Source organism: Bombina bombina, chromosome 3, assembly GCF_027579735.1.
Source record: "Bombina bombina isolate aBomBom1 chromosome 3, aBomBom1.pri, whole genome shotgun sequence".
Lineage (NCBI taxonomy): Eukaryota > Metazoa > Chordata > Amphibia > Anura > Bombinatoridae > Bombina > Bombina bombina.
The window spans coordinates 1,111,243,880-1,111,388,058 of record NC_069501.1 but is presented as its reverse complement, the minus strand read 5'-3'; positions in this window follow the sequence as shown (position 1 = coordinate 1,111,388,058).

Genomic DNA, 144,179 nt, shown 5'->3' with positions numbered 1-144,179 from the left:
ACAAAAATACAACTGCTCTCCAGACTACCCAGACTCTTTCCTCAACTGACCTGGCCTCTCATTTTGTTGGTCCAACATTCTCTACTCTCCTGACAGTCTCCTCTGTCTTTGAATGTCATTACTGTTGATATCTTGTAGATATATATTTTGTGTGCTTTTAAATGATGGTGATGACATGCTCAGCATTGCTTTGTATTTGGCCTAATTCAATCATCATCAAAAAGAGCTGTTGTCATTGTTGGCATGAGCATAGCCATCTTGTTTTTACAGTATGAGCATTCTCAGAGCACTGGCCCATATTGTCATTGTTTATCCAATGCTTGTTATTTAATCTGTAGATGACTTTGACTCTTAAATTCAATGTATCCATTTTGGGTTGCATATTTAGTTGTGTTCACTGAAGTCAATGCCGTCCATGCATTGTACAGGCGAGTTTTCTGATAAGAGTTTGGCTGGAGGAAACAGTTGCACTAAACTATTATATTCACCCCTAAACCGACACACGCCCATCGCAAAGTAACCCACTACACTATTAACCCCCAAACTGCCCCCCATCGCAAAATAACCCACTAACAACTTCCTAACCTAATACCCCCTAAGTTAGCCCAAAACATACTAACCTTACCTGTAAAAATAAAACCTATCAGTACCTTTAAAAATTAAAAACTTACCTGAAAAAATAAAAATGTAACGTTTAAAAATAAAAAAAACTAACCTTACCTTATAACTAAAAACCTAACATTACTGGGGAAAAAAACTAGCACTAAAAAAGCTAACATTACAACAAACTCTACCATTACAGAAAATAAATAAATAAAATAGTTATGCCTATTCTAAAACCCCACTTAAAAAAACAAAACCCACCCACTATACTAACACTAAACTACAGCATTACTAATTAAAATATTCCTTTGTAGGGCATTGCCCTAAAGTGTCTTAGCTCTTTTTCTAAACAAAATAAAAACTACACCACTCTACAATTATCCCCCCCCCACACACACACACACAAAAAAAGGATATCTAAAAAACTATTATAAAAATTACCCTGTAAAGGGTATTTGGCTAGGCATTGTCCTTAAAATGCCATTTAGTGTTATGGAGTTATTATGCAAATACTGTGACTCTGTTTGTTTATGGTAACATTGAATTGCCTTATACTCCCTGTCTCCTGTTCCTACCTCTGAACTGGATGTAGTTCTATAGTTCAACATGATTCCTCACACTAACAGCTTGTAGTGTCTTTATTTCTATACATGAAACATGGTGGCAGAAGTAACTAGAATCAGGACTGAGCCTCTTGTTTGGAGAACAGTAGCTTTTGGATACAGCACAGCTTTGTGAGTTACAGCCTAAAAGGTTTTTTTTGCGTGGATTTTCTGATATTTGAGAGCTTAGAGACTTAAAGACAATATGACTGCCATGAATTGCATACCTCCCACAGAGGGAATGAGAATCAGTGGGGATTGCAGCAGCAATTGGGAAACTTTCAGAGCTGAATTTGAAGATTATTCCCTGGCTACAGGGTTGGATGAGAAATCTGCAGCAGTGCAGGCAGCAATTCTGAGAAGAGTCATGGGCAGTGAATGCAGACATGTGTATAAGCATAATCTGACCCTCACAGCAGAGCAGCAAGAGAATGTTACAGCCATTTTAGATGCACTGGAAGCTTATTTTAAACCTGCTAAAAATATCATTTATGAAAGGTATGTGTTTGGATGCTGCAAACAAGAGGGAGAATCTCTTGATAACTTTGTTACACGCTTGAGAGAAAAGGCAGCAACTTGTAAATATGGTACTCTAAGGGATGAATTAATAAGGGACAAAATTGTTCTCGGTGTAGCTAATGAGAGCATGCACAGGCGTCTACTAAGAGAACATGACTTAACTTTAAACATAGCCATTGAAACGTGCCATACAGCAGAGCTCACTGACAGACGTTTGAAAGTTATGGAACAGGAAGGACAGCAGAACGACAGCATAAACATTGGAATGCAGAAACAACACATAAGCAAACTGCAGCAACAACGCCGCCTGTTTAGCACAAATGCTGCAAACCCTACAACATGCAAATATTGTGGGACTGTGCATCAAAGAATTAAAGAGCAATGTCCAGCTTATGGGAAGTCTTGTAGGTCTTGTGGAAGAACAAACTTTGCTAAAGTTTGTTTGTCAAGTACAAGACAGCCATCACTAGGAAAGTTACACACCATGGAGAACACATCTGCATATGAGGAAGAGCCACACACCGCTGAAGTGATATACAGTAGTGAATTGGTCGGCACTGTGCAAGCCAGAGGAAAGAAATGGTTTGTAACTTTAAATTTAAATAATAAGCCCCAATCCTTCCAGCTTGATTCAGGAGCAAGATTATGTTAGCACCAGAAGTACGTCTACTGCCAAGTGACATCAGACTAAAGTCATACTCAGGTGAGCATATGAAATCTCTAGGACTCTACAGGACAGAATGTGTCATACATGGAACGACACACAAGCTAGAGTTTGAAATTGTGGAAGCCTGCCAAAAGCCACTGTTTACCGGCTCAACCTGTGAGCGTCTAGGGCTGATGCATTTCTCTATCTCTGCAGAGCTCAACGTGATGGACAAACAATTCGACCAGTATGAGGCTAATGGACATTTAGCAACAGTGACTGAACCAACTGATTGGATAAGTAACATGGTGATTGTAAAGAAGCCTGATAAGCTAAGAATATGCATAGATCCCAAATTCTTGAATCAGGCACTGAGGCGATCTCAATACATCATGCCAACTCTCGAGGATGTTTTGTACAAGCTGCCTAAGGCACGTCTGTTCATGCTTGTTGATGCCCGAGATACATTTTTACAATGTAAGTTGGATAATGCAAGTAGCTACATGACAACCTTCTGGACTCCATGGGGCAGGAAAAGATGACTCAAGTTGCCTTTTGGAGTATCAGTTGCACCAGAGGTGAATCAACGTAAACAACATGAACTATTAGCAGGACTCAGTGATATCGAACCAATAGCTCCTTGTGGTTGGCTGTGGGGATACAGATAGGGAAGCAGAGCAAGATCATGATGGCAAACTGTTGGAACTGATGAATCATTGTAGGCAGGTGAAACCAAGACTTGGCATGAATAAACTGAAATTCAAGGTCAAAGAGGTCCACTTCCATGGACACATACTATCCTTTTGAGGGTTTGAAGGATGACCCAGAAAAATCAGAGCTATACTGGATATGCCACAGACGGCGAATGTGAAATCCCTGCAGTGCTTCATAGGATTTGTTACCTACCTATCAAAATTCCTACCACATCTCTCAGAGGTTTGCGAGCCATTGAGAAGGCATCTGGACAAGGATGCAGTTTGGCATTGGCTTCATAAGCATGATAATGTGGTGCAGGACATCAAACGTTTGGTCACAGATACACCTGTCCTGAAGTACTATGAAGTTTCAAAACCTGTAACTATTCAAAGTGACGCAAGCAAAAGTGGACTAGGGTGTTGCCTATTGCAAGCTGACCAGCCTATCGATTTTGCTTCAAGAGCACTGACCCTTACTGAGCATAACTATGCACAAATCAAAAAGGAATGTCTGAGTTTTGTGTTTGCCTGACAGTGCATTAATCACTACCTCTATGGTCGTGAAGAGATCACGGCAGAAACTGACCATAAGCCTCTGATATCTATTTTCAAGAAACCACTTTTGTGTGCACCAAAACGTCTACAGAGCATGTTGCTTACGTCACAAAATTATTGCCAAAATGTTGTCTATAAACCTGGACCTGAAATGTACATTAGTGACACTCTTAGCAGAGCTACAGCAGCAAGTGGTACACCCGAGAGTGCACATCACACAGTTTTCAATGTTCAAAAGGACCTGGATGTCCAGTCGCAGATTAATTATTCAGACTATTTAAACGTCACAGACCAACGATTGCTTCAGATAAGACAGCACACAGAAATTGATGAGAGTTTGCAAGTTTGCAAGTATGTAGTTCTGAATGGTTGGCTAGATTCAAAGGCAGAGGTGCCATTAATTGTAAGAAAATACTGGACTTTCCGAGATTAAATCAGCATTCAGGATGGTGTACTGTACAAGGGGTCAAGGGTCATCATTCCTAAATCATTAAGATCGGAGATGCTGACGCGTATTCATACCAGTCACATTGGTGGAGAAGCATGCTATAGGCAGGCACGAGATACCCTATATTGGCCCAACATACAAAATGAGATTAGAGACTTTGTTAGCCATTGTTCAGCATGCAATGAATATGCACAGGCACAACAGAAAGAACTCAAGATGTCACATGTGCTGCCTACACGTCCTTGGCAAATTGTAAGCATGGATTTACTGAATTATGCTGGGCAAGATTTTAGTTGATCACTATTCTGATTTTTGGGAGATTGAGCTCCTTCCCAACCTGTCGGCTGAAACTACAATCAAGCGGTGTAAAGCACAGTTTGCACGTCATGGACAACCAGACAGGGTAATCACAGATAATGGACCTTAGTTTGCATGTGAGCAATTCAGAAGGTTCTATACAGATTGGGGGTTTAAGCGTCTTACCTCTTCCCCACGACACCCTCAAGGTAATGGGAAAGCTGAATCAGCTGTACAAATAGTGAAGAATCTTTGCAAGAAGGCCAAGTATGAAGGTAATAACCCGTGAAAAGCCATTCTACATTGGAGGAACACCCCAACTGAAGGGATGACAGTAGTACTGCACAGTGCTTGATGTCAAGGAGTCTGAAGACTTCATTGCCACTTGCCAGTGGCAAATAAATTACTTGAACCTTGTTTAGTAACAGGGGTACTGGAGAAACAGCAATGGGGGAAACAGATCTCCAAACTGACAAACGATGTATCTGCCACGACTTACCTGAACTAAGCATTGGAGAGCCAATCCGTATGAAGCTGCTCCCTGGTGACAGGACTGGTCGCTGGAGACTGGGTACCTGTGTTCAGAGGGTTGCACCTCACTCATATCTTGTAGATGTGGAAGGCATTCTCTACTGCCTCAATTGAGTGGACCTGCTAGTGGCAGAACATCTCACCACACAAGCCTATAAGCAACCTGCACTTGAGCTTCCCAAGGCTCTCAATGCACCTAATCCTACTGGACCACATAAGCAAGGCAGAGACAATACTGCTGTCATATCAGAAGGATTCAATGAGGATGACATAATGCAGCCTCTTATACTAGCAAGTTGTTCTGTGCCAAACACACCAGCCAGAAAAGACGGCCGCTCCTTATCAACACCTTCTGGAGCTGAACAGCTTTCCTCAGGCAAAATCCCTGTGGCCTTGCGTAGCGGTCGAGTTTCAAGACCACCAGATAGACTTAATCTGTAGTGTATCTAACAGTAATGCATTATATTATGTTTAAGAATGGTCAGGATCTGTTTTAGGTAAATTTTGGATTGAATATAAAAAGGGGAGATGTTATGGGGTTATTATGCAAATACTGTGACTCTGTTTGTTTATGGTAACATTGCATTGCATTGCAAGGAGGTAGGACTTACTTAGCAAATGTTTTTTATTTCTTTGTGCTATTTCAGATTGTAACTTCAGTGTGGTAGTAGTTGTATGGTGAGGCCAGGGGTCCATAAAAACACATTTTTTTTAGCAGCAGTGTATTTATGATTATTTGACAATGCTACAGCTGACTTAATTTTGAAATACATTCCAACAAGCCTAAATCCTGCATTTAACCAGATCTAATGGTTTTAGTACCACAGCTTATGGTTCCACCAAGACCATATAGAGTACAGAATTTTCAAAATCCATATGTACAGCTGACAGAGCTTGATGCCCCGTGTTTCTGGTGAGCCTGCAGGCTCGCCAGCAACAGCAGTTATGAAGCAGCGGTCACAAAGACCGCTGCTCCATAACCTGTCCGCCTGCTCTGAGCAGGCGGACAGACATCGCCGGAAATCAACCCGATCGAGTACGATCGGGTTGATTGACATCCCCCTGCTGGTGGCCGAATGGCCGCGAGTCTGCAGGGGGCGGCGTTGCACCGGCAGCTCTTGTGAGCTGCTGGTGCAATGCGGAATACGGCAAGCGTATTGCTCGCCGTGTTCAGCGATGTCTGTCGGATCTGATCCGCACTGTCAGATCAGGTCCGACAGACATTAATACATATGCTCTTATATTTGAAGTGGTGCTCTTGGTTGGGGAAAATGGGGAAAAAACAAACAAACATATGTCAACCTTTTAAAAGTACTTTTCTTCATCTAGCCATCTACCCAGATCATTAATGTACAATTTTGAATTCACAGAATTATTTTTGTTTGCACATTTATAAATATGATTCTTTAAAAAGTGATCTCTTACGGCTAGATATAGAGTTGGGCGGTAGCCGTCAAAACCAGCGTTAGAGGCTCCTAACGCTGGTTTTTACCGCCCTCTGGTATTTGGAGCCAGTCATTAAAGGTTCTAACGCTCACTTTCCAGCCGCAACTTTTCCATACCGCAGATCCCCTTACGTCAATTGCGTATCCTATCTTTTCAATGGGATCTTTCTAACGCCGGTATTTAGAGTCGTGGCTGAAGTGAGCGTTAGAAATCTAACGACAAAACTCCAGCCGCAGAAAAAAGTCAGTAGTTAAGAGCTTTCTGGGCTAACGCCGGTTTATAAAGCTCTTAACTACTGTGTTCTAAAGTACACTAACACCCATAAACTACCTATGCACCCCTAAACCGAGGTCCCCCCACATCGCAGCCACTATATTTAAATTTTTTAACTCCTAATCTGCCGCTCCGTACACCGCCGCCACTTACGTTATCCCTATGTACCCCTAATCTGCTGCCCCTAACACCGCCGACCCCTATATTATATTTATTAACCCCTAATCTGCCCCCCACAACGTCGCCGCCAGCTACCTACAATAATTAACCCCTAATCTGCCGATCTATACCGCTAGTATAATAAATGTATTAACCCCTAATCCGCCTCACTCCTGCCTCAATAACCCTATAATAAATAGTATTAACCCCTAATCTGCCCTCCCTAACATTGCCGACAGCTAACTTCAAGTATTAACCCCTAATCTGCCGACAGGAGCTCACCGCTACTCTAATAAATGGATTAACCCCTAAAGCTAAGTCTAACCCTAACACTAACACTTTTAGGATTAATATTTATTTTACAGGCAACTTTGTAATTATTTTAAACAGGTACAATAGCTATTAAATAGTTAATAACTATTTAATAGCTAAAATAGTTAAAATTACAAAATTACCTGTAAAATAAATCCTAACCTAAGTTACAATTGAACCTAACACTACACTATCATTACATTAATTAAATACAATACCTACAATTATCTACAATTAAACCTAACACTACACTATCAATAAATTATCGGAACAGCCAATAGAATGCGAGTTCAATCTGATTGGCTGATTGGATCAGCCAATCGGATTGAACTTGATTCTGATTGGCTGATTCCATCAGCCAATCAGAATTTTCCTACCTTAATTCCGATTGGCTGAATCCTATCAGCCAATCGGAATTCGAGGGACGCCATCTTGGATGACGTCCCTTAAAGGAACCTTCATTCTTCAGTTGGACGTCGGAAAAAGAGGATCGGTCCGCGCTGGAGGTCTTCAAGATGGAGCCGGTCGTCATCGGATGAAGATAGAAGATGCCGCTTGGAAGAAGATGGTTGCCGGTCCGGATCTACTCTTCTGCCCGGATAGGATGAAGACTTTGGAGCCTCTTCTGGACCTCTTCAGCCATTGCTTGATAGAAGACTTCAGCCGGATGATGGATGTCTAGCCCCCACTTGGGCTTGGATGAAGATTTCGGAGCCTGGAACGATCGGTGATACCTGGCATGGTGAAGACAAGGTAGGAAGATCTTCAGGGGCTTAGTGTTAGGTTTATTTAAGGGGGGTTTGGGTTAGATTAGGGGTATGTGGGTGGTGGGTTGTAATGTTGGGGGGGGGGTATTGTATGGTTTTTTTTTACAGGCAAAAGAGCTGAATTCTTTGGGGCATGCCCCGCAAAGGGACCTTTTAAGGGCTGGTAAGGTAAAAGAGCTTTGAACTTTTGTAATTTAGAATAGGGTAGGGCATTTTTTTATTTTGGGTGTCTTTGTTATTTTATTAGGGGGCTTAGAGTAGGTGTAATTAGTTTAAAATTGTTGTAATTTTTTTCTAATGTTTGTAAATATTTTTTTATTTTTTGTAACTTAGTTCTTTTTTATTTTTTGTACTTTAGTTAGTTTATTTAATTGTATTTATTTGTAGGAATTGTATTTAATTTATTTATTGATAGTGTAGTGTTAGGTTTAATTGTAGATAATTGTAGGTATTATATTTAATTAATTTATTGATAGTGTAGTGTTAGGTTTAATTGTAACTTCGGTTAGGATTTATTTTACAGGTAATTTTGTAATTATTTTAATTAGGTAACTATTAAATAGTTATTAACTATTTAATAGCTATTGTACCTGGTTAAAATAATTACAAAGTTGCCTCTAAAATAAATATTAATCCTAAAATAGCTACAATATAATTATAATTTATATTGTAGTTATATTAGGGTTTATTTTACAGGTAAGTATTTAGCTTTAAATAGGAATAATTTATTTAATAAGAGTTAATTTATTTCATTAGATTTAAATTATATTTAATTTAGGGGGGTGTTAGGGTTAAAGTTAGACTTAGCTTTAGGGGTTAATACATTTATTAGAGTAGCGGTGAGCTCCTGTCGGCAGATTAGGGGTTAATACTTGAAGTTAGGTGTCGGCAATGTTAGGGAGGGCAGATTAGGGGTTAATACTATTTATTATAGGGTTATTGAGGCGGGAGTGAGGCGGATTAGGGGTTAATACATTTATTATAGTAGCGCTCAGGTCCAGTCGGCAGATTAGAGGTTAATAAGTGTAGTTAGGTGGAGGCGACGTTGGGGGCGGCAGATTAGGGGTTAATAAATATAATATAGGGGTCGGCGATGTTAGGGCAGCAGATTTGGGGTACATAGGGATAATGTAGGTGGCGGGGGTGTACGGAGCGGCAGATTAGGGGTTAAAAATAATATGCAGGGGTCAGCGATAGCGGGGGCGGCAGATTAGGGGTTAATAAGTGTAAGGTTAGGGGTGTTTAGACTCGGGGTACATGTTAGAGTGTTAGGTGCAGACGTAGGAAGTGTTTCCCCATAGGAAACAATGGGGCTGCATTAGGAGCTGAACGCGGCTTTTTTTGCAGGTGGTAGGTTTTTTTTCAGCTCAAACAGCCCCATTGTTTTCTATGGGGGAATCGTGCATGAGCACGTTTTTTAAGCTGGCCGCGTCCGTAAGCACCGCTGGTATCGAGAGTTGCAGTGGCATTAAATTATGCTCTACGCTCCCTTTTTGGAGCCTAACGCACTGAAAACCCAGCCATTCTGTGAACTCTAAATACCAGCGGTATTTAAAAGGTGCGGGGGGAAAAAAGCATGCGTAGCTAACGCACCCCTTTGGCCGCCAAACTCTAAATCTAGCTGTTAATTTCTGCAATTTTTTTTATCATGTATGTTACACACTGTTGATTTAGGGGATGCAAGGTGCATAAATGTTTCCTCCTGTGAATGTTTCTGTGTTTATGTCTTTGTGCTTTGGTTTTTGTCTCTATGAGTGTGTATTTTTTTTTCTGTGTGTCTCTCTGTGAGGGTGGGTGTATATGTCTTTGTTCATTTTCTATGGGTGTCTCTGTGAGGGTGGGTGTGTATGTCTGTGTTTTCTGTGGATGTCTCTGTGAGGGTGTGTGTGTGTATGTATGTATGTCTGTGTTTTCTCTGGATGTCTCTGTGAGGGTGGGTGTTTTCTGTCGGTGTCTCTGTGAGGGTGTGTGTATGTCTGTGTGTTTTCTGTGGATGTCTCAGTGAGGTTGTGTGTATGTATGTCTTTCTGTCTTTTATGTGGTTGTCTCTCTGTGTGTGTATGTCTTTGTGTGTTTTCTGTGGGTGTCTCTGTGTGTGTATGTCTTTGTGTGTTTTCTGAGGCTGTCTCTGTCAGTGCTTCCTTGGGTGTATGTGCAAGTTTGAGTTTGTGTGTGTGTGTGGCGATTGTTTGTTCCTTATTAGGACATTTTGACCTTACTACTGATTATTCACATCTTTCTACAGACTTTAAAACTAACAAGACCTTTCCGAACGTCACCAATTCACCATCTCACCTTTAAATTATTGTTTAGGCAGTTCAGGGCCCTTCCTTTCAGCCACTGCATGCTGTTGTCATCATTTAGTTGGCATCTTCCTTTACAAAAAGATAATCAGAACTCCATATTTTGTTTTCTAAATCTCCTTTTTTTTTTTACAAAACTGTAGTTTACCTCATTACTTGTCAGGTCAATGTAAACAAGTGCTGAGTGTCTGTTTGGGTGCTGTGTCTGAGTGTGTTTTTTTTTGTGTGTCTGCTAGAGTGTCTATATGTGAATCCTTATGTGTGAGTGTGTGTGTGTTTCAGTGTATGAGTATGTCTGTGTGTATGTTACTACCTTTACATCATTTCCAAGTTTAAATAGACACTTAAAAATAAAGTGCACATACGTTTAGCACTTGGTCAAAAATTGCACATGTCAAAGGAGGGGGGGGGGGGTGGCGGCTGATCAATGGTTAAGTCAGGGGCCCCAAAATTTCTAGTGATGGCCCTGTACATACATATAGATTTCTAGCCATGTCAATGTATTTATCGTAATGTTAAAGCCCTTTTTCTGCTTTTATCTTGGATCCGGTAACTTTTATGTGCAGTATTTATTTAAAAAAATGTTTTTATTAGATAGTGTTATTATGAGTGTAACTGTACTTTGGAATATATTTTTGATATGTTTTGTATCACTATTTTGTTTTAGAAAACAATTAACTAGAGCTCTGAGATTGTGCTAACCAGACGCGCATTAAAGGGGCACTATACCCAAACATTTTCTTTCATGATTAAGGTAGAGCATACAATTTTAAACAACATTCCAATTTACTTCTATTACCTAATTTGCTTCATTCTTTAGATATACTTTAATGAAGAAATAGCAATGCACAAGGTGAACCAATCACAGGAGGCATCTATGTGTAGCTACCAATCAGCAGCTACTAAGCATATCTAGATGTGCTTTTCAGCAAAGAATATCAAGAGAATGAAGCAAAATAGATAATAGAAGTAAATTAGAAAGTTGTTTATAATTGTATGCTCTTTCTAAATCATGAAAGAAAAAATTTGGGTTTCATGTCCCTGTAAGTTTAATTGCTCTCATGATTGCGTTAACTTTCAACTTGTAATACAAGCAGAAAACCTTACTCGGGCAAACCCCTTATCGTTTGTGCGTAATTGTCAACGCACCACTCGTAATCTTGCCCATTGTCTCAAACACAGACGTCATAAAGTACAGCTCTATCAGTAGCCAACAGAAAAACAAAAATTAAATATTGCTTTTAAGTGTGACAAATTCAATATCTAATTATGATTAATTGGATGTAGAAGGTAATTATGCAAGGCCTGATTGTTTAACTAGCATTACATCTTCAAAAATTTCCATTGCCAACCATCTAAAAAAACAAAAACCTAAAAAAACAAAAAACAAAAAACAAAGAGGTGGACAAATATAAAGGAAATCTTTATATATGCAATGCAAGAAAATACTCAAGAAAAATAATCCTGTTTAACAAATGGTAATTTGTAATCATATGTTTGTCTGCACAGTTTTAATGTCAATAGTTTGTGAGAAGTTTTAAACTAAAATTTATTGATGATTGATTTCAGTCCCCTCTTGTTCACACTATTACTGAGGATATATACATACACACATACGCATATACTAAACACATACACACATACACATTTACACATACACATTTGAGCCCTTCCCAGTCCAACATCTTATTATATACAGTATGATATCCCTTTTAATCACTTTTTAAATATTTATTTTAAATAAAAAAAATGTTAGAATGTTTATGAAAATTAATATAAATTATTAAATATTATTGTTTAATCTTAATTAATAATAACTAAGTTCTGACAGGTGTAATATTATGAACACAGCAAATATATGTATGCAGTAACAAGGGCTCGATTATGATGAAATATATGACAGAGTTATTACAATATTAATAAAGTATTAAACAAGCTATAGAAATATTTAAGTTAAAGGGACTGACTACTCCAGAATTGTTATTGTTTGAAAAAAGAGATAATCCTTTTATTACCCATTCCCCAGTTTTGCATAACCAACACGGATATATTAATATACTTTCTTTCCTAAGATATGGTGAATCCAATGACTCAATTACTAGTGGGAATATCACTCCTGGCCAGCAGGAGGAGGCTAAGAGCACTACAGCAAAGTTGCTATATATGTCCCTTCCCTTACCCATAATCCCCAGTCATTCTTTTTGCCTGAAGTTTTGGTGTCTGATCTACTATCAAGATTTTTTTATTTTAAAAGCAGAGTAGGTTTGCTCTGATCTTTCTAAAGGGTCTATCTAGCCTTAGCCCATGTCAGTCTCTTCAGTAGGGCAGTGGTGGCTTTTGAGCAATTGGGAACTTGTGGGGTACAATCCTCACTGCGTTTTCCCAAAACATGTTGCTGCCTTATTTAAGTTTATTCAGTCTTTCTGTATTTCCACAGGTCCATGTGATGGATGGCATCCTCTCAAACCAGATGAGCTGTCCTACTGCCGGACAGATACATGTTAAGGTAAGTGACAATTTTATTTCTCTATGTAAGCAGGGAAAAATTTAGCACTTATTTAGCTGAAACGCTGCAGGGAAACGTTTTTAATTGTTCCTGTCAGGGTGCAGGTTTTTATGGAAGTTTTTGCAGGCACTGTTAGTGTGAGGAGTCATTTATTTTATTGATGGCTCAGTGAGGATCCGTTTTTAGTAACAGATTATGTACTTTTATTGGGGGGTTTATTGTTTGTTTTTAAGCCTGTTTTAAAGAAAGTTGTTGTTTTTTTTTAAAACAAAGGCTTTTTTTGTCAGCTGTAGTACCACCCCTTTTAGGGAAGTTCTGATTCTTTGATGTCAGAGCTTTTTTTGGTACTTTTTTTCACTTCCTGTAAGAGTGAGGTGCCCATATTTCAGATGGCTCTGCTGTTTAGAAGGTTTCTTGCTGTTTTTGCTTCTCTGGAATCCAGATTTTGTAAACAGGATTGTTTTTTTCCTCAGTTTGCTGCGGGTTGCAGGACAGGTAGGGCACTTCAGTAATTGTATTGCCTGGGGTATGTTTTTCTTGATTTGGTAAATTTAAAAGGAACATTTATTTATGAACGTTTTTTTTGTTCTGTATTGTATCCTTTGATAAACGATTTAAAAAAAAAGTAAAAAAAAAAAATTAAGAGTTAGATTTTTTATTTGCTTTTTTTTGTATTATGGATCAAGAGGCTGTGCAGAATGTTACCTGTAGCTTATGTTTTGATGCCCAGGTGGAACCCCCAGTACCTTTTTGTTATTCATGTATTGAAAGAACTTTAGCTTATAGAATTGACTTTTTGACCCTGAGCCATTAGCTAAGACGGATACTGTTCAGGAGCCTCATGTGCCGCAGCTGTCTCCTCAAGCTTCCCAATCCTATTCATCTGCACATGCAGTGCCCTGCGTTTCCTCTCATGCTCCGTCTGGGGTTACTTTGCAAGATATTGCTGCCCAGGTATCCTCTGCGGTATTTGAGGCATTGTCTGCTTTTTCCATGCTGCAGAGAAAATGCAAAAGGAAATTTAAAGAAACAGTAACTAAGGTTTGTGATCCTGAAGTGGTTAAACAAAGTATTTCCTTTTAGAAGTCTGAGGCTGAAGATTCTTCGGGTGCATCTGAGGGTGAAATCTCGGATTCAGGCAGTATAATTACTTCTGCTGATGCTGAAGATGTGTCCTTCAGATTTAAGCTGGAACACTTCGGCTTGTTACTTAACTTGGATGACTCTGATACTACTATCGTTGTTAACCCTAAGAAGTCTAGTAAGCTGAACAAGTATTTTGATGTTCTCTTTGTGGTGGAGGTATTTCCTGTTCCAGACTGTGCTTCTGAGAATATTGCACGAGAGTGGGAGAGACCTGGTATTCCTTTTTCACCATCTCCTCCTTTCTAACCACTATATAGCTGACTCTATTAAAGAGTCGTGGCAAACAGTTCCTAAGGTGGAAGGAGCTATTTACACATTGGCTAAGAGGACCACTATTCCCATTGAGGATAGTTGTTCCTTTAAGGATCCAATGTATAAGAAATTGGAGGCATTATTAAAGAAAATGTATGTTCACCAAGGTCTTCAATGGCAGCCTGCGGTGTGTATTGTTACTGTTACCAGCGCTGCAACTTACTGGTTTGATGCCTTGTCTGATTCTATTTAGACAGATACTCCTCTTAAGGAGATAAAGGACAGGATTAAGGCTCTTAAGTTACCCAATTCCTTTATTACGGATGCTTCCTTACAGGTCATTTCACTAGGAGCAAAAATGTCTGTTTTGCGGTTCTAGCTCACAGATCCTTTGGTTAAAATCCTGGTCTGTGGATGTTTCTTCTAAGTCTAAGTTATTAGAGATTCTCTACAAGGGTAAGACCTTGTTTGGGACTGATTTGGCTGAAATTATTTCAGATATCACAAGAGGAATGGGATTTTTTCTTCCTCAGGATAAGAAGAATAAGCAGAAACAGCATCAGAGTAATTTTCATTCCTTTCGTAACTTTAGAGGTAAACCCTCTGCTTTCTCTTCCAAGCAGGAACTATCCAAGTCTTCCGGGAAGTCTGGTCAGTCTTGGAACAAGGGGAAACATTCTAAGAAATCTACGGCTGACTCCAAGTCAGCATGAAGGGTCGGCCCCCGATCCAGGAATGGATCTAGTAGGGGGCAGGCTTTCTCAATTTGCTCAGGCTTGGATACGAGATGTCCCAGACCTGTGGGCCATGGAAATTGTATCTCAGGGGTACAAGATAGAATTCAAGATGTTTCCTCCCAGAGGCAGGTTTCTTTTCTCAAAATTATCTGTAGACCAGATAAAAAGAGAGGCGTTCTTAAATTGTATCAAGGATCTTTTGCCATGGAGTTATAGTTCCAGTTCCTCTACAGGAACAGAGTCTGGGATTTTATTCAACTCTGTTTATGGTTCCCAAGGAAGAGGGTACTTTCAGACCTATTTTAGACCTAAAGAGGCCTACTTATCAAGCCGTCAACTGTGCTGCATTCAACGGCACCTATACTCTCGCCTAACATCGGTTAACATTGCGGCCACAGACCTGAATATACTCTCCATATTTATTAAAATAGCTGTCAAAGCCACGCACCAAGTATGGGGTGATGAGCAGTGGACTGTTGTTAACTAACAGTCATCGATCTCCGTGCTATTCGATTGTTTCCCGGCTTTATTTATATCCTGTCACTAAACACCGCCACTATACTAAAATGTTTAACCCCTATCCCACCGCTCCCGGAGCCCACCACAACTCTAATAATGTTATTAACCACTATCCCATCACTCCCGGAGCCCACCACAACTCTAATAAAGTTATTAACCCCTATCCCTCCGCTCCCAGAGCCCACCGCAACTCTAATAAAGTTAATAACCCCTATCCCTCCGCTCCCGGAGACCTTTGCAACTAAATAAATGTATTAAGCCCTAAAACCCTGGCCTCCCACATCACTACCACTTACTAAACCTATTAACCCCTAAACCGCCAGCCCTCCACATCGCCATAAACTAAATTAAGCTATGAACCCCTAAACCTAACAACCTGCTAACTTTACATTACATTTTAACTCATCCCTATCTTATAATAAATTTAAACTTACCTTTAGAATTAAAATAAACTATTAAGGATGTTTACCTTCATGTTCCCATTCACAGGGATCATCACAAGTTTCTGAGGTTTGCTTTCTTAGACAATCATTTTCAGTTTGAGACATTCGGCCATGCCACAGCTCCCAGAATTTTCTCAAAGGGCTCCCACAGTTGGAAGGTGAATCTGGGAAAGAGTTCTCTGATTCCAGCCACAAGAGTATTCTTTTTAGGGATAATAGACTCCCTACTAATGAAGATATTTCTGACAAAGGTCAGAAAAACAAAGATTTTCAGCTCTTGTCTTTCAGTCCTCTCCTCGGCTGTCAGTGGCTCTATGTATGGAGGTAATTGGTCTGATGGTAGCTTCCATGGACATCATTCCGTTTGCTCGGTTCCATCTCAGACCTCTGCAGCTATGCATGTTAAGACTATGGAACGGGGACTATGTGGCTCCGTCTCCGGAAATAGTTCTGGATCAGGTGACAAAGTACTCTCTTCTGTGGTGGTTGTCTCAGGAACACCTCTCCCAGGGAACTTGCTTTCGCAGACCTTCCAGGGTGATCATGACCACGGATGCCAGCCTTCTAGGTTGGGGAGCAATTTGGGGGTTATTGAAGACTCAGGGTCTTTGGACTCGAGAGGAGTCAGTTCTCCCTATAAAAATTCTAGAACCGAGAGATTGATTTTCAATGCTCTACTGACCTGGCCTCAGTTAGCATTAGCCCGGTTTATCAGGTTCCAGTCTGACAACATGGCGTACATCAACCACCAGGGGGGAACTCTGATTTCCTTGGCCATGACAGAGGTGGCCTGGATAATCCAGTGGGTGGAGTCTCACAACTGTTGTCTTCCTGCGATCCACATCCCAGGAGTGGATAATTGGGAGGTGAATTTTCTGAGCCGACAGACCTTTCATCTGGGGTAGTGGGAACTCCATCTGGAAGTATTTTCCAGTTTAATCCTCAATTGGGGGCAACCAGAAATGGATCTTATGGCTTCTCGGCAGAATGCCAAGCTTCTGAGGTTATGGCTCGAGGTCAAGGGATCCACAGGCTTTCTTGATAGATGCTTTGGCAGTCCCTTGGAATTTCAGTCTAGCTTACATATTTCCTCTGTTCGCTCTCCTGCCAAGTGTCATTGCTCGGATCAAGCAGGAGAGGGCATCTGTGATTCTCATAGCGCCGGCGTGGCCTCGCAGGATCTGGTATGCAGATATAGTGAAAATGTTGTCTCTACCTCCGTAGAGACTCCCTCTGAGGAAGGACCTTCTACTTCAGGGTCCTTTTCTTCATCCAAATCTTGTTTCTCTGAAGCTTACTGCTTTTGAGATTGAACGATTGATTTTATCTAAGCGTGGGTTTTCAGAGTCGGTCATTGAGACCATGATTCAGGCTTGTAAGCCTGTGACAAGAAAGATTTACTATAATATATGGCGTAAATATCTGTATTGGTGTGAATCCGGAGGCTACACTTGGAGTGGAGTTAAGGTTCCTAGGATTTTGTCTTTTCTCTAGGAGGGTCTGGAGAAGGGTTTGTCAGCTAGTACTCTGAAAGGTCAGATTTCTGCGTTGTCTATTTTATTGCATAAGCATTTGGTAGATGCGCCAGACATGCAGTTTTTTGTCAGGCCTTGGATTTAAGCCCCTTACTCCTCCCTGGAGTCTTAACCTTGTTCTTAGAGTTTTACAGCGGGCTCCATTTGAGGGGATATGCAAATTAAGTTCACAATGACGCACCTTTTTACTTAAAGTCTGCTTTTCAGCAGATTCCCTTAACGCCAAAGCATCGCTGTTCACAAAGCTTATAAGCAGTGATTCAAACCTTCTTCCAGCTGATGAGTAGCAATAACTACGAAACAGTCTATCCTGGGATGGTTATGAATCACTGCACTAACAATAGCTAACATTGTGAACAGCAATGCTTTGGCATTAAGGGAATCTTCTGAAAAGCAGCCGAAGTAAAAAGGTGCATCATTGTGAACTTAATTTGCATATTTTATCCAGACGCCTTTGCTGCATTGGAAACAATGTATTCCATAGATTTTCTGGGGGAAAAACAAGCCTTCTGGATTGTCTAGATTTGTTAATGAACTACACAATGAGTTATTTTCTCTATATTTTGTGCGTAGTGGAGGATTTTAAACTCACCTTTTACCTCCCTCTAATTTTAAATGTTGTTGTATTTTGCCCGGAATCAACTTCACTCAGCAGTGATTTAAACCTTCTGCCAGCTGATGAGTAGCAATAACTAAGAAACAGTCTGTATTGGGATGGTTATGAATCACTGCACTAACCCTAGCTAAGCTTATAAGCTGTATGAACAGCAATACTTTTCTTCTTCTTCTTCTTCTTCTTTATTTATAAAGCGCCAACAGATTCCGCAGCTCTGTTCATAGGTAACAAAGATAAAAGGACAGTACAATATGAGACACCAGACAAAATTTAACAAACAAATACAGGAGGAATTGGGAGCTCTGTTCCCGTGGGAACTTACAATCTAAATGGGTAGGAGGGTGAGAAATAGGAGGTGGGAATGATGTTAGTGTGAAGTTAGATGAGGGCAACTATTAGGCAAGTGGAATTCATTAGTTACTGATTTGGTTATAGGCTTCCCTAAACAAGAAGGTCTTTACGGAGCGTTTACAGGAGGAGAGGTTGGGGGAAAGTCTGACAGCACGAGGAAGTGCGTTGCAGAGGGTTGGTGCCGCACGAGAGAAGTCCTGTAGTCTAGCATGAGAGGAGGTGATGGTAGAAGAGGCAAGGAGTAGATCGTTGTTGGATCTTAGGGGACGGGCTGGAGTATATTTGTTGATGAGTGAGGACAGGTATGGGGGGGCTGCATTGGTAAGGGCTTTGTAGGTCAAAGTGAGAATTTAGAATTTAATTCTGCTGTGAATGGGGAGCCAGTGAAGGGACTCACAGAGGGGTGCGGCAGATACAGAGCGTTGGGAGAGGTGGATTAGCCTAGCAGAGGCATTTAGGATGGATTGAAGGGGGGAGAGGTGGGAGAGAGGAAGGCCAGTTAGTAGGTTGTTACAGTAGTCAAGCCGGGAAATTACTAGGGAATGGATTAGCTGTTTAGTAGTTTCAGCGCTCAGAAAAGGACGAATTTTGGAGATATTGCGTAGGTGGTTGCGACAGGATGAAGAGAGCGATTGGATGTGGGGTATGAAGGACAGATTGGAGTCAAGTGTAACTCCAAGGCAGCGGACTTGGGGTGATCGGTAGATAGTGGTGTCACCGACAGTGATAGTAAAGTTAGAAACTGGAGTAGAATTAGTTGGGGGGATTAGAAGAAGCTCAGTCTTGGACATGTTGATTTTTAGGTGGTGAGAGGCCATCCAGGAAGAAATGCCAGATAAGCAGCTGCTGATGTGGGAAAGGACAGATGGAGAGAGTGCAGGGGGGGGATAGATAGATCTGAGTATCATCAGCATAGAGGTGATAGTTGAAGCCATAGCTACTAATAAGTTGACCCAGCGAGGAAGTATAAATAGAGAAGAGTAGAGGGCCTAGAACAGAGCCTTGAGGTACTCCAACAGACAGAGGCAGTGGAGAGGATGAGTCACCAGCAAATGAGACAGAAAAGGACCTATTAGAGAGATAAGAGTGGATCCAGGAGAGGGCAATGTCACAGAGCCCAAGGGATCTGAGAGTCCGTAAGAGGAGGGGATGGTCAACAGTGTCAAAGGCAGCAGACAGGTCAAGTAAGATAAGCATAGAATAGTGGCCATTGTTTTTAGCAGAAAGAAGATCATTAGTAACCTTGGTGAGGGCAGTCTCAGTTGAGTGTTGGGGACGGAAGCCAGATTGCAGGGGGTCATGCAGTGAGTTGGAGGATAGGAAGTGTGTTAGGCGATTGAAAACTAGTTTTTCCAGGACTTTAGAAGCTAGCGGAAGTAGTGATATGGGGCGGTAGTTTGCAGGAGAATTGGGGTTGAGGGAGGGTTTTTTGAGGATGGGGGTGACCTTTGCATGTTTGAAGGATGATGGAAATGAACCAGTAGTAAGGGATCGGTTGAATATGTGAGTAAGAGCTGGGGTGAGGGTAGAGGACAGAGAGGGTATTAGATGTGAAGGGATAGGGTCAAGGGGGCATGTAGTGAGGTGTGAGGAAGATATTAGGGAACTCACTTCATTCTCAGTGGTTGGGGGGAAGGTACTGAGAGTGTTGGAGGGGGTGACCGGGGGCGCAGTTGAAAGGTTGCAGTCTTGTGGTGGGATGTTGCTTCTGATGGTAAGTGTTTTGTTGAAAAAGTAATCTGCCAAGTCTTGAGCACTAAAGTCAGATGAGGGGGGTGGTGCAGGTGGATAGAGGAGAGTGTTGAAAGTGGAGAAGAGACGTTTAGGGTTTGAGGAGTGAGAAGATATGATAGAAGAGAAGTAGTTTTGCTTGACTAAATGAAGGGCAGAGGAGTAAGAATAAAGAATGAACTTATAGTGTAGGAAATCGTGTTCAGAGCGGGATTTCCTCTAGGCACGTTCAGCAGCATGGGAGCATTTTTGTAGATAGCGTGTTTGCTGAGAGTGCCAGGGCTGGAGGTGATGACGTGGGGTTTTGCGTATTTGTGGAGGAGCAAGGGTGTCGAGTGCAGAGGAAAGAGTATTGTTATAGTGGTTTATAGCAAGGTCAGGGCAGGATACCATAGAAGTGTGGGGAAAGCGTTTTTGAATAAGGTTAGAAAGTTCGAGAGGATCCACAGTGTGCAGATTTCTACAGGTGCGGAGGCGGGGGGTAGAAATAGGTTTAGCCTGTACATTGAGATTATAGGTGAGCAGATGGTGGTCTGAGATGGGAAATGGGCGACAGGTGACATCAGAAGGGGAACAGAGGTAGGAGAATACCAGATCAAGAGAGTGTCCGTCACGGTGAGTAGGGAATAGAGTGGATTGTGAAAGACTAAAGGAGTTTGTGAGTGAGGGAAGTTTAGAGGCAGCAGGGGTAGATAGGTTATCATGCTTTGGCGTTAAGTGTATCTGCTGAAAAGCATACTTGAAGTAAAAAGGCGCGTCATTATGAATGTAATTTGCATATCTTACCCAGAATCCTTTGCTGCATTGGAAACAATGTATTGCAGAGATTTTCTGTGGGAAAAACAAGCCTTCTGGCCTGTCTAGATTTGTTAATGAACTACACAATGAGTTATTTTCTCTATACTTTGTGCGTAGTTGAGGATTTTAAACTCACCTTTTACCTCCCCCTAATTTTAAATGTTGTTGTGTATATATATATATATATATATATACATATATATATATATATATATATATATATATATATATATATATATATATATATATACATACATACATATATATATAGTAGTCCATTGGAGACCTTTGCAGTCAAGTAGATGAAAACATCATATTTATGCATTATTCATATTTAATAAAGTGTTATAGTGTGTATGTACTATAAATATTTCACATTCCCATCTTTTATAGATATACCTATATATCTATCCGTATATATATATATACATATATATACATATATATATATAATCATTTATATATAGATATAGATATATATTGTTTTACATTAGCATCAGATATATGTAGAAATATGTATTTATGAATAAATAGCACATATTCTTCTATGTGGAGAACATTGGAATGGGAAATATTAATATTTTCATTTCGGGTTAGCGCACTTGAGAATATGCGTTTGGGTTAATGGGGTTTTTTTCCCACTTTTTTTCTCCATTGACCTCCATAGGGGAATAGGTTATCTTGTGCATTACATTCTTAGTTCTACTTCTAGCGCAGTTAGTGATCAATCAAAAGTGCTAAATATCACTTTAACTGTAATCTGGCCATGTATGTAAGGGAAAGCATGGGGGGGTGTTTACTGGAATTAAATCTTGTCCTGGCTGTCTATCTCTGAAAAAACATTTGATATGTGTATTTCTACTTAAAAAAGGTTTAAAGGGTCTTATCTATCTCTCAGAGATGTGGACGGGAGGATGTGGACGGGAGGATGTTTGATTTATAAAAATGGTGCCTTTCAGATACATATCTGATCTGTATAGTTTTCTCCACAAATAACAATATATACTGTAGTTTACTTTTTTTATTTATTTTTTTATTTTAGACAATAGGTGTAATAACAATACAATCAATCAATGTCAAAAGTCACCGTACATGGGTAGAACACAATATCAGCGTAATAAACATCATGACAGTTTAGGCAGTTTTTTATGTTTCAAATCCAGGCCAGGCATTCCTACCATGGACTGTCTACCATCCCATAAGTAAGTTATTATTATTTTTTTTATAAAGCGCTGACAGATTCCGCAGCGCTGCTCATGGGTACAAGGATAACAGTACAATTGAGAAACAATACGATAAGACAAATACAGGGGGAATTGAGGGCCCTATTCCTGTGGGAACTTACAATCTAGATGGGTAGGAGGATGGGAAACAGGTGGTGGGGACGGCAAAGGTGAAAATGATAGTAGTGAGGAGATAGAGGGCAACTGTTAGTTAAGTGAAGTTAGTTTGTTAATAAGTCGGATGATAGGATTCCCTGAACAGAAAGGTCTTTAGGGAACGTTTAAAGGAGGAGAGGTTAGGGGAAAGTCTGACAGTTCGAGGAAGTGCATTCCAGAGGGTTGGTGCCGCACGAGAGAAGTCCTGTAGTCTAGCATGAGAAGAGGTGATGGTAGAGGACGCAAGAAGCAGGTCATTGTTGGATCTTAGGGGATGGGCAGGAGTATATTTGTTGATGAGTGAGGACAGGTAGAGTGGGGCAGCATTGGTGAGGGCTTTGTATGTTAGGGTGAGAATTTTGAATTTAACTCTGTTGTGAATGGGGAGCCAGTGAAGGGACTCACAGAGAGGTGCAGCAGAAACAGAGCATTGAGCGGGTGGATTAGCCTGGCAGATGCATTTAGGATGGATTGGAGGGGAGGGAGGCGGGAGAGAGGGAGGCCAGTTACTAAGTTGTTACAATAGTCAAGTCGAGAAATTACCAGGGAGTGGATTAGCTGTTTAGTAGTTTCAGCATTCAGAAACGGATGAATTTTGGAGATATTGCGAAGGTGGTTGCGGCAGGATGAAGAGAGCAGTTGGATGTGGGGAATGAAGGACAGATTTGAGTCAAGCATGACTCCAAGGCAGCGGACTTGGAGTGATGGGGATATACTGGTGTCGCCAACAGTGATAGAAAAATTAGAAACTGGAGTGGAGTTAGAGGGAGGAATTGGAAGTAGTTCGGTCTTTGACATATTTAGTTTTAGGTGGTGAGAGGCCATCCAGGAGGAAATGCCAGATAAGCAGTCGCTGATGTGAGAATTGACAGAAGGAGAGAGTGCAGGGGTGGAAAGGTAGATCTGGGTGTCATCAGCATAGAGATGATAGATGAAGCCATAGCTGTTGATAAGTTTACCCAGTGAAGAAGTGTAAATAGAGAAGAGTAAAGGACCCAGGACAGAGCCTTGGGGTACTCCAACAGGCAGAGGTAATAGAGAGGAGGAGTCATCAGCAAAAGAGATGGAGAAGGATCTGTTAGAGAGATAAGAGTGAATCCAGGAGAGGGTAGTGTCACAGAGACCAAGAGAGCTGAGAGACCGTAGGAGAAGGGGGTGGTCAACAGTGTCAAAGGCAGCAGAAAGGTCAAGTAAGAGGAGTATGGAGTAGTAGCCTTTGTTTTTAGCAGAGAGGAGATCGTTAGTAACCTTGGTGAGGGCAGTCTCAGTTGAGTGTTGGGGACGGAAGCCAGATTACAGGGGGTTGAGCAATGAGTTGGAGGACAGGAAGAGGGTTAGGCGATTGAAGACTAGTTTTTCAAGTAATTTTGAAGCTAGCGGGAGCAGTGATATGGGGCGGTAGTTTGCAGGGGAGTTAGGGTCAAGGGAGGGTTTTTTGAGGACGGGGGTGACCTTTGCATGTTTGAAAGAGGCAGGGAATGAGCCGGTAGAAAGGGATAGGTTGAATATGTAAGAGCCGGTGTGAGGGTGGGAGACAGAGGAGGAATTAGATGTGAAGGAATAGGGTCAAGTGGGCAGGTAGTGAGGTGTGAGGAAGACAAAAGGGAAGCCACTTCACTCTCAGTGATTGGGAGGAGGGTGCAGAGAGTGGCAGAGGGGGTAACTGGGAGTGGAGTTGGGAGATTGCAGTTATATTGCTTAACACCTGAAAAGTCAAGGAAATGTTCGATAAGAGGATGTATATGGCGAATGTCGCCATACCTAGTTACACCAGCAGATCCATATTGTTTGCATTTGTACAAAAATGGAAATAAACATGAACAGAGCACAAACACAAACACACACAAAAACGGGCATTATATTTATACTTCCTTCAGAAATAAAGTACACTTACTGTAGTTTACTTTTAATATGTAAAAATATGAGTAAAATACTTGAATTTAATTTGTTAATTTGTGATTGTATACATTTTTATTTTTGCTGTTACATTTTTCTTCAGGTCTTCATTCAAGACACTTTTCTTAGCGCTGTTACTTGTGGTGCTATCCATTGAAAGTATAAAAAATGTTGGCAATGCTGAACATTCTCTAGTAATTCTTTTTTACCATGGACTTCTAATATCAGATTGTGCATTATTCGTAGGGCAGGCAAACAATATTGATAGTGCACCCTGTGCTATCAATTGTGCAGCACTTGTTATCTTGGCCTATGGCTGATTAATACAACCCCAATTCTGTACAATGGTACAAGCTGAACAACAGACACCACCTAGAATCTAGTATTCAGGAACTGATGACAAAATTAAATATTTTAGGTATTAAAGGGACACTATACCCAAACATTTTCTTTCATGATTAAGGTAGAGAATAACAACATTCCAATTTACTTTTATTACCTAATTTGCTTTATTCTTTAGCTATACTTTAATGAAGAAATAGCGATGCACACGGTGAACCAATCAGAGAAGGCATTTATGTGCAGTTACCAATCAGCAGCTACTAAGCATATCTAGATATGCTTTTCAGCAAAGAATAACAAGAGAATGAAGCAAAATAGAGAATAGAAGTAAATTAGAAAGTTGTTTATAATTGTATGCTCTGTCTAAATCATGAAAGAAAAAAATTGGGTTTCATGTCCCTTTAAAGAGATTTAGATACAGCATACAATATTAAACAATTTACTTCTATTAATAAATTTGCTTTATTCTTTTGGAATCCTTTCTTGAAGGAGCAGCAAAGCACTACTAGGAGCTAGCTGAAAACCTTGGGTGAGTCAATGACAAGAAGCGTATATGTACAGCTAGTAACAGGGGCGTATTAAGGCCTAGGCCAACAAGGCCCGTGCCTAGGGCAGCAAATTGAGGTGGGCGGCAAATTGGGGAAGTGTGGCAGGACTTTTGAAAACTTTATTGTCATGTCTTAAGTACCGTCAGTGTGTGAGTTTTCACATGGGCTCTGTGGCTGGGATCGCTTAGTAAGCAATGCAACAATCTCAAAAGTGACCCAAGTGGTAAATCTCCACTCCAAGTCTCCAACCAAGCTGTCCCTATTTCATCTGAGTCCAGTCCGAATATCTCCACTGTTTGCTGCCTCAAGGTAGGACCGCAGCTACAATTCTTATGTATGTAGCTGCTGTTCCTACCCGGGGTCAACCAGGGGTGGAATGGGCTCTTTGTCGCGGCTGCATTGCCATTTTACAGTGTGAGTGAGCAGGGGACATACTTATATACAGCGGCCATGAGACAGTCGCTGTATGTAGTAAGAGAGAAAGGTGCTGGCTCCTGGCTGCTGTAAATCTAAATGATCCGGCCAGGGGTGGGAGGAACAGGGCCTCACACTGCGAGCTCCCACTCAACGCTCCCTGATACTCCTCACTTCCTCCCAGCGTGAGACCCAGTATCCTATGCAGGTGCACGTGAGGGAAGCAGCGAGCTCAGAGCTGAGGGAGACAAGCAGCAGCGAGGCTAGACTAGTCACAGTCCCACAGAGGTGTCTGGTGAGCAAACATATCACTTCACCAGTTAGTTATGTAATAATAGATTTTATGCTGTTGAAAGGTCTGTAAATTGAAAATGTAAGCACATTTTCCTCAGCTAAATCAATAGGACCAGTCTCCTAGTAAATTTAGCTGAGGTGTCTTAAAGGGACATAATACACATATGCTAAATCACTTGAAACTGATGCAGTATAGCTGTAAAAAGCTGACAGGAAAATATCACCTGAGCATCTCTATGTAAAAAAGGAAGATATTTTACCTCACAATCTCCTCAGCTCAGCAGAGTAAGGTCTGTGTAAAAAGTTATACTCAGCTTCTCCCAGCTGCAGGTAAAAAAAAAATAAAAATTAAGAAATGAACAGCAGCCAATCAGCATCAGCAGTGCTGAGGTCATGAACTCTTTTACTGTGATCTCATGAGATTTGACTTAACTCTCATGAGATTTCATAGTAAGCTTCCTTTACCTGATTGGTGAAATAATATGAGAGTTCACAAGGCTCATCCCCGAAGCTGTCCCGGGACAGACATACTAATATGCTGCTTAGAAATCCTTTACAATGGGAGGTGGCTACTGAGGAATTTTTGAGGTAAAATATATTTCTTTTTTACATAGAGATGTTCAGGAGATATTTTCTAGTCAGCTTTTTACAGCTATACTGCATTACTTTCAAGTGTTTAAACATTTGAGTATTATGGCCCTTTAAATCATCTGATCTGAAGAACAATCAGTTTCCTCCTGCACCTTGCAGTCTTAATAGCAATGACCTTTTTTTTCAACAAATTTTGCCTTTTTAATGCACATTTTTTTTTTTTTGAATAAACATTTTTTATTGAGGTTTTGGTACATTAGCATAGATAATGAAGGTATAAGACAGTAATAGACCAAGATGTTACCATAAATTAGCAAAGAATCTATGCCTAGTATAATGCAAACAAGAATATAAATCACTGTGTGGCAACGACAGTTGGTGAAACAAGAATATTAATTAAAACATGTAAGGCAGAAATAATCAGGCAATCATCCACGATAAGGTAAGTCGTACAGAAATGAAACCTCATTTTTCTTGGGGGAGGGTAGAATTGATGGGGCTACGGAGAAAACTCCTTATAGGACATATTAGTAAATACACTTGTGATGATCAGTAGCCACTTATAGGTCCATCTTGAACCATTTGAACGAGAGTAAGGGTAGAGCAGCGGGCAAGAGCCGCTTTAATATTGGGGGGGGGGGGGAATAGGAGGGCGTGTCTAAGAGATATAAGGAAAAAGCAAAGTTCCAGAAGCTTAGGTGGTGGAGTGAGATTAAACCACTCCCAGAAGTTCACTGGGGTTAAATGTAAACATGGGGGCCTGACAGGAATCATATACCTCTATACATACAAACATGAACATATATATAAATATCTATAACAACATAAAAGTAAATCTCCATATCTATAGTAAAGCGTGTTAGTGTATATCTAAACATGGTTATCATTAAAGAAATTATAGTTCCCAAGGTGTGCCAGAACTAGGGAAAAAGAGATCAGTTGACCTGCGCCATAAGGGCTTATAGTAAATAAGATAAGCTGAATTGCTCAGTTATCTGGATATATAGATAGCTGTATCTGGTATATAAATGAGTGGGTGGAAGTTCTCATATGGGGCTTCAGGCTAACATACAAAAATTAAAATGTAGCGCAAACATTTAACCTGTGAGAGTGAAAGTTAAAACTACTGCGGTCACCACTTCCCTGTAGTAACAGTATGAGCAAATAATATGAAGGTAGCAGCAACCCCTAAACCGCCACTCCCAGACCCTGCCGCCACCTACATGATACCTATTAACCCCTATCCTGCCCCTATACCGCCGCCCTCTATAATAAAGCTATTAACCCCTATCCTGCCCCCCCATACCGCCGCCCTCTATAATAAAGTTATTAACCCCTATCCTGCCGATCCCGGACCTCGCCGCAACTAAATAAATAGTTTAACCCCTAAACCGCTGCTCCCGGACCCCGCCACAACCTATATTAAACTTATAAACCCCTAATCTGCCCCCCTACACCTAAAATACATTTATTAACCCCTATCCTGCCCCCCTACACCGCCGCCACTGTAATAAAATTATTAACCACTAAACCTAAGTCTAACCCTAACCCTAACACCCCCCAACTTAAATATTAATTAAATAAATCTAAATAATATTTCTATTATTAACTAAATTAATCCTATTTAAAACTAAATACTTTAAAATAAACCCTAATATAGCTACAATATAAATAATAATTATATTGTAGCTATCTTAGTATTTATATTTATTTTACAGGCAAATTTCAATTTATTTTAACTAGGTACAATTGCTATTAAATAGTTATTAACTATAGTTATTGCTACCTAAATAAATAGTTATTAACTATTTAATAGCTACCTAGCTAAAATAAAGAGAAATTTACCTGTAAAATAAATCCTAACCTAAGTTACAATTACACCTAACACTACACTATACTTTAATAAATTATTTCTATTTAAAACTAAATACTTACCTATAAAATAAACCCTAAGATAGCTGTAATGTAATTAATAATTACATTGTAGCTATTTTAGGATTTATATTTATTTTACAGGTAACTGTATTTATTTTAGCTAGTTAGAATAGTTATTAAATAGTTGTCAACTATTTAATAACTACCTAGCTAAAAGAAATACAAAATTACCTGTAAAATAAATCCTAACCTAAGTTACAATTAAACCTAACACTACACTATCATTAACTTAATTAAATAAATTAATTACAAATAACTACAATTAAATACAATTACATAAACTAACTAAAGTACAAAAAAATAAAAAAAGCTGTTACAAAAAATAAAAAAATAAGTTACAAACATTTAAAAAATATTACAACAATTTTAAGCTAATTACACCTAATCTAAGCCCTCTAATAAAATAACAAAGCCCCCCCCCCAAAAAAAAATGCCCTACCCTATTCTAAATTAAAAAAGTTCAAAGCTCTTTTACCTTACCAGCCTTTAAAAGGGCCTTTTGCGGGGCATGCACCAAAGAATTCAGCTCTTTTGCCTGTAAAAGAAAAATACAACCCCCCAACATTAAAACCCACCACCCACATACTAATCTAACCCAAACCCCCCTTAAATAAACCTAACACTACCCCCCTGAAGATCATCCTACCTTGAGTTGTCTTCAGCCAGCCGACCCACCGATGGAACCGAAGAGGAGATCCGGAGCGGCAGAAGTGATCCTCCAAGGGGCGCTGAAGAAGTCTTCCATCCGATGAAGTCATCATCCAGGCGGCGCTGAAGAAGTCTTCCATCCGGGCGATGTCATCTTCCAAGCTGCGTCTTCAATCTTCTTTCTTCAGGATCCATCTTCATCCCGCCGACGCGGAACATCCTTCTTCCCCGACGGACTAACGACGAATGAAGACTCCTTTAAGGGATGTCATCCAAGATGGCGTCTCTTCAATTCCGATTGGCTGATAGGATTCTATCAGCCAATCGGAATTAAGGTAAGAAAAATCTGATTGGCTGATTGAATCAGCCAATCAGATTGAAGTTCAATCCGATTGGCTGATCCAATCAGCCAATCAGATTGAGCTTGCATTCTATTGGCTGTTCCGATAAGCCAATAGAATGCGAGCTCAATCTGATTGGCTGATTCAATCAGCCAATCAGATTTTTCCTACCTTAATTCCGATTGGCTGATAGAATCCTATCAGCCAATCGGAATTGAAGGGATGCCATCTTGGATGACGTCCCTTAAAGGAGCCTTCATTCGTCATTAGTCCGTCGGGGAAGAAGGATGTTCCGCGTCGGCGGGATGAAGATGGATCCTGAAGAAAGAAGATTGAAGACCCCGCTTGGAAGATGACATCGCCCGGATTGAAGACTTCTTCAGCGCTGCTTGGAAGATGACATCGCCCGGATGGAGGACTTCTTCAGCGCCGCCTGGATGATGACTTCATCGGATGGAAGACTTCTTCAGCGCCCCTTGGAGGATCACTTCTGCCGCTCCGGATCTCCTCTTCGGTTCCATCGGTGGGTCGGCTGGCTGAAGACAACTCAAGGTAGGATGATCTTCAGGGGGGTAATGATAGGTTTATTTAAGGGGGGTTTGGGTTAGATTAGGGGTATGTGGGTGGTGGGTTTTAATGTTGGGGGGGTTGTATTTTTCTTTTACAGGCAAAAGAGCAGTTTTCTTTGGGGCATGCCCCGCAAAAGGTCCTTTTAAGGGCTGGTAAGGTAAAAGAGCTTTGAACTTTTTTAATTTAGAATAGGGTAGGGCATTTTTTTATTTTGGGGGGCTTTGTTATTTTATTAGGGGGCTTAGATTAGGTGTAATTAGCTTAAAATTGTTGTAATATTTTTTAAATGTTTGTAACTTATTTTTTTTATTTTTTGTAACAGCTTTTTTTATTTTTTGTACTTTAGTTAGTTTATTTAATTGTATTTAATTGTAGTTATTTGTAGTTAATTTATTTAATTAATTTAATGATAGTGTAGTGTTAGGTGTTTAATTGTAACTTAGGTTAGGATTTATTTTACAGGTAATTTTGTATTTCTTTTAGCTAGGTAGTTATTAAATAGTTAATAACTATTTAATAACTATTCTAACTAGCTAAAATAAATACAAAGTTACCTGTAAAATGAATATAAATCCTAAAATAGCTACAATGTAATTATTAATTACATTGTAGCTATCTTAGGGTTTATTTTACAGGTAAGTATTTAGTTTTAAATAGGAATAATTTATTTAAGTATAGTGTAGTGTTAGGTGTAATTGTAACTTAGGTTAGTTTTTATTTTACAGGTAAATTTCTCTTTATTTTAGCTAGGTAGCTTTTAAATAGTTAATAACTATTTAATAGCTATTGTTCCTAGTTAAAATAAATTGAAAGTTACCTGTAAAATAAAAATAAATCCTAAGATAGCTACAATATTATTATTATTTATATTGTAGCTATATTAGGGTTTATTTTAAAAGGTAAGTATTTAGTTTTAAATAGGATTAATTTATTTAATAAGAGAAATATTATTTAGATTTATTTAATTAATATTTAAGTTAGGGGGTGCTAGGGTTAGTGTTAGACTTAGGTTTAGGGCTTAATAATTTTATTACATTGGTGGCGGTGTAGTGGGGGGCAGGATAGGGGTTAATAAATGTATTATAGGTGGCGACGGTGTAGGGGGGTAGATTAGGGGTTAATAAGTTTAATATAGGTTGCGGCGGGGTCTGGGAGCAGTGGTTTAGGGTTAAACTATTTATTTAGTTGCGGCGAGGTGCGGGATCAGCAGGATAGTGGTTAATAACTTTATTATAGAGGGTGACGGTATAGGGAGGCAGGATAGGGGTTGCTAGGTATAATGTAGGTTGCGGCGGTGTCCGGGTGCGGCGGTTTAGGGGTTAATACATTTATAAGAGTTGCGGCGGGGTCTAGGAGCGGCGGTTTAGGGGTTAATAACTTTATTTAGTTGCGGGGGGCTCCGGGGGCACCGGTATACGGGGTAGAACAGTGTAGTTAGTGTGGGTGCTTAGTGACAGGCTAGCAATAAAGCTGTAAAAAAGCCGAAGAGCAGCGAGATCGGATGAGTGATAACTATCACAATCCGCTGCTCATCGCCCCGTACTTGGTGCGCGGCTTTTTGACAGATTTATTGATAACTTAGGCGAACGTATTCAGGTCCGCGGCGGTGATGTTAGGCAAGCTTAGGCGGGTGTATTGAACCGGCAAAGGCAGGTAAAGTAGACGCGTTGATAACTACCCCTCTATATGTGAAAGTAACCAATGTCATCTGGGGGTATGTGTAAAAGTGATTACTTAAGATGTCAAATAACATTAAGAATATTAATAGCAAAGCTATCTCTCAAGTCAGTACTGTCCAGGCATAGTATAAAGGCGTGCAGGAAGTGAATTGGGAAAATTTGGGAGAATTAGAGACATCCTGATTCTATGAAATGTTAAATTATCAACAAAGGAGTTTAGTGAGTATTAATAGAATTACAGCTTTAGATGTAAAGGGGCATCAACTGAGAAGGGATATGGAATAGTGAAAAAGGTAGCTAACTATGACTTAAAGAGAGGGAGTGATATGGGTTTATGTGATCCAGGAACTGTATATTAGGAACAGAAGCACTCCATTTCCCAGACCACAAGATTGTATATTGTATGTGTATGATAAGCTATTAATTATTACATGTCTTGCTGGGAATGTTACCTATATCTATACAGTGTAACTGAGGATTATTATGTCTCAAACAGGACTAGTTTCGCCAGAGTTAGTAATCTTATGCATAGTTGTTATCTCCCATGATACTAATGCTCTGTCTAAATATCTCACTGTTATTTTGGCCAATGACATTCATGCAAAGTTTATAAATAGCTCTATGTATAAGCAACAGTGCTAAAACGCTAGGAGAGCAGCAGTGTATACAAATTCAATTAAATTAAACAGAAGTGCCTAAAAAGATAAGTTATCAGGAAAACAGACGTGACTGTAATAGTGGATAAGAGAGATTCTGAGGTCTGTTACTAAGATTCAGCTCATGAGACAGCCCTATATACCGCATTATTATTACAACTTCATTAATTTCTACTACATCTAACACTATCAATAGTTGGGAGCGTCTAAGGATATTGAACATGGTAATAAAAAAATACAAAAACTTGGTGCTATATACAGAACGGAAAAGACCCACTGTATTGTATAAAGATCATCTTTAACCTACTCCTGCCTTATACCCAGTCTGTATGTAACAATGTGGATCTGGGCTATCGTATGTAGCTGGTGCCAAGCTCAAGGTCCATAATTCTTGATGATCTCCTAATTCAAAAGGAAATGACAGTCCAGTCTTCCACGCTCTCCCCTCCATGTGTCTCCTGCGTGCGATGTAGGGAGTCTTCTGGGCTGGCCCATAGGATCTAGCTGCATCTCCCCGGGACTTACACAAGGTTAGGTAAGCAGGCCGATGATCATCATGGGGATCTTGACTGGGAAGAATAGAATGTTGAGGAAGTTTCCTTCTACGATTTGGAGTAGATCCTTTTCTCCGCATGTCATCCGAATCGTGTGGTAAACTGCCTGCGTGAGACGGTAATTTTTCCTGAGTCTGTCATATTAGCTGTGGAGTGAACCATAGTCTCGCTGAGGATCTCTGCTTGCAGTTTCAGGGTATGCTGTGTGTTGAGCAGTTCCACAATTGGCACCATATCTTTAGTTTTGTGAAAGACAGAGTGGCCATCGCCATCTTGGAAATGCGAGTTGTCAGTAAAGGTTAGGGGATCATTAAGTCGCCTTTCAGCTTTGCGACTCAATTCCTCAAGCAAGGCAGTTACCTGGTCATAAAACTCCTCCATCATGAATTTTTTGTATCACAACTGCTGCCCGGCTAGGCGTCAGATCAGGGGGGGAGTTTTAGCGTGGTGAACCAGGCCGATGTAATCAGTCTCGGTCGGAAAATGGTTTCTGTCGAAATTCCAATTGCGATATCGGTAGCTTCTCACTTAGAAACCATTCCTCAGTTGATATTTTAGGAATCTTTTGCAGGATGGCTTAGTATAGAAGAGGAATTTAGTGGGTTGTTAGGTTTCTCATAGGAGCTACAGCAATTGCCGTCCGATCATGTCTGTGGCTTAGACACGCCCCTTAATGCACATTTTTAATGACCAGGGAGCAGGGACATATAATATGATTTTTTCTTATCGTAACCATATATCCCTAAAGAGTAGCACATGTTTTTATTTAATACTTTTTTTACTATGCTTTATATAACATTTATTTTAAAATAATAAAAGGTTCTTTTTATTGTCAAAACGATGTATTTATATTTTATTTGTTTTTTTCTTTTTTGTTTTGTTTTTACTATGGTATGATTATACATTTTTTCCCCCTTTGTGGTTAACACTTTTGAATACTTCATTATATGTTTAACATCTAAACCAATAACCGTTAACTAAAGGTATTGAGGTTTGAAATAATCTTGGCAACAGCAGATAAAGCTAAACTCCATCAGCAATCCATTCATCAATATAATTCATTCACGCATTCATCCATTTACCCATTCAGTCAAAAAAATGGGTAGCAGAACTTTGAGTGCCTATGGCAGCACAAAATCTAAATACGCCACTGGCCAGCAATCATCAGCTAGCTCCCAGCAGTGCATTGCTGCTTCCAAGCCTATCTAGATATACTTTTTTTAACAAAATATATTAAAATTAAGTCAAAATTAAACTTGCACTTTTAAATTCACTTCTATTTTCAAATGTAATTTGTTATTTTGATATGTGTTGTTGAAAAAGAATATGTACATATTCTATATTAGTGGAGACAAGCTGGTGATTGGTGCCTGCATACATTTGCTTCTTCTGATTGGCAGACTAGATGTGATCAGTTAGCTCCCAGTAGTGCACTGCAGCTCTTTTAACAAAGAATGACACATTTGTTAATAGAAGTAAATTGCAACGTGTTTAAAATTGTTCTTTCTGAATCCTGAAAGAAATAAAAGGGGTTTAATAACAAAGAACAAACGGCTAGATTACAATTTTTGCGTTACGGTGCGGTACGGCTATACCACTGGTAAATTGGCCATTGAGTGTGGTATGGAAGGTAACGCATATTACAAGATGTGGCGGTATAGCTATACCGCAAGCATTTTAGCCTTAACACAACCCTACATTCCACACTCAAAAAATGACGTTTGAGTGTGGGATTTTCCATAGCGCTCTATTACAAGTTGTTTGGGCAGGCTATAACGCTAGCATTACAGCCTATACCAGCACCATCCATTCCCCGATCTAAGAACAGTAGTTATGGATTTTGTGAAAACAAAAATGTTTAACAAAACTCATAACTAAAATGTTACAAAGTACACTAACACCCATAAACAAACTATTAACTTTGTTGCAAATACTATATTAAACCTATTAACTCTTAAGCTTCCACCCCCACCCACATCACCAACACTAAAATAAACCTATTAACCCCTAAACCCCAACCCCTACATCGCCAACACTAAATAAATCTAGTAACCCCTAAACCGCCGGCCCCCCACATAGCCAACATTATATTAAAGTATTGACCCCCTAAACCACCAGCTCCCAGTATTGTTACTAATAAACTAAACCTATTAACCCCTAAACCGCCGGACCCAACATAGCAACTAATAAACAAAACCTATTAACCCCTAAAATGCCGCCCTCCACATGGTAACTAATAAACTAAATCTATTAACCCCTAAACCGCCAGCCCCCCACATCGCAAAACACTAAATTAAACTATTAACCCCTAAACCTAACACCCCCTAACTTTACATTAAAAGTTACAATATAACTATCTTAAAGGGACACTCAGGTTAAATTACATTTTCATGATTCAGATACAGCATGTAATTTTAAACAACTTTCCAATTTACTTCCATTAAAAAAAATGTGCACAGTCTTTTATATTTACAATTTTTGAGTCACCAGATCCTACTGAGCATGTGCAAGAATTCACAGACTATACGTATATGCATTTGTGATTGGCTGATTGCTCTCACATGGTACAAGGGGAGTGGAAATATACATGACTTTGAAATTTGTTATAAACAAATTTACTACTCATTTGAAGTTCAGACTATGTGCTATTGCATTGTCTTGTTATCTTGCATTTGTTGATTATGCAAATCTATTGTGTTGACTGGTCCTTTAAAATAAATAAAAACTTACATGTGAAACAAAAAAAAACTAAGATTAAACTATAAATTAACCTAACATAACTATTCTAATAAAATTAAAAAAAATACCAATTAAAAATCCTAAATTACATGATTAAAAAAACCTAAGACTACAAAAAAAATACAAATTTAAATAAACCTAATACTACGAAAAGATTAAAACAATCTAACATTACAAAAAATAAAAATGCTAACGAAAAATAAAAAAACTAAGATTACAAAAATAAAAAATGAAATTATCCAAAATAATACAAATTACACCTAATCTAATAGCAAGATTTATCCCCCCAAAATAAAAACACCCCCTAACCTAACAATAAACTACCAATAGCCCTTTAAAGGGCCTTTTGTAGGGCATTGCCCTAAGTTAAACATCTCTTTTACATTAAAAAATTGAAAAGTCCCCCCTAAAAGTAAAAGCCCCACACACAACCAACACCCCAAAATAAAAAACCTAAAGTTTAAAAAATCTTAAGCTACCCATTGCCTCTAAAGGGGCATTTGTATGGGCATTGCCCTTAAAAGGGTATTCAGCTCTTTTACTGTCCTTAAAAGAGCATTCAGCTCTTTTACTGCGCATCCCTAATATAAAAAAAACCCCACCCCCCAAAAAATTAAATAAAACCCTAACACTAAGCCAGCAAATCTACTCATGGTTCCTGAAGTCCGAACAGCCATCTTCATCCAGGCAGCGAGAAGTCTTCATCCTGTCGGCGACATCTTCATCCATTGCGGGGGCATCTTCTTTCTTCATCACGTTGTCACGGAGCTGTGGAGGTGCGGAGCATCGTCGCCAGCAGTGCGCACATCCAGCATTGAGGATCCTCTTTATACGGTCACCGCCGTACACTGAAGCTTGAATGCAAGGTACCCATTTAAAAATGGGGTACCTTACATTCCTATTGGCTGACATTTTCAAATCAGCCAATAGGATGAGAGCTACTGCAATCCTATTGGCTGTTCAAATCATTTTCCATTCCGCTATCGCAGGTGTTAGTTTTTTTCTAACACTCTCCATTGATGTCTAAGGGGGAATGTGTGCATGAGCACGTAAACTCAGCACTTTGCTTTTGTGCGGTATGGAGCTTAACATACAATAACGCACAGCACAAGAAGGTTTTTCAGTAACTCGTAATGGCAGAGCTATAGAAAGTGCAATACTGCTCATTTGATTGCATTCTTTACGAACCCAGTATAGCGCAAAACTCGTAATCTAGGTGTTGTAAATTACATAATCTAAGTAAATTGGAATGTTGTTTAAAATGGTATGCTCTTTCCCGAATCATTAAACTTTCATTTCTTTCACCCGATGTTAAGAGTGTATGAAACATCACATTTGGAAATTACCCTCCTGACCAGTAGGAGGAGTCAAAAAACACCCCAATATACCAGCATTTTAAAATGAGCCCACTTCTAATGAATCCCTAGGCATTCTTTTGTCTCTTTGATAGAGTGAAGTGAATACTGAAGTATCCTTGTCATTGAAAGGTATTCTCAAACTGATCTGATAGCCATTTCCTCCTTAAAGTGCCAGTCAGTGAAAGATCTTTTCACAGTGAAAATTTCACAGGTCTCCAAGGTAAATGGTTGATTTACCTACCAATACCCTGGTCTACAGTGTGCTGCTTCTTGTGGGATCCATAACACTTCTCTCATGTGTTTGGCCACGCAACAGTAGGGAGTAGTGCTGCACAAGGATTTTCTTTTGCAATGCTAAATTATAGCAGCACACATACAATATCCTCTGCCACTTTCTGCAATCATGGGTGAATAGGTTCCCTAGCTGGGAACCGTGACCATCAGGGCTAAAATAAGCTACTCTCAGGTGGTGACTGGGCCATAGAACAAGTCACTGAGCTGCTGTTCGGTCCTGGCAGACTGCTTCTTTTTCTGTATGTATTTGTTTTATGACCCTGGGAAAAATCTACCTAAGGGTGATGGAGGAAACCAGACATGGACACCTTGCCCAATGTTCTTAGAGGAATATAGATGCATCTCAATGATGAGGCCCAAAGGAGGCCAAAACTATCATCTAGGGTTGCAATTTCCCATTGTTCAGAGAAGAATTGTCTGGTATTTTAGGACTGGACTGACCTTGTTAGGCAGGATGAGACTGATATATTTCAAGAAAGTTTTCCTTTGTGAAATGCACAATTGGGATAAAAGAAGCTACTCCCAGGTGGTAACCAGGCCATAGAACAAGCACTGAGCTGTTGATTGTTCCTGGCAGATTGCTTCCCTTTCAATATCCATTAGTGCTTTACATATTAAAATGTTTTAATAATTTTATTTTTCAAGTTATCCAAGAGAACCATCCGGTGTAAACTATAGCTTCACAAAATCCCACATAATCTTTCATTTCCAGGAGACATTAAAGAAAATGTGATAAGCGTAAAGCAGGCCTTTTCAACATGTTTGTGTTTAACTATCACTATTGTATAGTTTGTCTGTATTGGGCGTTACAGAAATTTATATATGTAAATGGTTTAATAGACATATTCATGATATGTCGTGCCACTAATTAAATCTGATTGAAACATGAGATAAAAGAAATGATGAACACATTATCTAAAAATTGCATTTTACTATCCCATTCTTAAAATGTTTCGTTGTATTTCATAGTCCCATTTCAATAATTAAAATGTATTGTATTGTTGTCTTTTTAAACAGCTTTTCTATTAGCAATGCAGTCGTTTTGATCAGGATTTTACTGTTTTCCATTCCGTTTTGTTTGTTTCCAACTGAAATCTTTTGCACAAGTTTTTCAACAATCAGTCCCATAATCATGTTTTTCATAATAGGACATGGACCGAGGGCCTGACATATTGGGGTGCCCATCAGGGTTGTTGCCTGGGCCCCCCAGTCATCCTTAAGCTGCTCCTGGTGCACTGTCTCTTTAAGCAGTAAACGGTGGGTCAAGTGAGGGAATGACTTTGGAGTGGGGACCCTGTGCTTAGATGGGGGTTATGTTGCTCTTGAGGCCCTTAAATGTGGGGTCTGGCACTGGAAAGTGGGGGTCCTGTGGGGTCTGTTGCTGTGGGGTTATGTCCTGGGGGTTGGTGGCCCTTGTGGAGGTTGGTTAGGGAGGCATCATGGTGAGAGAAGGTTTTTGCCCAGGAACCCTGGTTGGTCTCAGTCCACCCCTGATCGCTATTTACAATTAGTGATGTCGCAAACCTAAAAATTGACTTCAATAGGCAGGCGAACTTTAAAACCCACAGGGACTCTTTCTGGCCACAATAGTGATGGAAAAGTTGTTTCAAGGGGACTAACACCTGGACTGTGGCATGCCGGAGGGGGATCCATGGCAAAACTCCCATGGAAAATTACATAGTTGATGCAGAGTATGGTTTTAACCCATGAAGGGCCTAAATCACGTAACATTCCTAAATTGTTTGGAATAACCTGCTTTAAAACATCAGGTATGATGTGGTATCGATCAGGTAGTGTAAGGGTTACTCCACAACAAACCCAACAGGGGAGATACCCAATGAGACAAACACGGGTACCGTCCAAGTACAAACCATCGTGAATCTATCAGATTATACACTTACCAGAGATGAGGAATATGTCCTCAGCTTAGGTTTGGGGTTTGTGCCCTCTACAAATTTTAATTTATTCCGTACTATGTTGGACGTGAATAAATTTGTATGAAATATAACTCTACGTAAGCATTTTTTTAATAACCAATCTGACCCAAATGTAGCATGTATACAAGAACAGGAAAGTGCAGAGGACAATGTTGTCTTAGATTTTTCAGAGACATGTGACTTGATGACCCTGAGAGATCTTGAAAGAGAAGGTCATATTGTACAAGAAAGTGTACAAACACCTAATAAAAAATATAAGAATCCGTCTACCTTTTACCCAGTGCATAGCAGGGGAAAAATAATTGAAACATTTTACAACAGGGTAGAGGATGATCTGAGAAAACTTTCTATGAATCAACAACAGTCCAAGCACAACTTGTCCAAAATGCAGCAAAAAGCATTAAAAGATTTGAGTAAAAAAGATGATCTAGTGATAAAGCATGCTGATAAGGGGGGCTCAGTGGTACTAATGAATAGATCTTCTTATATTGCTGAAGCATTGAGACAACTGGGTAACCCCATCAGCTATGAAAAATTGAACCATAATCCAACCAAAAACTTCCAGCGTCGACTTATGCCCCTTTTGGATGGGGCTTTGGAACAGGGTCTAATTGACAATGATTCCTTGAAATATCTATATGTGGAAAACCCTGTGACTCCTATTTTTCATCACCTCCCAAAGGTGCATAAGTCGACAGCTAATGTCCAAGGTAGACCAATCATTAGCGGAATGGGCTCAATGCTGGAACATTTATCCGAATGGTTGGATGACATCTTGCAGCCTCTGGTAAAACAGTTGCCTAGTTATATCAGAGATTCGAAACATGTCATTAATGTGGTGGAACAATTTGAGTGGAGTAGAGACTCAGGATGGCTCACTGTTGATGTTGTAGCCCTCTACTCTTCAATACCACACGAAAAAGGACTTGAAGCTATTCACTATTTCCTAGTGAGGGAAACAGCATACAGTGAGCCATTGATTGCATTTATAATGGAAGTCACAAAGTTTCTTTTGACACACAATTTTTTTCAATTTGAGGGAGATTTCTACCTGCAGAGATGTGGGACCGCTATGGGCGCCAAGTTTGCGCCCACCTATGCCAACCTATATATGGGTTGGTGGGAGCGGTCCCACATCTATGCAGGTGGCGACTCCCTCAAATCTCACATCGGTCTGTATTGTCGTTTCATAGATGACTTGCTAATAATTTGGAGGGGAAGTGAAGAACAAGCTGTGTCATTCGTTGAATCCTTGCGATTAAACGATTTGAACTTGGATTTCACCTATGAATACAATGAATCCAAAATACACTATTTGAACCTTGAACTGAAGGGGTGGCCTACAGGTGTAATTACCTCTGAAGTATATAGAAAACCAATATCTGGGAATAGCCTATTACATGCTAGAAGTTGCCACCCTCGCCATGTCCCCTACTCAATAGCCAAAGGACAGTTTGTCCGTTTAAAAAGAAATTGCACACGATCTGAGAGTTTTGAAAATCATGCGGATGACTTGCAAAACAGGCTGTTGGAAAGGGGATATGGCAAAAGTGTGATCAAAAGAGCCAGACGTGAAGTGACTAGCTTGGATAGAAACAACCTATTAAAGGATGTTAAAAAGAATAAGAGTAAGCAGGCAAACAAGCTAACTTTTGTAACTGATTATTCCAACCAGTACCAACAAATCTGTGGAATAATACGCAAACACTTTAGGCTACTAGTAGCAGAGGATTCCCTAATTGAAACAGCTACGAGTGGCTGTAGGTTCTCGTACAGAAGGAGTAAAACGATAGGTAACGTTGTATCACCATCTCAATTGAGAAAGAAAGGACCAAACACAGAGCCCTCCTCATGGCTAAGACACACAGGAACATTTAGATGTGGGTATTTGAGCTGTAAGGCATGTGAGCATGTCCAAGTGGGTACCACCTTCAGTTCTGCAGTTACTGGAGAAGTCTTCAACATAACAGAATGCTTAAACTGTAGAGCAACATACTGCATATATTTGGTATGCTGCTCTCAATGTAATTTGCAATACGTAGGGTTGACCACAAGATAGGTAAGATCCCGCATTCGCGAGCATCTGTCTACTATAAACATAGGGAAAATCAGCATACCCCTGGTCGACCACTTCGTAAATAAACATGACAAAAACTGTGATTCCCTGAGATGGAAAATCATAGAAAAGATAAAACCTCATAAAAGAGGAGGAGACAAATTTAAGATTATGTCCTGTCAAGAAATGTATTGGATATTCAGACTTCGGACCAAGATACCTCTTGGTCTGAACTCCGAATATGACTTCATCAACTATTGGGATTGACTGTTTTTACAGTCATAATAATTTCGGACTTACAAATTAATAATCATAAGTAACTCAGCATTAAGTAGAGCCCTTAGGGCTAATAAGAATTCCTGACTGTATAACTTTGAGAAGATGGAATAGTACATCTGATAGAATCCATTTGGAGTTAGACACAAAATAATGTGCTTTCATTTAAGTATAACCTTCCTTGAATAGGTCCCTTTCACAGATTAAAAACTTCAGTAACCTTATCTATCTATACTGAAACAATAAAGGTCTCCTGTTTCTTCAAAAATAATGAATTAACACAATACTTGGATATGTGAACAAGACCTCCTCCTTAGCTATAAGACACAATTTAAACTATATAATTAGCAGCTATCAGAATGAACCTCCGATTAAAATAACCTAAGAGATTATAATAAAATACGATTTTGCACAGGGGAGTAAAATAAATCTACATTCAGAAGATTTTTTGTAAACACATACATCAGTCAGACATCAGTCAGAATAACATATATGGTGGTTTAATAAGGATATAACTGCAACTAATAAATTGTGGCTATGAATTGGTTCACAGATACATATACTTTAAATTTTGTATATGATCATATTAAACACTGAACATACTCCCTTTTTCTTTCCCCCAGCACTACTAATGGTTAATTGTTTGCAATTTTCTTTGACCAATAGGAGCCCAGTGAGGGCTTTTTTAATTGAAAATTTTAAGGACTGTGAATACGGCTCACGCTGAAACATGTTAGTCTTTGTTTGTTAGCTAGGGGGGATATGTTGTCCCATTACTTTTAAATTACTAAAATAAAGTTTATAAGTTTTACTTTGTTTACTGGCATCCTTCCTTTTTGGACATTTCAGTGTAAGGGTTACGCCCACTTCACAGTGACAGACCAAACTCCCCGTGTAATGCACCGCAAACAACCGCAAACAGTCCATTTGCACAACCACGAGATAGATAGATTTGATAGATAGATAGATAGATAGATAGATAGATAGATACATAGATTACATAGATCAATAGATGCAATATACATATGATAGATACAAATTACATAGATCAATACATGCAATATAAATTTGATAGATTCGAATTACATAGATCAATAGATGCAATATACATTTGAAAGATACGAATAACATAGATCAAAAGATGCAATATAGATTTGATAGATACGATTTACATAGATCAAAAGATGCAATATACATTTGATAGATATGAATTACATAGATCAATAGATGCAATATATATTTGATAGATACGATTGATAGTTAGATAGATAAATAGATAGATTTGATAGATATATAATTTCCCTTACAGAGTATAACAATAAGACATGCGGTCTGGGACCCGTGGTGTGTTAAGTAGTACTATTCTTAGCAGTTTAATAACTGTTACTCACCCTATCGGGGGAGGTCTATATGGCCTGGATTTTAGGAACCGGGAGATGGAAGAAGATGCTTGGTCTGTCCTCCTACTTCAAATTTGGCCGAAACACAAGTGGCTGTCAGAAAAAAGTCCAGCCACGAGATAGATTTGATAGATAGATAAATAGATTACATAGATCAATAGATGCAATATACATTGTATAGATACAAATTACATAGATCAATAGATGCAATATACATTTGATAGATACAAATTGCATAGATTAAAAGATGCAATATAAATTTGATAGATACGAATAACATAGATCAATAGATGCAATATAGATTTGATAGATACGATTTACATAGATCAAAAGATGCAATATACATTTGATAGATACGAATTACATAGATCAATAGATGCAATATACATTTTATAGATACGAATTACATAGATCAATAGATGCAATATACATTTGATAGATACGAATTACATAGATCAAAAGATGCAATATACATTTGATAGATACGAATTAGATAGATCAATATATGCAATATAGATTTGATAGATACGATTTATATAGATCAAAAGATGCAATATAAATTTGATAGATACAAATTACATTAATTCAATAGATGCAATATACATTTGATAGATATGAATTACATAGATCAAAAGATGCAATATACATTTGATAGATACGAATTACATAGATCAAAAGATGCAATATACATTTGATAGATACGAATTACATAGATCAAAAGATGCAATATACATTTGATAGATACAAATTACATAGATCAAAAGATGCAATATACATTTGATAGATACGAATTACATAGATCAAAAGATGCAATATACATTTGATAGATACGAATTACATAGATCAAAAGATGCAATATACATTTGATAGATACAAATTACATAGATCAAAAGATGCAATATACATTTGATAGATACGAATTACATAGATCAAAAGATGCAATATACATTTGATAGATACGAATTACATATATCAATAGATGCAATATACATTTGATAGATACGAATTACATAGATCAATAGATGCAATATACATTTGATAGATACGAATTACATAGATCAAAAGTTGCAATATACATTTGATAGATACGAATTACATAGATCAATATATGCAATATAGATTTGATAGATACGATTAACATAGATCAAAAGATGCAATATACATTTGATAGATACAAATTACTTAGATCAATAGATGCAATATACATTTGATAGATACGAATTACATAGATCAAAAGATGCAATATACATTTGAGAGATACGAATTACATAGATCAAAAGATGCAATATACTTTTGATAGATACAAATTACATAGATCAAAAGATGCAATATACATTTGATAGATACAAATTACATAGATCAAAAGATGCAATATACATTTGATAGATACGAATTACATAGATCAAAAGATGCAATATACATTTGATAGATACGAATTACATAGATCAAAAGATGCAATATACTTTTGATAGATACAAATTACATAGATCAAAAGATGCAATATACATTTGATAGATACAAATTACATATATCAAAATATGCAATATACATTTGATAGATACGAATTACATAGATCAAAAGATAAAATATAGATTTGATAGATATGATTTACATAGATCAAAAGATGCAATATACATTTGATAGATATGAATAACATAGATCGATAGATGCAATATATATTTGATAGATACGATTGATAGTTAGATAGATTCGAAAGATAAATAGATAGATTTGATAGATATATAATTTCCCTTACAGAGTATAACAATAAGACATGCGGTCTGGGACCCGTGGTTTGTTAAGTAGTACTATTCTTAGCAGTTTAATAACTGTTACTCACCCTATCGGGGGAGGTCTATATGGCCTGGATTTTAGGAACCGGGAGATGGAAGAAGATGCTTGGTCTGTCCTCCTACTTCAAATTTGGCCGAAACACAAGTGGCTGTCAGAAAACAGTCCAGCCACGAGATAGATTTGATAGATAGATACATAGATTACATAGATCAATAGATGCAATATACATTGTATAGATACAAATTACATAGATCAATAGATGCAATATACATTTGATAGATACGAATTACATAGATCAAAAGATGCAATATACATTTGATAAATACGAATTACATAGATCAAAAGATGCAATATACATTTGAGAGATACGAATTACATAGATCAAAAGATGCAATATACTTTTGATAGATACAAATTACATAGATCAAAAGATGCAATATACATTTGATAGATACAAATTACATAGATCAAAAGATGCAATATACATTTGATAGATACCAATTAAATAGATCAATAGATGCAATATACATTTGATAGATACGAATTACATAGATCAAAAGTTGCAATATACATTTGATAGATACGAATTACATAGATCAATATATGCAATATAGATTTGATAGATACGATTTACATAGATCAAAAGATGCAATATACATTTGATAGATACAAATTACATAGATCAATAGATGCAATATACATTTGATAGATACAAATTACTTAGATCAATAGATGCAATATACATTTGATAGATACGAATTACATAGATCAAAAGATGCAATATACATTTGAGAGATACGAATTACATAGATCAAAAGATGCAATATACTTTTGATAGATACAAATAACATAGATCAAAAGATGCAATATACATTTGATAGATACAAATTACATAGATCAAAAGATGCAATATACATTTGATAGATACCAATTAAATAGATCAATAGATGCAATATACATTTGATAGATACGAATTACATAGATCAAAAGATGCAATATACATTTGATAGATACGAATTACATAGATCAAAAGATGCAATATACATTTGATAGATACGAATTGCATAGATCAATAGATGCAATATACATTTGATAGATACGATTGATAGTTAGATAGATTTGATAGATAAATAGATAGATTTGATAGATATATAATTTCCCAGACAGAGAATTACAAAGACGTGCGGTCTGTGACCCATGGTAAGGTTACTTCCATTTGCACAATAGAGTACAGGTTTGGGTCCGGGATTGTCTTTTGTGCAAAGAAATTGTGTCCGTGTACGAATTACATAGATCAAAAGATGCAATATACATTTGATAGATACAAATTACATAGATCAATAGATGCAATATACATTTGATAGATACGGATTACATAGATCAAAAGATGCAATATACATTTGATAAATACGAATTACATAGATCAAAAGATGCAATATACATTTGAGAGATACGAATTACATAGATCAAAAGATGCAATATACTTTTGATAGATACAAATTACATAGATCAAAAGATGCAATATACATTTGATAGATACAAATTACATAGATCAAAAGATGCAATATACATTTGATAGATACGAATTACATAGATCAAAAGATGCAATATACATTTGATAGATACGAATTACATAGATCAAAAGATGCAATATACATTTGATAGATACGAATTACATAGATCAATAGATGCAATATACATTTGATAGATACGAATTACATAGATCAATAGATGCAATATACATTTGATAGATACGAATTACATAGATCAATAGATGCACTATACATTTGATAGATACGAATTACATAAATCAAAAGAAGCAATATACATTTGATAGATACGAATTACATAGATCAAAAGATGCAATATACATTTGATAAATATGAATTACATAGATCAAAAGATGCAATATACATTTGATAGATACGAATTACATAGATCAAAAGATGAAATATACATTTGATAGATACGAATTACATAGATCAAAAGATGCAATATACATTTGATAGATACAAATTAAATAGATCAAAATATGCAATATACATTTGATAGATACGAATTACATAGATCAAAAGATGCAATATACATTTGATAGGTACGAATTACATAGATCAAAAGATGCAATATACATTTGATAGATACGAATTACATAGATCAATAGATGCAATATACATTTGATAGATACGAATTACATAGATCAAAAGATGCAATATACATTTGATAGATACAAATTACATAGATCAATAGATGCAATATACATTTGATAGATACAAATTACATAGATCAAAAGATGCAATATACATTTGATAGATACGAATTACATAGATCAATAGATGCAATATATATTTGATAGATACGATTGATAGTTAGATAGATTCAATAGATAAATAGATAGATTTGATAGATTTATATTTTCCCTGACAGAGAATTACAATAAGACATGCGGGCTGGGACTCATGGTAAGGTTCCCAGAGGCAATTGCGGCGCCAGGGGACGTGTATATGGCATGGGTTTTGCTAACCGGGAGATGGAAAAAGATGCTTGGACACCCAGTATAGGTGGTTCTCCTTCAGCCTTTTTATACGCAGGTCCCCGACCCTCAAAAGGCACAATAGCATGAAAGACCCCATATGCCATGACTTCTTTTTGCACAATCGAGTACAGCTATGGCATCGATTTTAGGAACCCGGAGATAATTTTTAGGAACCGGGAGATGGAAAAAGATGCTTGGACACCCGGTACAGGTCGTTCTCCTTCAGCCTTTTTATACGAGGGTCCCCGACCCTAAACAGGCACGACAGCATGAAAGACCCCATCTGCCATGACTTACTTTTGCACAATCGAGTACAGGTATGGCATCAATTTTAGGAACCCAGAGATAATTTTTAGGAACCGGGAGATGGAAAAAGATGCTTGGACACCCAGTACAGGTCGTTCTCCTTCAGCCTTTTTATACAAGGGTCCCCGACCATAAACAGGCACGACAGCATGAAAGACCCCATCTGCCATGACTTACTTTTGTACTATCAAGTACAGGTATGGCATCAATTTTAAGAACCCGGAAATTATTTTTAGGAACCGGGAGATGAAAAAAGATGCTTGGACAACCAGTACAGGTCGTTCTCCTTCAGCCTTTTTATACGAGAGTCCCCGACCCTCAACAGGCACGACAGCATGAAAGACCCCATATGCCATGACTTCCTTTTGCACAATCAAGTACAGGTATGGCATCGTTTTAGGAACCCAGAGATAATGTTTAAGAACCGGGAGATGGAAAAAGATGCTTGGACACCCAGTACAGGTCGTTCTCCTTCAGTCTTTTTATACGAGGGTCCCCGACCCTCAACAGGCATGACAGCATGAAAGACCCCATATGCCATGACTTCCTTTTGCACAATCGAGTACAGGTATGGCATCGTTTTCAGGAACCCGGAGATCATTTTTAGGAACCGGGAGATGGAAAAAGATGCTTGGTCGGTCCTCCTACTTCAAATTTGGGCACTGCGCGTGCAATCTACTGTGCCACCAGATATGAGTGGTGTATTAAGTAGTACTATTCTTAACAGTTTAATCCCTGTTATGTGCCTTTTTTTTGGTTTGGGTTTTGTAGCCACAGTGCAGCACCAGAGGCCAGAAAAAATAGGCATTTACAAATGGCAGAAAAATTAGCTATTGTTGCAGATGCTGCTGTAGCAGCGGCCAGAAAAATTGATGTTTGTTTGACAGTTAGAAAGTGCCCTAAAACATTGCGGCTTGAACCCTAGTTGTTGGCGGATAAGTCACGCAAGTCATCCGGCATTCGAAGATAAAATACAGCAGCGTGTGTACCATTTGTAGCCTAAGGCAGCTCATCTCAAGACTTTTTTGACCTAGGCGACTTCTCTTCTCAGTGACAATACCTCCTGCTGCACTGAAGGTCTTTTCTGACAGGACACTTGAAGCGGGGCAGGTCAGAAGTTCGATTGCAAATTGGGATAGCTCAGGCCACAGGTCAAGCCTGCACACCCAGTAGTCAAGGGGTCCATCACTCCTCAGAGTGTCGAGATCCGCAGTTAATGCGAGGTAGTCTGCTACCTGTCGGTTGAGTCGTTCTCTGAGGCTGGATCCCGAAGGGCTGTGGCGATGCATAGGAGTTAAAAAGGTCCGCATGCCCTCCATCAACAACACATCTGGAAAGCGTCCTGTCCTTGCCGCCATGGTCTTGGGAGGAGGAGGATTACTTTCATCTCTTCCCCTGTTAGATTCCCGTTGTGCTGTGACATCACCCTTATACGCTGTCTAAAGCATACTTTTTAATTTATTTTTGAACTGCTCCATCCTTTCCGACTTGCGGGAACTCGGTAACATTTCAGTCACTTTATGCTTATACTGGGGGTCTAGTAGCATGGACACCCAGTACAGTTCATTCTCCTTCGTTTTTTTTATAAGAGTGTCCCTCAACAGGCACGACAGCATGAAAGACCCCATTTGCACAAGGTTGGATGCCGAGCTACTCATGTCCCATTCCTCGTCCTTACTGATCTCACTGAAGGTATTTTCTTCCCCCCAGCCACGTACAACACCACGGGTACCAGATAGGTGACAACAACGAGCACCCTGGGATGCCTGTTGTGCTTGGTCTTCCTCCTCCTCCTCAAAGCCACATTCCTCTTCTGACTCCTCTTCCTCACAATACTCTTCCTGCGTTGTCGCTGGTCCAGTAAGCGGTGCTGATAAGACTGTTTCTGGTGGTGATGGAGACCACAACTCTTCCTCTTCACGCTCATCTATGGCCTGATCCAGCACTCTTCGCAGGGCACGCTCCAGGAAGAAAACAAATGGTATGATGTCACTGATGGTGCCTTCGGTGCAACTGACTAGGTTTGTCACCTCCGCAAAAGGACGCATGAGCCTACAGTCATTGTGCATGAGCGTCCAGTAACGTGGCAAAAAAATCCCCAGCTCCCCAGAGGCTGTCCTAGCACCCCGGTCATAAAAATACTCATTAGCAGCTTTTTCTTGTTGGAGCAGGTGGTTGAACATTAGGAGTGTTGAATTCCAACGTGTCGGGCTGTCGCAAATCAAGCGCCTCACTGGCAGGTTGTTTCACCGCTGGATATCTGACAAGTGTGCCATGACCGTGTAGGAACGCCTGAAATGGCCACACACCTTCCTTTCCTACTTCAGGACATCCTGTAAGCCTGGGTACTTATGCACAAAGCGTTGTACAATCAGATTACACACATGTGCCATGCACGGCACATGTGTCAACTTGCCCAATTTCAATGCCGCCACAAAATTACTTCCATTGTCAGAAACAAGTTTGCCAATCGCGTTCAGGGCGACAGGAGTGCTGGTGTGGTTTGACTCTCTGCTTTCAGGCAAGTCAACCCCAAGATGGCGTGACACTGCCGTATCCGGGATGTTGAATAGTACCTGGGGAGCTGGGGGGGGGCGTTGATGTGGAGCAAGACGCAGCAGCAGAAGGGGACTCAGCCGAGAAAGAGGTTATGGAAGAGGATGGAGTAGGAGGAGTAGAGGAGGTAGCTGCAGGCCTGCCTGCAAGTTGTGGCGGTGTCACCAACTCCTCTGCAGACATGACATTACTTCCTTTCACACACGAGTACAGGTTGGGGATTGCCTTTTGTGAAAAGAAATTTCGGCCAGGTACCTTCCACTGTGGTGTCCCAATAGATACAAATTTTTTGAATGCCTCAGACTCCACCAGCTTGTATGGTAAAAGCTGGTGGGCTAACGGTTCAGACAAGCCAGCTGTCAGACGCCGGGCAAGGGGGTGACTTTGGGAAATTGGCTTCTTACACTCAAACATGTCCTTGACAGACACCTGACTGTGGGCATATGACCAGGAACTGCTACGTAAGAGAGACTGAGTAGTGGATGGTTGAGAGGGGGCAAGGAGGACAGCAGTGGTTGACGTGGCTGAAGTTGCTGGACCAGGAGGAGGATGGTGGCTTTGAGTTTGTGTGCTGCCTCTACTCATGTGTTCATCGGCGTCCATCGGCGTTTGTGATGTGAGACCATGTGCCTTCGCAAAACAGTTGTACCTAGGTTGGTGTTGGACTTCCCATGACTCAGTTTCTTTTGGCACAGGTTGCAAATGGCTTCACTGTTGTCAGAGGCAGACACACAGAAAAATAGCACACTGCTGAGCTCTGCGATGAAGGCATTCTGGTGGTGGCAACAGCATGCGTTGATTGGCGTACTGTCTGGCTGACCCCGGGTGGCGATGCATGCTGTCTGACTGTGCCACTAGCTCCTTGCAACGACCTCCCCCTGCTTCCAACTTGTCTCCTCCTCCTCCTCTCTATCTCCCCATCTGAACTTTCCCCCTCTTCTTCTTCTCTTCTAGCGCGCACCCACGTGGCATCCACGGACGCATCATCATCAACTGCTTTACTTGTATCTGACAAATCAACAAAGGATGCAGCAGCGGGTACAACATCACCATCATCATCACACCATACGTCCATGTCTGTAATGCTGCCTGACTGAGACATATCACTGTTATCTACCTCCTCTGTCAATGATGATTGCGCATCACTCATTTCTTCCAACTGATGTGTCAATAACTCCTCTGACAGATCAAGTGAAGCGGCTGTGGTGCTAGTGTTGGTGGTGGCGGCAGGCGGGCGAGTGGCACTGGTCACTTGAGAGGTGCCCGAAGCTAAGCTGGAGGTGGATGGTGCGTCAAGGTTAGGAGCGGAAGCTGTAGAAGATTGGGTGTCCTGTGTTAGCCATTCAACTAGGTCCTCCTCAGAACTTTTGCCACGTGGCCTCTGAACACTGGGCATTATTGTAGGGTCAAAGGGAATTACAGCACCACGACCAATGGCACCTGCGGGGTGGCCGGCCTCTGCCTGTCATTTTTTTTTAAAATGTAGACTTACACTACTATTAAACAAAATATGAGTGGTGCCACTGGGCAAGTGGGTACAGTATACGCTGTGAGCCTGACACAAAAAAGCAGACTGATGTTTCACAATCCAAAAAGTTTATTTCTTTTAAATGTACACTTACACTATTATTAAACAAGATATGAGTGGTGGCACTGGGCAAGTGGGCACAGTATACGCTGTGAGCATGACACAAAAAAGCAGACTGATGTTTCACAGTTAAAAATGTTCATTTTTTAAATATTTAAACTACTGTTACAACAAATATGTGTGGTGCCACTAGCTTGGCAAGTGGGCCTGGCACACACACTGGCAGGCAGGCAGGCAGGCAGGCAGGCAGGCAAATGCAATAAGATTACACTAGCAGACTGATGCTTCACAGTCCAAAAAGTTTTTTTTTTTTTTAAATATTTACACTACTGTTACAACAAATATGATTGGTGGCACTAGTTGGCAAGTGAGCCTGGCACACACGCTGGCAGGCAGGCAACTGCAATTAGATTACACTAGCTGAATGATGTTTCACAGTCAAAAAAGTTTTTTTTTTAAATATTTACAATACTGTTATAACAAATATGATTGTTGGCACTAGTTGACAAGAGGGCCTGGCACACACAATGTCAGGCAGGCAACTGCAATTCGATTACACTAGCAGACTGATGTTTCACAGTCAAAAACGTTTTTTTTTAATATTTACACTACTGTTATAACAAATATGATTGGTGGCACTAGTTGGCAAGTGGGCCTTGCACACACGCTGGCAGGCAGGCAACTGCAATTAGATTACACTAGCTGACTGATGTTTCACAGTCAAAAAAGTTTTTTTAAAAAATATTTACAATACTGTTATAACAAATATGATTGGTGGCACTAGTTGACAAGTGGGCCTGGCACACACGCTGGCAGGCAGGCAACTGCAATTAGATTGCACTAGCAGACTGATGTTTCACAGTCCAAAAAGTTTTTTTTAAAAAAATATTTACACTACTGTTACAACAAATATGAGTGGTGCCACTAACTTGGCAAGTGGGTCTGGCACACACGCTGCCAGGCAGGCAACTTCAATTAGATTACAATAGCAGACTGATGTTTCACAGTCAAAAAAGTTGTTTTTTTAAATATTTACACTACTGTTATAACAAATATTATTGGTGGCACTAGTTGGCAAGTGGGCCTGGCACACACGCTGGCAGGCAGGCAACTGCAATTAGATTATACTAGCTGACTGATGTTTCACAGTCAAAAAAGTTTTTAAAAAATATTTACAATACTGTTATAACAAATATGATTGGAGGCACTAGTTGGCAAGTGGGCCTGGCACACACGCTGGCAGGCAGGCAACTGTAATTAGATTAGATTAGCTGACTGATGTTACACAGTCAAAAAAGTTTTTTTTAAAATATTTACACTACTGTTACAACAAATATGAGTGGTGCCACTAACTTGGCAAGTTGGCCTGGAACACACGCTGGCAGGCAGGCAACTTCAATTAGATTACAATAGCAGACTGATGTTTCACAGTCAAAAAAGTTTTTTTTTTTAAATATTTACAATACTTTTATAACAAATATGATTGGTGGAACTAGTTGGCAAGTGGGCCTGGCACACACGCTGGCAGGCAGGAAACTGCAATTAGATTATACTAGCTGACTGATGTTTCACAGTCAAAAAAGTTTTTTTAAAAAATATTCACAATACTGTTATAACAAATATGATTGGTGGCACTAGTTGGCAAGTGGGCCTGGCACACACGCTGGCAGGCAACTGCAATTCGATTGCACTAGCAGACTGATGTTTCACAGTCAAAAAAGTTTTTTTTTTTAAAAATATTTACACTACTGTTACAACAAATATGAGTGGTGCCACTAACTTGGCAAGTGGGCCTGGCACATACGCTGGCAGGCAGGCAACTTCAATTAGATTGCACTAACAGACTGATGTTTCAGTCAAAAAAGTTTTTTTTTTTAAAATATTTGCAATACTGTTATAACAAATATGATTGTTGGCACTAGTTGACAAGTGGGCCTGGCACACATGCTGGCAGGCAGGAAACTGCAATTAGATTGCACTAGCAGACTGATGTTTCACAGTAAAAAAAGTTTTTTTTAAAATATTTACACTACTGTTACAACAAATATGAGTGGTGCCACTAACTTGGCAAGTGGGCCTGGAACACTCGCTGGCAGGCAGGCAACTTCAATTAGATTGCAATAGCAGACTGATGTTTCACAGTCAAAAAAGTTTTTTAAAAAAATATTTACAATACTGTTATAACAAATATGATTGTTGGCACTAGTTGGCAAGTGGGCCTGGCACACACGCTGGAAGGCAGGCAACTGCAATTCGATTGCACTAGCAGACTGATGTTTCACAGTCCAAAAAGTTTTTTTTAAAAAAATATTTACACTACTGTTACAACAAATATGAGTGGTGCCACTAACTTGGCAAGTGGGTCTGGCACACACGCTGCCAGGCAGGCAACTTCAATTAGATTACAATAGCAGACTGATGTTTCACAGTCAAAAAAGTATTTTTTTTAAATATTTACACTACTGTTATAACAAATATTATTGGTGGCACTAGTTGGCAAGTGGGCCTGGCACACACGCTGGCAGGCAGGCAACTGCAATTAGATTATACTAGCTGACTGATGTTTCACAGTCAAAAAAGTTTTTAAAAAATATTTACAATACTGTTATAACAAATATGATTGGAGGCACTAGTTGGCAAGTGGGCCTGGCACACACGCTGGCAGGCAGGCAACTGCAATTAGATTAGATTAGCTGACTGATGTTACACAGTCAAAAAAGTTTTTTTTAAAATATTTACACTACTGTTACAAACAATATGAGTGGTGCCACTAACTTGGCAAGTTGGCCTGGAACACACGCTGGCAGGCAGGCAACTTCAATTAGATTACAATAGCAGACTGATGTTTCACAGTCAAAAAAGTTTTTTTTTTTAAATATTTACAATACTTTTATAACAAATATGATTGGTGGAACTAGTTGGCAAGTGGGCCTGGCACACACGCTGGCAGGCAGGAAACTGCAATTAGATTATACTAGCTGACTGATGTTTCACAGTCAAAAAAGTTTTTTTAAAAAATATTCACAATACTGTTATAACAAATATGATTGGTGGCACTAGTTGGCAAGTGGGCCTGGCACACACGCTGGCAGGCAACTGCAATTCGATTGCACTAGCAGACTGATGTTTCACAGTCAAAAAAGTTTTTTTTTTTTTAAATATTTACACTACTGTTACAACAAATATGAGTGGTGCCACTAACTTGGCAAGTGGGCCTGGCACATACGCTGGCAGGCAGGCAACTTCAATTAGATTGCACTAACAGACTGATGTTTCAGTCAAAAAAGTTTTTTTTTTTAAATATTTGCAATACTGTTATAACAAATATGATTGTTGGCACTAGTTGACAAGTGGGCCTGGCACACATGCTGGCAGGCAGGAAACTGCAATTAGATTGCACTAGCAGACTGATGTTTCACAGTAAAAAAAGTTTTTTTTTTAAATATTTACACTACTGTTACAACAAATATGAGTGGTGCCACTAACTTGGCAAGTTGGCCTGGAACACACACTGGCAGGCAGTCAACTGCAATTAGATTATGCTAGCTGACTGATGTTTCACAGTCAAAAAAGTTTTTTAAAAAAATATTTACAATACTGTTATAACAAATATGATTGTTGGCACTAGTTGGCAAGTGGGCCTGGCACACACGCTGGAAGGCAGGCAACTGCAATTCGATTGCACTAGCAGACTGATGTTTCACAGTCAAAAAAGTTTTTTTAAAAAAATATTTACACTACTGTTACAACAAATATGATTGGTGCCACTAACTTGGCAAGTGGGCCTGGCACACACGCTGGCAGGCAGGCAACTTCAATTAGATTACAATAGCAGACTGATGTTTCACAGTCAAACATTTTTTTTTTTTTAAATATTTGCAATACTGTTATAACAAATATTATTGGTGGCACTAGTTGGCAAGTGGGCCTGGCACACACGCTGGCAGGCAGGCAACTGCAATTAGATTACACTAGCTGACTGATGTTTCACAGTCAAAAAAGTTTTTTTTTAAAATATTTACAATACTGTTATAATAAATATGATTGGTGGCACTAGTTGACAAGTGGGCCTGGCACACACGCTGGCAGGCAGGCAACTGCAATTAGATTGCACTAGCAGACTGATGTTTCACAGTCCAAAAAGTTTTTTTTAAAAAATATTTACACTACTGTTACAACAAATATGAGTGGTGCCACTAACTTGGAAGTGGGCCTGGCACACACGCTGGCAGGCAGGCAACTTCAATTAGAATACAATAGCAGACTGATGTTTCACAGTCAAAAAAGTTTTTTTTTTTAAATATTTACACCACTGTTATAACAAATATTATTGGTGGCACTAGTTGGCAAGTGGGCCTGGCACACACGCTGGCAGGCAGGAAACTGCAATTAGATTATACTTGCTGACTGTTGTTTCACAGTCAAAAAAGTTTTTTTAAAAAATATTTACAACACTGTTATAACAAATATGATTGGTGGCACTAGTTGGCAAGTGGGCCTGGCACACACGCTGGCAGGCAGGCAACTGCAATTCGATTACATTAGCTGACTGATGTTTCACAGTCAAAAAAGTTTTTTTTTTTAAATATTTGCAATACCGTTATAACAAATATGATTGTTGGCACTAGTTGACAAGTGGGCCTGGCACACATGCTGGCAGGCAGGAAACTGCAATTAGATTGCACTAGCAGACTGATGTTTCACAGTCAAAAAAGTTTTTTTTTTTTTAAATATTTACACTACTGTTACAACAAATATGAGTGGTGCCACTAACTTGGCAAGTTGGCCTGGAACACACGCTGGCAGGCAGGCAACTTCAATTAGATTACAATAGCAGACTGATGTTTCACAGTCAAAAAAGTTTTTTTTTTAAAATATTTACACTACTGTTATAACAAATATGATTGGTGGCACTAGTTGGCAAGTTGGCCTGGCACAATTCGATTATACTAGCTGACTGATGTTTCACAGTCAAAAAAGTTTTTTTAAAAAATATTTACAATACTGTTATAACAAATATGATTGTTGGCACTAGTTGACAAGTGGGCCTGGCACACATGCTGGCAGGCAGGAAACTGCAATTAGATTGCACTAGCAGACTGATGTTTTACAGTCAAAAAAGTTTTTTTTTTTTTAAATATTTACACTACTGTTACAAGAAATATGAGTGGTGCCACTAACTTGGCAAGTTGGCCTGGAACACACGCTGGCAGGCAGGCAACTTCAATTAGATTACAATAGCAGACTGATGTTTCACAGTCAAAAAAGTTTTTTTTTTAAATATTTACACTACTGTTATAACAAATATGATTGGTGGCACTAGTTGGCAAGTTGGCCTGGTACACACGCTGGCAGGCAGGCAACTGCAATTAGATTATACTAGCTGACTGATGTTTCACAGTCAAAAAAGTTTTTTTAAAAAATATTTACAATACTGTTATAACAAATATGATTGGTGGCACTAGTTGGCAAGTGGGCCTGGCACACACGCTGGCAGGCAAATGCAATTCGATTGCACTAGCAGACTGATGTTTCACAGTCAAAAAAGTTTTTTTTTTTTAAATATTTACACTACTGTTACAACAAATATGAGTGGTGCCACTAACTTGGCAAGTGGGCCTGGCACACACGCTGGCAGGCAGGCAACTTCAATTAGATTACACTAACAGACTGATATTTCAGTCAAAAAAGTTTTTTTTTTAAAATATTTGCAATACTGTTATAACAAATATGATTGTTGGCACTAGTTGACAAGTGGGCCTGGCACACATGCTGGCAGGCAGGAAACTGCAATTAGATTGCACTAGCAGACTGATGTTTCACAGTCAAAAAAGTTTTTTTCTAAAATATTTACACTACTGTTACAACAAATATGAGTGGTGCCACTAACTTGGCAAGTTGGCCTGGAACACACGCTGGCAGGCAGGCAACTTCAATTAGATTACAATAGCAGACTGATGTTTCACAGTCAAAAAGTTTTTTTTTTAAATATTTACAATACTGTTATAACAAATATGATTGGTGGCACTAGTTGGCAAGTGGGCCTGGCACACACGCTGCCAGGCAGGCATCTGAAATTAGATTATGCTAGCTGACTGATGTTTCACAGTCAAAAAAGTTTTTTTAAAAAATATTTACAATACTGTTATAACAAATATGATTGGTGGCACTAGTTGGCAAGTGGGCCTGGCACACAAGCTGGCAGGCAGGCAAATGCAATTCGATTGCACTAGCAGACTGATGTTTCACAGTCAAAAAAGTTTTTTTTAAAAAATATTTACACTACTGTTACAATAAATATGAGTGGTGCCACTAACTTGGCAAGTGGGCCTGGCACACACGCTAGCAGGCAGGCAACTTCAATTAGATTACAATAGCAGACTGATGTTTCACAATCAAAAAAGTTTTTTTAAAAAATATTTGCAATACTGTTATAACAAATATGATTGTTGGCACTAGTTGACAAGTGGGCCTGGCACACATGCTGGCAGGCAGGCATCTGCAATTCAATTGCACTATCAGACTTATGTTTCACAGTCAAAATTTTTTTTTTAAAAAAAATATTGACACTACTGTTACAACAAATATGAGTGGTGCCACTAACTTGGCAAGTGGGCCTGGCACACACGCTGGCAGGCAGGCAACTTCAATTAGATTACACTAACAGACTGATGTTTCAGTCAAAAAAGTTTTTTTTTTAAATATTTGCAATACTGTTATAACAAATATGATTGTTGGCACTAGTTGACAAGTGGGCCTGGCACACATGCTGGCAGGCAGGAAACTGCAATTAGATTGCACTAGCAGACTGATGTTTCACAGTCCAAAAAGTTGTTTTTTTTTAAATATTTACACTACTGTTACAACAAATATGAGTGCTGCCACTAACTTGGCAAGTTGGCCTGGAACACACGCTGGCAGGCAGGCAACTTCAATTAGATTACAATAGCAGACTGATGTTTCACAGTAAAAAAAGATTTTTTTTTAAATATTTACAATACTGTTATAACAAATATGATTGGTGGCACTAGTTGGCAAGTGGGCCTGGCACACACGCTGGCAGGCAGGCAACTGAAATTAGATTATACTAGCTGACTGATGTTTCACAGTCAAAAAAGTTTTTTTAAAACATATTTACAATACTGTTATAACAAATATGATTGGTGGCACTAGTTGGCAAGTGGGCCTGGCACACACGCTGGCAGGCAGGCAACTGCAATTCGATTGCACTAGCAGACTGATGTTTCACAGTCAAAAAAGTTTTTTTTAAAAATATTTACACTACTGTTACAACAAATATGAGTAGTGCCACTAACTTGGCAAGTGGGCCTGGCACACACGCTGGCAGGCAGGCAGGCAACTTCAATTAGATTACACTAACAGACTGATGTTTCACAGTCAAAAATGTTTTTTTTTTAAATATTTACACTACTGTTATAACAAATATGATTGGTGGCACTAGTTGGAAAGTGGGCCTGGAACACACGCTGGCAGGCAGGCAACTGCAATTAAATAACACTAGCAGACTAATGTAAAAGTTTTTTTAAAAAAAATTTACACAAATGTTACAACAGATATGAGTGGTGGCACTGAGGATGGAAGTAGGCACAGTATATGCTGGGAGCCTGACACACAGGCTGGCACTAGTGGCAGGCTGGCCTTGCAACTAAAATTAAATAACACTAGCAGACTGATGTAAAAGTTTTTTTTAAAAAAAAGTTACACTAATGTTACAACAGATATGAGTGGTGGCACTGAGGATGGAAGTAGGCACAGTATTTGCTGGGAGCCTGACACACGGGCTGGCACTAGTGGCAGGTTGGCCTGTTAACTAAAATTAAATAACACTAGCAGACTGATGTAAAAAATGTTTTTTTTAAAAAAAGTTACACTAATGTTACAACAGATATGAGTGGTGGCACTGAGGATGGAAGTAGGCACAGTATTTGCTGGGAGCCTGACACACGGGCTGGAACTAGTGGCAGGTTGGCCTGGCAACTAAAATAAAATAACACTAGCAGACTGATGTAGAAATTTTTTTTAAAAAAAGTTACACGAATGTTACAACAGATATGAGTGGTGGCTCTAACTTGGCAAGTGGAGCTGGCACACACGCTGGCAGGCAGGCAATTGCAATTTGATTACACTAGCTGACTGATGTTTCACAGTCAAAAAAAATTTTTAAAAAAATATTTGCAATACTGTTATAACAAATATCATTCTTGGCACTAGTTGACAAGTGGGCCTGGCACACACGCTGGCAGGCAGGCAACTGCAATTAGATTGCACTAGCAGACTGATGTTTCACAGTCAAAAAAGTTTTTTTTTTTAAATATTTACACTACTGTTACAACAAATATGAGTGGTGCCACTAACTTGGCAAGTGGGCCTGGCACACACGCTGGCAGGCAGGCAACTTCAATTAGATTACAATAGCAGACTGATGTTTCACAGTCAAAAAAGTTTTTTTTTTTAAATATTTACACTACTGTTACAACAAATATGAGTGGTGCCACTAACTTGGCAAGTGGGCCTGGCACACACGCTGGCAGGCAGGCAACTTCAATTAGATTACACTAACAGACTGATGTTTCAGTCAAAAAACAGAATTTATGCTTACCTGATAAATTACTTTCTCCAACGGTGTGTCCGGTCCACGGTGTCATCCTTACTTGTGGGATATTCTCTTCCCCAACAGGAAATGGCAAAGAGTCCCAGCAAAGCTGGCCATATAGTCCCTCCTAGGCTCCGCCCACCCCAGTCATTCGACCGACGGACAGGAGGAAATATATATAGGAGAAACCATATGGTACCGTGGTGACTGTAGTTAGAGAAAATAATTCATCAGACCTGATTAAAAAACCAGGGCGGGCCGTGGACCGGACACACCGTTGGAGAAAGTAATTTATCAGGTAAGCATAAATTCTGTTTTCTCCAACATTGGTGTGTCCGGTCCACGGCGTCATCCTTACTTGTGGGAACCAATACCAAAGCTTTAGGACACGGATGAAGGGAGGGAGCAAATCAGGTTACCTAAACGGAAGGCACCACAGCTTGCAAAACCTTTCTCCCAAAAATAGCCTCCGAAGAAGCAAAAGTATCAAATTTGTAAAATTTGGCAAAAGTGTGCAGTGAAGACCAAGTCGCTGCCTTACATATCTGGTCAACAGAAGCCTCGTTCTTGAAGGCCCATGTGGAAGCCACAGCCCTAGTGGAGTGAGCTGTGATTCTTTCAGGAGGCTGCCATCCGGCAGTCTCATAAGCCAATCGGATAATGCTTTTAAGCCAAAAGGAAAGAGAGGTAGAAGTCGCTTTTTGACCTCTCCTTTTACCAGAATAAACAACAAACAAGGAAGATGTTTGTCTGAAATCTTTAGTAGCCTCTAAATAGAACTTTAGAGCACGGACAACGTCCAAATTGTGTAACAAACGTTCCTTCTTTGAAACTGGATTCGGACACAAAGAAGGTACAACTATCTCCTGGTTAATATTTTTGTTAGAAACAACTTTCGGAAGAAAACCAGGCTTAGTATGCAAAACCACCTTATCTGCATGGAACACCAGATAGGGCGGAGAACACTGCAGAGCAGATAACTCTGAAACTCTTCTAGCAGAAGAAATTGCAACTAAAAACAAAACTTTCCAAGATAGTAACTTAATATCTATGGAATGTAAAGGTTCAAACGGAACCCCTTGAAGAACTGAAAGAACTAGATTTAGACTCCAGGGAGGAGTCAAAGGTCTGTAAACAGGCTTGATTCTAACCAGAGCCTGAACAAATGCTTGAACATCTGGCACAGCTGCCAGTCTTTTGTGTAGTAAGACAGATAAAGCAGAGATCTGTCCCTTTAGAGAACTTGCAGATAATCCTTTCTCCAAACCTTCTTGTAGAAAGGAGAGAATCTTAGGAATTTTTATCTTATTCCATGGGAATCCTTTGGATTCACACCAACAGATATATTTTTTCCATATTTTATGGTAAATTTTTCTAGTTACAGGTTTTCTGGCCTGAACCAGAGTATCTATAACAGAATCTGAAAACCCACGCTTTGATAGAATCAAGCGTTCAATCTCCAAGCCGTCAGTTGGAGGGAGACCAGATTTGGATGTTCGAATGGACCCTGAACAAGAAGGTCCTGTCTCAAAGGTAGCTTCCATGGTGGAGCCGATGACATATTCACCAGGTCTGCATACCAAGTCCTGCGTGGCCACGCAGGAGCTATCAAGATCACCGAGGCCCTCTCCTGATTGATCCTGGCTACCAGCCTGGGAATGAGAGGAAACGGTGGGAATACATAAGCTAGGTTGAAGGTCCAAGGCGCTACTAATGCATCTACTAGAGTCGCCTTGGGATCCCTGGATCTGGACCCGTAGCAAGGAACCTTGAAGTTCTGACGAGACGCCATCAGATCCATGTCTGGAATGCCCCATAATTGAGTTATTTGGGCAAAGATTTCCGGATGGAGTTCCCACTCCCCCGGATGGAATGTCTGACGACTCAGAAAATCCGCTTCCCAATTTTAGACTCCTGGGATGTGGATCGCAGACAAGTGGCAGGAGTGATCCTCCGCCCATTTAATTATTTTGGTCACTTCTTTCATCGCCAGGGAACTCCTTGTTCCCCTCTGATGATTGATATATGCAACGGTCGTCATGTTGTCTGATTGGAACCTTATGAATTTGGCCTTTGCTAGTTGAGGCCAAGCTCTGAGAGCATTGAATATCGCTCTCAGTTCCAGAATGTTTATCGGAAGAAGAGACTCTTCCCGAGACCATAGACCCTGAGCTTTCAGGGATTCCCAGACCGCGCCCCAGCCCACTAGACTGGCGTCGGTCGTGACAATGACCCACTCCGGTCTGCGGAAGCTCATTCCCTGGGACAGATTGTCCAGGGTCAGCCACCAACGGAGTGAATCTCTGGTCTTTTGATCTACTTGAATCATCGGAGACAAGTCTGTATAATCCCCATTCCACTGTTTGAGCATGCACAGTTGTAATGGTCTTAGATGAATTCGTGCAAAAGGAACTATGTCCATTGTTGCAACCATCAATCCTATTACTTCCATGCACTGCGCTATGGAAGGACGAGGAACAGAATGAAGCATTTGACAAGAGCTTAGAAGTTTTTATTTTCTGACCTCTGTCAGAAAAATCCTCATTTCTATGGAATCTATTATTGTCCCCAAGAAGGGAACTCTTGTCGATGGGGACAGAGAACTTTTTTCTTTGTTCACCTTCCATCCGTGAGATCTGAGAAAGGCTAGGACGATGTCCGTATGAGCCTTTGCTTTTGACAGGGACGACGCTTGTATTAGGATGTCGTCCAAGTAAGGTACTACTGCAATGCCCCTTGGTCTTAGAACCGCTAGAAGGGACCCTAGCACCTTTGTGAAAATCCTTGGAGCAGTGGCTAATCCGAATGGAAGTGCCACAAACTGGTAATGCTTGTCCAGAAAAGCGAACCTTAGGAACTGATGATGTTCTTTGTGGATAGGAATAAGTGGGTACGCATCCTTTAAATCCACGGTAGTCATGAATTGACTTTCCTGGATGGTGGGTAGAATCGTTCGAATAGTTTCCATTTTGAACGATGGTACCCTGAGAAATTTGTTTAGGATCTTCAAATCCAAAATTGGTCTGAACGTTCCCTCTTTTTTGGGAACTACGAACAGATTGGAATAGAATCCCATTCCTTGTTCCTTTATTGGAACTGGATGTATCACTCCCATCTTTAACAGGTCTTCTACACAATGTAAGAATGCCTGTCTCTTTATTTGGTTTGAGGATAAGTGAGACCTGTGGAACCTTCCCCTTGGGGGTAGTTCCTTGAATTCCAGGAGATAACCTTGAGAAACTATTTCTAGCGCCCAAGGATCCTGAACATCTCTTGCCCAAGCCTGAGCAAAGAGAGAGAGTCTGCCCCCCACTAGATCCGGTCCCGGATCGGGGGCTACCCCTTCATGCTGTTTTGGTAGCAGTGGCAGGCTTCTTGGCCTGCTTACCCTTGTTCCAGCCTTGCATTGGTTTCCAGGCTGGTTTGGGTTGTGAGGCATTACCCTCTTGCTTAGAGGATGCAGAATTAGAGGCTGGTCCGTTTCTGCGAAAGGGACGAAAATTAGGCTTATTTTTAGCCTTAAAAGACCTATCCTGTGGAAGGGCGTGGCCCTTACCCCCAGTGATGTCTGAAATAATCTCTTTCAATTCTGGTCCAAATAAAGTTTTACCTTTGAAAGGGATGTTAAGCAATTTTGTCTTGGAAGACACATCCGTTGACCAAGACTTTAGCCAAAGCGCTCTGCGCGCCACGATAGCAAACCCTGAATTTTTCGCCGCTTATCTAGCTAATTGCAAAGCGGCATCTAAAATAAAAGAGTTAGCCAATTTAAGTGCGTGAACTCTGTCCATAACCTCCTCATATGGAGTTTCTCTACTGAGCGACTTTTCTAGTTCCTCGAACCAAAACCACGCCGCCGTAGTGACAGGAACAATGCATGAAATTGGTTGTAGAAGGTAGCCTTGCTGTACAAAAATCTTTTTAAGCAAACCTTCCAATTTTTTATCCATAGGATCTTTGAAAGCACAACTATCTTCGATAGGAATAGTAGTGCGTTTGTTTAGAGTAGAAACTGCCCCCTCGACCTTGGGGACTGTCTGCCATAAGTCCTTTCTGGGGTCGACCATAGGAAATAATTTCTTAAATATAGGGGGGGGGAACAAAAGGTATGCCGGGCTTTTCCCACTCTTTATTTACTATGTCCGCCACCCGCTTGGGTATAGGAAAAGCGTCGGGGGGCACCGGAACCTCTAGGAACTTGTCCATCTTGCATAATTTCTCTGGAATGACCAAGTTGTCACAATCATCCAGAGTAGATAACACCTCCTTAAGCAGTGCGCGGAGATGTTCTAATTTAAATTTAAATGTCACAACATCAGGTTCAGCTTGATGAGAAATTTTTCCTGAATCTGAGATTTCTCCATCAGACAAAACCTCCCTCATGGCCCCTTCAGATTGGTGTGAGGGTATGACAGAACAATTATCATCAGCGCCCTCTTGCTCTTCAGTGTTTAAAACAGAGCAATCGCGCTTTCTCTGATAAGTAGGCATTTTGGATAAAAGATTTGCTATGGAGTTATCCATTACAGCCGTTAATTGTTGCATGGTAATAAGTATTGGCGCACTAGATGTACTAGGGGCCTCCTGCATGGGCAAAACTGGTGTAGACACAGTAGGGGATGATGTAGTATCATGTTTACTCCCCTCATTTGAGGAATCATGTTGGGCAATATCATTATCTGTGGCAGTACTGTCCTTACTTTGTTTGGACGCTATGGCACAATTATCACATAGATTTAAATGGGGAGACACATTGGCTTTCATACATATAGAACATAGCTTATCTGCAGGTACAGACATGTTAAACAGGCTTAAACTTGTCAACAAAGCACAAAAAACGTTTTAAAATAAAACCGTTACTGTCTCTTTAAAATAAATTTCAAACAGAAAACACTTTATTACTGAATATGTGAAAAAGTATGCAGGAATCGTTCAAAAATTACCAAAATTTCACCACAGTGTCTTAAAGCATTAAAAGTATTGCACACCAAATTTCAGAGCTTTAACCCTTAAATTAACGGAACCAGAGCCGTTTTTAAATTTAACCCTTAAACAGTCCCAGCTATAGTCTTTGCTGAGACCCAACCAAGCCCAGAGGGGAATACGATACCAAATGACGCCTTCTAGAAGCTTTTTCAGTGATTTTTAGATCCTCACACATGCATCTGCATGCCCTGCTCTCAAAAAACAACTGCGCAGTAATGGCGCGAAAATGAGGCTCAGTCTATAACTAGAAAGGCCCCCTGACTGAAAAAGGTGTCTAACACAGTGCCTGCCGTTTTATAAACGTTCCCCAAGATTATAAATACCAAATGTTAGCCTAAATCTGAATAATATGCCCAAATAAAGCAATCGATTTAGCCCATAAAAATGTCTACCAGTTTTTTAGCCCATATTAAGCCCTTTATTCTTTTTTGTTTAACTAAGAAAATGGCTTACCGGTCCCCATGAGGGGAAATGACAGCCTTCCAGCATTACACAGTCTTGTTAGAAATATGGCTAGTCACACCTTAAGCAGAAAAGTCTGCTAACTGTTTCCCTCAACTGAAGTTACTTCATCTCAACAGTCCTATGTGGAAACAGCAATCGATTTTAGTTACTGTCTGCTAAAATCATCTTCCTCTTACAAACAGAAATCTTCATCCTTTTCTGTTTCAGAGTAAATAGTACATACCAGCACTATTTTAAAATAACAAACACTTGATAGAAGAATAAAAACTACATTTAAACACCAAAAAACTCTTAACCATCTCCGTGGAGATGTTGCCTGTGCAACGGCAAAGAGAATGACTGGGGTGGGCGGAGCCTAGGAGGGACTATATGGCCAGCTTTGCTGGGACTCTTTGCCATTTCCTGTTGGGGAAGAAAATATCCCACAAGTAAGGATGACGCCGTGGACCGGACACACCAATGTTGGAGAAAAGTATTTTTTTAAAATATTTGCAATACTGTTATAACAAATATGATTGTTGGCACTAGTTGACAAGTGGGCCTGGCACACATGCTGGCAGGCAGGAAACTGCAATTAGATTGCACTAGCAGACTGATGTTTCACAGTCAAAAAAGTTTTTTTTTTTAAATATTTACACTACTGTTACAACAAATATGAGTGGTGCCACTAACTTGGCAAGTTGGCCTGGAACACACGCTGGCAGGCAGGCAACTTCAATTAGATTACAATAGCAGACTGATGTTTCACAGTCAAAAAAGATTTTTTTAAAATATTTACAATACTGTTATAACAAATATGATTGGTGGCACTAGTTGGCAAGTGGGCCTGGCACACACGCTGGCAGGCAGGCAACTGCAATTAGATTATACTAGCTGACTGATGTTTCACAGTCAAAAAAGTTTTTTTTAAAAATATTTACAATACTGTTATAACAAATATGATTGGTGGCACTAGTTGGCAAGTGGGCCTGGCACACACGCTGGCAGGCAGACAACTGCAATTTGATTGGACTAGCAGACTGATGTTTCACAGTCAAAAACGTTTTTAAATATTTACACTACTGTTACAACAAATATGAGTGGTGCCACTAACTTGGCAAGTGGGCCTGGCACACACGCTGGCAGGCAGGCAGGCAACTTCAATTAGATTACACTAACAGACTGATGTTTCACAGTCAAAAATGTTTTTTTTTTAAAATATTTACACTACTGTTATAACAAATATGATTGGTGGCACTAATTGGAAAGTGGGCCTGGAACACACGCTGGCAGGCAGGCAGGCAACTGCAATTAAATAACACTAGCAGACTAATGTAAAAGTTTTTTTTAAAAAAATTTTACACGAATGTTACAACAGATATGAGTGGTGGCACTGAGGATGGAAGTAGGCACAGTATATGCTGGGAGCCTGACACACAGGCTGGCACTAGTGGCAGGCTGGCCTTGCAACTAAAATTAAATAACACTAGCAGACTGATGTAAAAGTCTTTTTTTTTTAAAAAAGTTACACTAATGTTACAACAGATATGAGTGGTGGCACTGAGGATGGAAGTAGGCACAGTATTTGCTGGGAGCCTGACACATGGGCTGGCACTAGTGGCAGGTTGGCCTGGCAACTAAAATTAAATAACACTAGCAGACTGATGTAAAAATTTTTTTTTAAAAAAGTTACACTAATGTTACAACAGATATGAGTGGTGGCACTAACTTGGCAAGTGGAGCTGGCACACACGCTGGCAGGCAGGCAACTGCAATTTGATTACACTAGCTGACTGATGTTTCACAGTCAAAAAAGTTTTTAAAAAAAATATTTGCAATACTGTTATAACAAATATGATTGTTGGCACTAGTTGACAAGTGGGCCTGGCACACACGCTGGCAGGCAGGCAACTGCAATTAGATTGCACTAGCAGACTGATGTTTCACAGTCCAAAAAGTTTTTTTTTTAAATATTTACACTACTGTTACAACAAATATGAGTGGTGCCACTAACTTGGCAAGTGGGCCTGGAACACACGCTGGCAGGCAGGCAACTTCAATTAGATTACAATAGCAGACTGATGTTTCACAGTCAAAAATGTTTTTTTTTTTTAATATTTACAATACTGCTATAACAAATATGATTGGTGGCACTAGTTGACAAGTGGGCCTGACACACATGCTGGCAGGCAGGCAGGCAACTGCAATTAGATTGCACTAGCAGACTGATATTTCACAGTCAAAAAAGTTTTTTTTTAAATATTTACACTACTGTTACAACAAATATGAGTGGTGCCACTAACTTGGCAAGTGGGCCTGGAACACACGCTGGCAGGCAGGCAACTTCAATTAGATTACAATAGCAGACTGATGTTTCACAGTCAAAAAAGATTTTTTTTAAATATTTACAATACTGTTATAACAAATATGATTGGTGGCACTAGTTGGCAAGTGGGCCTGGCACACACGCTGGCAGGCAGGCAACTGCAATTAGATTATACTAGCTGACTGATGTTTCACAGTCAAAAAAGTTTTTTTAAAAAATATTTACAATACTGTTATAACAAATATGATTGGTGGCACTAGTTGGCAAGTGGGCCTGGCACACACGCTGGCAGGCAGGCAGGCAACTGCAATTCGATTGCACTAGCAGACTGATGTTTCACAGTCAAAAAAGTTTTTTTTAAAATATTTACACTACTGTTACAACAAATATGAGTGGTGCCACTAACTTGGCAAGTGGGCCTGGCACACACGCTGGCAGGCAGGCAACTTCAATTAGATTACACTAACAGACTGATGTTTCACAGTCAAAAATGTTTTTTTTTTTTAAATATTTACACTACTGTTATAACAAATATGATTGGTGGCACTAGTTGGAAAGTGGGCCAGGAACACACGCTGGCAGGCAGGCAACTGCAATTAAATAACACTAGCAGACTAATGTAAAAGTTTTTTTTAAAAAAATTTACACGAATGTTACAACAGAAATGAGTGGTGGCACTGAGGATGGAAGTAGGCACAGTATATGCTGGGAGCCTGACACACAGGTTGGCACTAGTGGCAGGCTGGTCTTGCAACTAAAATTAAATAACACTAGCAGACTGATGTAAAAGTTTTTTTAAAAAAAAGTTACACTAATGTTACAACAGATATGAGTGGTGGCACTGAGGATGGAAGTAGGCACAGTATTTGCTGGGAGCCTGACACACGGGCTGGCACTAGTGGCAGGTTGGCCTGGCAACTAAAATTAAATAACACTAGCAGACTGATGTAAAAAATTTTTAAAAAAAGTTACACGAATGTTACAACAGATATGAGTGGTGGCACTAACTTGGCAAGTGGAGCTGGCACACACGCTGGCAGGCAGGCAACTGCAATTTGATTACACTAGCTGACTGATGTTTCACAGTCAAAAAAGTTTTTTAAAAAAATATTTGCAATACTGTTATAACAAATATGATTGTTGGCACTAGTTGACAAGTGGGCCTGGCACACACGCTGGCAGGCAGGCAACTGCAATTAGATTGCACTAACAGACTGATGTTTCACAGTCCAAAAAGTTTTTTTAAAAAATATTTACACTACTGTTACAACAAATATGAGTGGTGCCACTAACTTGGCAAGTGGGCCTGGAACACACGCTGGCAGGCAGGCAACTTCAATTAGATTACAATAGCAGACTGATGTTTCACAGTCAAAAATGTTTTTTTTTTTAATATTTACAATACTGCTATAACAAATATGATTGGTGGCACTAGTTGACAAGTGGGCCTGACACACACGCTGGCAGGCAGGCAGGCAACTGCAATTAGATTGCACTAGCAGACTGATATTTCACAGTCAAAAAAGTTTTTTTTAAATATTTACACTACTGTTACAACAAATATGAGTGGTGCCACTAGCTTGGCAAGTGGGCCTGGCACACATGCTGGCAGGCAGGCAACTTCAATTAGATTACAATAGCAGACTGATGTTTCACAGTCAAAAAAGTTTTTTTAAAATATTTACACTACTGTTATAACAAATATGATTGGTGGCACTAGTTGGCAAGTGGGCCTGGCACACACACTGGCAGGCAGGCAGGCAGGCAACTGCAATTATATTACAATAGCTGACTGATGTTTCACAGTCAAAAAAGTTTTTTTTTTTTAAATATTTACAATACTGTTATAACAAATATGATTGGTGGCACTAGTTGGCAAGTGGGCCTGGCACACACGCTGGCAGGCAGGCAACTGCAATTAGATTGCACTATCAGACTGATGTTTCACAGTCAAAAAAGTTTTGTTTTTTAAATATTGACACTACTGTTACAACAAATATGAGTGGTGCCACTAACTTGGCAAGTGGGCCTGGCACACACGCTGGCAGGCAGGCAACTTCAATTAGATTACAATAGCAGACTGATGTTTCGCAGTCAAAAAAGTTTTTTTAAAAAATATTTACATTACTGTTATAACAAATATGATTGGTGGCACTAGTTGGCAAGTGGGCCTGGCACACACGCTGGCAGGCAGGCAACTGCAATTAGATTACACTAGCTGACTGATGTTTCACAGTCAAAAAAGTTTTTTTTTAAAATATTTACAATACTGTTATAACAAATATGATTGGTGGCACTAGTTGGCAAGTGGGCCTGGCACACACACTGGCAGACAGGCAACTGCAATTCGATTGCACTAGCAGACTGATGTTTCACAGTCAAAAAAGTTTTTTTTAAAATATTTACACTACTGTTACAACAAATATGAGTGGTGCCACTAACTTGGCAAGTGGGCCTGGCACACACACTGGCAGGCAGGCAACTTCAATTAGATTACACTAACAGACTGATGTTTCACAGTCAAAAAAGTTTTTTTTTTTAAATATTTACACTACTGTTATAACAAATATGATTGGTGGCACTAGTTGGAAAGTGGGCCTGGAACACACGCTGGCAGGCAAGCAAATGCAATTAAATAACACTAGCAGACTAATGTAAAAGGTTTTTTTTTAAAAAATTACACAAATGTTACAACAGATATGAGTGGTGGCACTGAGGATGGAAGTTTGCACAGTATATGCTGGGAGCCTGACACACAGGCTGGCACTAGTGGCAGGCTGGCCTTGCAACTAATGTTACAACAGATATGAGTGGTGGCACTAACTTGGCAAGTGGACCTGGCACACATGCTGGCAGTCAGGCAACTGCAATTAGAGTACACTAGCTGACTGATGTTTCACAGTCAAAAAAGTTTTTTAAAAAAATATTTACAATAATGTTATAACAAATATGATTGTTGGCACTAGTTGACAAGTGGGCCTGGCAAACACGCTGGCAGGCAGGCAACTGCAATTAGATTGCACTAGCAGACTGATGTTTCACAGTCAAAAAGTTTTTTTTAAATATTTACACTACTGTTACAACAAATATGAGTGGTGCCACTAACTTGGCAAGTGGGCCTGGCACACACACTGGCAGGCAGGCAACTTCAATTAGATTACACTAACAGACTGATGTTTCACAGTCAAAAATGTTTTTTTTTTTAAAATATTTACACTACTGTTATAACAAATATGATTGGTGGCACTAGTTGGAAAGTGGGCCAGGAACACACGCTGGCAGGCAGGCAACTGCAATTAAATAACACTAGCAGACTAATGTAAAAGTTTTTTTTAAAAAAATTTACACGAATGTTACAACAGAATAGTTTAGAAAGACCACACACCACCATAGAATGTTACAACAGATATGAGTGGTGGCACTGAGGATGGAAGTAGGCACAGTATATGCTGGGAGCCTGACACACAGGCTGGCACTAGTGGCAGGCTGGCCTTGAAACTAAAATTAAATAACACTAGCAGACTGATGTAAAAGTTTTTTTTTAAAAAAAGTTACACGAATGTTACAACAGATATGAGTGGTGGCACTGAGGATGGAAGTAGGCACAGTATTTGCTGGGAGCCTGACACACGGGCTGGCACTAGTGGCAGGTTGGCCTGGCAACTAAAATTAAATAACACTAGCAGACTGATGTAAATTTTTTTTTTAAAAAGTTACACGAATGTTACAACAGATATGAGTGGTGGCACTAACTTGGCAAGTGGAGCTGGCACACACGCTGGCAGGCAGGCAACTGCAATTTGATTACACTAGCTGACTGATGTTTCACAGTCAAAAAAGTTTTTTAAAAAAATATTTGCAATACTGTTATAACAAATATGATTGTTGGCACTAGTTGACAAGTGGGCCTGGCACACACGCTGGCAGGCAGGCAACTGCAATTAGATTGAACTAACAGACTGATGTTTCACAGTCCAAAAAGTTTTTTTTAAAAATATTTACACTACTGTTACAACAAATATGAGTGGTGCCACTAACTTGGCAAGTGGGCCTGGAACACACGCTGGCAGGCAGGCAACTTCAATTAGATTACAATAGCAGACTGATGTTTCACAGTCAAAAATGTTTTTTTTTTTAATATTTACAATACTGCTATAAGAAATATGATTGGTGGCACTAGTTGACAAGTGGGCCTGACACACACGCTGGCAGGCAGGCAACTGCAATTAGATTGCACTAGCAGACTGATATTTCGCAGTCAAAAAAGTTTTTTTTTAAATATTTACACTACTGTTACAACAAATATGAGTGGTGCCACTAACTTGGCAAGTGGGCCTGGCACACATGCTGGCAGGCAGAAAACTTCAATTAGATTACAATAGCAGACTGATGTTTCACAGTCAAAAAAGTTTTTTTTAAATATTTACACTACTGTTATAACAAATATGATTGGTGGCACTAGTTGGCAAGTGGGCCTGGCACACACACTGGCAGGCAGGCAGGCAACTGCAATTATATTACAATAGCTGACTGATGTTTCACAGTCAAAAAAGTTTTTTTTAAAATATTTACAATACTGTTATAACAAATATGATTGGTGGCACTAGTTGGCAAGTGGGCCTGACAGGCAGGCAACTGCAATTAGATTGCACTATCAGACTGATGTTTCACAGTCAAAAAAGTTTTGTTTTTTAAATATTGACACTACTGTTACAACAAATATGAGTGGTGCCACTAACTTGGCAAGTGGGCCTGGCACACACACTGGCAGGCAGGCAACTTCAATTAGATTACAATAGCAGACTGATGTTTCGCAGTCAAAAAAGTTTTTTTAAAAAATATTTACATTACTGTTATAACAAATATGATTGGTGGCACTAGTTGGCAAGTGGGCCTGGCACACACGCTGGCAGGCAACTGCAATTAGATTACACTAGCTGACTGATGTTTCACAGTCAAAAAAGTTTTTTTTTTAAATATTTACAATACTGTTATAACAAATATGATTGGTGGCACTAGTTGGCAAGTGGGCCTGGCACACACGCTGGCAGGCAGGCAACTGCAATTCGATTGCACTAGCAGACTGATGTTTCACAGTCAAAAAAGTTTTTTTTAAAATATTTACACTACTGTTACAACAAATATGAGTGGTGCCACTAACTTGGCAAGTGGGCCTGGCACACACAGTGGCAGGCAAGCAACTTCAATTAGATTACACTAACAGACTGATGTTTCACAGTCAAAAAAGTTTTTTTTTTTAAATATTTACACTACTGTTATAACAAATATGATTGGTGGCACTAGTTGGAAAGTGGGCCTGGAACACACGCTGGCAGGCAAGCAAATGCAATTAAATAACACTAGCAGACTAATGTAAAAGGTTTTTTTTTTAAAAAATTACACAAATTTTACAACAGATATGAGTGGTGGCACTGAGGATGGAAGTTTGCACAGTATATGCTGGGAGCCTGACACACAGGCTGGCACTAGTGGCAGGCTGGCCTTGCAACTAATGTTACAACAGATATGAGTGGTGGCACTAACTTGGCAAGTGGACCTGGCACACATGCTGGCAGGCAGGCAACTGCAATTAGAGTACACTAGCTGACTGATGTTTCACAGTCAAAAAAGTTTTTTAAAAAAATATTTACAATAATGTTATAACAAATATGATTGTTGGCACTAGTTGACAAGTGGGCTTGGCAAACACGCTGGCAGGCAGGCAACTGCAATTAGATTGCACTAGCAGACTGATGTTTCACAGTCAAAAAAGTTTTTTTAAAATATTTACACTACTGTTACAACAAATATGAGTGGTGCCACTAACTTGGCAAGTGTGCCTGGAACACACGCTGGCAGGCAGGCAACTTCAATTAGATTACAATAGCAGACTGATGTTTCACAGTCAAAAAAGTTTTTTTTAAAAATATTTACAATACTGTTATAACAAATATGATTGGTGGCACTAGTTGGCAAGTGGGCCTGGCACACACATGCTGGCAGGCAGGCAACTGCAATTAGATTGCACTAGCAGACTGATGTTTCACAGTCAAAAAAGTTTTTTTTTTTAAATATTTACACTACTGTTACAACAAATATGAGTGGTGCCACTAACTTGGCAAGTGGGCCTGGCACACACGCTGGCAGGCAGGCAACTTCAATTAGATTACACTAACAGACTGATGTTTCACAGTCAAAAAAAGTTTTTTTTAAAATATTTACACTACTGTTATAACAAATATGACTGGTGGCACTAGTTGGAAAGTGGGCCTGGAACACACACTGGCAGGCAGGCAGGCAACTGCAATTAAATAACACTAGCAGACTAATTTAAAAGTTTTTTTTAAAAAATATTTACACGAATGTTACAACAGATATGAGTGGTGTCACTGAGGATGGAAGTAGGCACAGTATATGCTGGGAGCCTGACACACAGGCTGGCACTAGTGGCAGGCTGGCCTTGCAACTAAAATTAAATAACACTAGCAGACTGATGTAAAAGTTTTTTTTTAAAAAAAGTTAAACTAATGTTACAACAGATATGAGTGGTGGCACTGAGGATGGAAGTAGGCACAGTATATGCTGGGAGCCTGACACACAGGCTGGCACTAGTGGCAGGCTGGCCTGGCAACTAAAATTAAATAACACTAGCAGACTGATGTAAAAGTTTTTTTAAAAAAAAGTTACACTAATGTTACAACAGATATGAGTGGTGGCACTAACTTGGCAAGTGGACCTAGCACACATGCTGGCAGGCAGGCAACTACAATTAGATTACACTAGCTGACTGATGTTTCACAGTCAAAAAAGTTTTTTAAAAAAAAATATTTACAATAATGTTATAACAAATATCATTGTTGGCACTAGTTGACAAGTGGGCCTGGCAAACACGCTGGCAGGCAGGCAACTGCAATTAGATTGCACTAGCAGACTGATGTTTCACAGTCAAAAAAGTTTTTTTTTAAATATTTACACTACTGTTACAACAAATATGAGTGGTGCCACTAACTTGGCAAGTGGGCCTGGAACACTCGCTGGCAGGCAGGCAACTTCAATTAGATTGCAATAGCAGACTGATGTTTCACAGTCAAAAAAGTTTTTTTAAAAAATATTTACAATACTGTTATAACAAATATGATTGGTGGCACTAGTTGACAAGTGGGACTGGCACATACGCTGACAGGCAGGCAACTGCAATTAGATTGCACTAGCAGACTGATGTTTCACAGTCAAATTTTTTTTTTTTAAATACTTATACTACTGTTACAACAAATATGAGTGGTGCCACTAACTTGGCAAGTGGGCCTGGCACACACGCTGGCAGGCAGGCAACTTCAATTAGATTACAATAGCAGACTGATGTTTCACAGTCAAATTTTTTTTTTAAAAATATTTACACTACTGTTACAACAAATATGAGTGGTGCCACTAACTTGGCAAGTGGGCCTGTCACACACGCTGGCAGGCAGGCAACTGCAATTAGATTACACTAGCTAACTGATGTTTCACAGTCAAAAGAGTTTGTTTTTTTTAAATATTTACACTACTGTTACAACAAATATGAGTGGTGCCACTAACTTGGCAAGTGAGCCTGGCACACACGCTGGCAGGCAACTTCAATTAGATTACACTAACAGACTGATGTTTCACAGTCAAAAAAGTTTTTTTTTTTAAATATTTACACTACTGTTATAACAAATATGATTGGTGGCACTAACTTGGCAAGTGGGCCTGGCACACACGCTGGCAGGCAGGCAACTTCAATTAGATTACAATAGCAGACTGATGTTTCACAGTCAAAATTTTTTTTTTTTAAATATTTACACTACTGTTACAACAAATATAAGTGGTGCCACTAACTTGGCAAGTGGGCCTGTCACACACGCTGGCAGGCAGGCAACTGCAATTAGATTACACTAGCTAACTGATGTTTCACAGTCAAAAAAGTTTTTTTTTTTAAATATTTACACTACTGTTACAACAAATATGAGTGGTGCCACTAACTTGGCAAGTGAGCCTGGCACACACGCTGGCAGGCAACTTCAATTAGATTACACTAACAGACTGATGTTTCACAGTCAAAAAAGTTTTTTTTTTAAATATTTACACTACTGTTATAACAAATATGATTGGTGGCACTAGTTGGAAAGTGGGCCTGGAACACATGCTTGCAGGCAGGCAATTGCAATTAAATAACACTAGCAGACTGATGTAAAAGTTTTTTTTTAAAAAGTTACATGAATGTTACAACAGATATGAGTGGTGGCACTGAGGATGGAAGTAGGCACAGTATATGCTGGGAGTCTGATACACAGGCTGGCACTAGTGGCAGGCTGGCCTGGCAACTAAAATTAAATAACTCTAGCAGACTGATGTAAAAAAAAATTTTTTAAAAAAAGTTACACTAATATTGCAACAGATATGAGTGGTGGCACTGAGGATGGAAGTAGGCACAGTATATGCTGGGAGCCTGACACACAGGCTGGCACTAGTGGCAGGCTGGCCTAGCAACTAAAATTAAATAACACTAGCAGACTGATGTAAAAGTTTTTTTTTTTTTTTTAATTACACTAATGTTACAACAGATATGAGTGGTGGCACTGAGTATGGAAGTAGGCACAGTATATGCTGGGAGCCTGACACACAGGCTGGCACTAGTGGCAGGCTGGCCTGGCAACTAAAATTAAATAACACTAGCATACTGATGTAAAAGTTTTTTAAAAAAAAGTTACACTAATGTTACAACAGATATGAGTGGTGGCACTGTGGATGGAAGTAGGCACAGTATATGCTGGGAGCCTGACACACAGGCTGGCACTAGTGGCACTGGCAGGCTGGCCTGGCAAAGAAAATTAATTAACACTAGCAGACTGATGTAAAAAACATTTTTTTTAAAAATTACACTAATGTTACACCAGATATGAGTGGTGGCACTGAGGCTGGCAGTGGCAGGATGGCCTGGCAACTGAAATTAGATTACACTATCAGACTGATGTAAAAGTTTTTTTTTAAAGAAATTTACACTAATGTTACACCAGATATGGGTGGTGGAAAACAGAGCAATTAGGCACAGTATATGCTGTGGGCCTGACACACAGGCCTGATGTAAATGAAATTAGATTACACTAGCAAACTGACGTAAAAGTGTTTTTTTTTTTAAATTTACACTGTTACACCAGATATGAGTGGTGGCCTGGAACACACGCTGGCAGACAGGCAACTTCAATTAGATTACAATAGCAGACTGATGTTTCACAGTCAAAAAAGTTTTTTTTTTAAATATTTACACTACTGTTACAACAAATATGAGTGGTGCCAATAACTTGGCAAGTGGGCCTGGCACACACGCTGGCAGGCAGGCAACTTCAATTAGATTACAATAGCAGACTGATGTTTCACAGTCAAAAAAGTTTTTTAAAAAAATATTTACACTACTGTTATAACAAATATGATTGGTGGCACTAGTTGGCAAGTGGGTCTGTCACACACGCTGGCAGGCAGGCAACTGCAATTAGATTACACTAGCTAACTGATGTTTCACAGTCAAAAAAGTTTTTTTTTTTTAAATATTTACACTACTGTTACAACAAATATGAGTGGTGCCACTAACTTGGCAAGTGGGCCTGGCACACACGCTGGCAGGTAGGCAGGCAACTTCAATTAGATTACACTAACAGACTGATGTTTCACAGTCAAAAAAGTTTTTTTTAAAATATTTACACTACTGTTATAACAAATATGATTGGTGGCACTAGTTGGAAAGTGGGCCTGGAACACACGCTGGCAGGCAGGCAACTGCAATTAAATAACACTAGCAGACTGATGTAAAAGTTTTTTTTTAAAAAATTTACACGACTGTTACAACAGATATGAGTGGTGGCACTGAGGATGGAAGTAGGCACAGTATATGCTGGGAGCCTGACACACAGGCTGGCACTAGTGGCAGGCTGGCCTGGGAACTAAAATTAAATAACACTAGCAGACTGATGTAAAAGTTTTTTTAAAAAAAAAGTTACACGAATGTTACAACAGATATGAGTGGTGGCACTGAGGATGGAAGTAGGCACAGTATATGCTGGGAGCCTGACACACAGGCTGGCGCTAGTGGCAGGCTGGCCTGGCAACTAAAATTAAATAACACTAGCAGACTGATGTAAAAGTTTTTTTTTTTAAAAGTTACACTAATGTTACAACAGATATGAGTGGTGGCACTGAGGATGGAAGTAGGCACAGTATTTGCTGGGAGCCTGACACACAGGCTGTTACTAGTGGCACTGGCAAGCTGGCCTGGCAAAGAAAATTAAATTTTTTTAAAAAATTACACTAATGTTACACCAGATATCAGTGGTGGCACTGAGGCTGGCAGTGGCAGGATGGCCTGGCAACTGAAATTAGATTACACTATCAAACTGATGTAAAAGTTTTTTTTTTTTTTAAATTACACTAATGTTACACCAGATATGAGTGGTGGAAAACAGAGCAATTAGGCACAGTATATGCTGTGGGCCTGACACACAGGCCTGATGGATAATGAAATTAGATTACACTAGCAAACTGATGTAAAAGTGTTTTTTTTTTAAATTTACACTAATGTTACACCAGATATGAGTGGTGGCAGTGAGCAAGTAGGCACAGTGTATGCTGTGAGCCTCACACACAGGCTGACAGGCAGGCAAATGCAATTAGATTACAAAAAAAAAAAAAATGACTAAAGTTATAGCCCTAAAAAGGGCTTTTTGGGGTGCTGTCCTTACAGCAGAGATCAGATGAGTCCTTCAGGACTGTAGTGGACACTGAATACACTAGCCTAGCTATCAATTTCCCTATAAAATCACCAGCAGCAGCACTATCCCTCCTCTCACTAAGAATGCAGGATCAGAATTAATCTAAAATGGCTGCGGCCCAGGAGCTGGGAGGGAGTGTCTGCTGCTGATTGGCTGAAATGTGTCTGCAGACTGTGAGATACAGGGTCAAAGTTTACTCAATGATGACGAATAGGGGGTGGATCGAACATCGCATATGTTCGCCCGCCGCGGCGAACGCAAACAAGCTAGGATCGCCGGGAACTGTTCTCCGGGAACTGTTCGCGACATCACTATTTACAATATCTAGAACATTGTGTCATCCTTAACTTACAACAATAGAAATAATATTCAGTTAAAACAAACCTCATTCTGTACTGTAAAGTTTGGAATATTTGGAAAGATTTTCAGTCTTGTAATTTAACAGAAAAATCTGCGCACAAAAATAATCAGCGCTGAAATGGCATAGGATAATTAATAAAATAGTGGAATGAACAGTAGTGAGAGCAATATAAAACTATACTAATTGCTAAAACTGAAAATATCTCAATAACAAATTAGACATGTGCGTTTCATTTCTTTCCAAATCGAAATTCAGATGAATTTGTCAAATTTGGAGCTTCGGATCGATTCTAATTTCCGAATTACCGTAGCAACGAAACTAACGAATAAATCCAAACTAGTTTGGATTTATTTGTTACATTCGGATAGTCATGGACTAATCACAATTACACTAGTATTGTACAGTATATTAGGTTATATCACTCTGCTATGGGTTACACCTATTACAGTACATAATACTAGTCTAATACACAGCACATACCGGGGGCTACTTATCAAGCCGTCTACTTTTCTGGCTTCGCCGGCCCAATACGTCCGCCTAAGCTCGCCTACCTTCGCCGCCGCGGACCTTGAATACGTTCGCCTAAGTTATCAAATAAAGCTGTCAAAAAGCCGCGGGGCGATGAGCAGCGGACTGTGACAGTTATCACTCATCCGATCTCGCTGCCCTTCGGCTTTTTCCCAGCTTTATTGCTAGCCTGTCACTAAGCACTCACACTAAACTGCACTGTTCTACCCCCTATACCGGCGCCCCCGGAGGCCCCCGCAACTAAATAAAGTTACTAACCCCTAAACCGCCGCTCCTAGACCCCGCCGCAAGTCTTATAAATGTATTAACCCCTAAACCGCCGCTCCTAGACCCCGCCGCAAGTCTTATAAATGTATTAACCCCTAAACCGCCGCTCCCGGACACCGCTGCCACCTACATTATACCTAGTAACCCCTATCCTGCCCCCCTATACCGTCGCCCTCTATTATAAAATTATTAACCCCTATCCTGCTGATCCCGCACCTCTCCGCAACTAAATAAATAGTTTAACCCCTAAACCGCCGCTCCATGAACCCGCCGCAACCTATAATAAATTTATTAACCCCTATCCTGCCCCCCACTACGCCGCCGCCACTGTAATAAAATGATTAACCCCTAAACCTAAGTCTAACCCTAACCATAACGCCCCCCTAACTTAAATATTAATTAAATAAATCTAAATAAATTAACTCTTATTAACTAAATGAATCCTATTTAAAACTAAATACTTACCTTTAAAATAAACCCTAATATAGCTACAATATAAATAATAATTATATTCTAGCTATCTTAGGATTTATTTTTATTTTACAGGTACCTTTCAATTTATTTTAACCATGTACAATAGCTATTAAATAGTTATTAACTATTTAATAGCTTATCTAGCTAAAATAAAGAGAAATGTACCTGTGAAATAAATCCTAACCTAAGTTACAATTACACCTAACACTACACTATACTTTAATAAATTATTCCTATTTAAAAATAAATACTTACCTGTAAAATAAACCCTAAGATAGCTACAATGTAATTAATAATTATATTATAGCTATCTTAGGATTTATATTTATTTTACAGGTAACTTTGTATTTATTTTAGCTAGTTAGAATAGTTATTAAATAGTTATTAACTATTTAATAACTACCTAGCTAAAAGAAATACAAAATTACCTGTAAAATAAATCCTAACTTAAGTTACAATTAAACCTAATACTACACTATCATTAAATTAACTAAATAAACTACCTACAAAGAACTACAATGAAATACAATTACATAAACTAACTAAAGTACAAAAAATAATAAAAGCTAAGTTACAAAAAATAAAAAATTAAGTTACAAACATGTTAAAAATATTACAACAATTTTAAGCTACTTACACCTAATCTAAGCCCCCTAATAAAATAACAAACCCCCCCAAAATAAAAAAAATCCCTACCCTATTCTAAATTACATAAATTTCAAAGCTCTTTTACCTTACCAGCCCTTAAAAGGGCCATTTGTGGGGGCATGCCCCAAAAAGTTCAGCTCTTTTGCCTGTAAAATAAAAATACAACCCCCCCCCCAACATTAAAACCCACCACCCACATACCCCTAATCTAACCCAAACCCCCCTTACAAAAACCTAACACTAATCCCCTGAAGATCATCCTACCTTGAGTCGTCTTCACTCAGCCGAGCCACCGATGGAACTGAAGAGGACATCCGGAGCGGAAGAAGTTAATCCTCCAAGCGGCGCTGAAGAAATCTTCCATCCGATGAAGTCATCATCCAGGCGGCGCTGAAGAAGTCTTCGATCCGGCCGATGTCATCTTCAAAGAGGCGCTGAAGAGGTCTTCTATCCGGGCGAAGTCATCTTCCAAGCCGGGTCTTCAATCTTCCTTCCGCCGACGCGGAACCACCTTCTTCACCGACGGACTACGACGAATGACGGCTCCTTTAAGGGACGTCATCCAAGATGGCGTCCCCTCAATTCCGATTAGCTGATAGGATTCTATCAGCCAATCGGAATTAAGGTAGGAAAATCTGATTGGCTGATGGAATCAGCCAATCAGATTCAAGTTCAATCCGATTGGCTGATCCAATCAGCCAATCAGATTGAGCTCGCATTCTATTGGCTGATCGGAACAGCCAATAGAATGCGAGCTCAATCTGATTGGCTGATTCCATCAGCCAATCAGATTTTCCTACCTTAATTCCGATTGGCTGATAGAATCCTATCAGCCAATCGGAATTGAGGGGACGCCATCTTGGATGACGTCCCTTAAAGGAGCCGTCATTCGTCGTAGTCCGTCGGTGAAGAAGGTGGTTCCGCGTCGGCGGAAGGAAGATTGAAGACCCGGCTTGGAAGATGACTTCGCCCGGATAGAAGACCTCTTCAGCGCCTCTTTGAAGATGACATCGGCCGGATCGAAGACTTCTTCAGCGCCGCCTGGATGATGACTTCATCGGATGGAAGATTTCTTCAGCGCCGCTTGGAGGATTAACTTCTTCCGCTCCGGATGTCCTCTTCAGTTCCATCGGTGGCTCGGCTGAGTGAAGACGACTCAAGGTAGGATGATCTTCAGGGGATTAGTGTTAGGTTTTTGTAAGGGGGGTTTGGGTTAGATTAGGGGTATGTGGGTGGTGGGTTTTAATGTTGGGGGGGGGGTTGTATTTTTATTTTACAGGCAAAAGAGCTGAACTTTTTGGGGCATGCCCCCACAAATGGCCCTTTTAAGGGCTGGTAAGGTAAAAGAGCTTTGAAATTTATGTAATTTAGAATAGGGTAGGGATTTTTTTTATTTTGGGGGGGTTTGTTATTTTATTAGGGGGCTTAGATTAGGTGTAAGTAGCTTAAAATTGTTGTAATATTTTTAACATGTTTGTAACTTAATTTTTTATTTTTTGTAACTTAGCTTTTTTTATTTTTTGTACTTTAGTTAGTTTATGTAATTGTATTTCATTGTAGTTCTTTGTAGGTAGTTTATTTAGTTAATTTAATGATAGTGTAGTATTAGGTTTAATTGTAACTTAAGTTAGGATTTATTTTACAGGTAATTTTGTATTTCTTTTAGCTAGGTAGTTATTAAATAGTTAATAACTATTTAATAACTATTCTAACTAGCTAAAATAAATACAAAGTTACCTGTAAAATAAATATAAATCCTAAGATAGCTATAATATAATTATTAATTACATTGTAGCTATCTTAGGGTTTATTTTACAGGTAAGTATTTATTTTTAAATAGGAATAATTTATTAAAGTATAGTGTAGTGTTAGGTGTAATTGTAACTTAGGTTAGGATTTATTTCACAGGTACATTTCTCTTTATTTTAGCTAGGTAAGCTATTAAATAGTTAATAACTATTTAATAGCTATTGTACATGGTTAAAATAAATTGAAAGGTACCTGTAAAATAAAAATAAATCCTAAGATAGCTAGAATATAATTATTATTTATATTGTAGCTATATTAGGGTTTATTTTAAAGGTAAGTATTTATTTTTAAATAGGATTCATTTAGTTAATAAGAGTTAATTTATTTAGATTTATTTAATTAATATTTAAGTTAGGGGGCGTTAGGGTTAGGGTTAGGTTTAGGGGTTAATCATTTTATTACAGTGGCGGCGGCGTAGTGGGGGGCAGGATAGGGGTTAATAAATTTATTATAGGTGGCGACGGTGTAGGGGGGGCAGATTAGGGGTTAATAAATGTATTATAGGTGGCGACGGTGTAGGGGGGGCAGGATAGGGGTTAATACATTTAATATAGGTTGCGGCGGGTTCAGGGAGCGGCGGGTTAGGGGTTAATACATTTATTATAGTTGCGGTGGGCTCCGGGAGCGGCGGTTTAGGGGTTAATATGTATAGAGTAGCTTGCGGTGGGCTCCGGGAGCGGCGGTTTAGGGGGTAATAACTTTATTTAGTTGCGGCGGTGTAGGGGGGGTCAGATTAGTGGTGTTTAGACTCGGGGTACATGTTAGGGTGTTAGGTGTAGACAGCTCCCATAGAAATCAATGGGATGTCTGTCAGCAGCGAACTTGTACTTTCGCTATGGTCAGACTCCCATTGATTCCTATGGGATCCGCCACCTCCAGGCTGGCGCTTTGAAAACCAGGTACGCTGGGCCGTAAAAGTGCCGAGCGTACCTGCTAGTTTTTTGATAGCTAGCAAAAGTAGTGAGAATGTGCCGCACTTGTGTGCGGAACATCTGGAGTGACGTAAGAATCGATCTGTGTCGGACTGAGTCCGGCGGATCGAAGCTGACGTCACAAAATTCTACTTTTGCCGGTCTCGAGCCTTTGATAACTAAGGCGTATCAGCCTCGCCACAAATACGCTGCGGAATACGCAGCGTATTTGAGGTTGACGGCTTGATAACTACCCCCCACCACCTAACAGATAACGAACTTCTGAATTTACAAATCGAATCCAAACCGAATACATATAAATGTATTCAAATCCGAATTAATCCAAATTAATTAGAAACAAATGAATTCCAATGTATCATCCGAATTAGAATAGATCCGAAAACGAAATTCGAAAAACATCTGAATTGGTCAGAAACTAACCAAAACAATTTTTTCCGCCGTGCACAAGTCTATAACAAATAGTTATACTGTTGTATAAAAATATGGACATTTAATACCAGTGACTGTAATTAGTATGATATCATGTTCAAACGTCTACTAGGAGTAGAAGACGACTGGATTTCCTTGCGTGTGCTAGTTGATAGATAAAGCTGATGCACTAGGAATGTTCCAATCCACAATGTCCCCCTGGATTTGACAAGGATAATGCTGCTTGTGTGTACAAAGCGTGCTGTTAACACTCATCCGCTGGTACAAGATATAAGAAAGAGAAAGAGGACACAAGCGCAACTCTGATTCACAGGGGCTGAATAATTTATTAGACACACAAGTGTGCATACATATGGACTACTAAAATTTTCACAGCTTATCTCTAACTACCAGCAAACTTATACAACTTTAGCCACTTTGGCTCATTTCAAATTCTTTACCTGGATTCAGCTTTGGGTTCAATCCTAAAACTTACCTGTCAGCTCTCACTGAGCCTCTGTGTCTGCCTTCAATCAAACGTTCCTGTCTCTGCACACCTGTCTACCCCTCCCAGAATTGAACCAGCCTTTCTCTAGCTGCAGTGTAAAAAGAGGATTCTACAGTTTGCTGCACACTTACTACAACAGCATAACTGGGGTAAAGAATATATTATTTCCATCTTATACTGTTGCTTGCAAATATTGCTTACAGATCATGTAAACTGAGTTAAGTACACCCTACTCCATATTAACTGCATTATTACTGGTTTAGCTCTAGACTTCTGATAGAGTTAAAGGAATATAATGCTACAAACATAAATATATACTCTCACAAACTACTAAGCTGTTTCACAAACTATCCTTCAGCAGTTGTGGTTCACTATATTATTAAGGAGTTTATGGTGCTATAAATGTTACAGATTGAACAAGCCATAAAATTGACCCAGCTGAAATGGCCAATCATATTGCAACTTTAACACAGAGAGTAGAATTTTTCACACAAGGATTTGAAGAATTGCAGACTGAAAATTAGGCACTAAAACACTATCACCTAGATTACAAGTTTTGCGTTACGGTTTTATCGGCCATTTCAGCATAAAAACCATAACGCAGCAATTATGAATCTTGTAGGTATAGCTATACCGGAAGCATTTTAGCCTGTAACGCAACGTCCACCCCGCACTCAAAAAAATGACGTTTTCTGTGTGGGATTTCCATAGCACCGGTATTACAGGTTTTGCGGTGAGGCTAAAATGCTTGCGCTCCAGCCTATACCAACCAACACGATCCGTTCCGCCATCTGAGACCAGTAGTTATGAGTTTTGCGCAACAAAACAGTTACACAAAACTCATAACTAAAATGTTACAAAGTACACTAACACCCATAAACTACCTTTTAACCACTATTTTGCCGCCCTCCTGCATCGCAAACACTAAATTAAAATTATTAACCCCTAATCTGCTGTTCCCGACATTGCTGCCACTAAATAAAGTTATTAACCCCTAAATTTCTGGCCACATCACGGCCACTAAATAAAGCTATTAACTCCTAAACCACCAGCCCCCCAAATCGCAAAAAACTAAATTAAAATATTAACCCCTAAACATAACAACCCCCTAACTTTAAATTAAAATTACAATATCCCTATCTTAAAATAATTAAAAACTTACCTGTGAAATAAAAAAAAAAAACTAAGTTTAAACTAACAATTAATCTAACATAACTATTATACTAAAATTAAAATAACTATCAATTAAATAAACTACATTAAACATTAAAAAAAACTAACAATACTAAAAAAAAAAATCTAAAATTACAAAAAATAAAAAATACTAAATTGCAAAAAATAACAAACACTAAATTGCAAAAAATAACAAGCGAAACTATCCAAAATAAAAACAATTACCGGTACACCTATTCTAATAGCCCTATAAAAAATAAAAAATCCCCCAAAAATAAAAAAAAACCCTAGCCTACAATAAACTACCAATAGCCCTTAAAAGGGACTTTTGTAGGGCATTGCCCTAAAGAAATCAGCTCTTTTACCTGTAAAAAATACAAAGTAAAACCCACCACCCAACCAACCCCTAAAAATAAAAAACCTAACTCTAACAAAAACATAAGCTACCCATTGCCCTGGAAGGGCATTTGTATGGGCATTGCACTTAAAAGGGCATTTAGCTCTTTTGCATTACCCTTAAAAGGGCATTTAGCTCTTTTAAAAAAGCCAAAACCCTAATCTAAAAAAAAAAACAAATCCCAAAAAAGTAAAAAAAAAAACCTAACACTAACCCCCGACGATCCACTTACAGTTTCTAAAGTCCGGACATCCAGGCAGCGAGAAATCTTCATCCATGCGGCGAGGTCTTTATCCATCCAGGCGGTGTCTTCTATCTTCATCCAGACGGCATCTTCTATCTTTATCCCAATGTCATTTTTTTTCATCCAAGCAGTGTGAAACGTGTCCATCCTTGAAAACATCTTTTTTTAGATTACGGTTTGGGCTTTTTAAAAATAGCTTAATGCCCTTTTAAGGGCAATGCAAAAGAACTAATTGCTCTTTTAAGGGCAATGCCCATAGAAATGCCCTTTTCAGGGCAATGGGTAGCTTAGGTTTTTGTTAGAGTTAGGTTTTTTATTTTGGGGGGTTGGTTGGGAGGTGGGTTTTACCGTTGGGGAGTCTTTGTATTTTTTTACAGGTAAAAAGCTGATTTCTTTAGGGCAATATTGTAGGCTAGAGTTTTTTTTTATTGGGGGGGTGCTTTTTTATTTTTATAGGGCTAATAGATTAGGTGTCATTGTTTTTCATAATTTAGTGTTTGTTATTTTTTGTAATTTAGTATTTTTTATTTTTTGTAATTTTAGAATTCCTTTTTTTAGTAGTGTTAGGTTTTTTTAAATGTGTAATTTAGTTTATTTAATTGATAGTTATTTTAATTTTAGTATAACAGTTATCTTAGGTTAATTGTTAGTTTAAACTTGCTTTTAATTTCACAGGTAAGTTTTTATTTATTTTAAGATAGGGATATTGTAATTTAAATTTAAAGTTAGGGGGTTGTTAGGTTTAGGGCTTAATAGTTTAATTTAGTATTTTGCAATGTGGGGGGCTGGCGTTTAAGGGGTTAATAGGTTCATTTAGTGGCAGTGATGTGGGAGGCCAGAGGTTTAGGAGTTAATAACTTTATTTAGTGGCGGCAATGTCAGAGAGTGGCAGAATACGGGTTAATAGCTTTATTATAGTGTGCGATGTTGGGGTGCGGGGGAATAGGGGTTAATAACTTTATTATAGTGGCAGCGATGTCGGGGAGTGGCGGAATAGGGGTTAATAACTATTAGTAGTGTTGGCAATGTCGGGAGCGGCAGATTAGGGGTTAATAACTTTATTTCAGTGTCGGCGATGTCGGGGGTGGCAGATTTGGGGTGTTTAGACTTGGGGTTTATGTCAGGGTGTTAGGTTTAAACGTAACTTTTTTTCCCATAGATATCAATGGGGTTGCATTATGGCGATACATTCCGCGCATCAGGTGTTTTTTAACACTCTCTCCCCAATGATGTCTATGGGGAAAGCGTGCACAAGCACGTCAATGCAGCCCTTGGATTTTGTGCGGTATGGAGCTCACCACCACCATATCGCACGCACAAGGCGGCTTTTTAGAAACTCGTAATGGCAGCGCTATGGAGGGTGAAATAATGCAACTTTTGTTGCGTTCGTTTTGCACCCTCTTTAGCACAAAACTTGCAATTTAGGTGTATATAAGCCAAAACCTGCCTCCTAAACAGATCCGCCCCGCTTCCACATTAACAGCAGTTATTGACACGCCTGAACCTACTGTTAATCTAACTGACAAATTTTCAGGAGACAGAAGCACCTGCAACCTGCTATACACCCTTAAACCCAAAACTTATTATACAGACAGAATGAAAGTACTTACTACCATATCTTTCTTACGGGGAGAACCCATGGCTTGGGCAAACACATTTATTGAATCAGAGAACCCTATTTTAAACTCACTTGATCTGTTTTTTTGTGCAATGTCATTACTATATATGATGATCCTAATAAACAGAACACAGCAGAAAATGGGCAGACATCCAGTAGAGGATTACATTGCAAACTTTAAAAGATGGATAACAGATACTGAGTGGAATGATGTAAGCCTGCGTAACCAATTCAGGTTTGGTTTAGCAGATCCAGTTAAAAATGAAGTATCCCAAACTGAACTGCCATCTACCATAGTAGTAGTTGTACCTTAGAGTTAATGAAATTATGCATCAACATTGACAGGAGATTACGAGAAAAACATGCTGAAAAGTTTTACATTGAAAGTTTTAGGAAAACCTCCATCCCCACATATACTTCATCTAAGACTAATTCCACATTAGAACCAATGGACATTGTCATTGTTAGAGGACCACTTACTTTGGAAGAGAAAAAAAAAAGCAGATCACTTCATTTGTGTATGTACTGTGCATCTAAGGAGCATGAGCACAGTACATTTCCTATTCTCAAGAGGAACCAAAAGGGTAAGACCTCATTCACTTTTACCATATCCTCATTAAATGATAACCAATCATCTTACTGCATACTCCCTCCTTTCCTACAGTGTGACCAGAAAATAATCTATACTCTATAATTGATTCAGGAGCATGTGGTCTCTTTATTGATTGTGAGTTAGTATTATCAAATAAAATCCCAAGCATTGAAAAACTGAAACCAGTCACTGTGAGAGTTATTTATGGTACACCAGTATCTTCCAGACCTATTACCCACCACACTATCCCCTTACAGATTTCCACTACAAAGGGTCACACTGAATACATCACTTTCTATACATCTCCTCTTTTCACAATTATTCTTGGTATGCCATGGTTAAAACAACATCAGCCAACAATCACCTGGAATCCTATATCCATAAAGTTGAATTCCAAATATTGCACACAGGCTTGTTATCCTCACCCATCAAGCCTCCAAATTTCAGAAGGGCTTGAAACAATACCCCCTGAATATCATGATTTTCAGGATGTCTCTGACAAAAAGGAATCTAACACATTACCACCACATTGTCCATATGACTGTCCCATAGAGTTACTCCCTGGCACAACAACACCCTACGTTCATGTTTACCCATTACCTGAAGCTGAGCTGTCACATTTATGTGAATATTTGGATGAGAATTTGAAAAAGGGTTACATCAGATACTCCATATCTCCAGCAGGAGCATGGATGTTTTTTGTCCGTAACAAGGACAATTCTTTGCAACCCATAATAGATAATCTTGAGCTAAATAAAATTACCATAAAAAATAGATATCCTTTACCCCTGATCCCAGATCTCATTGACTGCTTAAGAGATTCTCATTATTTCACTAAGTTGAATCTAAGAGGAGAGTATAACTTATGGATCTATGAGGCGGATGAATGGAAGACAAAGTTTCATACTCGTTATGGGCTATATGAGTATTGCGCTATGCCATTCGGGTTGTGCAATGCACCCCGCAAAATTCCAATTTTTCATTAATGACTTTTTCAAGGACTTATTAGACCACTGTGTAGTAATATATCTAGACAAGATACTGATTTATTCAACAACTCTTCCAGATCATATAAAACATGTTAGATGGGTACTGTCTAGGCTGAGAACTCACAATCTCTATGCCAAACTAGAGAAATGTGAATTCCATAAAAAAGAAATCACTTTCTTAGGATATGAATTCAAAAGAATCAAAGTAAAATCAGTGCCATCACTAATTGGTCAGTCCCTTCCAGCAGAAAGGGACTTTAAAGGTTTCTGGGCTCCTCAAATTACTACTGTAAATTCACAAAAAACCTCTCCACTATCATCCAACCCTTGTCCCAATTAACCAGCTCTAAAAGACCATACCAGTAGACACAAGATTGCCAGACAGCATTTGAGACTCATAAAAAGAAGTTTACTACTGTTCCTATCTTAGCCTACCCTGACCCATCATTGCAATATATCCTGGAGGTAGATGCATCAGGATCTATTCTGTTCCAAAGGAAAACACCTACTGACCCTCTAAACCCAGTAGCATATTATTCTAGAACCTTAACAGAAGCAGAAATAAATTATCCTATAGGTAAAAATAGGACTACCCTACCAATAATAGTATACTCGGATCATAAAAATGTACTTTACTTACAAAAGTCAAAAACTCTAACTGCTCGCTGGAGTTTATTCTTTGGTAGATTCAATTTTCTGATCTCCTAAAGACCAGGGAAAAAGAATGGCAAGCCTGATTCCTTATCCAGAAGAGAGGAGGTTTAATTTTCAAGTTCCCAACCCATTCCAATAATACCACCCCATAAATTCTCTTTACTTATCTTCAAGAGTCCATTTAAAATATACAGTTACTGCTCCTTTACACCTATTAACCTGTAAAAATTACCTCCTATACAATGATGCTATGTTCAGTACATAATTTGCCTCTAACAGGACATCAGGGTAATACAAAAACTAAAGAACTTCTCTTTAGACATTTCTGGTGGCCCTCATTGGAAACCATTGTCCAAGAGTATGTAAATTATTGTGACATATATGCTAGATTAAAAACATCCAGAAACCCTCAAGCAGGACTACTCACCCCTCTACCTATTCCTGAAAGACACTGGTACATAATTTCCATGGACTTCATTGTTGAACTACCAAAATCTTATAACCATACAACCATACTTGAGGTCGTGGACCAACTCACTAAAATGGCACATTTTATACCTCAACAATCATTACCTACCACCTATCAAACTGCAGAGGTTTTTATACATCACATCATCAGATTACATGTTTTACCAGATGCCATTGTAACTAACAGGAGTACTCAATTTACATCCAAATTTTAAAAAAACATTATGTGACAATTTACAGGTTACAAGAAACCTCACCAGTGCTCATCATCCACAATCAAATGGTCATGTTGAACGGGTTAACCAGTGGTTGGAGCAATATCTATGTTGCTATTCTACTCATTTGCAAGATGATTGATACCCCCTTTTACCTCTTGTTGAATTCTCATATAATAACTCTAAAGTGCAACCACCAACATCACTCCCAGAGTTATCTACTAACTCACCCTTACCATCTTTCAATGACTTAATCACAAGGTTACAAAATGGTATCCACAATATCAAAAGCAATATCCAAGCAGCAAAAAAAAAAGACAAAAATATATTACTATGACAGGTACCATACCAAACCCCCCACTTATAAACCAGGAGATATTGTTTGGTTGTCAACACAATTTTTACATCTTTCTATCCTGTAAGATGCTGATAAGACTTAATTTACCCTCTAACTACAAGATACACCCAACAATTAATGTATCCCTACTAAAGCCACATAAGCCTAACACCTTTCCTGGTAGGCATACTGTAGAATGTCCAATTACCCACTCGTGACTATGAAAGAATAAAAGAGATTTTCTGCAATATTGGTGGTGCTGCATATTCTTTGGACTTTGCACTGGTAGGCATACTGTAGGCATACTGTTCCACCTCTTCCTATATCTATCAACGGTGACCTTGAGTTTGGGAAGATTTCGGATTTTCGGAATAATTACAGAAAATTGCAGTATTGTATCAGATGGAAGGGCTATGATGCTTCAGAAGACTCTTGAGAAGATGCCTCCAATGTTCATGCTCCTCATATTGTTTTGGCCTTCCAATCTTGATACCCGAGCAAGCCAGCGCCAAGGAACCCCTGAGTGGCTCCTTGGGGGGAGGGGAACTTTTATAACTACTGCTACATCTAACCTTTCCACCTTAACATATTGGTAACACCCTAGCTGTGATGTCACTTGCCTTTAAATCACACCCTCTTTTTTAGCAAACCGCTTGTTCGATTTGTTTGAGTAACCTCTCATGCTGTATTCACAGCTTATCTCTAACTACAGCAAACTTATACAACTTAAGCCACTTTGGCTTATTTCAAATCCTTTACCTGTATTCAGCTTTGGATTCAATCCTAAAACTTACCTATCAGCTCTCACTGAGCCTCTGTGTCTGCTTCAATCAAACGTTCCTGTCTCTGAACACCTGTCTCCCCCTCCCAGAATTGAACCAGCCTTTCTCTAGCTGCAGTGTAAAAAGAGGATTCTATTGTTTGCTGCAGACTTACTACAACAGCATAACTGGGGTAATGAATATATTATTTCCATCTTATACTGTTGCTTGCAAATATGGCTTACAGATCATGTAAACTTAGTTAAATACACCCTGCTCCATATTAACTGCATTATTCCTATTTTTTTTTATAAATATTCTTTTATTGAGGATTATTAAAGTGATAACACATATATATATATATAACAAGTAAGCAATCTGTTAGATAATATACAATACTCTATGACTTCAATGAAATGAGTGGGCCAGAAAGAAAAAAAAATACAAAGGCAGCAATTGTAACAACATCATTAGGACAAGAAAAAACAAATAATAACAATATATATATATAACTGAAATACTCTTGTTATAATATTTATATAGCATAGTAGAGGTAGCTATTATTCTGGACCTTCTTGGCCACTCAAACTCTAATGAAGCTATGTAGCTACAAGGAGGACTCATTTTGTTAAATAAATCTTGAGCAACTAGTTCTACTGGTTTCATATGAAAAGGGTGGGAGGGAGAAAAGAAGAGAGGGGAGGGAGAAGAACAAAACAAACACACAAAAAAGGGGGGAAGTTACCTGAAAATGAGTTAAGGGACAGTGTCAAAATAAACAAAGGACTAGAGGAGTCTAATTCCCATCAAGATCAATCCATCTACACCCTATTTCATGGTATAAATCCAACTTGTCTAGGTATCTGAACATACTCTTCCATGTTTTTGATGAAATCTGCAATGGCTCCTACTTTCTTTAAAGTCGGAGGGGAAGACTGTTTCCATACTCTAGCTATGGCTAGTTTTGTAGCAATGAGTATATATGAAGTTAGGGCTCTATCTGCTTCAGGTAGGTTCAAGTAGCCATGGTTTAAGAGACCCAGAGCCGGGCCCAAGGGTATAGAGAGTCTCAGTTCCCTGAACACTTGGAAAACATCTCTATACAAGCTTCTAATTTTAGGACACTCCCACCAAATATGTATATGTGTACCGAGGTTTCCACAATTTCTCCAGCATAGGGGAGAGGCGGATCGGTAATATTTGTGTAAGGAACCAGGTGCCATCTAGTTGTGACTTTATAGTATAATTCCCACAAAGTCGCAGTGTAAGTATTTTTTGACCCTGATTAACTCCCTAAACCAAACATTGGCCTCTATGTCTACTCTTAGATCTCTTTGTTTATTCGGCTCTGGCGGGGATATCAGCAAACTATAGTGAAACGATAGAGCTCCTTTAATTGATCTACCTACATTCCACTGCTGTTCCCACTTAGTGGGTGCCCATACGCACTGTCTTGACAAACCCCATGATCTAAGAATACTTATTAATCTAAGAAACTCAAATTGGAGCGTGATAGGTAGAGAAAACTTCCGTCTCGCTTCGACAAATGAAAATTAACATGCCATTACTATACAGCACAGAGATCGGGAGATCAGCAGTGTCCGCCCATGTTCTTATGTGAGTCTGGCAAAGCAAGATTAGTATACTGCGAATTCTGTATGCTGGCGAAGGGTGTGGTGAGATCGTTGTTATGTGCTTTTTTAGATCCCAGTGCTTCAGGGAAGATGAGAGGGTGTGCTATTTTTAAAGTTTGTCTCATATGTACAGGAATCCATGGCAAGTCTGATAGTAGGATACCCTTAGGTAAGAGCGATTGTTCTATTTCTTGCTATCTGTGTGTAATTTCTTTAATGCTCCATCCCAAAATATGGGTCAATCTAGTGGCGTTGTGATATGATAAGACACTGGGAGATGCCAACCCACCCCTGTGGATAGGTTGTTGAATGATAGAGGAGGCTATTCTTGGTCTTCTTCCGGGCCAAATGTAAGTGGTGATAAGACTCTGAAATTTATTCAAAAGGGGTCTAGGGACGGATAGAGGGACACACCTAAACAGGTTCGTCAGTGTTGGTAGAAGAGACATTTTAACTGCCGCTATCCTACCAGTCCAGGAAAATTCCTTAAACTCCCAACTTTCTAAAAGCTTCCTGAATTCCGGTAATTATTCCGAAAAGTTTTTGGTAATGATTGTGGCAATGTTTGGGCTTAAGTGGGTGCCCAAGTGTTTGATGGAGGTGGATGACCACTGGAAAGGGTATCATTTTTGCAAATGATATATTTCAAAAGCCAGAATATTAGTATGCAGAACCACGGAGAGGGGGCAGCCCTGTCTAGTGCCATTTAATATATTGAAAGAAGCTGATATGAAACCCGGTCCACTTACTGTGGCATAGGAACTTGAATATAGGGCCTGCGTGGCCCTGATAAATTGATGAGGAATGCCAAACACTTTCAGAACCTCCCAGAGATAATCCCACCTGACCCTGTCAAATTCCTTTTCTGCATCAAGAGACAGGGCCAGGAAGGGTACTTTTCTTCTCTCAGCTTCAAACAAAATGGAAGTGAGTCTTCGGGTATTATCTGGACCCTCTCTGCCCGGGATGAAACCGACTTGTTCGGCATGTATAATCCTACCTAATACTGTTGAAAGTCGATTTGCTAATATTTTAGAGTATAGTTTGATGTCCGTATCGATCAACGAGATAGGTCTATAGTTTTGGCATTATTTAGGGTCCTTACCAGGTTTCAGGATTGTTATTATTTCTGCTTCAAGAAATTCCTTAAGACAAGAACCGGTCGACATAAATGTATTGTAGGTTTTAGCAAGGATAGGATAGAGAAGCTCTCCAAATGTTTTATAGAACTGCCCCGTGAATCCATCCAGGCCGGGAGCTTTATCTCTTTTTAATTGCAGAATTGCCTGTTTCACTTCCTCCAATGAGATAGTGGAACCTAATACTATTGCTAACTCTTCCTCCAGGGCCGGGAGTCCAAGACTTGCTAGAAAACTTTGTATCTCCTCCTTAGGAAGTGCATTAATACTGGACTCTTCTTGTAAGAAGTAAGGCAATCAAAAGCCCTCAAGGTAATTTCAAAAAAGTTCCAGATAAAACTCCGGGCACTCCTGGTTCAAGAGTAGCGTCTTGCAGCAGGCTGTTACTTCCGGCATCTGTTCAAACCGCCCGGGCTATCGGCACCTGCATCTGGAAACGCCAAAGGAACTCCACCTGATGTCACTATCTTTCACCAACGGAAGCCCAACAGGATCAAAAAGACTCAACCCATTTTGCCGGTTGCACACACCGGCTTTCTCAAGAGTGAATGATCCCAGCAAGAAAAAAGTCCCTTTTTAAAGGTCCATGTCAATCTGGCAATTAGCGCCACTTGGAAAATCCTAAGACTCTAATTACATTAACGGAACCTTTTTTCCTCGCAACCAACCTATCAGATACAACCATAATAAGGTAATACACAAAATCAATCCTGCAAATACAAACAATTCTTTAATGAATATATAAATATAAAATATTCATACAATAAAAGAACATAAAAATAAATAAATAGTAGATAATTAATACATGTTAAAATTCTGTATTGAATATTAAAAATATATTAAAAAAATAATTCATAGAGAAAATAAAAATAAACATACATTCAATACTGTGAACCTACACTAAGTAGCAACTCATGTGGACTACTCAATTCATTACAAAAGGAATAATATATACTAATATGTGACTGAGAAGATGTCATTGGATATATACCACCTGATCTAAATCTATAAATTTGTTCAGGATGTGGATAAACAAGATCTACAAAAAATACAATTTACAAGAATAAAATTTAGAACCTAGAAATCAAGCTCAACTGACGAATACTATGCAAATGCCTGAATATCTAAATCAATGTTGAGACCCAATGGGGCAAGGCTTTTTAGCCTGTAAATCCATTCTGTCTCTTTCTTCTTAATTTCAGTAGTCTATTAGGAACTCCTGGAGGTATCCAGTAGATAATTTGAATATGTAAACCATCCAAACTACTGCCATGGAAATTACTAAAATGTACCGGCACACTATGTTTATCAAATTTTGTCCTAATGTGATAAAGGTGCTCACTGAACCTTTTACTAGTTTTCCTTTTGGTGCGCCCTATATAAATCAGATTACATTTGCATGACAGTAAATTAACTGAATATACTGTCTGGCAATTGCATCTATACTGCATATTGAATTGTTCAGACCAGTCAAAATTGAAAAAGGTATCACCCTTTTTGACATGGGTGCACATTAAACAATTTTGTTTATGACATTTAAAAGTACCCCTTGCGGCCGATATCCAATTGCACAAACCCCCACCCACAATATTTTTAGTACGATCTATCTTGTTACGTAACCTACTGGGCGTTAAAAAGAATTTTAAATTCCTATTTTTCCTAAAAGTTATTTTGGGTTTATCTCCTAGTTCTTTCCCTAGAATAGGATCCAGTTTTAAAATGTCCCAATGTTTATTGAGTATTTTAGTAATTATAGGGGCCCCCTCATTATATCTAGTTATAAATCTTGTTTCTCCAAAATTACTACTACTACTACTATTTGGATCAGGCATACTTTCCAATTTCCTCTTACTTTTCAAAAGGTTGATGCGATTACATTCTAAAGCTTTATTTTTTGCTCCATCTAGCAATTCCCTACTGTATCCCTTTCTTAGAAATTTCTGTTCTAGATACCTCGCTTCTTCATTAAAATCAGATATATTAGTACAATTCCGCCTAATGCGGATGTACTGAATAGTAGGGATATTGTCCTTCCAGCTTTTTAAATGAGCACTACCAGCATCTACAAAACTGTTCCTATCCACCATTTCCCTAAAGTTACGTACCATCACTTTATTACTATTGCTATCTACCGAAAGCTCAATATCCAGGAATTCTATTTTCCTATTAGAACTATTCCAACTAAATTTAAGGTTAAAATTGTTTTTATTAATATATTCACTAAACTCCATTAGAACTTTCTCCGTGCCCCTCCAGAGTACAAACACATCGTCGATGTACCGAAAGTATTTCACAATATTTAACTTGAAAGGATTATTATTCCAAATATGGCACCTCTCAAAATGGTCCATAAACAAATTAGCGTAAGAGGGGCAAAGGTTGTCCCCATTGCCGTCCCTCTCAACTGTAAATAATATTTTTCCCCAAATTCAAAATAGTTATGGGTTAAAATAAAATTGATAGATTGTAGAATGAATTGTAAATGGAGCTCAGGAATATTATAATTAGAGAAGGCCAACTCACCCGCCTTTAGCCCTTGTTCATGAGGGATCACTGTATATAATGACTAAACGTCATAGGTGGCCCATCTAAGGTCTTCCTCCCAGTCCACGCCCTCGAAACGTCCAATCGTCTCCGCGGGGTCTTTCAAATAAGCCTTAGTCCTTCTCACAAGGGGCTGTAAAAAATGATCAACGTACTTAGAAAGATTATAACAAAGAGATCCGATACTAGAGACAATTGGACGTCCCGGGGGCCTGGATAAACATTTGTGGACTTTTGGGAGGTGATAAAACGTCGGGACCTTAGGGTCCACTATTTTAATAAAATTATATTCGTCTTGATTCAAAACACCTCTATCCTTAGCTTGCTTTAGAATACAATCCAGCTCTTTTGAAATCTTAATTGTCGGATTGTAGGTAAGACATTTATAAGTCTGAGTATCCCCTAGAATATTGTAAGCTTCCGTCAAATAGTCTTCTTTATTCTGGATCACCAGACTCCCGCCCTTGTCTGCTGCTCGTATCACCACCCCATCATTATTTTTAAGATTTTTAAGGACATTCCTCTCATTTATACTTAGATTGTCATTATATTTATTAAGACTACATTTAGATAGTTCTCTTTCAATGTCCTGGCAAACCAATTTATTAAAAAGGGATAATTGTTCCCCTTGCATATGTATAGGGTTGAAGCTAGAACGACCTTTAAAAAATGTGTGTTGAATTTGTGGGTCCTCCTCATAAATAGAAAGCTCCATCAAATTGGCCATAGTGCCAGACAAATCTAGATAATCTTGGTTATTCAACCCCTTATTATCCTTCAAAAAATACCTTTTTAAAGTAATTTTTCTAATGAACTTCTGAATATCCATGTATACTTCAAATTTATTGGGTTTGGATTTTGGAGCAAAATTTAAACCTTTCCCCAGTAGTCTAACATCATTATTAGTCAATTCCAAATCAGAAATATTAATAATTTCTTTCTTGATGATTTCTAATTCAATCTTCTTCTGTTTCCCCCTCTGTATTCTAGATCCTCCTCTTGTTCCTCGTCTAGCTCCAAAGCCCTTTTTGGTGGTCTTTCTCTCGTATCCCAATCTTTCATAGCTGGTACCGGTTCCCCCTCCCATTGTACATTCCTGTCCCTGTTGTGGGTTTCTTGACCCTTGCCTTAAAAATGTGATACTCCCGTTGATTTGGGTTTTGCGCCTAATCTATGCCAGACAGGCCCTTTGGAGGTGGGGGGCGTGCCCTGATAACTTAATGTCTCATATCTATTTTGATCCCAAAATTGGTTGTGTCTATTATCTTCTCTATGGTCCCTATATCTATTGTTCTTATGGTTATTAGAATTTCTACGATTCCCCTTATGACTCGGTACATCATAATTGGAGTTAGAATTGAAATTTGAATTCGACGGGCGCCAAGGTAAACTCTTTTGATGATTTGTATTTTTGTTTTTATTATTATTATAATACGAACCCCCTGAGTACGTATTTCTATAATTGTTTTTTAAAAAACCTTTATCCTTGGCAGGTGTCTTTTTAGCCTTATTTTTGTACTGACCTTTTGATTCACTGGTAGGTGTCCCCATTTGTAGATTAGTTCCCCGTCCATTAATCTGATCATCCCCATATGGGCCCTCATTAGGATCAACATTTGCAGTGTTATTAGTATTTGTCTTATTATAAGTATATACCACCTCATCCTTATAGTCCTTGAAATCTCTAGTTAATTTATTTTGTTTTTTAGATTTTAATTCCAGGTCCAATTTAGTCCCATTGGGTCTCAACATTGATTTAGATATTCATGCATTTGCATAGTATTTGTCAGTTGAGCTTGATTTCTAGGTTCTAAATTTTATTCTTGTAAATTGTATTTTTTGTAGATCTTGTTTATCTACATCCTGAACAAATTTATATATTTTAGATCAGGTGGTATATATCCAATGACATCTTCTCAGTCACATATTAGTATATATTATTCCTTTTGTAATGAATTGAGTAGTCCACATGAGTTGCTACTTAGTGTAGGTTCACAGTATTGAATGTATGTTTATTTTTATTTTTATTTTCTCTATGAATTATTTTTTTAATATATTTTTAATATTCAATATAGAATTTTAACATGTATTAATTATCTACTATTTATTTATTTTTATGTTCTTTTATTGTATGAATATTTTATATTTATATATTCATTAAAGAATTGTTTGTATTTGCAGGATTGATTTTGTGTATTACCTTATTATGGTTGTATCTGATAGGTTGGTTGCGAGGAAAAAAGGTTCCGTTAATGTAATTAGAGTCTTAGGATTTTCCAAGTGGCGCTAATTTCCAGATTGACATGGACCTTTAAAAAGGGACTTTTTTCTTGCTGGGATCATTCACTCTTGAGAAAGCCGGTGTGTGCAACCGGCGAAACGCGTTGAGTCTTTTTGATCCTGTTGGGCTTCCGTTGGTGAAAGATAGTGATGTCAGGTGGAGTTCCTTTGGCATTTCCAGTTTGCAGGTGCCGATAGCCGGGCAGTTTGAACAGACGCCGGAAGTAACAGCCTGCTGCAAGACGCTACTCTTGAACCAGGAGTGCCCGGAGTTTTAGCTGGAACTTTTTTGAAATTACCTTGAGGGCTTTTGATTGCCTTACTTCTTGTAAGTGTGTTTTTATCTGTGTGTCCATTTGGGATTGTAATAAATACTACCTTGAGTCGAGTTGCGCTGTCCCTTTTTGTTTCCATAGCTACGTTTGTTTATGCGAGAGAGAGGAATCTACGGGTTGGTGTGCAGCAGCATCTCGTCTGGAAGGCTTGTTCTGGTTTCCTATTACGGAAAGTTTGTTTATCTGCTCCAAGGGGTATGTTAATTATTATTTAGCGCTGTTCTTTTATCTGTATTTTTTATCTTCTTGTAAACTATAGAGACTGGTGTAGTATGATCTGAATGACTCACCAATGTCCTTGGGAGCGATGGCTAATTTACTGTTGTATAAAATTGAGGGGATGGACCGTTGGGCCTGTCGGAATCTAAGCTTGGCTGCTAAAAGCATTTTAGCTTTATTACTATGATAGTAGAATTTGTGTTTGAATTTACCGAGGGTCTTTTGGACCTTAATTAATTCTAGACTATGAAGTTCTGCTTGTACAGCCACTAGATTTTTTGCTCCCACAAACGTTGGGTTCCTTTGTTGTGCGTAAAGCTGGGACCTATATGAGCAAGTTAGTTCAACCAGAGATTTGTCTGCCTCTTTTTTAGAACGTACTGTTTTTTTAATCAATGAACCTCTAATTTACGCTTTCAATGAAGCCCATACAAATTGGGCTTCTGTCTGGCCATTGTCATTAAGCTGTAAAAACTCAGTCAACTCTTTTTCTATCTCCTGGCGGGTTATGGGGTTTGAGACTAACCAATCAGTATATTTCCATTTACCCTGAGGGAAAGATCGAGGAGTGGAAAAGGTAGCCAACATGGAGTCATGATCAGATCAAGAAATCATCTCAATTCTAGAGCTGTGGGTCTCATTCAACGTCTCTGCCTCAACAAATATATAATCGATTCTGGAGAACATTTTGTGTGGGTTTGAATAGAGCATATAGTCTTTCTCCATGGTATGCATAGCTCGCCAAAAATCATATAAGTTATACTGGGTCATTACTGACCTAAAAGCAGCAGCTAAGGAGCAAACCGACCGGTCTGAACGAAGTTACTTTAGTCCCTTTCTATCTACCAGTGGGTCCCATAATAAGTTAAAATCACCTCCCAATATCAATGTGCCCTGTTTAATCTTGAAGATAGGACTAAGTATACTTTTTAGGAAGGGTATCTGTCTAGTGTTTGGGACATATATATTTGCTAGAGTGTAAGTGCGATCATTTAGTTTACAAATAATTATAACATATCTGGCACCTGGATCAGTTTCAGTGTAGAACTTCCACTTTTAGATCTGCTTTAATTAGTATGGCAACACCTTTCAATTTGGAGGAGTGTGATGCTTCTAGCTTGGTGGAGAAATGCTTAAAAAAGTACGGAATACTCGAAGATCCGGACCAAGGGGTCTCCTGTAAAAAAACAACATTAGCTTAAAGAAGTATGAGGCTCCAACTAAGGAGAATTCTTTTAGTGGGAGAGTTAAGACCCTGCACATTATGAGTAATCACTTGTAAATCCATCTCAGGAAAGCAGAGGGAGAAAGAAATATAAAAAAGGGGGGTAGGGGGAAGTGATGAGGAGGAGATAAGGGAGGGGAGGGAAACAGGATATAAACACCAGAGAACATAGATGCCTGATTACGGTATCGGACCAATAACTGACCAGATATTAGCTTTTCTATTTAAATATACAATAACCACATGTAATTAGAGGGTCTTGGTACTAAGAATGAGTTGGTTAAACAAAGGGGGAGTGGGGGATATTTCAGCGGATAAGCACTGCTAAATATACAGTTTTTATGATGCATGCAAAAATCAATTGCTTATTCAATGTGGTAGCAATGGTAACAATGGTCATCAACAATGGGGGGGGGGGGGACCAACAAATGAATAATTAACAAAGGCAAAATAAAAAAGAGAAGTGTTACTTAATATAAAGCTTATCGGAGGGGCAAATTAAAACCGTAATATGTTAGTTGGACAGGTGGGGTGTGGGGTAAGTAAAGAGATTTAAATAAGCTGGAGCTAATTCTCTCCAAACCCACTAATTAAGTATGGCTTGTATCGGAGACTAATAGAAGGCGGGGTAGTCCCCAATTCAGAAGTGATGAGGGTTAGATATAATATCCAAAAGCTATTTAAATCTCAAACAGCACTGGTTAAAAAAGGGCAATGGTTAAACAACAAAGGTTGCTCAGCTAATATGGGTCCATAAGTTATTTAAGTTATACAGGCATGTTAAATGTAGCTTGAGGCCTAAAATCTATTGGCGATACACAACAAATTTGTTTATAGAGTGTATTATAAGCAAGTCATTTTAACCTTATTCCCAAGCGAAGATACATTTTTAAAGTAAAATTTTGGCTATAGCACAGTCTAGTGCCATGGTGTGACAACATACACTAAAACAGCTCTCCATTAATTATAGGAGTTTGAATTCTTCTAAAGGAGATCACTCAGCAGGTCGCTTGTGTGAATTAATTTACCAACGGCTAATGTACAGCCCTATGCAATATATAGGCACAGTACCAATGAGTAATATACTGGCATAGAGAAGCATATACAACATATAAATAGAGGCCATATTTCTAAAGGATTATTATATAGTATATTTGGCCACAACTTCAGGAAACAAATTAACAAAAAGTAATGAGAACGCTATTACAGATCTAGCCTGGGAAATAGTGGTCAAATATAAAAAACAAAATTTTGCTATGCATCTAGACAGGGAAACACCATTAGGTGTGGAGGGACTACACATACATACCTTAAATGTACCATAGCAACATTGGACGGATATAGTATTGAGCAAAGCATCTAGTGGCCTATTTGGTCAAAAAATTATACTTAACATTCCAAATACAAACAAATTGATAATAAAATTAAAAAAAAAAACCATTGTACAACCTGCAGAAAGAAGAGACAGTGTTATTAATCTAACAATGATAGTGTTTAAGGCCTCAGAGCAGCTTGTGGTAATTGGAGCCCTAACAGAATCTTTAGTCCAGAGCTGTCTTCGTGATTCCTGAAAAAAAAGAACACATATTCGCCACCTAGCAAAATGGAAAATAAATATAAAACACAACTTTTTGGCAACTATTATTCTGGGGATTAAACAAATGTAGAGTCAATTTAAACAAGTACCGGAGATCAAGGTATCAGTATGAGACCTGTAAAAAAGGCTCATCCAATACTGAAGAGAGAAACAAAAAGGATATTAAGGCTTAATTCTTCTGTGTCCCGGAGTTCAGCCCTCAGCTCAGTTTATGAATAATGAGACCCCAGTATAGGGTCGGATACAAATTATTATCTAAGATTTCCACAAGAAGCAGCTTCAGCAGGGATCTTGCAGAGATAGAGTTCGCCTCTTGAATGGCAGAGGAGAGCATCTAGGTTTAGGGGCCCATTCCAAGGCTGCCGCTCTAAGTAGCAGGGGCTGGGCTTGAAGAGAAGATGCTTGGGTGGTAGCTTCTTGAGGAGCAGACAGGGGGTCTGATTGACAGGAGGGGGCAGGTGGAGAGTTTTGTAAAAGATTTAGCTTGCCCAATACCTCCACTCCTTGCTTGATGTTAAATAAGGTGTACGAGGCTCCATCAAATTGAAAAAACAGCTTGACAGGGAAGCCCCACCTGTACTTTATGGAATGCTTGCGCAGGCATTGTGTAGCAGGGAAAAAAGACCTCCTTTTGGCTAAGGTATGTGAAGAGAGGTCTGGGAAAAACTGAGCTTCCTTATAAACTTCTGGTAGATCTTTATTGAGGTGTGCTGTTTTCAGAATTTTTTCCTTAAAGGCAAAGTAATGAAGACACACAATTACATCTCTTGGTTGAGACTGGTTGGAATTTCTGACTCTTAGAGCTCTATGGGCTCTGTCAATTCTTGAATCCGGATCTTGTGGGGTGTCAAGCAAAGCAACAAATAAATCAGCTAGCTAGATATTGGAGGAGATCATTAGCCGTGACGCTCTCAGGGATGTCTCTAATACGGATGTTATTGTGTCTCGATCTATCCTCCAGGTCTGCCAATTTTCCTTCTAAATCTGAGATCAACTTAGCTAGTGTTTGAGTATAAGAGAGAAGGTTAAAGTGGTCAGTAGCGAGGTCCTCATGCTTGCGTTCAAGGATGTCTGATCTTTCCCCTAATGATGCGATGTCTCTCTTGAGTTCAGCAACAGAGGATTTGAGTTCCTGCTTTATAGAGGTATGATGAGAGTCCATTTTAGCCGAGAGGGAGTTGATGAGCTCTTTAAGAGATGAATTATCAGGGGTGTGCTTAACAAAATCCGCAAGTGAAAAAGGTAGCAAGCACTACATATATTTTTGTTTTAAACTAAAGCCCCAAATTATGGAACTACATATACGGTAAATACCAATCCAAAGGTGCCTAGACAAATATCAAGGTCTTTAATTTACAAATTATTAGTATAATATCAGGCAAACGTTCCTGTCTAGTTCAACAGTTTGTATGGCAAAAGTTCCTAGTTCTTTCCGGATAGTCCTGGGTAGTAAACACCCAGTGTGTTACTGAGGGCTCCTGTGTATTAACTTTGTTTTTGTATTTGGGGTGTAAGCGTCTTATTTATTTGTGGTTGCTCTCAACACTCCTGCCTCACATCAAATTGCCTAGTACCAATAGAGTGAAGGGTTATTCCCCTGTTAGCGTCCTCTCTTCTGCCTGCTAGATGACCCAAATTAGTGCTGCGTAGGGAAGACTTAAAATGGCGGATTTCACCCCTTAACAGACCTCAGTATGCGTGGTGTATAAGACTTGTCCTCACACTTATAGTTTGGGCACCGTACACTGCTGGCTTGCCTATATAATGTTGGCTCCCTTGTATTGCATGGATGTGGAGCAGGGCCTAAGTCTTATGTGTGTGCGCACTTTCTATTTATGGCGCAATGTGGTGATAATATTTAGCCGGGTTCTCCCCGATCTTCAGGTGTACTACAGGATCACTACCAGCTTGGTATTTAATATGTTTCCTCGGCACTCAGGGCTTACCCGACTTGCTCCGCTGTTAAGTTCACTCTAGCCACGTGGCAATCGTGCGGCCCTAGTCGCAGTCAGGCTGGGGATCGTCTGTGAAATCCCAGCTGCCTACTAACAATAAATGCGTCCGGATCCAATCACCTCAATAAGGCCAGCTGGTGAGGCAGATACACTCCGGAGCGGAGCCCCGACCCTCCGGAGCGAGAGAGGTACCGTGCAGATGAGGAGTATATAGGATGGCAGCGTTATCTCTCCGGAGCCGTTAATCAAGCAGCCAGATTGCTCCAAAAAATTTTTTCCACTGTGACCCGATTCAGGTTCTCTTGTCTCAGGTGGTGTGTTGTGCATGCTCTTGTAAAAAAGGCAAAATACGAGATTTAGAGTTTTAGAACACTATTTATGGGAGTTATACTAATACAATAAGTACTGGGCTCTGGAGCTCCAGAAAAACACGTCCACTTCAGTTGGTCTCTAGCTCCGCCCCCCCCCGCATTATTCCTATTTAAGCTCTAGACGTCTTACAGAGTTAAAGGAATATAATGCTACAAACATAAATCTATACCTAATAAAATTTCACAAACTACTAGCCTTGAGCAGTTGTGGTTCACTATATTATGAACGAGTTTATGTTTCTATGGATAATAAATTAATCTAACTACACAACAATAATCACATAACAACTTAACCTATGTCAACAATAATAATTACACAACAAATGAAGCTTACTGCACAATAGTAATCACACAACATATTAACCTAAGTCAACAATAATATTTACACAACAAATTGACCTAACTACAAAACCAAAATCACACAACAAATTAACAGGGGTGGAGCTACCATTGGTGCAGTGGCACCAGGGCCAAAGTGATGTAGGGGGCCCATAGCAGGCAGTCTATACATAGGCGTGTGCATATACGTACAGTCCTAATTTAGGGGAAACTTTGATTAGTACATATTTATTTATCCTCAAAATCATTATACAGAGCAGCATGTATATTTACTTTTGCTTTCTACTAATTTAACTTTGGGGGGGCTCAAAAAAATGTTTTGCACCAGGGCTCTCTGTTGAGTAGGTCCGCAATTGCAAATAATCCTAACTACACAACAAAATCCCACAACAAATTAACCTAACTAGACAATAATAAACAAGTACAAAGACAACCATTTAAAAAAAACAAAAAAAAAAACAAGTACAAAGACAACCATAAAACAAAAAAGAACACAAAGACAGAAAATCATTAAACAAAACAGCAATAAACAAAAGCAATAAACCAAAAATATTTTAATTCAACTTCAGAAGTCTTCATCAGATATAATCCAGATGACCCTGGCAAAGAAAAAAAACAACAACAAATCCAGGAAGACATCAAGCTTGAGCGTTAACTGCTCTACAAGTAGGCTTTTTATGTGCGCCGGGTAACACTCGTATCATGAGTTAAAAGTAAAATATTTTTGTGCACACGCTAATCTGCCAAACATAAAAAGCCAAACTTAGAATATCAAGTGCGCAATAAACTATTCCCCCATCAAAGTCAATAAAGAAAAAAAATGTGCGCGCAAACACAATATCATATTCTTAAGTGCACTTACCCATTAGGAAAATATCAATATTTCACATTCCAATGTTCTTCACATAGAAGAATGTGTTCTATTTATTCATAAATACATATATATATATATATATATATATATATATATATATATATATATATATATATAATGTTTTTTTTTGGTACAATATAAATCTATGCTTTTATATATATATATATATATATATATATATATATACATATATATACATATACATGATTATATATTGATATAGATATATACAGATATACTGTATATAGGAATAGCTATTTTAAATACACAGAACATGATCTGCAATGTGCAGAACATTGGAAAGTGAAATATTTACAGTAAATAAACAGTATAAAACTGTATTAAAAATGAATATAGCATAAATATGTGTTTACATGTTTTCATCTTCTTAAATGCAAAGGGCTGCAATGCACTTAAATATATGTCCATATGTGTGCACACATGTATTTATGTGTTTATATGTGTATATATGTCTGTGAATACATATACATATATAAATAAATATATAAATACATAAACACATATGTGCACACATATAAATATACATACATATCCCTCTTTAGACATGTATATGTATGTATGTCTATGTTAAAGCCCTTTTGAGTTACTTTTTTGGGCAATAGGGTTTTTTAAATAATTATTATTAGTGTTATTATGACTGTAACTATACTTTTTTTCTAATGTATTTTTTATGTGTTTTGTGATGTTTTTTGTTAGGTATTAGGTAGAAGAAGTGCAGGAGTTTGTGTTTGGGGTTGTGGCAGATTAGGGATTAATAGATTAAAGTTATTATTGTGCTGGGGGGTTATGGAAGATTAGGGGTTAATAGGTTAGGGGACTTATTGTGTTGCGGGTTGTGGCGGATTAAGTGTTAATAGGTTAGGGGGCTAATTGTGTTGGGGGTTGTGCCAGATTAGGGGTTAATAGTCTCAGCTGTTTGAGATCAGTCCAGAACTAGACCAATAGCTAGAGTGAATGTAATACACATACTAGGACACTGAGAGAAACCCAGGACATGACCCACTCTGAAATTATTAAATAATGTAGTGCAGAATAAACAGAGTAAATTATTCACAAAGAGGAGCTGCGTACTGGATGCAGAGCCGTGGTCAGGTTGTCTTAAAGGTAGGTAAAGGAGTGTCCAGGAGAATGATCAGGTAAGCAGAGATCAGTAATATATTCAGGCAGGAATATATAAATCCAAAAGTCTTATATAAACAAAGCAGAGTAAGATACAATTCAGGCAGGCACAGGTTCATCCAAAAGATTAGTCAGGCAAAGCAGAGGTCAAGTTACCGTTCAGGCAGGCACAGATTAATCCAAAAGAGTTGTCAGGGAAAACAGAGGTCAAGTTACAGTTCAGACAGGCACAGGTTAATCCAAAAGAGTTATCAGGAAAAGCAGAGGCCAAGTTACAATTCAGGCAGGCACAAGATAACATAGAATAGAACATACCCAGGATACAGATGAATCCAACAAACGGACAGTGAGGATCTGACACAGAGAGACTGCATGACATTGCTAGGCAACACGACACCGCAAGAAGGAAAACCGATCCAAGAGCTGCAGGGTATGGTTGGAAGTGGTGGATCGTGACAGCGCCCCCCTCTTCAATGTCCCCTCCAGGGAACAGGACCAGGTTTGGATGGATGAGCCTTATGGAAGGCCCTCACCAATGCAGGAGCGTGGACCTGGGTGGTCAGTTCCCAGCACCACTCGGTGATGGGATAGCCCTTCCAGTGGATGAGATAATACAAGTTCTTGCCACAAAGCCTGGAATCGAAGATATGACTTACCTCATATTCTGGTTGTCCATCAATTAGAGGAGGAGGAGATATCCATTTTCTGGAATGCTTATTGTAGTTTGCCGGTTTGAGAAGAGAGACATGAAGGATTGGATGGATCTTGAGATTATTTAGGAGGGCTAGATGATAGGCAGTATAGCAGACCTGGCTGGTAATACGAAAAGGACCCACATAGCGAGGGCCTAACTTTGTTGCAGGTTGTTTGAGACATAAGTGTTGTGTGGAAAACCAAACCTTCTCTTTACAACGGTACTTGGGTGCTGCCTTATGATTGCGATCAGCATAAAACTTGTACCTACTGGAAGCTTTAGAAAGGAGTAAATGGATCTTCTGCCAATGGTGAGAAAGTCTTTTAGCAGATAGATCAGCAGCAGGTACTTCAGTGGTTGAGGTAAAAAAAGAAAGGTTCTCGGTTCAAAACCGTAAACCGCTTTGAATGGTGATGATTACAGAGAAGCATTATACCGGGAATTGTGAGCTAACTCTACGAGATGCAGCAGCTGGGACCAATAAGAATAAAGATGGTTCACTTAATGTCTAAGGTATGTTTCGAGACACTGGTTAACCCTCTCAGTCTGACCGTTAGACTGTGGGTGATGAGATGTAGATAGAGATATGGTAGTACCAAACTGTTTGCAAAGGGATCTCCAAAACTGAGCAACAAACTGTACTCCTCTGTCTGATACAATGTCAAGTGGAAAGCCATGTAATCTCACAATATGTTTAATAAAGAGTTCAGAGAGTCTTTTGGCTGATGGTAGAGTCAGTAAAGAAACAAAATGAGCAGATTTGGTGAATCTGTCAACGGTTACACAAATAGTACTGTATCCGTCTGAGAGTGGTAAGTCTGTGATGAAATCTATGGACAAATGAGTCCATGGTTGATGAGAAATGGGAAGAGGTTGAAGCAAACCAGTAGGAAGGTGATGAGATGCTTTATTAGAAGCACAAACGGTACAGGCAGATACGTATTCCTTAACATCCTTTGCTAAAGAAGGCCACCAGACACGTTGTCTCAATTTTCAAAATGTATTGTAGATTCCTGGATGTCCAGAAAGGAAGTTATCATGTGCCCAATGCATCAGTTTAGAGCAGAGACATTCAGGAACAAAGAGTAGGCCAGTGGGTGGTTTACAAGTGACGGGAAGAAGTAATTGAGCCTTCTGTAACTCTTGCAGAGTAGACACAGAGTTGAGCTATTATCTTATGAGGATGAAAGATCTTACCTGACTCCTATTGTATTGAATCAACTGGTAGAAACTGTCTGGAAAGAGCACCATCTTTGATATTTTTTTGTACCAGGGATGTAGGAAAGGACATAGTGAAATCTGGAAAAATACAGTGACCACCTGGCCTGGTGGGAGTTTAGACATTTAGCAGTTTGGAGGTAGAGTAAATTTTTGTGATCAGTCAGGATCAAAAAGGGTTGAGTATTTCCTTCTAACCAATGCCTCCTTTAGTCCAAAGCCATCTTAATAGCTAACCACTCCTTATTTCCTACATCATAATTTAAATCAGATGGATTGAATCTTGTAGAGAAGAAACCCACAGGATGGATCTTACCAGATTCAGGGTTACATTGAGAAAGAACCGCTCCTGCGGCTACAGAGTAAGCATCGACCTCCAAGATAAATTGGAGGTCAGGATCGGAATGTCGTAGGATAGGAGCAGAAGAGAATGCTGCTTTGAGAGTGTCAAAGGCCTCAATGGATTCAGCAGGCCAGTCTTTACAGTTCTGTCCCTTCTTAGTTATGGAAGCAAGAGGTGAAGAAATATTGACAAAACTTTTTATAAACTTCTGATAGTAATTAGCGAAACCGAGGAACCTTAAGAGTGCTTTAAGGGAGGTTGGCCTGAGCCATTCGATAATAGCTGATAGTTTAGTGGGATCTATTTCAAAACCAGATTTGGAAATTATGTAACCCAAGAAAGGGACGGAATCCTGATGAACAGAACATTTCTCTGTTTTGGCGAACAGGTGATTATCTCTGAGCAATTGAATAACCATTTTCACATGTTATATGGGACCCTGAAGAGACTGGGAGAAGATGAGGATGCTATCCAGATAGATGATAACGAAAATGTTTAAGTAGTCACAAAATATTTTGTTCACAAAATGTTGTAATACTTCGGGGGCGGTGCAGAGCCCGAATGATATGACCAGATATTCGTAATGTCTGAATCGAGTATTGAAAGCTGTCTTCCTTTCGTCTCCTTTGCACATTCTGATGAGATTATATGCAACCCATAGGTCCAATTTGGTGGAGCAGAGGGGGCTTCATGTACATATAAGTTTTCAAATAAGCAGTGCAGTGTAATATGCATACAGGGTACTCACAATATGCAGCAGCACTCTGTTGTGCTGATAGGCACGTTCTGGAGACTCTCAGTGCTCTAGTTTACTGCACAGTGGCGATCAGCTCCCTTCCAGAAGGTCAAGTAGGCAAGATTTAACACATGTAGACTAGAGGCGTGTGTTAAAAAATCAAAATAATTTTTAATATAAAACTGTTTTAGGGATAAAATAATTGTTATAAATTGAAGGGTTGAAACATTTATTCAGAGCCACAATAAAATGCAACGTGTTTCTCCACTAGTACATCGGTTTCCTCAGGCATAGGCATGCTCACCTTTTAAACAAAAAATAACCAATCAATTATCTTAATTACTCAGAACACACCTGTTTTGGAAAACCCAGCAGTTACCTACGGCAGCTCCCTGATAACAGATCTTATTAGGTCTAACAACACACACAACAACCTATCTCTAATTGGTCTACAATAGTTTTCAACTCATATATTGCTAATATGGTTTCTATGTATCAAATGTACAAAAGTTTTAAACTTATCTTAAAAAAAAAAGTTCATGATTTAAATAGGGAATGTCATTTTTGTTGCTTTGTTCTCTTAGTATTCTTAGTTGAAAGCTAAACCTAGGAGGTTCATATGCTAATTTCTTAGACCTTGAAGACTGCCTCTAATCTGAATGCATTTTGACCACTAGAGGGCATTAGTTAAAGGGACAGTCAAGTCCAAAAAAATCTTTCATTATTTAAATAGGCAATGTAATTTTAAACAACTTTCAAATTTACTTGTATCACTAATTGTGCTTTGTTCTCTTGGTATTCTTAGTTGAAATCTAAACCTAGGAGGTTCATATGCTAATTTCTTAGACCTTGAAGACTGCCTCTAAGCTGAATGCATTTTAACCTCTAGAGGGCATTAGTTCATGTGTTTTTTATATAGATAATATTGAGCTCATGCACGTGAAGTTACCCTGGAGTGAGCAATGATTGGCTAAAATGCAAATATGTCGAAAGAACTGAAATAAAGGGGCAGTTTGCAGAGGCATAGATACAAGGTAATCACAGAGGTAAAACGTGTATTTCTATAACAGTGCTGATTATGCAAAACTTGTGAATGGGTAATAAAGGGATAATCTTTCTTTATAAACAACAACAATTCTAGGCCCCAATTTATAAAAGGTCTTGCGGACCTGATCCGACACTGCGAATCAGGTCCGCAAGACCTCGCTAAATGCGGAGAGCAATACGCTCTCCGCATTTAACATTGCACCAGCAGCTCACAAGAGCTGCTGGTGCAACGCCGCCCCCTGCTGACTCGCGGCCAATCGAGGTGTCAATCAACCCGAGCGTATTCGATCGGGTTGATTTCCGGCGATTCCTGTCCGCCTGCTCAGAGCAGGCGGACAGGGTTATGGAGCAGCAGTCTTTAGACCGCTGCTTCATAAGTTGTGTTTCTGGCGAGTCTGAAGACTCGCCAAAAAAACACGGCCCTTCAAGCTCCGTACGGAGCTTGATAAATGGGCCTGATTGTGTTTACTGTCCCTTTAAGTGTATAATAAAATAGTGAAAAAGTACTCAAGAATTTCTTTTTATCAAATGTTTAAATTGCTGGCAAAAAAGTATTCTTTTAATCAAATGTCTAATTTATGTGAAAACTGCTGGTATAGAGTGAATCGTAGCTCTGATTTTTTTAAATGACACTATTCCTCCAAAAGATTTAATATTTTTCGTCTAAAATGTGCATATATATATATATATATATATATATATATATATATATATATTTAGTGCTGTCATTATTATCTATCATATAATTCAATCTATCTCTTACAAAAAAGGGATTACAAGTAGTTTGGCTAGCAGCTATTACATTTCCCTAGGGGAAGGGGGCTAGATTGAAAACGTGTAAGAACTATGCAGATTACATCATTTACACAACATTTTGTCGTAAGCATTAAAGGCAAACAAACAAAAAATGAGAAGCTTAAAGTGAATGTAAATTTTTATGCTAAACTGCCCGTTTTTTAAAAATTCTATTAAAAACAGGGGCACTTTAATTCATCAAAATTTACATTTCACTCGTGTTGTGAAAAAATTCTTACCTTTTAAACTTGACAGCTGCTCCAGCTACCTCTGCCTGTCGCAAAGCCTCTTCCTTGGTCTAAAATGAGGAATCCGGCTTCCTCCAATCATGGCGTTGAATCAGACACTTATTCCCCCGGTGGGGAAGCCGTGATTTAAGGATGACCCATCTATCATTTCTGACGAAAATCAGAAATGGCTTGCGACGATCGGGGGAAGCTGGAGCGGTGTCAATTTTAAAAGGAATTTTTTTTTTACAACGAGTGAAATGTAAATTTTGATGAATTAAAGTGCCCCTATTTTTAATCAATTTTTTAAAAAACGGGCACTTTAGCATCAAAATTTACATTCACTTTAACCAGAACAATTAATTTAAATGGTGAGACCTTTATATTAAATGGATTAATGAATTCAAGTTTTGGTGGGACATTAGAACTGAAATTAAACACAGATACATTTTATGTAGGAGTAGTGCGGGTATGGTGAAGAATTTAAATAAAAATGTGTATATGGGTTACGATACTAGTATAGTTGGGAATAAATGGTGTTACTAATAATAAGCAATACAAAAAAAAAAGAATTAAATTTAGTTATATTTTGTTTCCATGAAACCAAGGACTTGACCCACTCTAAAAGTATTGAGTAATGTAGTGCAGAATAATCAGAATAAATTACTCACAAAGAGGAGCTGCATACTGGATGCAGAACCGTGGTCAGGTTGTCTTAAAGGTAGATAAAGGAGTGTCCAGGAGAGTGATCAGGTAAGAAGAGATCAGTAATATATTCAGACAGGAATATATAAATCCAAAAGTGTTGTATAAACAAAGCAGAGGTTAGATACATTTCAAACAGGCATAGGTTAATCCAAAAGAGTAGTCAGGCAAAGCAGAGGTCAAGTTACAGTTCAGGCAGGCACAGGTTAATCCAAAAGAGTTGTCAGGCAAAGCAGAGGTTAAGTTACAGTTCAGGCAGGCACAGGTTAATCCAAAAGAGTTGTCAGGCAAAGCAAGCAGAGGTCAAGTTACAATTCAGGCAGGCACAGGTTAATTCAAAAGAGATGTCAGGCAAAGCAGAGGTCAAGTTACAGTTCAGGCAGGCACAGGTTAATCCAAAAGAGTTGTCAGGCAAAGCAGAGGTTAAGTTACAGTTCAGGCAGGCATAGGTTAATCCAAAAGAGTTGTCAGGCAAAGCAAGCAGAGGTCAAGTTACAATTCAGGCAGGCACAGGTTAATTCAAAAGAGATGTCAGGCAAAGCAGAGGTCAAGTTACAGTTCAGGCAGGCACAGGTTAATCCCAAAGAGTTGTCAGGCAAAGCAAGCAGATGTCAAGTTACAATTCAGGCAGGCACAGGTTAATTCAAAAGAGATGTCAGGCAAAGCAGAGGTCAAGTTACAGCTCAGGCAGGCACAGGTTAATCCAAAATAGTTGTCAGGCAAAGCAGAGGTCAAGTTACAATCCATGCAGGCATAGGTTTAGCCGAAAGAGTTGTCAGGAAATGCTGAGGTCAAGTTACAATTCAGGCAGGCATAGGTTAATTCAAAAGAGTTGTCAGGCAAAGCAGAGGTCAAGTTACAGTTCAGGCAGGCACAAGATAACAAGAATAGAACGTAACCAGGACACAGTTGAATCCAACAAACAGGCAGTGAGGATCTGAGATGCCAGGAATTTAAAAATCCTGTCTGACATCATCCGAACGGGCTAGGCAACATGACACAGCAAGTAGGAAAACAGATCCGGCATGGTTGGAAGCGGTGGATCATGACAAATAGGTTAACTTATTGCGTTGGGGGGTTGTGGCAGATTAGGTGTTGTTAGGTTAGGGGGTTTATTATGCTGGGGGTTGTGGCAGATTAGGGGTTAATAGGTTAGGGGGCTTATTGCGTTTGGGGGTTGTGGCCAGTTAGGGCTTAATAGGTAAGGGGGTTTGTTGCATTGGAGGTTTATGGTAGAGTATGCATTAATAGGTTAGGAAGCTTATGTCATTGGGGGTGTCAGATTAGGGGTTGATAGGTAAGGGAGTTGTGGAGGTGTAGGGGTTAATAGGGTAGAAGTTTTATTACGGTGGGCCATTGGTAGATTTGTGGTGAAGTAGAGTAGGGTTAATTTGAGGTGGTGGGTTCTGTTGGTTTATGGGTACATAGGTATAGTTGTTATGTTTGGTGCTATATATTCCAAAGGGATCCTTTACTATACATCACCAATATCGGCGCAAATGATGGCTGGAATACACCACCAGCATCACTGCCCATTCAGATGTATAGTAAAATGTCTCTCTGTGATGCTGCCTGTTAATATAGATGTCGGCAGCTTTGAATATTTTGCCGGCTCGCTCAACATCATCGCGGATCACTTTGAATATAATGAGAGTGGAGGGCCCTCTAGTGGGTCTGTAACAGCATTAAGGGATTACCAACTTGAAGTCTGGAGAATTGTGAAGTGTGTTTGTTACAATGTTGCAGGCGAGGAGGAGGTCTTTTGTGCTTACCTTTATGGGTTCCTGCAGCAGGGTGTCCGGCCTCTTTTCGGTTCCAGACTTCAAGGAGAAAGTTTCTGCTGTATTCCTGAAGTAATAGTTGGAAATGGATAGATCCAGGAGGAAATCTCTGCCACCTAAGAGATACAGGGAGGTCGTGGAAATGGCATCCAGGAAGAGAGGACCTGCAAGACAGATGGAGGAGCATGTGTCTGATGAAGTGGTACCCCCTACTCCCCAGAAAGATAGGCCCCAGAGGAGTTTTAATAAAGGGAAGGGGCCTGCCAAGGGCGGGAGGAGGGGACCAGGGTCCAAGGCCGGTGTGGGTAATATAGCACCTGCCGGGGAGGTCCAGGTGAGGCATGGTTTAGGCCGTAGTGAGGATGGGTCAGGGCCTAGTCTAGGTCAGCAGGACCCTATGGTATCAGGGACGCCTAGCGGTCTAAGAGGTGGCGAGGTGGTGGGTCACTTGGCGGCTCTAACACCGGAGGCCGTGGCGGCGGTCCTGACCTTGGCCTAAACCTTCTCTCAATTGCCCCTTGGGCATGGGCAGGACCGGATCGCGGCCCCGGCGGCCGGTGGTGGGGCCGTTGCGCAGGCCGGAGGTGTGGGGCCTGCATCGCAGGCTCAGGCAGAGTGCGCAGCAGCACCCGCCCTCTCTGATGGCGGATCCCGCGAGATGTACTCCTCTAGTTCAGAGGAGGAGGAGCACGGCCACCATCTTGGAGGGCGGGCAATCGGAGGAGACACCACGCGCGACTGGAGTGGCCCAGGTAACTTGGGGAGGCTTCCGGTCGCGGGTGGTGGGCCAAACGGAGGCTCTGGAGGGCAGCGGGCGCATGTACCTGGGGCGGCCAGGGCCGCAGGCGAGACAGAGGCGAGAGACAGTGGAGGAGAAGGGCCCAGTACAAGCGCGCATGCGCGCGCGGCGGTCAGAGGCCTTGGCACTACTGTGCATGTGCGCATGGGTATGAGCGCTTGCGGTTTGGCGAGTGGAACAAGTGTGGCTGGAGAAAGGGGGCAGAGAGTGAGCAGCGATGTGTGGTCAGGCATGGTGGTGCCCCGGGCAGGAGCACAAGCAAGCTTGCATGGTGGCACGAGTGGCAGCAGGGGTATGACTGGACCCGCTGTGAGGTCACAAGGGGGAGTCATGGATGGAAGCGAGAGGGGATTTCACGGGCATGAATACGGTGAAAGAAGGGGGGCGCATGCGGGGATAACGCATGTTGTTGAGGACAGAGCACTGCATGACAGGTGTGGTGAGGTGATGCACGGAGGACACAGAGGTGTGGTTGCGACCCGGGAGCAGGGCGGAGTGAGACAGGTTGGGCACGTGTGTTCTGTGAATGATGCCCAGGGGCATAGTGACTTGGTGCAGGAGGAAGTTATAAGAAAGGCAGTTGAGGCTGCGCTGCGGGAAGTGGCCAGGCAACAGGCCCCCCAAGGGTTGCGTGCCCACGCCCTGGAGGGGCCTGGTCAGGAAGCCATGATAAGAAGGGCTGTCTCATCAGCCCTGGGGGGGGAATACTGTGGGGGAACAGAGGGTGGAGGGTAGGAATGTTTCTTTTGACTCTCCCCCCGTCGGCCAGAGTACTCCCCAAGTTATTTTGTCTCCACAGGTGCAAAATAGGTCTGTGTCAACGATGGCTTCTGAGGCATCCAGTGCATTGGTGGTGGCGGGTTCAAGCAGGGAACAGGCTGTTCATCCAGGAACTTCTGCGCAAACACCCGTCGACGCTGAGGGAACTGGAACTCGTGAGTACTATGCACATCAAACATTACACGCTGACACGGGGTCTTCAACTAGTGGGTCAGGTTCGGAGAGTGGAGAGGACCTGGGGCTGGTTGGGAAAGGGCAGCGTAGGATGTTTAGATGGATCAAGAAAATGGCAGCGGGGCACACGAAGGATAGGGCTGGGGGACCAGGGCCTGCGGCTTAGGAGCACGGGCCTAACGGGCCTGGGGTCAGTGGGCCAGGGGTCCCTGTGCTACGGAAGGTGGCCGCGCAAGGGGACACATACCCATGCCTAGTACATTCACTGTATGGGCATCTGAAGACAAAAGTGGTAAAAAAGATACAGGAGGGTCGTTATGTGAATATCTTCGACCTCTCCCTAGATGCGTTTCGGGCGAAAGAGAGGGCCCTGGATGGGTCCGGGCCAAAAAAGGTGCGCAGGCCTGAAACATATGAAGAATGGCTTAAATGTTTCAGAGTGCTAGCGGCTTGCTACGTGGATAGGTGGCCGCTACAGGGCCACAACTTCTTTAAGTACCAAGATACTATAGAGGACATCCACGCTAGATTCAAAGAGGGGGCGTGGAGAGAGTATGACACAGCCTTCACGAGGAAAATGGTGGGGAACACCTTACTGCATTTCGGCACGCAAGACATGCACTTGTGGTTGAAATTGGGGCTAGAGGGAGGCTCAACGCCTACCGCCCAAGCGCGGCAGGGGTTGCCCCGGCCGGGCGCGAGGACAAGCAGGCGGGGACGCGAGTGCTGGAAATTCCAGGACAAATCGTTCGAGAGGGGGAGCAGTTGCTCCTTTCGGCACATCTGCAGATACTGCGGAGGCCCCCACTCAGGGATGGATTGCGTTAAACGCAAGGAGCAGGGGCAGCTTAAACCAGCTCAGAAACCAGGAGCTGTGGGTAAGGGCCCCAACCCTGCTTAAGCTGCCTCCGATGCTAGCATGGCTAGCTAATTATCCAGACCGGGTGGCGGCGGAGCTGCTTCGGGCCGGTCTGGAATGGGGTTTTGAGATACCAATCTCTAGAGAGGTACTGGGAGCTAAAGGGCACAAGAATTTGAAAACGGCCTACGAATTCCCACACGTGGTGAGGGAAAAATTGGCTAAAGAATTAGCGATGGGGCGGTGTCTGGCCCGTTCGCTGAGCCCCCAATTGACGGCCTGGTGGTGTCGCCTTTGGGAGTGGTGCCAAAAAAGGACCCGTGGAAGTTCAGATTGATTCATCACCTGTCTTTTCCAAAAGGGGGATCGGTCAATGATGCGATTGACCCCGAACTCAGTTCGGTACATTATCAATCCTTTGATAATGCGCTAGAAGTGGTCAGGGCTTGTGGTCCTGGTGCGCTGATGGCAAAACTGGACATTGAGTCTGCATTTAGGCTATTGCCGCTTCATCCTTCAGCTTTCAGGCTTATGGGGATGAAGTTCGAGGGTTCATACTACGTGGACAGGTGTCTCCCAATGGGGTGTTCCCTGTCCTGCTCGCTATTCGAGTGTTTCAGTACTTTTCTGCACTGGGTGGTCGAGATAGCGTCCGGGGGTGGGGCGATTGCCCATTACCTCGATGACTTCCTCTTAGTGGGAGGAGCTGGGGGCGCTGAGTGCGAACGGCTCATGAAAGTCATGGTAGACATGATGGCACGTTTTGGGGTACCGCTGGTGGATGATAAGACGCAGGGTCCCTGTACGTGTATAACGTTTCTGGGAATAGAAATCGACACGGTGCAGGCCGTTTGCAGACTGCCGGTGGACAAGGTGCAGCGGATGTTGCAGACGGTCCGTGCAGTCAAGGGGAGCGAGAGGGTCCCCATTAGGGAGGTCCAGTCATTGTTGGGCCTCTTGAACTTTGCGGGGCGGGTGATCCCCATGGGTAGGGTTTTCAACCGCCGTTTGGAGGGCCAATTGAAGGGTCATTCTGGGCGAGCAAATTGGGCACGCATAACGGACGAGATAAAGGAAGATTTGGGAGTTTGGGAAAACTTTCTAAAAGACTTCAATGGGGTTTGCCTCTGGAGGCAACCACCAGTGTGCAACCAAATACTACACCTCTTCACGGACACAGCAGGGAGCTCCGGTTATGGGGCATACCTGGAAGGGGAATGGAGCGCGGCTTCATGGCCCAGCGAATGGATAGCAGCTGGATGTGTCAGGAACTTGACTCTATTGGAGTTGTTTCCGATAATCGTAGCGGTGGAAATATGGGGGGATAAGTTGGCGAACAGATCGGTGGTATTCTGGACGGATAACCTGAGTGTGGTGTACGCCATTAATAGGTTGTCGGCGACTTCACCTAATGTCGTTCGCTATCTGAGGCACCTAGTGTTGCGCTGCTTGCAGCTCAACATCTGCTTCACCGCCAAACACGTCCCGGGAGTGCAGAACGTGATAGCAGACGCACTCTCTCGATTTAAATGGGGGCAGTTTAGGAAAGCAGCACCCAAGGCGGCGGGGGAAGGTCTAATGTGCCCATCTTATCTTTGGCAGCTGATAAAGGATGGGAAGGCATCCTCGGCTTAATTAAGGCGTCCTTGGCTCCGAAGACATGGTCCACATACCTGGGCCACTGGAACAGATGGGAGGCGTTCTGTCATCAGAAGGACGTACAGGTACAAGGGGCCACAAGGGTGCATGTGTTGGAATGGCTGGCATGGCTGCGAAGGGATGGAGTAAGCAAGGCAGGAGCTGCGGGTAGGCTATCAGCTGTGGCATTCTTTAACAGAGCACTCGGTTTCAGGGATCACTCCAGGACGTTTCTGGTTCAGAAAGTTCTGAAGGGCTGGGGGAAGATGGTTCCTAGGGCTAAGGACCCCAGGGAACCAATCACAGCCAGTAGACTGGGGCAGTTGGCCGTCGGTTTAACGGAGGTGTGTAAATCCGAGTACGAGATATTACTCTTTCAAACGGCTTTTGCAATAGCATTCGCCGGGGCGCTTCGGGTGAGCGAGTTAGTCTCATCATCCAAAAGGGAGGGTTCAGGGGGAGTCCTGGCAAAACATGTGCGCTTGGCGCATGGGAGGGTGCTATTATTTGTCCCTCGGTCCAAAACGGATCAAGAGGGTAGCGGGACTTGGCTACCCTTGGCCAATCAGGAGGAAGCTTTGTGCTGTCCAGCCCGTTGTGTAGAGGAGTTTTCTAAACTCCGGCCGGCGCAGTGTGACCAGTTTCTCGTCCATGAGGACGGGTCAGCGCTGTCGATATTTCAGTTTCGAAGAGTGTTCGCGAAAACAGCGGTGGTCGCGGGCCTGGATCCAAAGAGGATCGCTGCCCATTCGTTCAGGATTGGGGCCGCGACTAGTGCGGCTGAGAAGGGCGACTCCCAGGCGGAAATAAAGAGATTGGGGAGGTGGAAGTCAGCGCAGTTCAAAGTATATGTTAGGCCCACACCGGGAACGCATTGCTGAGGCGGATGCTGAGCGTGACCCCTAGAGGTACGGGTAGGGTTCTCGGAAGGGGTACCCCAAGCTTCATGGGTTGTGTGGTTTTGGGGAGGGACGCGGGCTGAAATTGGAGTGAACTGTGGGTGTTTGTGTTAGGGGTCAGAGCGTGACCAGCTAATAGGGTATCGTCTGTTTTCACCAGGTACATTGGGAAGTTCTACTACGGTTCGAGTTTGGATAATAGGCCACTCCTTTATCCATTGGGCTTCCATCAGGGCGCTGCAGACGCCGGAAGGGCAGCAGCTTGGATTCCAAACGTCCAGGGCCAACTTCCGGTGGTTAGGACGCAGGGGTCTTGTTTGGGATGATTTGCCAGCATTGTTGCAGGAGGCACACAAAAGGTGGGGGCAGCCCCATGTGATAGTGCTACACCTGGGAGGTAATGACTTAGGGTCATTGCCGGCTCTAGACCTTATTAAAAGGATGACAGCCGATATTAAGTGGGTACACACGTGGTTGAAGGAGGTCAAAATCGGGTGGTCCAATGTGGTTGCTCGGCTGCATTGGAGGCACATCGTGACCCAGAAGGCAGCTTATAACGTGCGCAAGAAGGTCAATACAGAGTTGGGGAGAACGGTCACTGCCCTGGGGGGCTTCGTGATTCGTCACAACGGAATAACGGCTGACAAAAAGGACCTATTTCGACCTGATGGGGTACACCTGACGGATGTTGGGTTGGACATATTCCTAAAAGACATTAGGAGCGCTTTGTTGCGAGTTATTTAGTTCAAAAAAAAAAATGGGTGGTTGATTGTTAATTGTTATTTAAGTTAATTGTACAGTTGTAAGGTTTTGCTATTTATAGGTGCCTGTCGGTTTGTAAATGGCGGCAAGAGAACGCTTGGCTCTTGTGGCGGGTGGTCAGGGCCCTGGGGAGCGGGCACCGAGAGGGAAGAGTGACGGTCTAAATTGGGGAGGGGTTACGCCCGCCAGGCGCTGGCCTGGGGGTCCTCTCCCTTGCGGATAAGACCGAATATCTCTAAACCATCACAGCTCTCTCTCAGTGCCATTGGGCGTGAACAGCCGGGTGTCACGCTGCAAACACCGAAAGGGGCCTTGACCATCTGCTTAAAGGGGCTAGGTTAGGGTAAGATGCCGCCAACGTAGTGTTACGAACTTGTTGCCAAGTTTGGTATTAAGAGTTAAAGTGCCTAAGATAATTGGTTAACACTTAGGTACTAGTTATCCGTTTATGTTAATAAACGTGACCGTGACTGGTCTTTCTCTCCCAACATGGTGTGTTTGTCTTTTATTCAGGTATGCTACACTACGTAGGATGTAATAGGGGGTTAAGACCTTATGAGAGTGGAGGGCCCTCTAGTGGGTCTGTAACAGCATTAAGGGATTACCAACTTGAAGTCTGGAGAATTGTGAAGTGTGTTTGTTACAATGTTGCAGGCGAGGAGGAGGTCTTTTGTGCTTACCTTTATAGGTTCCTGCAGCAGGGTGTCCGGCCTCTTTTCGGTTCCAGACTTCAAGGAGAAAGTTTCCCGCCCACCCGTCCCTGGAGTAGCTGTGGATTGGCGGCGATGCGGCTTGGTAGGGTGAATTAACCCGGCTGGGGTAGGTTTACTTGAGCTAGCCTTTGGTAAGCCCGGGTTCTTAATATAGTCATCCACCTCTTTCAATAGGGTTGCACGATTCGATTGTTAGAGGTTACCTTACCGGGTTGGATGTATGCCTTGGCAGGCGGGTGGTCAGGGCCCTGGGGAGCGGGCACCGAGAGGGAAGAGTGACGGTCTAAATTGGGGAGGGGTTACGCCCGCCAGGCGCTGGCCTGGGGGTCCTCTCCCTTGCGGATAAGACCGAATATCTCTAAACCATCACAGCTCTCTCTCAGTGCCATTGGGCGTGAACAGCCGGGTGTCACGCTACAAACACCGAAAGGGGCCTTGACCATCTGCTTAAAGGGGCTAGGTTAGGGTAAGATGCCGCCAACGTAGTGTTACAAACTTGTTGCCAAGTTTGGTATTAAGAGTTAAAGTGCCTAAGATAATTGGTTAACACTTAGGTACTAGTTATCCGTTTATGTTAATAAACGTGACCATGACCGGTCTTTCTCTCCCAACATGGTGTGTTTGTCTTTTATTCAGGTATGCTACACTACGTAGGACGTAATAGGGGGTTAAGACCTTAAGCCGGATCGCAGCACTTTCGATCATCGGGGCCTATGTCTCAGCCCAGCCAAAAAAAGAAATGAAAGGGGTGGAGGAACAGAAGATACCAAGTGGGATTATAAATTTTGTATTATGAAATATATACACTTTAAAAAAAAATTATGCTATTTTGCTAATACACTAATATATTTTTCACTACAACATTCTTAATGTCTGGATTTTCACTTTATTGGCTGTATGGCTTTTTGGGTTAATTAGTCCATTTTCTGAATAATATAGGCTTAATTTAAATTGTCAATTTTCACACTATTTTTTCTATATTTTTCTCTAGTATTTCTTAGTATTTAAAATAGCACATTTTTTACCAACAGTATCACCACATCCAATTTTAATAACGTGATTTGCTCTTTGTTGCTAAACCCCAATATGCATTTGGACTTTTGCAAATGAGATACTGCCATCTGTTTCATACTTATCCAGATGTGCTGTTACCTCCAGCATTAGAACTACTGTTTCATTGTGTGAGGGGCATTTTATGGATGAAAAGATCTGATCAGCTAGAACAAATACAGTACATTAACCAGAAGATTATTTGCATTTATCAGTTTCATATTTGTCAATGACCTATGTTTCTAGGCAAGTATGAATAATGAAATGTGTCAGTCCCTGTGAGGTTGATTCAGGTATTTGTTTAGTCCTTGGCATTTTGCTTTCTTCAACATTCTGCATTTACTTCAGATTCAAACTTTTTCCTGCATCTTTATGTTTTGAAAAAATAAAATAAAAATGAAATACATTTCAGTACCTTGCAAAACACAAAGCATTTCATTACTGTTGTAGCTCTAGGCTGTCACAAACCAGTTTGTCAATACACTTTATCATGCCAATGTATTGCTTTGAGTAAATAAAGTTTTTTTTTTTCTTTTTTTCTGTTTTCTTTTAAAGGGATACTTAACCCCATTTTGTAATGATTCAGATAGAGCATGCAATTTTAAGCAACTTTCTGAATTACTCCTATTATACATTTTTCTTTGTTATCTTGCTATCTTTATTTGAAAAGCAGGAATGTAAAGCTTAGGAGCTGGCCCATTTTTGGTTCAGGTTACACAGATTGCATCTGCAACATTATTTAAAATATTTTGCATCTGCGGCATGAACCTGTATTGCAGTGGGCAATGTATACTCTGCATTCATTAGTGTATTATATTTTATTTTGTATAAATTCACATCAGTATGGGTTTCAAAAAAGTAGAAAATGTTATTTGAATTTTATATATATATAAATAGAAAGAACATTTTCTTCTATCTGGAAAACATTGAAATGCAAATTATGCATAACTAACTTCCCGTTTAGCGCTGTAATTCTAACGTGGAGTCAGGTTAGTGTACAAGTGATATGTGTTAGGCTTTTTTTTTTTTAAAGTGAGCTACATTGAAGTCTATGGGGAGAATGCATTAGCATGGTTACCATATCCATAGTCCTGAAGTTAGCATGCATTGGGTTTTGCTTGTGCGTAAACATTTCACTTTCAACTTGTAATAGTGAAAGCGCTAACTAGCACACCCTTTGTAACCTGGCTATCAGTGTGTTAACTTCTGGAGGACAGATAACATGACTGTGCTAACTCTCTTTCCCCATAGACTTCTATGTGGTGCACTTTCTTTTGTTCACTCGAGTGCTAGCCCGAAGGTATGCTAGGCCAATTGCGCTTAATCTGAAGGTTTGTTAGGAATGCTTCAAATACCTATGTTTTTCTCTTAGAAGAAAATGTAATTTTTATTTATAACTATATATAATAATATATATAGCTGAATATTTGTATAAAATATAAATCTATAGCTATATAAATGTATATAGATATATTTTGTCTATATAGATATAGATAGAAATATAAACATTCAATAGTTTAAAAATTATTTTGTATATGTTAAGGTATTTGACTGAGAAACACTCAAGAGCGAATATATAAGTCTATATATTTGTTGATACATGTGTTTATGTATATATATATATATATATATATATATATATATATATATATATATATATATACACATTATCAATGGGTAGATAAAGTCTGTCCAGGAAAGGACCATGAAGTAGGGAAGTGACGTTTAAACACACTGCCCCAGCAAAGAGGGTGAAACTCAGGATGTAAAAAATCCAGACAAACAGCAAACTCATACGGCTAGATTACGAGTTTTGCGGTAAGCTTAAAAAGCAGCGTTAACAGGTCCTAACGCTGCTTTTTAACGACCGCTGGTATTACGAGTCTTGCAGGTTTAGGGGCACCTCACACTTATTTGGCCTTAACGCAAATCAACTTACGTAAATTTGTAAAGTCTTTTTTCCATGGGACTTGCATAGCGCTGGTATTACAAGTTTGTCCTGGGAGGCCAAAAAGTGAGTGGTACACCCTCTACCTCCAAGATTTCTAACGCATTCTAAAGTCAGTAGTTATGAGTTTTACACTACAAAGCTGTAGCATAAAACTCATAACTAAAGTGCTAAAAAGTATACTAACACCCATAAACTACCTATTAACCCCTAAACCGAGGCCCTCCCGCATCACAAACACTATAATACAATTTGTAACCCCTAATCTGCCGCTCTGGACATCGCCGCCACTATAATAAACATATTAACCCCTAAATCGCTGCACTCACGCCTCGCAAACACTATTATTAACCCCTAATATGCTGCCCCCAACATCGCCGCGACCTACATTATACTTATTAACCCCTAATCTTCCACTCCGGACATCGCCGCCACCTACATTATATTTATTAACCCCTAATCTGCTGCCCCCAACATCGCCGACACCTACCTAAATTTAATAACCCCTAATCTGCCATCCCCAACGTCGCCGCCACTATTCTAAATTTATTAACCCTTTAAACCTAAGTCTAACCCTAACCCTAACACCCCCTAACTTAAATATAATTTAAATAAATCTAAATACAAATTACTATCATTCCCTAAATTATTCCTATTTAAAACTAAATACTTACCTATAAAATAAACCCTAAGCTAGCTACAATATAACTAACAGTTACATTGGGGCATATTTATCAAGGTCTGGCGGACCTGATCCGACACTGCGGATCAGGTCCGCCAGACCTCGCTGAATACAGCTAGCAATACGCTCGCTGTATTCAGCATTGCACCAGCAGCTCACAAGAGCTGCTGGTGCAATGCTGCCCCCTGCAGACTCGCGGCCAATAGGCCACCAGCAGGGTGGTGTCAATCAACCCAATCGTACTCGATCGGGTTCATTTCCGCTGATGTCTTTCTGCCTGCTCAGAGCAGGCGGACAGGTTATGGAGCAGCGGTCTTTGTGACCACTGCTTCATAACAGCTGTTTCTGGCGAGCCTGCAGGCTCGCCAGAAACACGGGGCATCAAGCTCCATTCGGAGCTTGATACATATCCCCATTGTATCTAGCTTAGAGTTTATTTTTATTTTAAAGGCAAGTATGTATTTATTTTAACTAGGTAGAATAGTTACTAAATAGTTATTAACTATTTAATAACTACCTAGCTAAAATAACTACAAATGTACCTGTAAGATAAAATCTAACACTAAAATTAAATAAATTCCCTACATTGAATACAATTAACTAAATTCAATAAAATTAGATAAATTACCAAAAAAACCAAACAATAAATTACAGAAAATAAAAAGCAAATTACAAGATATTTAAACCAATTACACCTAATCTAAGAGCCCTATAAAAATAAAAAGCCCCAGAAAAAAATAAAAACCCCTAGCCTAAACTAAACTATCAATAGCCTTTAAAAGGGCCTTTTGTGGGGCATTTCCCCAAAGAAATCAGCTCTTTTACCTGTAAATAAAAAATACAAATACCCCCCCAACAGTAAAACCCACCACCAACACAACCAACCCCCGAAATAAAAGCCTAACTAAAAAAACCTAAGCTCCCCATTGCCCTGAAAAGGGCATTTGGATGGGCATTGCCCTTAAAAGGGCATTTAGCTCTATTACTGACCAAAGCCCACCCAATACACCCTTAAGAAAATCCTAACACTTACCCCCGAAGATTCACTTACCGGGAGAAGTCTTCATCCAAGCGGCAAGATGTCCTCAACGAAGCCGGCAGAAGTGGACATCCGGCTCGGAGCATCCTCTTCAATCGTCAGCTTCTTTGGAATGAATGTTTCTTTAAGTGACGACATACAAGATGGCGTCCCTTAGATTCTGATTGGCTGATAGAATTAACGTAGAACAAATCCTATTGGCTGATGCAATCAGCCAATAGGATTGAGCTGGCATTCTATTGGCTGTTCCAATCAGCCAATAGGATTGAAGTTCAATCCTATTGGCTGATTGCATCAGCCAATAGGATTTTTTCTACCTTAATTCCGATTGGCTGATAGAATTCCGATTGGATGAAGACTTCTCCCTGTAAGTAAATCTTCGGGGGTTAGTGTTAGGATTTTCTTAAGGGTGTATTGGGTGGGGTTTTTTTTAGGTTAGGGCTTTGGGCAGCAATAGATCTAAATGCCCTTTTCAGGGCAATGGGGAGCTTAGGTTTTTTTTAGTAAGACTTTTATTTGGGCGGTTGGTTGTGTGGGTGGTGGGTTTTACTGTTGGGGGGGTATTTGTATTTTTTATTTACAGGTAAAAGAGCTGATTTCTTTGGGTCAATGCCCCACAAAAGGCCCTTTTAAAGGCTATTGATAGTTTAGTTTAGGCTAGGGGGTTTTATTATTTGGGGGAGGGGTTATTTTTTTAGGGCTCTTAGATTAGGTGTAATTAGTTTAAATATCTTGTAATTGTTTTTTTATTTTCTGTAATTTAGTGTTTGTTTTTTTGGTAATTTAGATAATTGTATTTAATTTATTTAATTGTATTTAATTTAGGTAAGTTATTTAATTGTAGTGTAGTGTTAGGTGTTAGTGTAACTTAGGTTAGGTTTATTTTACAGGTAAATTTGTATTTATTTTAGATAGGTAGTTAGTAATTTGTTTTTTGATTTTCTGTCATTTAGTGTTTGTTTTTTGGTAATTTAGGTAATAGTATTTAATTTATTTAATTGTATTTAATTTAGGTAAGTTATTTAATTGTAGTGTAGTGTTAGGTGTTAGTGTAACTCTGGTTAGGTTTTATTTTACAGGTAAATTTGTATTTATTTTAGCTAGGTAGTTAGTAATTTGTTTTTTTATTTTCTGTCATTTAGTGTTTGTTTTTTGGTAATTTAGGTAATAGTATTTAATTTATTTAATTGTATTTAATTTAGGTAAGTTATTTAATTGTAGTGTAGTGTTAGGTGTTAGTGTAACTTTGGTTAGGTTTTATTTTACAGGTAAATTTGTATTTATTTTAGCTAGGTAGTTATTAAATAGTTAATAACTATTTAGTAACTATTCTACCTAGTTAAAATAAATACAAACTTGCCTGTAAAATAAAAATAAACCCTGGGGGGCGGAGCCTACACATGGAGCGGCAGGACGTATCTCTGTGAAGCTCCTGCTTATATCTTATTAAACTTGTTTTTAGCTTCAAATAGGAAAAGCTATTCTGCTGAAATTGTCATATTTTGAAGCTGAGATCATCTACATACTTTGCTTAAAGTTCAGGAGCAGATGAACGAAACCCTGACCTATGTTTTCCAAGTAAGTCACCTAGGACTTTTACTAAGAAGGTTTACACATTCTGTGATAGAAAAAAAGCGCGTCTGAGGCTGCCGCATACATTCCCCCCCCCCCCCCCCAGGCCACTGGGTTAAAAAGTACACAGATACTAACGCTGTTTTCAGCCCTTGTTCTCGATTCATGACCGATTAGAGCTACTTTGTGTGGTTTCCAACACTGTTCAACATGGACGATATTCAACAAGTGCTACAAACTCTCTTTACGGACTTTAAAGTGGAACTGATTCGACAGCTTGAACGCTTTGGTAAGAGTACTAAACCGGATGAGCTCCAGCCTCTAGACTGTCAGCAATTACCTATAGATGCAGTATTATTTTTGGAGCAGCGAGAGTGGGAGCCTGACTGTAGCGAGATGCTGGAGGACAGCCTAACCTCGTGGAGTGCGGCTGTCCCGAAGATACGAGATATAGCTCAAGTGGTTCACCTACCTGACAAATTACTACCCATGCTGAGTGACCTTCCCGAGGGTTCAATCACCCTGCCTGATGTGTTGTGGTCGGGAGCGAGGGACCCTCGCTACTTCATCACGGCACCGTACCTATTTGTCTGGATGCTATACACGGAGGAGAGCGCTGGACGCTCATACCAGCAGTTAAATCAGGAGCCTTGGAACCTATGGCGGGTGCTTTGTTCCGGTAAAGTTCAAGCGGCCGTCAGGGGTACCTCACCAAGTGTTTTTATCGCTGAAACCCCACTGAGACATGTCTTCTGGCACTTTGATGTGGGGTAGGACAATATATATTTAAAAACAGAGACTATCTTGGTCGGTTTTGGTCTCGCATCTGGCCTTTTAGGGAGACTCTCTAAATAGTTGTGGGACTCATAGTTTATAGTGAGACATAGGTTACTGGTTCTTTTTAATTACTAAAATGTTCAAGTCATGTTATAAGTTCTATGCAGAGTCTTGGCGGGAGTGTAAGTGGTTTTCTGTAATGTTCCATAACAATGCTGTATATTATCAAGGAGGGAACGATTTATTAATGTTTTGAATGCCCCAAGGCTCCCACAATGTATCGAGGAGCAGGTTGGAGCTATCTGTTTTCTCCAATGGTTGAAAGATGTAGCCCTATTCAATTCAACTCTGTAACACATATCCCTTATATTTTATTATTGCCCAATTATTTGTGATAGCTGAATGGGATTATAGTGATTACTTCCTCATAATAAAATTCCTCCCCACCGTTGTTTCCTGTTAGTCATAGAGGTCCAAAAGTGACTTCCTTTAGTGCAGGGAGATTAAAACCTAAGGTTTTAGTTTTATAAGGAACTGATATTTGAGACAGACGCTATCAATATATCTGAGTGTTTGAATTGTTGTGATATTTGATGTGAAGGAAATGTTTTCTTTAGTAATGTGCTGCAAGAATCTAACTACTTTCCCTGCCTGATGATAGCCATTGAATAGCAGGTTCACTTATCATTTTATATAAGCATCTCAGAGGGCATTGACTTAAAAAAATAACTAAGTAGAAATACATAATCTCATTGTAAGTGTAATTAACTGCTTGACTTGTATGCTAAAACTGAAGCAAGACAGATGTTCATACAAATGTGTTTCTGTAACTGCATGTTATCTGTAGCTCTATTTATCCCTTTAGTTCATATTTAGTTCTGGCCTAATTTTTAGGAATAGCTGAAAGTCCTATTTAAATTTGTAGCACATAACCCTTATACACTAATTTTGCCCACTTGTTTTTGATAGATGAATATGTTTATAGTAAATATATATTTTCATACAATATAGATTCCCCCCTAAATTGCTCTTTAATGGCCACGATAGGTTAAACGTAACTTCTCCCAAAGGGGATTACTACTTAAGGTCACTGTTAGATGGGAGCAGAGATATGCGTCAGACATTATTGTTATATTTTGCAGTCTAGATGGACGTGATATTTATTCAGCAAGAAATTATTTCTTTGGCATTGAGTTGTAAGAGTATAATAAGCCCTGATGCTAAATTAGATAGGAAGAGGTAAATACTGTCTCATTAATTGCTACTCATCACTTGGATTACTTGTTGAATCTGCATTAGGAAAGTTATTGTTGCAAAACTGCTTTTGTAAATGTATGCAATCCTTGCATGTCTGTATTTGTTTATTAACCTTAATAAAAATACTTTAAAAAAATAAATAAAAAATATACCTTAAGCTAGCTACAATTTAACTATTAGTTATATTGTAGCTATTTTAGGGTTATTTTATAGGTAAGTATTTAGTTTTATATAGGAATAATTTAGTTAATGATAGGAATTTTATTAAGATTTATTTAAATTATATTTAAGTTAGGGGGTGTTAGGGTTAGACTTAGGTTTAAGCGTTAATAAATTTAGAATAGTGGCGGTAATGTTGGGGGCGGCAGATTAAGGGTTAATAAATGTAGGTAGGTTGCGGCGATGTTAGGGGCAGCAGATTAGGGGTTAATAAATATAATGTAGGTGTCGGCGATGTTGGGGGCAGCAGATTAGGGGTTAATAAATATAATGTAGGTGGCGGCGAAGTCCGGAGCGGCAGATTAGGGGTTAATAAGTATAATGCAGGTGGCAGCGATGTCGGGGGCGTCAGAGACTCGAGGTTCATGTCAGGGTGTTAAGTGTAAACATAAAATTTGTTTTCCCATAGGAATCAATGGGCTGCGTTACTGAGCTAAACGTTGCTTTTTTGCAGGTGTTAGACTTTTTCTCAGCCGGCTCTCCCCATTGATGTCTATGGGGAAATCATGCACGAGCACGTACAGCCAGCTCGCCGCTGACTTAAGCAGCGCTGGTATTGGAGTGCGGTATGGAGCTCAATTTAGCTCTATGCTCACTTCTTGCCTTTTAACGCCGAGTTTCTAAAAAACATAATTTATGCTTACCTGATAAATTCCTTTCTTCTGTTGTGTGATCAGTCCACGGGTCATCATTACTTCTGGGATATAACTCCTCCCCAACAGGAAATGCAAGAGGATTCACCCAGCAGAGCTGCATATAGCTCCTCCCCTCTACGTCACTCCCAGTCATTCGACCAAGAATCAACGAGAAAGGAGAAACCAAGGGTGAAGTGGTGACTGGAGTATAATTTAAAAGATATTTACCTGCCTTAAAAAACAGGGCGGGCCGTGGACTGATCACACAACAGAAGAAAGGAATTTATCAGGTAAGCATAAATTATGTTTTCTTCTGTTATGTGTGATCAGTCCACGGGTCATCATTACTTCTGGGATACCAATACCAAAGCAAAAGTACACGGATGACGGGAGGGATAGGCAGGCTCATTATACAGAAGGAACCACTGCCTGAAGAACCTTTCTCCCAAAAATAGCCTCCGAAGAAGCAAAAGTGTCAAATTTGTAAAATTTGGAAAAAGTATGAAGCGAAGACCAAGTTGCAGCCTTGCAAATCTGTTCAACAGAGGCCTCATTCTTAAAGGCCCAAGTGGAAGCCACAGCTCTAGTAGAATGAGCTGTAATTCTTTCAGGAGGCTGCTGTCCAGCAGTCTCATAGGCTAAACGAATTATGCTACGAAGCCAGAAGGAGAGAGAGGTAGCCGAAGCCTTATGACCTCTCCTCTGACCAGAGTACACGACAAACAGGGAAGACGTTTGTCGAAAATCCTTAGTTGCCTGCAAGTAGAACTTGAGGGCACGAACTACATCCAGATTGTGTAGAAGACGTTCCTTCTTTGAAGAAGGATTCGGGCACAGGGAAGGCACCACGATCTCTTGATTGATGTTCCTGTTAGTGACTACCTTAGGTAAGAACCCAGGTTTTGTACGCAGAACTACCTTATCTGAATGAAAAATCAAATAAGGAGAATCACAATGTAAAGCTGATAACTCAGAGACTCTCCGAGCCGAAGAAATAGCCATTAAAAATAACACTTTCCAAGATAACAACTTTATATCAATGGAATGAAGGGGTTCAAACGGAAATCCTTGTAGAACGTTAAGAACAAGGTTTAAACTCCATGGCGGAGCAACAGTTTTAAACACAGGCTTGATCCTAGCTAAAGCCTGACAAAAGGCCTGGACGTCTGGATTTTCTGACAGACGCCTGTGTAACAAGATGGACAGAGCTGAGATCTGTCCCTTTAATGAACTAGCCGATAAACCCTTTTCTAAACCTTCTTGTAGAAAGGACAATATCCTAGGAATCCTAACCTTACTCCAGGAGTAACCTTTGGATTCGCATCAGTATAGGTATTTACGTCATATCTTATGGTAAATCCTTCTGGTAACAGGCTTCCTAGCCTGTATCAGGGTATCAATAACCGACTCAGAAAAACCACGTTTTGATAAAATCAAGCGTTCAATTTCCAAGCAGTCAGCTTCAGAGAAGTTAGATTTTGATGTTTGAATGGACCCTGTATCAGAAGGTCCTGTCTTAGAGGTAGAGACCAAGGCGGACAGGATGACATGTCCACTAGATCTGCATACCAAGTCCTGCGTGGCCATGCAGGCGCTATTAGAATCACTGATGCTCTCTCCTGTTTGATTTTGGCAATCAATCGAGGAAGCAGCGGGAAGGGTGGAAACACATAAGCCATCCCGAAGTTCCAAGGTGCTGTCAAAGCATCTATCAGAACCGCTCCCGGATCCCTGGATCTGGACCCGTAGCGAGGAAGTTTGGCGTTCTGGCGAGACGCCATGAGATCTATCTCTGGTTTGCCCCAACTTCGAAGTATTTGGGCAAAGACCTCCGGATGAAGTTCCCACTCCCCCGGATGAAAAGTCTGGCGACTCAAGAAATCCGCCTCCCAGTTCTCCACTCCCGGGATGTGGATTGCTGACAGGTGGCAAGAGTGAGACTCTGCCCAGCGAATTATCTTTGATACTTCCATCATTGCTAGGGAGCTTCTTGTCCCTCCTTGATGGTTGATGTAAGCTACAGTCGTGATGTTGTCCGACTGAAACCTGATGAACCCCCGAGTTTTTAACTGGGGCCAAGCCAGAAGGGCATTGAGAACTGCTCTCAATTCCAGAATGTTTATTGGCAGGAGACTTTCCTCCTGATTCCATTGTCCCTGAGCCTTCAGAGAATTCCAGACAGCGCCCCAACCTAGTAGGCTGGCGTCTGTTGTTACAATTGTCCAGTCCGGCCTGCTGAATGGCATTCCCCTGGACAGATGTGGCCGAGAAAGCCACCATAGAAGAGAGTTTCTGGTCTCTTGATCCAGATTCAGAGTAGGGGACAAGTCTGAGTAATCCCCATTCCACTGACTCAGCATGCACAATTGCAGCGGTCTGAGATGTAGACGTGCAAAGGGTACTATGTCCATTGCTGCTACCATTAAGCCGATCACCTCCATGCATTGAGCTACTGACGGGAGTTGAATGGAATGAAGGACACGGCATGCATTTAGAAGCTTTGTTAATCTGTCTTCTGTCAGATAAATCTTCATTTCTACAGAATCTATAAGAGTCCCCAAGAATGGAACTCTTGTGAGAGGAAAGAGAGAACTCTTCTTTTCGTTCACTTTCCATCCATGCGACCTTAGAAATACCAGAACTAACTCTGTATGAGACTTGGCAGTTTGAAAGCTTGAAGCTTGTATCAGAATGTCGTCTAGGTACGGAGCTACCGAAATTCCTCGCGGTCTTAGTACCGCCAGAAGGGCACCCAGAACCTTTGTGAAGATTCTTGGAGCCGTAGCCAATCCGAATGGAAGAGCTACAAACTGGTAATGCCTGTCTAAGAAGGCAAACCTTAGATACCGGTAATGATCTTTGTGAATCGGTATGTGAAGGTAAGCATCCTTTAAATCCACTGTGGTCATGTACTGACCCTTTTGGATCATGGGTAAGATTGTCCGAATAGTTTCCATTTTGAACGATGGAACTCTTAGGAATTTGTTTAGGATCTTTAAATCCAAGATTGGCCTGAAAGTTCCCTCTTTTTTGGGAACCACAAACAGGTTTGAGTAAAACCCTTGTCCTTGTTCCGACCGCGGAACCGGATGGATCACTCCCATTAATAACAGATCTTGTACACAGCGTAGAAACGCTTCTTTCTTTATCTGGTTTGTTGACAACCTTGACAGATGAAATCTCCCTCTTGGGGGAGAGAATTTGAAGTCTAGAAGGTATCCCTGAGATATGATCTCTAGCGCCCAGGGATCCTGAACATCTCTTGCCCAAGCCTGGGCGAAGAGAGAGAGTCTGCCCCCCACTAGATCCGGTCCCGGATCGGGGGCCCTCGATTCATGCTGTCTTTGGGGCAGCAGCAGGTTTCCTGGCCTGCTTGCCCTTGTTCCAGGACTGGTTAGGTTTCCAGCCTTGTCTGTAACGAGCAACAGCTCCTTCCTGTTTTGGTGCAGTGGAAGTTGGTGCTGCTCCTGCTTTGAAATTCCGAAAGGAACGAAAATTAGACTGTCTAGCCTTAGCTTTGGCTTTGTCTTGAGGCAGGGCGTGGCCCTTACCTCCTGTAATGTCAGCGATAATTTCTTTCAAACCGGGCCCAAATAAAGTTTGCCCCTTGAAAGGTATATTAAGTAATTTGGACTTAGAAGTTACATCAGCTGACCAGGATTTTAGCCACAGCGCCCTACGTGCCTGAATGGCGAATCCTGAGTTCTTAGCCGTAAGTTTGGTTAAATGTACTACGGCCTCCGAAATGAATGAATTAGCTAGTTTAAGGACTCTAAGCCTGTCCGTAATGTCGTCCAGCGTAGCTGAACTAAGGTTCTCTTCCAGAGACTCAATCCAAAATGCTGCCGCAGCCGTAATCGGCGCGATGCATGCAAGGGGTTGCAATATAAAACCTTGTTGAACAAACATTTTCTTAAGGTAACCCTCTAATTTTTTATCCATTGGATCTGAAAAAGCACAGCTATCCTCCACCGGGATAGTGGTACGCTTAGCTAAAGTAGAAACTGCTCCCTCCACCTTAGGGACCGTTTGCCATAAGTCCCGTGTGGTGGCATCTATTGGAAACATCTTTCTAAATATTGGAGGGGGGTGAGAACGGCACACCGGGTCTATCCCACTCCTTAGTAACAATTTCAGTTAGTCTCTTAGGTATAGGAAAAACGTCAGTACTCGCCGGTACCGCAAAGTATTTATCCAACCTACACAATTTCTCTGGTATTGCAACAGTGTTACAATCATTAAGAGCCGCTAAAACCTCCCCTAGTAATACACGGAGGTTCTCCAATTTAAATTTAAAATTTGAAATATCTGAATCCAATCTGTTTGGATCAGAACCGTCACCCACAGAATGAAGCTCTCCGTCCTCATGCTCTGCAAGCTGTGACGCAGTATCAGACATGGCCCTAGTATTATCAGCGCACTCTGTTCTCACCCCAGAGTGATCACGCTTGCCTCTTAGTTCTGGTAATTTAGCCAAAACTTCAGTCATAACAGTAGCCATATCTTGTAATGTTATCTGTAATGGCCGCCCAGATGTACTAGGCGCCACAATATCACGCACCTCCCGGGCTGGAGATGCAGGTACTGACACGTGAGGCGAGTTAGTCGGCATAACTCTCCCCTCGCTGTTTGGTGAAATTTGTTCAATTTGTACAGATTGGCTTTTATTTAAAGTAGCATCAATACAGTTAGTACATAAATTTCTATTGGGCTCCACCTTGGCATTGGAACAAATGACACAGGTATCTTCCTCTGAATCAGACATGTTTAACACACTAGCAATAAACTTGCAACTTGGTTACAATCTTATTTAACAAAGAAGCACTAAACGATTAAATGACAGTTGAAATAATGAACTGAAAAACAGTTATAGCATCAATCCTTGAAAACAACACAACTTTTAGCAAAGGTTTGTTCCCATTAGTAAAGTAACAATAATTAAATTTGAAACATAAAAATTACAGAGCAACGTTTTTAATCACAGTCAATATATAAGTCTCACAGCTCTGCTGAGAGAATCTACCTCCCTCCAAAGAAGTTTGAAGACCCCTGAGTTCTGTTAGAGATGAACCGGATCATGCAGGAAATACAAGAGTAAATGACTGGAAATTTTTGATGCGTAGCAAAGAGCGCCAAAAATGGCCCCTCCCCCTCACACTACAGCAGTGAGAGAGAAACGAAACTGTCACAATTAAAACAAGCAACTGCCAAGTGGAAAAATAATGCCCAAACATTTATTCACTCAGTACCTCAGAAAATGCAAACGATTCTACATTCCAGCAAAAACGTTTAACATAATAAATACCTATTAAAAGGTTTAATGTACTTTTAACAGAGTAATTCCAGTGAAATACCATCCCCAGAATACTGAAGTGTAGAGTATACATACATGTCATTATAACGGTATGGCAGGATTTTCTCATCAATTCCATTCAGAAAATAAAAACTGCTACATACCTCAATGCAGATTCATCTGCCCGCTGTCCCCTGATCTGAAGCTTTTACCTCCCTCAGATGGCCGAGAAACAGCAATATGATCTTAACTACTCCGGTTAAAATCATAGTAAAAAAACTCTGGTAGATTCTTCTTCAAACTCTGCCAGAGAGGTAATAACACGCTCCGGTGCTATTGTAAAATAACAAACTTTTGATTGAAGTTATAAAAACTAAGTATAATCACCATAGTCCTCTCACACATCCTATCTAGTCGTTGGGTGCAAGAGAATGACTGGGAGTGACGTAGAGGGGAGGAGCTATATGCAGCTCTGCTGGGTGAATCCTCTTGCATTTCCTGTTGGGGAGGAGTTATATCCCAGAAGTAATGATGACCCGTGGACTGATCACACATAACAGAAGAAACCCATAATACCAGCGCTGCAGGTAAGTGAGCGGTGAGAAAAAACTGCACGTTAGCACCGCACCCCTCATAACGCAAGACTCGTAATCTAGCCAATAATATTTTTATTCCTAACTGTGTTGATTGATTTTTTCAGTTTTGTAACCATTTCTTATTTCATGTTATATTGGCAACATCTGTAATACATATTTATGTGTAATTTTATGTAATATTCACAACATTTTTTTGTAAATTAATAAAGTTATATGTTTTTTACAGATAGGTAAACAAAATAACGTCGTTAAAGAAAGTTGGTCAAATTGTCAGCCTGTTGAAGGCAAAAGCCATGTCGCAATACAAGAATAAAATTGCAGGTGTGGTTCTGTAAAGAATATTAAGAAAAAAATGGATTGTGGGGATGATTTGAACCCAAAACAGAAGGATGCTTGCAATTGACATTGTGGGGCCGATTTAACATGGCCACTGTTCCCCTTTAAGTCCTATTTAAATTTGTAGCACATAACCCTTATACACTAATTTTGCCCACTTGTTTTTGATAGATGAATATGTTTATAGTAAATATATATTTTCATACAATATAGATTCCCCCCTAAATTGCTCTTTAATGGCCACGATAGGTTAAACGTAACTTCTCCCAAAGGGGATTACTACTTAAGGTCACTGTTAGATGGGCGCAGAGATATGCGTCAGACATTATTGTTATATTTTGCAGTCTAGATGGACGTGATATTTATTGTGCAAGAAATTATTTCTTTGGCATTGAGTTGTAAGAGTATAATAAGCCCTGATGCTAAATTAGATAGGAAGAGGTAAATACTGTCTCATTAATTGCTACTCATCACTTGGATTACTTGTTGAATCTGCATTAGGAAAGTTATTGTTGCAAAACTGCTTCTGTAAATGTATGCAATCCTTGTATGTCTGTATTTGTTTATTAACCTTAATAAAAATAATTTAAAAAAATAAATAAAAAATAAACCCTAAGCTAGCTACAATGTAACTATTAGTTATATTGTAGCTATTTTAGGGTTATTTTATAGGTAAGTATTTAGTTTTAAATAGGAATAATTTAGTTAATGATAGGAATTTTATTAAGATTTATTTAAATTATATTTAAGTTAGGGGGTGTTAGGGTTAGACTTAGGTTTAAGCGTTAATAAATTTAGAATAGTGGCGGTAATGTTGGGGGCGGCAGATTAAGGGTTAATAAATGTAGGTAGGTTGCGGCGATGTTAGGGGCAGCAGATTAGGGGTTAATAAATATAATGTAGGTGTCAGCGATGTTGGGGGCAGCAGATTAGGGGTTAATTAATATAATGTAGGTGGCGGCGATGTCCGGAGCGGCAGATTAGGGGTTAATAAGTATAATGCAGGTGGCAGCGATGTCGGGGGCGTCAGAGACTCGAGGTTCATGTCAGGGTGTTAAGTGTAAACATAAAATTTGTTTTCCCATAGGAATCAATGGGCTGCGTTACTGAGCTAAACGTTGCTTTTTTGCAGGTGTTAGACTTTTTCTCAGCCGGCTCTCCCCATTGATGTCTATGGGGAAATCATGCACGAGCACGTACAGCCAGCTCACCGCTGACTTAAGCAGCGCTGGTATTGGAGTGCGGTATGGAGCTCAATTTTGTTCTATGCTCACTTCTTGATTCACGATCTGCATATTGTTTTTTAAACTTTTGTACGTGCATTTTTATATATTGCGCTATTTTAAGTGTAGAGTAAAACTTTTACTCTTAGAGTGGCTATTTGCGCTCGTGTCTTTTTTAATTTAATTTTTACAGCCTTTCTTTGGGAGGCAGTTAACAGATACCCTCTGTATACACAGAGCAGCAGCCTTAATTCATTTACAAGCAACATTCTGAAGGAAATGGTGCCCTTATATCGTGGGACCTAATAGCCAGATACTACTGTTTATACTTCATTACAGGACTCTGTATATTGCAAGGTCGGTGGTGTATCTGGAAATAAGACTTTGATATAAGACTTTGATATATATCAATTGGGACTGTTTTTGCTTTATTGGAAATCACATGTGGATTGAATTTGATAGTTTACACAGTAAATAATATGTGTAATTATTTTGTGTATTTATCTTGACATATTATCACCTGTATAGGAAAGAACAACAGTTCACCTTACCCCCTGCATTGCGCTAGTTCTCATGCTGTGTCTGATGGCATGAGAACGAGGCTCCCATTGGAACCTATAGAAGCACGCTCTTGTAAACTCAATACTTCCAAATTAGTGTGTGCTAGTATTTCTCAATGGAGCGCTATAATTTTCTCGAAAGCGATGTTTAGCACTCCCTTTTTATTCTGGACCATAATTTGCTATTTGTTTGAATGAACCAAAGGAATCCATAAATTATTTTCTTGAATCTTTAGACAACGGTGATTAAATATGATATTTACAAGTATGGCTAGTCTAAATCAGATATCATTTAAGCGCTAAGGATAAACAGAGATAGCATAATCAAAATAAACAACTTTTAGGAAGTTTCGAAAAAATGTAATAAAATACTATATATCCAAAACATACTATACATTATATATTAACATTCTTATATCCATTATTTCTTTAAAATTTTAAGGGAAGAATATTCATTCATCTCAAAGAGATAAACAGCTCTAAATATAGTGTTATTTCTGTTACAAATAAATAACAATTACTTCCGGCAGGATAGAACCTCTTCTTCAATACTTAATTAACAAAAAAAGGCTGGAACTCAGACACCATAGCACAATATTTACTCCAGCCAAAGAACAAACTGTTCATATAACAATAGAGTTTGTTTGTAACAGTACTTAAACCTCTCTAACATTGGCAAGTAATTTCCCTGGGATCTGTCCGTATACAATCTCCAATGTCTGTTACATCCAGGGGCATATTGTGGCCTAGGCAAACAAGAGACTTGCCAAGGGTGGCAGATTTGGGGGGCACATCACATTTTGAGTCTCACTACACACACAGCCACTTTATTTTGGAAATGCCATGAAAAAAAAATCACGTTACACTCTCACCAAAAAATATTATGGACAAAAAAAGGCCTAAAACCTGGGGGTACCAAAATTTGGAGTGCCTAAGGCAGCACAAAACATACAAATACATCACTGTTTCAACGTTTGTTTTTGAAGATCACAGAAACTTCTTCTATTAGTCTAATATGGCAGAAATTTAAGAGCCTTGCTCTTTAATAAAGATGGATACTTATGAGCTAGTTCCTGTGCCTTTCTCAGACAATAAAACAATGTGAAACAAAGGGCTGAATTTATTAAGCAGCTGTTTTGGAGCTGTTACAATGCAGGCTGGTTCATGCAAGCCTTAGTGCAAGTTAAGCATTAGTCATACGACTGTTGCTTTTTAACCACTTACGTCAGATGTTTATAAAAAAAAAGGAAAAAATGTTTGCACAAGTCTCCTCTAGGGGGCGCTCTACAAAAACCAAGCATAAGGTATAACAATTGGCCAAAATACAACCTAACAAACTAATAATCAACAATATGAAATTACAAAAATGAAAGTCCAAAAGCACTCCAATGGAAGATAAGGGAGCTGTCTGTTATAGGATGGTCAGGATCCTGATGATACAAACCATCTGGAAGAAGAAAACACAGAGGCACCAAATGGCCTAGTACCATCAAAACAACCAAGATGTAAATATAGCAAGTGGCTATTAACAAGCAAAAGGCACCAAATGGTGCTAATGGGGCAGGCTGGCACTTCACAGCTGTCCAGCTAACTGTATACAGGCAAGCAGCTTCAGAGGTCAAATCCAAAATGGCCACCACTGTGTTCCTATGTAGAGAGAAAGAAAGGAACCACCATAGCCCATGACAGTTTGAGTCAATTTGGTGCAATGTTATAGGTCACACTTACATCATCTAAAGCACCTACAGGTACAATCCAAACAGGCTGCAGCTTCTCAGCCGCTCAGCTGACTGATCTCAGGTAGTAGACAGGTTACACTCCAATCCACAGGTGATGTTAAAACAAAGTCCAGAATGCAGCGTGTATATATAAAATCAAAATATTCTTTAATAAAAAGCTATGCGTTTCTTAGCCTACACAAGGCTGTTTCCTCATGCTATTAAAAAAAAAACCATTTAAAACACACTTGCTATTTAAAAGACCATGGGAGTTTTGATTGGTAAAATGTTAATTATTGACATATGTATACTATAACTTAATCTAATTAGGCTATTAGCATATCAACTCAAAACCTTTAGAGATGGATATTGAGATCAGTTAGAAACATTTTAGCTGGCAGCCGTTATAATCATCTGTGGTTAATTGATATGCACATCAACCAAGTAAGGAAGAACATTAACATACCAAAGGGACAAATGGCATTTACTATCAATAAGACCACCATCAGACCCGAAATTATTTGCCTACACAAGTGTCAGCATCATCAGAATAGACCAATCATGGACTAGAGCGAACTTGCGTTATAAGACAAGAAAGCAGCCGCATGGATAGTAAAGCACTCACCTCCAGAAAGCTCCTCCTCTCCCTTATGATGCTCATGACGAATGAATATTGATTAGAAACAACAGAGGAAGATCTGTGAGTGCTACGTAATATGTGATGCTTGTAGTGTGTGGGAGTCATAAAAAGAGTGTCATCGTAATGAAGCTGAATATTATATAAAGATTGTGCCAATATGTAAGGAAAGACAAATATGATGTGTGCAGATACCATAGGAACAGGAAATCACCTAAATAAGATGATATGAATATACATCTAAAAGATACATGTGTAAAAGATAAATCATGAAAAAATTAATAAATACTAAATCAATGTGAAAAATAAAAAAGAAAGGGATGACAATTAATTCCCGAATGTGAAATCATGTAACCAGCGGTCAGGGTTGAGTAAACTAATAAAACAAATGAGAAAATTATAATAAAATAAAAAAAAATATTAAAAAAAACTGTAGCAAAGATAAAAGTGATAAAAGAGTCTAATGATAAATACTTGGCAGAAACAAAAAGCGTAATGAGCGGATCAGGGGGAATATCCCCGAAAATCCCCAGAGAGAAATGATCGTAGCCACTGGCCATATTAGAATGTGCTAAAAATGCAATATGATATAATATACTGTATCAATATACCAAAAATAGTGCAATATAATATAAAGTGACATAAAAAAGTCACTAAACAAGTGTCAAAATAGGAATGGTACATGGTAGTGTTATTCAACCTACCAAATGAATCTAAGTTAGTGTGTACAATCAGAAGAGAATAAAAAGAAGTGAAGAGACTAGTGATGTCCAGTTCATGAACGAATCGTTCATTTGAACTGGATCTTTTCAGTGAACTGTATGAATCAGTTCACCAGACTGAACTGATTCATTTCAAACAGTTCACTTCCTGAGTCTGCAGCAGCTCTGGTAATACGATTCTAGAGTGTGTACTGCTTCTGCTAACTCCTCCTTTGCAATGAATCAGACAGCCTCACTCTAGGATCATATTACCAGTACTGATTCAAGAAGTGAACTGTTTGCAAACGAATCAGTGTACTGTTCACTCCTTTGCAATGAATCATTCAGTTAACAGTACACTGATTCAAAGATACCCCTAACTGCACCTAAATTAACCCTTACAAAAGTAGCAGGTCTCAACCTTATATTTATAAACCAAAACTCTGTATGGCTTATAAATAAATATAAGGTTGAAATCTGCTGCTTCTGTAAGGGTTAATTTAAGGTGCAGTTAGAGGTATATTTGAATCAGTGTACTGTTAACTGAACGATTCATTGCAAAGGAGTCAGTTAACAGTACACTGAATCAAATATACCCCAAACTGCACCTTAAATTAACCCTTAGAGAAGCAGCAGGTCTCACCCTTATATTTATTTATAAGCCATACAGAGTAAATATGCATATCTTAGGAAAATACATACAACACAGTACATAGAACAGAGTATACAGCATGCTCTGTTCTATGTACTGTGTTGTATGTATCTGTGAAGGAGCCAACGCTGCCTGGCTGTGAGGACTCAGGAGGAGCTGAACTGTTAGACACTGAATCATGAGTCATGATAGATATAGAGCGTCACACAACTCACACAGTCAGTGACTCATGATTCAGGAACGAATCTGCGGCTCTACAGTTCACCTACTGAACATGAGGTAGAGCCTCTATCTCATGTTCAGTAGGTGAACTGGTGAATCGGTTCATGAACCGGTTCAGTTAATCGAACCGTCCGAAATGAACCGATTCACCCAGAAGAACCGAACTTCCCATCTCTAGAAGAGACACTGGAGTGTCAAAGTGGAAGTAATAGTATAGATTAGCCTATTAAACCGATCTAGGAAAGAAAGAAAGAAAGAAAGAAAGAAAGAAAGAAAGAAAGAAAGAAAGAAAGAAAGAAAGAAAGAAAGAAAGAAAGAAAGAAAGAAAGAAAGAAAGAAAGAAAGAAAGAAAAAAAAAAAGAAAGAAAGTGTGCAAGCATCTATACACAGACTTGCAAACACACACCTACACATCCTCAAATATATGGGATAGGGAATGGTAAAGCAACTAAATCAATGTAGAGTGTAAAAAATGTCTGAAAGCGAAAAGTGTACAGATAGTGCACAAGCCACCAACACTACTTCTACGTGCTAATATTGTAAAATTAAATGAATGCAGCCATATCCAAATTCTCATTTAGTCCATCTGGTTGTAATGTTTTAAGCTTTGTGATCCAGAAGGATTCTCTGTGTCTAAGTGTAAGGAAGGCATCAGTATGTGACCTGGAGATTTGTTCATTAGGGGTGATACTTAGAATGTTTTTTTGTCCTTTATGTGTATGTGCACAATGTCTGGAGAAAATATCTGCTAAATTACGAGTTTTGCGTTAGAGGCTATGCGGTGCTAATGAGCAGTTTTCTCTCACTGCTCACTTACCTGCAGTGCTGTTATTACGGGTTTTTACAAACCCTTCATTAAATGACAAGAAGTGACCGTTGAGCAAAATTTTGCTCCTTAGCGCACTCCAATACCAGCGCTGCTTAAGTCAGTGGTGAGCTGGTCGTACATGCTCGTGCACGATTTCCCCATAGGTATCCACGGGGAGAACCGGCTGAGAAAAAGTCTAACACCTGCAAAAAAGAAGCGTAAAGCTCCTTAACGCAGCCCCATTGATTCCTATGGGGAAATAAAATTTATGTCTACACCTAACACCCTAAAATGAACCCCGAGTCTAAACACCCCTAATCTTACACTTATTAACCCCTAATCTGCCGCCCCCGACATCGCTGACACCTACATTATATTTATTAACCCCTAATCTGCCGCACCGGACACCGCCGCCACCTAC